Source organism: Neltuma alba, unplaced genomic scaffold (genome assembly GCF_004799145.2).
Source record: "Neltuma alba isolate B1F8T4 unplaced genomic scaffold, ASM479914v2 tig00013343_pilon, whole genome shotgun sequence".
NCBI classification, from domain to species: Eukaryota; Viridiplantae; Streptophyta; class Magnoliopsida; order Fabales; family Fabaceae; genus Neltuma; species Neltuma alba.
Window position 1 is genome coordinate 56 of NW_021637613.1, and position 115335 is coordinate 115390.

General features: G+C 36.4%; 13 protein-coding genes and 3 pseudogenes across 21 annotated transcripts; 5 read left to right on the plus strand and 11 right to left on the minus strand.

The window, feature by feature from the left end:
* Nucleotides 1-1149: 1149 nt before the first annotated feature.
* Nucleotides 1150-3450, minus strand: LOC114736536 (syntaxin-22-like; annotated as a pseudogene).
* Nucleotides 3451-5303: 1853 nt separating this feature from the next.
* Nucleotides 5304-12893, minus strand: LOC114736543 (potassium transporter 4-like; annotated as a pseudogene).
* A 2148-nt stretch (nucleotides 12894-15041) lies between these two features.
* On the minus strand, nucleotides 15042-20777 carry LOC114736558 (potassium transporter 4). Its single transcript, XM_028924410.1, has 9 exons — nucleotides 20590-20777; nucleotides 19151-19391; nucleotides 18778-19023; nucleotides 18320-18370; nucleotides 17944-18204; nucleotides 17744-17796; nucleotides 17451-17565; nucleotides 17117-17371; nucleotides 15042-16489 (listed from the first exon to the last, which is right to left on the minus strand). Exons 1-9 carry the CDS (start codon nucleotides 20632-20634, stop codon nucleotides 15402-15404), a joined length of 2355 nt encoding a protein of 784 aa, XP_028780243.1. The 5' UTR covers nucleotides 20635-20777; the 3' UTR covers nucleotides 15042-15401.
* Nucleotides 20778-24300: 3523 nt separating this feature from the next.
* Nucleotides 24301-25425, minus strand: LOC114736578 (ethylene-responsive transcription factor LEP-like). The gene has a single exon (XM_028924441.1). It carries the CDS (start codon nucleotides 25239-25241, stop codon nucleotides 24417-24419), a length of 825 nt encoding a protein of 274 aa, XP_028780274.1. The 5' UTR covers nucleotides 25242-25425; the 3' UTR covers nucleotides 24301-24416.
* Nucleotides 25426-29403: 3978 nt separating this feature from the next.
* Nucleotides 29404-32611, minus strand: LOC114736534 (nudix hydrolase 13, mitochondrial-like). Its single transcript, XM_028924389.1, is given in 6 exon segments — nucleotides 29404-30110; nucleotides 30303-30452; nucleotides 30990-31024; nucleotides 31027-31072; nucleotides 31161-31275; nucleotides 32212-32611. Coding segments are annotated over 6 exon segments (699 nt in total). The 5' UTR covers nucleotides 32289-32611; the 3' UTR covers nucleotides 29404-29834.
* A 9548-nt stretch (nucleotides 32612-42159) lies between these two features.
* On the minus strand, nucleotides 42160-44370 carry LOC114736544 (40S ribosomal protein S27-2-like). The gene is made up of 4 exons (XM_028924398.1): nucleotides 44317-44370; nucleotides 42869-42949; nucleotides 42649-42677; nucleotides 42160-42559 (listed from the first exon to the last, which is right to left on the minus strand). Exons 1-4 carry the CDS (start codon nucleotides 44368-44370, stop codon nucleotides 42433-42435), a joined length of 291 nt encoding a protein of 96 aa, XP_028780231.1. The 3' UTR covers nucleotides 42160-42432.
* A 95-nt stretch (nucleotides 44371-44465) lies between these two features.
* LOC114736564 (calcium-binding mitochondrial carrier protein SCaMC-1-like) lies at nucleotides 44466-46276 on the minus strand. Its single transcript, XM_028924418.1, has 4 exons — nucleotides 45871-46276; nucleotides 44944-45735; nucleotides 44764-44854; nucleotides 44466-44658 (listed from the first exon to the last, which is right to left on the minus strand). The coding sequence occupies exons 1-4, from the start codon at nucleotides 46274-46276 to the stop codon at nucleotides 44466-44468; spliced, it is 1482 nt and encodes a 493-aa protein (XP_028780251.1).
* Nucleotides 46277-54115: 7839 nt separating this feature from the next.
* LOC114736565 (chalcone synthase) lies at nucleotides 54116-55724 on the plus strand. The gene is made up of 2 exons (XM_028924419.1): nucleotides 54116-54360; nucleotides 54459-55724. The coding sequence occupies exons 1-2, from the start codon at nucleotides 54183-54185 to the stop codon at nucleotides 55448-55450; spliced, it is 1170 nt and encodes a 389-aa protein (XP_028780252.1). The 5' UTR covers nucleotides 54116-54182; the 3' UTR covers nucleotides 55451-55724.
* A 4342-nt stretch (nucleotides 55725-60066) lies between these two features.
* LOC114736569 (probable serine/threonine-protein kinase PBL2) lies at nucleotides 60067-64122 on the plus strand. 7 transcript variants are annotated; one of them, XM_028924425.1, is made up of 9 exons: nucleotides 60067-60633; nucleotides 60862-61056; nucleotides 61404-61614; nucleotides 61709-61917; nucleotides 62381-62507; nucleotides 62776-62847; nucleotides 63063-63249; nucleotides 63351-63483; nucleotides 63597-64122. In XM_028924425.1, the coding sequence occupies exons 3-9, from the start codon at nucleotides 61467-61469 to the stop codon at nucleotides 63858-63860; spliced, it is 1140 nt and encodes a 379-aa protein (XP_028780258.1). In that variant the 5' UTR covers nucleotides 60067-60633; nucleotides 60862-61056; nucleotides 61404-61466; the 3' UTR covers nucleotides 63861-64122. The 7 variants fall into 7 exon arrangements, with proteins under 7 accessions (XP_028780258.1, XP_028780259.1, XP_028780260.1 ...); XM_028924426.1 differs by having other exon boundaries at nucleotides 60067-60463; nucleotides 60542-61056; XM_028924427.1 differs by having other exon boundaries at nucleotides 60067-60451; nucleotides 60542-61056.
* A 1462-nt stretch (nucleotides 64123-65584) lies between these two features.
* On the plus strand, nucleotides 65585-67226 carry LOC114736568 (UPF0496 protein At3g19330-like). Its single transcript, XM_028924422.1, has 2 exons — nucleotides 65585-65751; nucleotides 65927-67226. The coding sequence occupies exons 1-2, from the start codon at nucleotides 65670-65672 to the stop codon at nucleotides 66985-66987; spliced, it is 1143 nt and encodes a 380-aa protein (XP_028780255.1). The 5' UTR covers nucleotides 65585-65669; the 3' UTR covers nucleotides 66988-67226.
* Nucleotides 67227-68050: 824 nt separating this feature from the next.
* LOC114736566 (UPF0496 protein At3g19330) lies at nucleotides 68051-69625 on the plus strand. Of its 2 annotated transcripts, XM_028924421.1 has the most exons (3): nucleotides 68051-68231; nucleotides 68428-68809; nucleotides 68906-69625. In XM_028924421.1, the coding sequence occupies exons 1-3, from the start codon at nucleotides 68150-68152 to the stop codon at nucleotides 69513-69515; spliced, it is 1074 nt and encodes a 357-aa protein (XP_028780254.1). In that variant the 5' UTR covers nucleotides 68051-68149; the 3' UTR covers nucleotides 69516-69625. The 2 variants fall into 2 exon arrangements, with proteins under 2 accessions (XP_028780254.1, XP_028780253.1); XM_028924420.1 differs by having other exon boundaries at nucleotides 68428-69625.
* A 2261-nt stretch (nucleotides 69626-71886) lies between these two features.
* Nucleotides 71887-81255, minus strand: LOC114736559 (uncharacterized). 2 transcript variants are annotated; one of them, XM_028924412.1, is made up of 17 exons: nucleotides 81246-81255; nucleotides 77889-78042; nucleotides 77296-77390; nucleotides 77108-77221; nucleotides 76440-76544; nucleotides 76208-76279; nucleotides 75885-75997; nucleotides 75449-75583; nucleotides 74742-74810; nucleotides 74356-74443; nucleotides 74156-74227; nucleotides 73956-74056; nucleotides 73659-73776; nucleotides 73295-73354; nucleotides 72748-72858; nucleotides 72162-72283; nucleotides 71887-72066 (listed from the first exon to the last, which is right to left on the minus strand). In XM_028924412.1, the coding sequence occupies exons 2-16, from the start codon at nucleotides 78007-78009 to the stop codon at nucleotides 72173-72175; spliced, it is 1485 nt and encodes a 494-aa protein (XP_028780245.1). In that variant the 5' UTR covers nucleotides 78010-78042; nucleotides 81246-81255; the 3' UTR covers nucleotides 71887-72066; nucleotides 72162-72172. The 2 variants fall into 2 exon arrangements, with proteins under 2 accessions (XP_028780245.1, XP_028780244.1); XM_028924411.1 differs by lacking the exon at nucleotides 81246-81255 and having other exon boundaries at nucleotides 77889-78376.
* Nucleotides 81256-81382: 127 nt separating this feature from the next.
* Nucleotides 81383-93439, minus strand: LOC114736545 (uncharacterized; annotated as a pseudogene).
* A 9622-nt stretch (nucleotides 93440-103061) lies between these two features.
* Nucleotides 103062-104578, plus strand: LOC114736561 (protein COFACTOR ASSEMBLY OF COMPLEX C SUBUNIT B CCB1, chloroplastic). The gene is made up of 4 exons (XM_028924415.1): nucleotides 103062-103421; nucleotides 103517-103638; nucleotides 103922-104074; nucleotides 104194-104578. The coding sequence occupies exons 1-4, from the start codon at nucleotides 103080-103082 to the stop codon at nucleotides 104378-104380; spliced, it is 804 nt and encodes a 267-aa protein (XP_028780248.1). The 5' UTR covers nucleotides 103062-103079; the 3' UTR covers nucleotides 104381-104578.
* A 135-nt stretch (nucleotides 104579-104713) lies between these two features.
* LOC114736560 (cytochrome b-c1 complex subunit Rieske-4, mitochondrial) lies at nucleotides 104714-106887 on the minus strand. The gene is made up of 2 exons (XM_028924414.1): nucleotides 106586-106887; nucleotides 104714-105652 (listed from the first exon to the last, which is right to left on the minus strand). The coding sequence occupies exons 1-2, from the start codon at nucleotides 106773-106775 to the stop codon at nucleotides 105009-105011; spliced, it is 834 nt and encodes a 277-aa protein (XP_028780247.1). The 5' UTR covers nucleotides 106776-106887; the 3' UTR covers nucleotides 104714-105008.
* Nucleotides 106888-109789: 2902 nt separating this feature from the next.
* LOC114736547 (ethylene-responsive transcription factor ERF113-like) lies at nucleotides 109790-111253 on the minus strand. Its single transcript, XM_028924399.1, has 2 exons — nucleotides 110833-111253; nucleotides 109790-110406 (listed from the first exon to the last, which is right to left on the minus strand). Exons 1-2 carry the CDS (start codon nucleotides 111026-111028, stop codon nucleotides 109790-109792), a joined length of 813 nt encoding a protein of 270 aa, XP_028780232.1. The 5' UTR covers nucleotides 111029-111253.
* Between the last annotated feature and the right edge of the window lie 4082 nt (nucleotides 111254-115335).

Here is a 115335-nt window from a genome sequence, read left to right on the forward strand (position 1 = left end):
AAAATAAATCTATGATATGAGAAATTGAGAATTTGTATACAAAATAATAAATAAAAAAATTAAAAATAGTAACAGCAAAATTAATGACAATGTTAAAAATTAAGCTAAAATATACTTTTAGTCCTGTAACTTTACATAATATTTCATTTTAATTCTTTAATTTTAAAAATAAAATTTTAGTCTCCTAATTATAAATTATTAACAATGACAATTATTATAAAAAATTATCATTTAAAACTAATAATTTTAAAATTAAAAGACTAAAAAGTATATTTTTTTAGAGTTAAAAGATCAAACTGAAACCTCACATCAAATTAAAAGATCAAATATATACTTTAGTCCAAAAAAATTATAGACTAATAAGCAATAACGAAGCATCTGATCTGGAGGGCTTGCAAAGTTTTTTCTTTTTTAAAATAAGTGGTCCTGTAAAATGGACGAAGCATGCGAAAGAGTGCATTCATCCTTTCCAAGCCAGCAAATGCTCGCATGTCAGAGTTAAAATCCAAAAAGCAATTTTTGTTGCCTTTTTTTTCAGATGAAAAGATATTCAATAGGATTAATTTTGTTTAAAAAAAAGGATTAATTCAAATAAAATAAAATGAAATATAATAGTTTAGGGCTCAAACTCTTGTAATACATATTAAAAAAAAAAAAAAAAACTGAACTGAACCGTATCTTCTTCCCTCAAGTACTAGAATGATACCCAAACAACACTCCTAAGGCAATGGGAGAACTGCCTCATTTCCCTCCTTGTCATTGATTTGATACAAAGACAACCATAAGAATGGATTAATTGGCGTGCACACAAATGGCCCCAAACACCATAACAGCAACGTAAAAAGAAATACACAAACATTTGGCATTAGCCAACCTCTCAAGTTTCAGCAGTATCTACAAACTCTAGCACCTTTACATTAGATATCCGGCCAGTTTTCTCTAGAATCGCTACTCCTTAGCTTTTCCAACTTCCAGCAGCGGTCGGTTTAGATATCAAAACTGCTGGCCGTGAAGGGCCTTCATAAAACTCCTTACGTCTCGACCAGTTAAAGACTCACGGAATAAGAGAAGAGGTTAACAAATTCACACCAAAACTAGAAAGGTGATACCGAACAAGCGAAAAGTCTGTCCAGCCAAATCATCCCATACCAGCATGAACGCACTTGCATACTAAATAATGAGCAAAATAATCACAACGATCCACCACAATTACAAAAATTATAGCCACCCACCAACACTGCACAGTTAAAAAAAAAAAAAAAAATCAAATGTCGACAAATCTTCAGGATGATTTAAGAGCAGTATGCAGCGACAAACCATCATAAAAATGTCATACGCAGATATAAAATTGGAAGTCATCATTCTAATTTTAATAAAGCTGACTTGTTTAGTTATAATGGAAGCCAAACTTTCAGGATGTGTTTGGTTTCATGTAGGAAATCGCCAAAACCATGGTTTTAGTGATTTCTAATGTGGAATCAAACACTTAGTATTCGTTTCAATCCTAAATGTATGAGCTAGTTAACTTAAGTTAGTTATTTAAAAAAAAAAATGTCTGCTGATTTTCTTAAAATACCCCTCCTTTTAGTCATTTATGTATCAGAATCTAGCTATAGAGGCAGTTCGGGGAAAAAATACAATAATAATGGGGGCAAAGAAGATGATGGTCTTACATTTAGTATCAAAACAAATCTCTAACTAATTCTTATACTTAGGATTGGAGGAAGTTATTGTTAGATGTTTACTGGAGCTTACTAGTATGTCAAGTTCTTCACAACTTACCCATGAAGATTTAGATTTCATACTTTTGGAAGCCTTGGCTAACTGTGTAGTAGCTTGGGTTGTTGCACCCGCAGTAGCACCAATATTTGATTGAATATCATCTGTCACAATGAGGCAAACAATATGAGGGAAACAGAATTAACTAAATGTAGCAGCAAAATGTCAGCAGAGAAAGTGCAGCAACATAAGGCAAGCTATGTAAATTCCCATTATGCACAATGGTAATTTCATTTACCAATAACTACCCCCTGCTCATGAACCAGAACGGCTAAGTCCTTGAATATTTCATTTACTTGTCCAATTTGCACCTCTACCTCCTTGATGCCCTGTTTCTTTCTTCAATCATGGCCTCATTGAATGCGATTTCATTATCCAATAAGCGTATCTCCTGCCTTCATTTTCATCATTGATCAAGAAAATCATGCCATCAATAACAGCTCTTGTGACAACCATAGAGTTGAGTGCGAGACATAAATTACGCAGGGAACAATGGAAGTAGCGGAAACCTTTACCTCTTTTGTTCCCTGATAAAAGGTTGGCTTTCCTGACCTATGTCAGTTGATTCTCCGACAGAACCAGAGCTGTTTTTATTTAAAAACAAAAACATAAATACTGTAATCAGAAAAGGCAAGGGGCATAACGATTTTGAAAGTATAGAAGCATATTCATCATGCAAAAAATCATCTGACCTTGCTGGTAGAGAAGAAGCAGGAGCAGCAGGAAGGTAGTTAGATTCACGCTCGGAAGCAAGCTGTTGCACTCTCTGGAATTCTTGTAACGTGGTTTGGAAATCTCTCGCCAGCTTAGCATCTTCAATTTTCTTACCAGACTGGTTCAACAAAGGATAGAAAATTAATGGAACTAAAAACAGGCCAAATTTTTTTCCCTTTCCCTCATTTAGGCAATTTGACGGCATAAATATAACTAGCCAATATGCTTTGAACGGGCCTAAATGTGAGCATCATACTACGGGCCAAAGACAATATGAAAAGCGAAACAACAGTATGGCAGATTTTCTTCCCTTTTCTAGTTATCTAGTATGGGGTAATTAATATGGGAAACAAAGTCACTCGAGATGCAGCAATTAGGCTAGGTGAAACAACAAACAGCTGAAAGACAGAGCGCGACATAAAGCAAATCATACATCGGCATCGGCAGCAATATCGGATTCGCTCAAGGCTTTGAGCTTTGCAGAAGTATCCTTCACCAGCTGCAGTATCCGCTGCCTCGTATCGTGCCTACCAAATAGTACATAAATTCAAAGACAGCGGTTAAGTAACAAACAAAATCGCGACAGAAAACCGAATAGAAGAAAAGGCCAGTTTATCACCAAATAAAAAAAAGAGAGAGAAAAGGGCAGCTAGGTTGAGAAAGTAGACAGAAGCATACAGCTTCTGGCGGTGACCGACGGTGTCTTTGACGGTTCCAATGGCATCAACAAGTCGTCGAAAAGTGGCAACGCCTGTATTGATCTGGAAAATCCCAGCAGCCACCGCCTGGGATGGTGATTGAGTTCGGGAAGCGGGTCGCTGGGGTCCGCCCTGAATATCTTGAAAACTCATCCTGGATTCTCAGTAAATATCTCCAGTCGACCTCAAGTGAAAACCACGGATAAAAGCAGACTAGAAAAAGCGGGTAAAATAGCGGCAGCAGAGCAGAGAAGTTGGGGTCAGGTTTGACTCGGGAAGCAACTAACTTTTCTTGGCCTTCCAGATCATTAGGCGATGAATCAATTGGGTAAAGGCAGTACGTGGCCTTTTTTATTTGGATCAGAAGGCAACTAAACGCATTAATGACATTCAGCGTGGCTTGCGAGAATCCGTTGCGAGAAGAACCGCACCGGCAAAATACGTTTACTTCGGCCGATCCCGGAGAACCCGCGGCCGCTCTACGGTAAATTACAGCAGAGGAGAGAAGGAGCGACAAGGTTGACGACATCATTTATTTCTCTTTTATCCTTGATGTACAGTCTACGGTGTTTCACGTTCATCTCATCGTATTAGCTGCGGGATAGTCAACGCCCAACAGATGGTAAATGGAAGAAGGCACGTGACACTTTTTTTTTTTTGGGGTATACAGGAACGTGAGCCTTGTCGAAGTCATGAGTTCTTCCTATCCAACGTCACAAAAACGGCCCAAATTGGAGAAAGGCCCGTGGACATGTTTAGTGGATTGATTTCACTTCGCTCTCCCCCTCCCCGTTTGGGTTAATTTTAACATTACTGCATTGACCTTTATAGTTTATAAGTAATTCTCTGTGGAAAAATCTTAATCAATACGCACAATTCATCTTTATTATCTGATTGATTCATTTTTTATTCAAATTTCAAAAATTATTCCTTTACATATACAGATTCCTTCGGAGTATGATTTTTTTTTTCGTACTTTTTGATTTTACAAGTTTGTTTAAAACCGTAGATTTAGGGTGTGTTTGGTTTGAGGGGGAGGGAAGGGGAGGGAGGGGAGGGAGAGGTAGGGGAGGGGAGGGGAGGTTTTATCCTCACCTTGTTTGGTTTGATTAAAAAGGAGGGGAGGGGAGGGTATTTAATGATCCCTTATTTGGTTCAAGGAGGAGAGGGGAGGGATAGTAATAATCAATTTATCATTTTACCCTCACATATTAGTTTATGTTTTTATTGATATATTATATAAATTAATTTACATCTTAATTTAAATTATATAATTTAATAAAAATTCAGTCTTATCATGTTAATATGTGTATTAAAAAATTGGTATAGTAATTTTTTATTCTAATTAATATAATAATATATTAAAATAATCAAATTAACAAATTTTATATGCTCTAAGAAAAATGAAATTTTATTTTCTTTAGGCTATCTTTTTTCCAACTTTAAAATGTATTTAATAAATAATATATTTATAAAAAACAAATAATTTTTTATTTATAAATAATTTTTATAATATATTTTTAATTATAATAATGTATATATTTTTTATTTTTTTACTTAGGATAATATATTTTTTTTTGAAATAAATATTATAATAATATATTTTATGGGTAGAAGTGGAATATTAAAAAAACCATAAGGGCATAATGGTCCAAAATTTTGACTCCCCTCCAAAAACCCCCAATTTGGAGGGGAGCCAAAATGGGGGAGGGGAGGGGAGGGGAGGGGACATTTTAGCTCCCCTCCCCTCCAAAATTTTTAACCAAATGAGGGGAGGGGCTCCCCTCCCCTCCCCTCCCTTTCCCTCCCCTCCAACCAAACACACCCTTAAGAACCCTGACCAAAGAAATTTCTGTTACATTTCCCATCATGGCTTTGATTTTTGCTTATGATTTTGCGGGTAGTGAATAGTTGAAGTCTATCAATCTCTCCAAAAACAAACATCGATCATGAATTGGGAGACCTTGACTTGGAATTTAACTAGTACTTTCTCATAATTGAGGAGCCTATTATATATATAAGGATTGAGGAGCTTATTTTGTTGGCAGCAAAGTTGAGTTTATTTTATTTATGAATGAAAAATCTCAAACATTTTTATGTTGTTTTCTTTCTCTAAGCCGGATCCCTGCAATTCCTGCGCAGAAATGAATAGCCAGTATCAATCACCAACTTTTTCAACAATGACGACGACCTCCTTGCTCTCACATCTGTGCGTCCCATATATACGTAACCCCACACCCCTTTGCTTCCATCAAATCCGAAAGCTCCTCCCTTACTGCAGGTCCATGTCAACGTTGTGAGGCAGCTCAAACTTCCCTTGGCTCCCTGCAAGTTTTAGCCTTTGATCCTTAGTAATAGACTGGAAGCTCCGCTGGCTTAAAGATCCACCAGAAATGTTGGCCAGACCAACATCTTGGGGCACCAACGATGCTAGGCTTGAACTTGATTGCGAGGTAATGCAGCTCGAACAAATTATCTCCAAATTCCCATCATGCATGAACTGTGATTTCATTGCTTCCGTAATGATAAACTCTGCAATACTCTGTACAAGCAGGGTCTCGAAGTCTCCATCACCGCTTCGAATGTCCATATATCCACATCTAACTGTGCACCCACACATACGATATGGCTAGGGCAGACTCGTTCGATAAGAAAGCACTTATCAGGAGAGACACGTGGAACAGGAACTGATTTCACACAAACAAACACCAACACCTTATGAAATGCGGGGAGGTTGGTGACGAAGTGAGAAAATATAGCAGGAACTCCTGTTGCCAGTTCTGAGTAGATGAGGCCTATTCCTGGGACACGAACAATGCCAAGCGTAGAGCCAAAGCCTGTTACCCATCGCAATGAAACTTTATTTTCCGGATCAAAGTTGTACCTCTGTATAGTGCCATAATACCAGGTATACATACCAAGCAAAAAGAAGCAGCTGGACAGGGAAAAAAAAAAAGGAACCCACCCTCCTTGAGGAACTTTCATGAGCACGGCTGATAGGCATAGACCCTCAATCGCCCAAAAGAACAAGCACGACAGTTCTGTTCCAGATGAAAACAATAACAAGTGCCATAAAAAAACGTAGTCACAAATGTATCCATGGCCATCACGAAAGCAAGTCCTGGTCACCCAATACCAAAGAATCAATCAGAAAAGAAAAGGAAAAAGTGATATATGATCATATCTTCGGGTCGGTCTGGATAGTAAGAAAGGAAAGAAAACCTCTTCAGTTAAGAATACTTACATAAGCATTGCCGATCAAGGTTATGTCCTAAAATCCGATAGTTGAAGCAAGAGTCAAGATCATGAGGATCCAGCATTGCCACACATGTTTTGAAGTAGCACAACTTTGACGGGCTGAAAGAAACCAAATGCATGGCACTGTTTGATGATAGAGAAAGTGGCGGATATAACAGCTTGACTCCCAGCAACTGTCGCAGGGGTGGCAATAGCAAATACAGGCCAAAATACAAGTTCTGTAGGACGAGTAAACATAAACAAGCTCAAAATAATGAATATTAGTTTACTAAATTCTGGTAAGCAGCATCAAAAAAGTCAGATGATCCAACCAGGTATTGAGTCATAGAAGCTATTGGGAATACAATGCAGGTTTTTGGATGAGAATGCCGCTTGGCCCATGTACTGTACCACTAAACAAGGGTATACAACAACAGCAAATGCAAGCTGCACAGAATATTGAATGGTTACACAGGGCCGTAGAGATAACTGCTGCATATTCTTCAGATGATCCTAATTATCATTATCACAATAGTCGAAAAATATGCTTACCCTAATTGACATAGCGGTGAGGTGACCAAGATCTGCGAACATAGCTTCAGACCCTGGTGAAACGCAAATTGCTCAGTCAAGAGGGTGAACTAGCCTGATCCAAGTTCAAAAATTCTCTTAAGAGTCTTGTAAATGAAAATTTATTAGATTTATTAACCAAAATATCAGCCATAATGAACGTGCATAAGGTGACCAACAATTATGGTGCATAACAGGCAAAATGCTATGCAGGCATGATCAGGTCTAACAGACCAGCACTATAAAGGAGAAACCCTCCAAGAGAATTCCAACCATCGAAACCAGTCTCTCTGAAGAATTTGATGATGTAACGCGGGGATATCGCGTACACTATTTTTGGATTCCAAAATATCGTATTATACAGCCCAACAGAAAAAATGGATGCAATCCAGATTACTAGCAATGGGGCAAACATAAATGCTACTTTGTGGGTTCCGTAATGTTGGAGAGCAAAAAGACCGACCAATACGATACAGGCGAGCAATACAAGTTCTCCTGCAAACAACATAAAACTTCTAAAACAAAACCAACGACCTAGCCGATAGGATTGGACAAGAAAGGACAGCATAAATCAGAATGTGTAACTAACCTTGCGTCAATGTTTTCTGTATAACCCGCAATCCTGATATTGACGCTAGAACTGCAGTCAAGGATGAGGCATAGTTAACTTACTAGATAGTCTCATAGGAGATAACCTATTGATGCTATGATATATGAGCTACAAAAGGATGCTTCACTAGAAATAAAATGAACACAAAGAAGTGCTTTAAAGGATATTGGCCACTGGGTTTATTGTGATTATTACTTTGGTTATCAATTTCAGGATGAAGCTGGAAGGTCCATAATGACTCCAAATTTCCCTTTTGCCTCGGTAATGCACATTTCTAACAAATAATATGTAGCATGTACATATCCTTCTCGGGTAATTAAGGTAAAAGTGGCAATGCGCGCAAATTGGTAATTGCAGTTAATACCTCAGATTACATCAAAATGACATCATGAGAAGCTCATTTCAAAAACCCGATTGGCATCTCACCCGATATTGCCGGCGTGAGCACACCATCACCTATCACCATTCAAACACCCAACAGTACTACAATGATTAGGCCCTCTCTGGATTTCCTATGATTGTCCAAAAGCTTCTTCCGTGGTGGAGCGGCATCAGCCTGTGATGAAGTATCATAGAATGGCAACTGCTCATCATCTCCTTGCTGGTTGGGAAGTAAATTAAACTTAACATGCCTGCAAAGGGGTGTGTAGAGAGCAAAGGTCCCCCCTGAAAAAGGTGGATACTTGACAGTTTTAGCTTTTGGTTTCCATGAAAGGGAATTTGGAGATGGAAAATAATCGATGACAAATCTTTCCGTTGAATATTACTCTCAGAATACCTTCACCATGGTCATCATCACTCAATACGATGAAAATATAATTAAATAAGGGTATCAGCATAAGGGTCCAGAAAATCATCGAAAAAGCACCAAAGATAGTCTCCTCATGACCTCATTTATGTGCTTCTGCAACTTTCCGCCAAACGTGCTTGTATAAACATAAAGAGGTGACGTGCTTAGATCTCCACATACCACACCACAACTTTGGTATGATAATCAACCTGTTGCGTTTTGGGAAGGGAAAAGTAACTTATATGTGTAATAAATTAGTTTGTAAATTTGATAGCTGATTGGCAAAACTTTTTGCCAATCTGACTTGTGGGTTAAAAGTTGCTTTTCAAGTATGATTGCAAAAGCACTTACAACTTACTTATCACTAATGTAAAAAGCTTTTTAAAATTAAAAGACATTTATGTCTTTTTATTTAGGGAAAATTTCACTGTAGGACCGCAGAAGACAATTAATATCAAAGAGCCCCCAAAACTTTCTGAAACTTCACTGCAGGACCAAGGGACCAATCTGATATTAATTTTTAGAGTGAGATTACAATAATACCCCTCCCTTTTATTTTATTAAAAAATAAATATTTACCGGAGTCACTATTCCGGCCACCGGAGGTCGGAGGTCCGGCCACCGACGCTCAGGTGGCCGCCGTCGGGGTCCGGCCATCGATGCTCAGGTGACCGCCGTCGGGGTCCGGTCACCGGTGGCCAGAACAGTAACTCTGGCGGGACCTCCGGTGGCCGAAGTTTTTTTTGTTTAAAACAAAGTGGCCAAGGGAGGGTTTGAACCCAGGACCCCTTGGCACACCAAAAGACTTGTAACCACCAAGCCAAGCAACCCATTCAATCATAAAATGCAAATAAAACTATATATAACAAAATAAACACAACAGTCCAAATGTAAGTGAACAAGTAAAATTAGACGATTTACAAGTGGAATTCAGAAATTTGCAACAAAAATTAGGCAATTCACAAATAACATAATAGAAGTCATAACCCAAAATGCAAGTATTTAAGTGCAAATGAGCAAGTAAAATTTGAAGATTTACAATAAAAGTTTATGGATTTACAACCCAAATTTGGTAAACACAAGAGAATTCATAACCCAAAATGTAAGTGTTTGAGTGTAAATGAACAAGTGAAATTAGACGATTTACAAGTGTAATTCAGCAATTTACAACAAAAATTAAACAATTTAAAATAACATAATAGAAGTCATAACCCCAAATGCAAGTGTTTAAGTGCAAATGAGCAAGTGAAATTTGAAGATTTACAATAAAATTTAATGGATTTACAACCCAAATTTGGGAAACATAAGAGAATTCACAACCCAAAATGTAAGTGTTTGAGTGTAAGTGAATAAGTGAAATTAGACGATTTACAAGTGGAATTCAGCAATTTACAACAAAAATTAGGCAATTTACAAATAACATAATAGAAGTCATAACCCCAATGCAAGTGTTTAAGTGCAAATGAGCAAGTGAAATTGTCGAATTTCACTTGCAAATCTATAAACTTTTGTTGTAAATCTTCAAATTTTATTTGCTCATTTACACTTAAACACTTGTATTTGGGATTATGAGTTTCATTATGTTATTTGTAAATTGCCTAATTTTTGTTGTAAACTGCTGAATTCCACTTGTAAATCGTCTAATTTCACTTGTTCACTTACACTCAAACACTTACATTTTGGGTTGTGAATTCTCTTGTGTTTACCAAATTTGGGTTGTAAATCTATAAACTTTTATTGTAAATCTTCAAATTTTACTTGCTCATTTGCACTTAAATACTTGCATTTTGGGTTATGACTTCTATTATGTTATTTGTGAATTGCCTAATTTTTGTTGCAAATTTCTGAATTCCACTTGTAAATCGTCTAATTTCACTTGTTCACTTACATTTGGACTGTTGTGTTTATTTTGTTATATATAGTTTTATTTGCATTTTATGATTGAATGGGTTGCTTGGCTTGGTGGTTACAAGTCTTTTGGTGTGCCAAGGGATCCTGGGTTCAAACCCTCCCTTAGCCACTTTGTTTTAAACAAAAAAAACTCCGGCCACCGGAGGTCCCGACAGCGGCCACCTGAGCGCCAGTGGCCAGACCTCCGATCTCTGGTGGCCGGAACAGTAACTCCGGTAAATATTTATTTTTTAATAAAATAAAAAGGGAGGGGTATTATTGTAATCTCACTCTAAAATGAGGGGCACTAGAGCCGGGAAAACGGGCCGAGCCCGTTTAGGCCCTAAAATTATGAGGGCCGGGCTTGATATTTTTCTCTTAAAATGAGAAATAAGCCCTGAAGGGCCGAGGGCTTAAAAGGGTCGGCCCTGGAGGGCCGCGGGCCGGCCCTTTTAAGCCCTTTTATAATTTTTTTATTTTTTAAATTTTTTTATATAATATTGATGTTATTAATTTTTTACATTGTTAATAATATTTCAAATATTTAGTTATTATTATCATTTAAAAATTAAATTTAGTTTTAGACAATAATTTATCCAATTATAGATAAAACTTTTAGATGTTGTTATCTTGTTAATGAATGTTTTAGATATTCTTAGATGTTGATGAATATTTATATATGATGATATTTTATATTTGTGACTTAATTTTATTCATATTTATGTCTTTTATTATAATTTCATTGGTTTATTTTATATTTTTATAAAAAAATATGATAAATATAAAAAATAGTATTTTTTCTTAAACGGGCTAAAAGCCTGCTGGCCAGCCCTGGCCTTGTAGCTTAAGGGCCAGGCTTAGCAAATTGGGATATTTTTAAAATTTCAGCTCTGGAGGGCCGACCCTTTTAAGCCCGCCAGCCCTGAAGGGCCGGCCCTGATTCCCAGCTCTAGCAGTGGCGTCATTTCGTTTGTGGAATTAATATCAGATTAGTCCCTTGGTCTTGCAATGGGGTTTCAGAAAGTTTTGGGGGCTCTTTGATATTAATTGTCTTCTGCGGTCCTACAGTGAAATTTTTCCTTATATTTATATTGTTCTTATGCTTCTTTCTATATATTTTTTGTGCTTCTCAATCAGTTTTTAGTTATTTATTTTTAATATCCTCTTAAATGAAAATAATTTTTAATAGTTTTTATAATATTCTTAATTTTTAACATTATTTTTTATTTTTTATTTATATAAATTATGCAAACTTACAAAGTGTATCACCCAATTAATTATATAATATTATTTGGTTAAAAAATTTCAACATCACTATGATTTCTAATTTAAATATATTTTATTTATTAAATATAATTTATTATTATTATAATAATTTAAAATTATTACATTTTGTAAGTTTATATTTTTAATTATTTTTTATTATTTAATAAAAATCATACCCATTTTGGACCAAACTTATTTATTCAATCATAATCTAAACAACTTTTTTACTTTGCAAACTAACTTTTTATAAAAATCAATCTAAACATAAATCATATTACCGAATCTAACTTTTACTCAGTCCGAGATTAAAAATAAGTTTTTTTTTTACTGCTAATCCAAATAGACCCAATATAAGGTCACGGGTGAGGATGGTCCATGAAAACTGCAAAATATCAAAAAAGAATTGCATTGCTCATCGGGAAAAGCGAAACAGTCGATAAATATTGTTCATTACAACCAAATACCAATTAAGGAAATCTAAGAATTAATAGTCGTCTATTATTGGGTACGTAGTGTATTGACTGTATTCGGTTTGGAAGATTAACGTCAGGGAGATAGTCGATCACTTCTGCGCAATAATAATTAGTACTCCTCCGGTCCTTATTATAAGACCCAATTTGACTTTTTATTTGGTCCTAATTATAAGACCCAATCCATTTTCTCTTTTATATTTATGCATTTTTTTTCCAAGATAATCCTTCTAATAATGATAGTTTTAGTCAATATACTTAATTAGCAAGGATATTTTAGGAATAACAACACTTATTTATTATAAATAACCAACTTAACTTACTTCCTTAATCTCCTCAAATAAGTCAATTGGGTCTTATAATTAGGATGGGAGGAGTATCAAACTAGAAAGTAAAGATAGCCCTGCATCCAGAGAGCACGTTAGTGGAAGTAAAATAGTCTGATTTACTTTTCTCTTGTAGTTATTCATAAATCTATAGTACTTTAACGTTAAATTCCCGTTTTTCAGCATCAGTTTTTTCAACATGTGATAGACTGTAGCTTCAGAAAATAGTTAAAGCATTTTCTTAATCTTTGAAAGTCTTACTTTTTCCTCTAAAGTAAGGAACAATTTGAATTCAACTAATATTTAATGAAACACAGAAGATTTATTGAAACAAATCAACCTCATTCGGCAGAATTAATGCGACAGTAACTTGGTGAGATATTAAAGGGCAGAATCGTCTGTTGATTCCATGTACTGAATATTTTCAGCTTATTTGTCGCTAAAATATTTTCATTGCTAACAGCATTTACGTACATGCATCAAGAATCGATCTCCAGTAGCATGAAAAGTAATAGCATTATTGTCTACCTTGTGTGGTGCCATTTCAACAAGAACGAATCGAACATGAATGTGTGAATATGAATGTCACTAACAACGGGTTCTATTGAGAACGTGCATCGGAAGAGATGAAAGCGATGGGTAGCAAGGTAAATGAACAACAATCAATGGGGTTTGTTCGCAAGCCGCTGAACAAAGGAATTACTTAATGCCGAAATTACAGGAAAGGGAAAAAGAAGGAAAACCTAACCTGAGGAGGAGCCCAGGATGTCTGAACTTTCCATAGAGGGCTCCGCCAACCCGAAAGGGGATGTTTATCGGAGCCCCTCAGTGTGGCTGTGCATACGTGAGGCTCGTAAACGAAGGCATGGTAACCCAACATTCTCTCCCTCGTCTCTCTGCTTTAGATCTCATAGTACTGTTTGCTTGGAAATATTAAAAATGAGAAACAAGAATTATGACTGTAATTGAGAAAATTTATTTAAAAAATCTTTAATATGAATAATTGTTTGTTACGTGAAATTAAACAAACTCATAGAGGTGAGATTAGAGAATACACTCTCTCCTCTGATTGGTCGTAGGTTCGAATCCTACTTGGAGAGATTTGATTCATTCCGAATTCCTTAATTCGGAATGAAAGGGTTCGCTTTGACCGTTAAGAGTGAGTAACCCGTTCCCTGTGTCTTTGTTTCTATTGCATTCTATATCATTATATCCCATTCTGTTCTATGATATTTGAGAATCGCCGTCAATACCTGGGTGTAGGTCCGAGATACTCCTTTGTTCCACAGTCCGGGGCTATTTAAACTAACCAATTAAGAATTCTCAGATGTACTAGTATTAGCAGCTAATTCATATAGAGCCATCAAACCGGCCCAACCAGCAACCAGAGCTATATGCATTATATGGTCAAAAAGTAAACGGCCGGAGTATTCTCTAATCCTCTATATATAGGTTTGTCTAATTTCATGTAACAGGCAATATCACATGTTAAATATTCTTTTAATAGATTTTTTTAATCTCAATTATAATCTCTATATCTTATTTTTAATGTTTTGTAGCAAACACGAGGAAAGTTTTGCCAAATGTCGCGGAATCGATGCCATCATGTAATGTTTTCCCGCTCCCACCTCCGTGGAGAGGAATTACCACGGCTTCTCTAAATTCTTATCTGACTAAAAATTAAATTTTATAAACTTGAAAAACTAGCCTTTTAAATTATTATGTAGTGTTTATATACTTGAAAATGCGCTTTGTGATTTTTTACAAGAGAAATCACTTTCTACGATGTTAGTGTCTACTTATACATTCTCTGCGAGTTAATTCATCTAGATTAGTAACATGTATTATATATTAGCGGTGATTGAATGGAGGGAGGCATAGGACAAAAACACGTCGTATTTAATCAATAAACCTCATTATTTATTTGAAGAAATAATGCCATTGAAAATGAGAGCTAGTTGTAACACATGATGGTAACACCACCTTACTCTGGTCAAAAAAAAAAACACCACCTTATTTTTTTGCGGGCCCCATAGAGCTCCTAAATCTTCGCAGATAGAATTCGATGGTTGGGCCATTGAATTCCCCTTTTCTTTTTGTTTAATTTCGACGCGCACAAGATAATTTAGATTTGTTTCTGAACACAAAAAAATTTAGGGACAGCACCACCAACAAAAAACCCAAACAAAAGTATTGATCCTATCCGTTCCTATCAATTTGGGCAATTGATGCCAGGGACAGGTCCTAGTCCCAATGTGACCTAAGAACATACTCTGTTCTGAGAATTCCCTTTCCGCGTCACGTCATTTCAAGCCCTTCCGTAAACATCAGTCTTGTAGGGAAAGGTCTAATACACTAAAAACGCTAAGTTGTTCCTTTCAGACCATATAGAATCAGGGCCACCGTTAATGACAGCGGCATTAGTTGATCCGTCGCTCATATCGCTTTCTACTTTAATTATTTAGTTACCCATTTAAGAACTCATGGGCAATGTGAAAGTGATCGTATCGTATCGTATCGCATCTATTTGTTCATAGCCTCGCAAACGAGCATCGCATGAAAGAAGATTATCAGTAGGTTCTTATCCTCCCTAGCGCATAGATTATACAGTGACAAAAGACATCCGATGCTTTTATGGCTTAAACTCTAACTGGTAGCATTCTTGAGAAGCTTCCACGGGGAAAAAGGATCGATCTGCAAGACATTTTCATTTACCTAAATACTCTGCACATCTCATTGACTGATTCATCTCTAACGCAAATGTCTCACCATTAAATGACTTTTTTGGCCAAGCTTGAGTAATTACCAGAAGGCAATAACAGGAGACGGTCAAGTTTGGAGTCCTCAGGTTTAAAATGAAATATCTATTTAAAAAAAAGCACATATATATTGGTAATTTATACATAGAAGGAGAGTAGCATAAGGCAAAGATAGACATGACCATAACCTCTACCCTGTGTCAGAATGCATATTCCCACGTGAACAGGGAATAGCCACTTCTAAAAGAGCTACCCTTACCTCCACCAGTAAAGTTGCAAATTTCATCAACAATTAGACATGGTATATCATCCCAACTTCGATGAGACTGATGTGAGGAATGTTAAGGGCCACGGCTGGACCTCTGCAGTTTTTCCGTAGAAATGAGTATCCAACATCAATTGCGAGCTTGTTCAAGAATGAAGACGACTTTCTTGCCTTTACGTATGAGTGGCCCATGATATATGCAACCCCAGCCTCCTTTGCTTGAATTAGATCCAAAAGTTCCTCCTTCACAGCAGGATCCATACCCGGATTGTTAGGTAGCTGAAATCGTACTTGACGCCTCCTGGTTTGTGTGGCATCGTCTTCAAAAAAGGATTGCAAATTTCTCAGGGTAATTGATTTGCTGCTGGGGATGGAGTCGTCCACACCAACATCCTCATGCTGAGACACTATTAGTGTTGAAGTTGACTCTAAGCTTCTGGTGCTTATTACAGCCATCCTCCCATCAAGTGAAGAACTTTCAGGGCTTGAGAACTGTGGTTCAACTGCTTCCATCTGGATAAACTGAACTAGACTCTGTATGAGCTGATTCTCGAAGTCATTGTCATCTCTTTGAATGTCCTTGTACCCATATCTAACAATGCATCTATACATTCGATAAGGCCCGGGGCAAACTCGCCCAACAAGGAATCGTTCTTCAGGTGATACGTATGGAACAGGAACTGATTTTACACAAACAAAAACCAACACCTTGTGAAATGCAGGGAGATTTGTTACAAAGTGAGAAAATATTGCAGGTACTCCTGTTGCCAGTTCTGAGTAGATGAGACCAATCCCTGGGACGCGGACAATGCCAAGGCTAGGACCCAAACCTAATAACCATTTTAATGAAACTTTGTTGTGGAGATCAAAGTTATACTTTCTACGAGTACCATAATGCCATACATACATGACAACCATGAAGATGAACGACAGGGCAAGAGGAGCCCATCCTCCTTGAGGCACTTTTGTGAATGCTGCTGATAGATACACAGCCTCTATTACCCAAAAGAATAAAAGAAATATGGCAGCAAGCAGAACACTTTTTTGCCAGACAAAGATGATGACAAGAGCCATCAGAAATGTTGTCACAAACATGACTGTTATACAAGCAAGTCCTGCGAACCAAATACCCAATGAGAACGAACATCAGTAAGATTTTTGGGGGGGAAAAAAACATAAAAAATCTAGCTCTCATGTCTGGGGGGCGATTTTTTTCTCCCTTCATTGAAAAGCTAATATACCATGTGCATAAAGCATTTCTACCACAGAGCACAGATTCAGTGTCGTGGAATTTTTTAATTGAAAACTTAACACATTCATTCTGGTGCAAGCAAGCAAAATGATCAAACTCAGACACGTTTACTAGGAAGTTTGTGGAACTGGCATATCAATGCTGAACCCTGATATGGTATGGCATTACAATGTGATATTCTAGTTTTGAACGAAGTTTCTTTTTGGTTTTTTGACACTCTCTGTCCCCAGGTATCAAGTCAGTGATAGCGCAGTTTAAGCATCTATTTTGTCCTTTGATCCTACTAAATTATCTAGCCAGTCGCACATTTTAGGAAGTCAACCCGATCATACAATACCTAATTGGCTCTAAGTGCAACATCCCCCATGCCCCAAAGTATAGAATATGACTAGAAGTAAAAAAATAAAAGAAGACGGAATAAATGATCTTCTACACATGTGCCCTTCTGTGGACAGCGAGTGGGAGAGATACCATTAAAGGGATTAATTACCGTAAGCATTTCCAATTAAGGTTGTGTCCTGAAATCCAATGGTTATAGCAAGAGTGAGGATCATAAGTATCCAATTTATTTCTGGGATATAGATCTGTCCATATATATGTTTTGAGGTGTGTACAACTTTGACTCGGGGGAAGCAACCAAGTGCGTGACACTGCTTGATGATGGAGAAAGTGGCGGTGATAACAGCTTGACTACCAACAATGGAAGCAAGGGTTGCAATAACAAAGACAGGCCAATACACAGGTCCTGCAGGGCGTACAAAATTGTCAAATAATTGAAAGAATTTGCAGTAGTTAAGTTTTGACAGAGATTCAGATTAACTAACCAGGTATTGAGTCATAAAAACTGTTATGGATGGAGTTGAGATTTTTAGACAAAAAAGCGGCTTGGCCCATGTACTGTATTACCAAACAAGGGTATATCACAAAAGCAAATGCAAGCTGCACAAAAACAGAAAAAAGCTAATAAATTTCTCATCTTCACACAGGAATTGCATGCTAATTACCAGCACAGTAAAGATACCATAATGTAGATATTAAAATTTTCACATCTTAATGCAAAGACAAGGAGTATATCACACATTTCAAATAATCATATTAAGTCAAGTTACAGGCTCACCCTGATTGACGTAGCAGTGAAATGACCGAGATCGGCAAACATAGCTTCAGTTCCTGTGAGAAAGGTAAGCTAGTAGTGAACTTCAGGTCTTAGTTCAATATGTTAGCTATTAACAATTGAAGTAGAAATGGAAACATTATGTCGCAATAAATTTACGATGCATGAAAACCGAATGCCATGCTGATCTAGGTTTGACAAACCAGTTATACAGAGAAGAATCCCTCCAAGAGAAATCCAGCCTTCTCTACCAGTCTTGATGAAGAACTTGAAGATATAATGAGGAGATAAAGCTCGAACTATCTTTGGATTCCAATATATTGTATTATAGAGCCCAATAGAAAAAATCGAAATAAGCCAGACTATAACAATTGGTGCAAACATAAATGCTACTTTATGGGTGCCAAAATGCTGGAGAGCAAACAAGCCAACCAAGATGACACAAGCAAGCAAGACAAGTACACCTGCAAATAAAATGGAATTTCCATGGTAAGCCAGCTTTTATATTCTTAACATTGGTAACTAATGATAGGAACTCTAACATCTTCAACACAATACAAGAAATAAGAACTAACTCACCATCAGTGATTTTTTTCCCAGTTGCTCGTATTCCTGACACTGATGATAGAACTGCAAAGTTGGGGTGTGATGGGTGGTTAATTTCTTATTATACACCAGATTATCCTCATAACAAAAGTTAAACAATCAACAATTCAGAAGGGCAATAATAAATATTAAACTGAAGTTGTTATCTCGTTCCAGTCTGTGAAGGCTATTCTATGAGCACCTACGAGCATTAGATAAAATTCATAGACAAGAAAACTTAGTTGACTCCGAAAGGCCTTTTAGTCTAAAGTAATGTTTAATTTTAGCTACAAAGTTTAGAATACAAAAACATAAAATTGGAGAGTCCATAATGTCTGTTGGAAGCCATTGGCTGGTAAGTACTCGAACATATCCTTTTCAATTTCTCTTGCATTTTTTAGGACTAGGGATGCACTGCCAGTGCCAAATTACTATAACTTATTAACCCTTACCTGAAATTGCAGGAGTGAGAACACCATCACCTATGACCATGCAAGCACCAAACAATACCACAACTAGAAGTGCCGTTCTTAACCGTTTATGCCTTTCCAGAAACCTCTTTAATGGGGAAGAGTTTACAGCCTGTGAAGAGGGACCATATTTGTAGGATGACAACTCCTCATCAGCTGCTTGTTGGTTAGGAAGTAAATTAAACTTGGCATGCCTACAAAGCAGTGAGTAGAGAGCAAATGTCCCACCTAGAAATTGTTGTGTTATAATCAGAGCATAAACTTTATAGCCTTTTCACCACCCCAAAAAAGTTGAAGTAAAAATAGATGCTATAGGAATGCAGTAACCCATATGCAGAATTTAATCGCATAATACCTTCACCATTATCATCAGCGGCCAACAAGATGAGCACATATTTAAGCAAGGGTATGAATGTCAGGGTCCAAAATATCAATGAAAATGTGCCCAAGATGGTCTCTTCGTCATAGTGCTTCAACAACTTCCCTTCAAATGCGCTTGTAAAAACATAGAGAGGTGATGTACTTAAATCTCCGTATACAACACCAAAGCTTTGATATGCCAATATTAAATTCCTAGAGAGGTTTACCCATGACATCTGCGAAGCACCAGAAAATAAGAAAACCATGAGGCTTTAATCATTTTAACGATTACATGTTTTGAAAAAGAAACAGTGCCATGTCAGTGGCCACGAATCAAAATATAATATGTTAGAATTATACGTCTAGAAACATTTTAATAGGTAGAAAATTTATTAGAATAACTTTCTGAAAAAGAAATCACATCAATTGTTAATAGCCAACATATTGAACGAAAGAAATAATTCAAACAACATCTACTGTCACGTGAAATACAACAACTAATAGAACTTGATAATTCAAAATGTTGATGTATAGATCTCAATAAATTGTAGATTACAATTACGGTCTTTTCTTCTAACTTCCATCAAAACATAAAAACGTGCCAAGTTTCCATTTCTGAGAAGACTGACATAAAACGATGGTGAATTACTGAAACCCCGTCGCGTCGATCAAGCTCAAGGAAACAACAAAATATTCACCGTCTCTTGAGAAAATCATGATGTTTCTGTCAAGATTTCATTGGCCGCCAAGGTCTATCCATTCTAGTCTATTTTCAAGGAAAGATGCGCCTAACTGGCTTGAGAGTAATTTACTTTCCGCCTAAATATCAACCTTTTCAATCAAATAAAAAAGAGTGATGAAACGATGAGCATAGGATAACGTAACCACTCTAGTGTGTTTCTATCGAAATTGGATCGCTGAGTTTCTACAGCAAATGAATATATTAAGATTTTATGCTGAGACAAACGGAATCATGAAATATATTTGCTATTTGCATGATATAATTCTCTAGTAAAATTTAGAGATTGAGTTAAATATACAAAAGAGTAGTCTGGACCGGAATTTAGACAAAAACACGGAATCCAATACAAAGCAGAGTAACAATAAAGAATTCGGCAACACATCCACTGAACCAAGTCAAAGAACTTCAGTTCACCGAAAAAGAAAAACTTAGCTCCCACTGACTTAACCATGGCCATCAAAAGCAAGCAGAAGCAAGAACCAGGATACAAGAAAGACCCGCAAAATAGTTCAAATTTCAAACCATTGCATTAGCACGGTACAAAAAGGCAAGTGAGATCAAACCGTAGAATAAACCAACAGAAAACGAAATTCAGAAGCAAGTTTATCACAGGGAAAAGAAAAAAACTTCGACACTGGCGTTTATTTCAATTTTAAAACAATGACAGAGCAAAAACGGATGGAAGTGCTAACCGGAGAAGGACTCCGATTAGCGGGAAGTCCGGATTCCATTTCCATGAAGGGGCGCAGCCAAACTGGAATGAAGCCGAGTCACTACTGTTGGGTGCGTGCTGAAAGCCACTCAACCAATGCGATATTCTCTCACATCCCAGTGCGTTCAAGTTCCCATTCAATACGAAGTGGCACTAAATACTGAAACAGAGAAACCTTCCGTCTCCATCTCCCACAGTGAAAGCACGTGCCAACTGGCGCAGGTGATGTGCGCGTGAGCTTATCATCTGGCTTGTAGGACCCCAAATGCAGGAGGAAGATTGAGTGGAGGACACACATTGCCCATTGGCAGGGGGGAGGGGACGATTTTGAACTATTAATAATATTATAATTATAATTAATACGGATAGAATAATTTTATCTAGCCATGAATAATACAATTTGTAATCAGAATAATTTATATTTTATACGTGCACGTGATATATATATATATATATATATATATATATGGGGTGCTATGGTGTGAAATTATGAACGAAGAATGCATGACAAAACAAGAAAATAATTATTGACCCAAAAAAAAAATATTATCTTACGTTCTTAATATAAAAGTTAATTGTAAAGTTAAATTTAATTTTAAATATAAAACATCAATCTACTTTCTCTTATTTTTTTCCATTGTGAGAGATTTTTACTAAAAATAATTCTAATAATCAAATACATAGGATTAAAAGAAAATAATTTCAAGAAATTAACAAACCAACTTAAACTAATTTTTTTAATATTCTGAAATTAATTATCTAAATTTTATATTAAAAAACAAAGGTAGTATTAATTAGTTAATCAAAATTCGTGGCGATATCTTATATTCCATTCTATCTCATGAGCAAGGAACATATGCCAGGTTAATAATGCAAGGGATAGAGCGTACGTAATCGCAGAATTGACATACTGGGAATCACAATATGATCATATATGCCTTTTTTTTCCCCAAAAAAACAAATTTTGCCATCAATCACATTTATACGCCTAATTACACTATAAAATAAATCTAATCGAAATAATACGAACCAGATGCTCTAGTTTCTTGTTCTCAGGTGGCGTGAATGCATCCGCGTTCGTGCATAGGAAATAAATGAGGATGCAACGTGGCATAATAGGGGGCTTTGCAGACGTGGCATTCACGGTTTTGGAGTCCATGCGGGAGATGATGAGTGCTGACGGCATCCCCCGCGGGAAAGGGAAACTCCTTGGCGCGTGTCCTTAGTGCACTCCTGTGGAGATTTGAGCGTCCAAATTTAAGTTGTTCTCTTTTCTTGTAAGTTACTTCTTTAGGATAAAAATGTGTTTAATTTTTATTTTGATTTTAAATATAAGATTTTAATTAATTTTTAAAGTAATATTAATAATAGTTTTAAATAATATATTTGATTAATATAATATTTTTAGAAAAATAACACGTATTTATTACAAATTACTAACTTTAATTACTGTTTTTCTGAATTCTCAAATCAAGAGATTAGACAAGTCCTTTAATTATAGAAACTTAACTCTTATATTAAAGACCAGAAATAGCATATTATGGGCCATTTAGAATGTTTTATAAATGTCTTTTTAATCACAATTTATTGAATACCAGATAAACATATGAGAGAAATTTTGTCTCAGATTCATATGAAACTTGCTTATAAATATTTACAATTATGAATCCAAATGGCCCCGATATATATAAGGACGACGACAACTAATAATTGACAAAACACGGTGGGAGAATACAAATTGTAAAGGTCTACATGCACACATTCATGCATTGAATGGCTTCCCAAAAAAATAGGAAGATAGTACTCTTCCAATACTTAATATAGGATTAATTATTAAGTTGATTTTGGTTATAAACATAAGACATATTTTTATATTTATTAATTTTTTTATAAATTATCCCTATAGATGCTTTCTCAACTATAATAAAGTAAATAAAAGAAAAAGATATTAAGAAAAATGATTATGGTATTTTAGGAAAAATAAATCATATTTTTTATAATTAACTAACTTATCTGATTTTTTTTAATCTAAAAAATTAGTTAACTAGTTTTTATATTAAGAATTGAATGAATAAAAAATAAAACCATAAAAACGCAACAGTACACGTTTATCTGTCCACGGTGGTGGATCCGATCTAAGCATGTTAATTACTGACATATGACATCTCAGGGAAAAATTCAATATTTTTATTTTAGTGTATATCAATTATTTTATTTTAAATGTGTCTCATAAATTTCGCAAGCACCTTTTAGTTTTCAAATTAGTCAAGGAATGTGAGATCAGAGATTGTCAATTTTTAGGTTGAGTTCGGTTTAAGATGATAAATGTCCACATTAAAGTTCTAGCGTGACGACAACTATAATAACCGATCAGAAACCTTCATTTTCCCCCAAAAAAGGTAGGTCAGGAAAAATCCGGTCCCGTTGTTATCGCTAGCATTTTTCAGCACAACGTCGTTTTATAAATATATAACTCGTGGAATGACAACACGGAGAGCAATATGCCACAGAGCATGTCTCACGGATCGATAATCATGCATCTTAATTATCTTATATCAACAACTTATGTACTGTCGTTGAAAACAATCTCTGTGTCGTTTTTATGTTTTTATTATTAACTGTTTAATTGAAATAAAAATTGGGGTGTGTGTGTGTGTGTGTGTGATTGTGTCAATGTTAACATAAATTACCGTTTAGATGATTATTTGCTCTCCGCCCAAACCTTCTTTTACCATCCTTCCCTCACCAGTTCTCCTGGTCGATTCTTTGAAAATTTATTACGTGATTCTAAGAAGAAAATATAATTACCAAAAAAGTGATAAGTTGAGACTTTTGTACGATTATATTCTTTTGCCCCGAGAAATTAATATAATGAATGACAAGTTGTTATTTTTTTCCTCTTTTTTTTGGGGATTTTTTTGTGATTACATTCTTCTTTTGGGACTTTTATGATGATTTTGATTTTTTCTTAATTATATGTGTTGACTTTAATTAATTCGAAACAGTACGTGCTACATTTTTTCTTGGGTTTAAAATTTAATGATAAAATCTCATCCAAAAAAAAAAAAAAGATAAAAGTGCACGCGTGCCTCTGATCCGTAACGATTAAAGATAGACCCGAACGGATCTGCTGCCAATGGTTATCAAACTCGAGTGGTTAGATAGGCTTCCCACGTCAATTTCCTTACGCGAGCTTGAATTGTTCAATGCTTGTTTTTCTGAATCCTCAAATCAAGAGATTAGACAAGTCCTTCAATTATAGAACCATGCCAAGCAACGCATCATTTATTATAGCTTGTCCTTTAGCTTTTTAGAATCGTCACTTTCAAGCCATGTTGTTTAAAACTTCCTCATATGAGCCATATGAAATGAAATCAACTTTTTTGAATAATATTATTTCTGTTTTTAATTATAAAACCTTAGTTATAAATAAGGTCTTATAATTAATTTATAATATAGAGTACATAATATATCCATTATCTCTCTAATATATGGCATATTACGTTAGATTCAGGTTTGAGTCTCTATCCCTCTGCCCATTACACGTGGACGCTACAGAGGAAGCAGCCAAGAAGGCAGTAGTAAACGATATTTTTTGCACGTGGTAAAACTGTTTTTGGGTGGATCAATATTATTGGACAGAAACTGAAGTAGAAGAAATGGGCTACCTGGAGGCCCATACTATGGGTAATCAAAGCCCACTTACCCACACAACTCATTTACGGACTCGGAACTCGGCAGTTGAAAACTACTGGACGCACAAAACATAGAGACCAGCCCCGAAATTAGCAGAATCATTTATCAGAATCAGAAGAAGTAAGAGGTACCTCCCAGTTCAAAACCCTCCGGCATCTTTTCTGATATCGTTGGCATTTTGCTCAGCAGTGGGCTATGCAAGTAATCACCCGAATCCAAGCCCATATACGAGCACGAAGGCCAGCTTGTTGATGGTTCAAATCCCGGGTCTGTGCCTTGCTCCGAGTATCCAAAGCCATTATTGTAAAACTCTTGACTCATTTCGTAACCTATGGAGCTTGTAATATCCGGTGGCAATGGAGGGAGCTCAGTGTTGCTATCATCATACAACTGGCGGAAGTGGGGCACGTTATGTACGTCCATCGTGGGTGATTGATATTGCTGGGAATAAATCCCTGAAGAAACTGCCCAGGCATCAGCATCCTTTATGCCCAAGTACCCGGCCGAGAGGGCGCATTCCGTCGGCCGGTCAGCAGGGTTGGGTTGTTGAGCTAGCAAGTTGGAACCAAAGAGAGACGAAAAGTCGTGGTTCTGGTGGGATTCCTCATCGGGGGAGACAATGGGAGTCACGGAGGAGCCAGGAGGAGTATCTAAGTAGACGAAGTTGGTTCGAGCGCGAGAGCCACGCATGGAGCGTGCTGCTCTGTCGTAGGCTAAGGCAGCTTCCTCGGCAGTGTCGAAGGTGCCAAGCCAATGCCTTTCTTTGGTCGAAGGGTCTCTAATCTCTGCCGCGTATCTTCCCCACGGCCTTCTCCGAACACCCAGGTATCTTCCTGCCCACGCCGTTCCATGTTGTTGCTCTGGTGTTTTGGCGCTTGTTGACGCCGTTTGCTTCCTTTTCGCCTTGGAAGGCGATGACGAGGTTGATGGGTTCATTAAGTGCTTGGTAAAATGCTCAAGAGACTGGAAATCGAAAGATGGTTGGTAGAACAGGAAGAAGACTACTCAGGGTCAGGGGAAGACACAAGTCTACGAGTAAATGGTAGTATATTATTTGTAAAGAAGAGAAAATAAGAAGAGAGAGGAGAGTGGGTTAATAACATGCAATGGCTCTTCTCTTTTGTTGGCGGAGCTGTTTTGTCGTGGGAGTCAGCATGTGAGTCTGTGGTTTAAATAAGAGAGAGCTTGACCCTCAATAACATCCTAGCATTCTCTTTATTTCCATCTTTGTCCTTGTTCTGTGAATTAGTGCCAACACGTGCTCTCTTTTTTGTAGCTTTATCTAGATATACTTGTATATAAGCTTCTGCTCCAAGTTATATCATAATTGAACAATCTTATCTATCACAAAGGAAAGCCATTGATTTGAAAGAGAAAAAATAAAAGGAGGGCAGGGCAACAGGATCCATCATCACTTTTTAAGGAAACCCGCATAAGAAATGAGTTTCCAATGATGGGGATAGGTAGGAGCAATGTAAAATATGTACACAAATAGATAGATATCATTAAATTCGGAGATGAGAATAAAAGAAAATTATTAGTGGGTGGCATAGTTATAATTGTAAATGGACCATATAGCATGTTCCCCAGGATACCCCATTTCATGATTAGACTTCAACCAAAGGCATAATTAGAAATTAAAATAGCATTTGTTGTGAATTACCAAATATTAATTAAAATATTCTTTCCGCCATGGAATAGTCCATATAGTCCATGTTTGCTGCATGTGACCTTTCTATCAAATCATGGGATTGTACATGAACAAGGAGCTGATTATGTCCACTCCACACTCAATCTAACAAGATTTAGAATCACTAATAGTTATAATTATATCTGAAGGCCATTCTCATTTATTTGATTAGCCAAAGGGGAAAAGAAAAAGGTTTCAGAAGTTCATAAGAAGCTCATTTGCACATTCTAATGATCATTGCAGGTGGGAGAGGCTCCATGCTCTATTTTGATGATTATAGGGGCCCATTCATTGCGCACATACAAGGTAAGATCTTCCAGAATAAACTACTTGAAATTATCATTAGAAATTATGATGGCGCTATGACCAGGCTATTCATGCTTTAGTTGCATGCTTATGCATTAGCATGCTCCTCCTGCGAAGATTATATTCTATGCTGGTGGTAATGGTATAGATTTTCTCTACTCTATAAAGAATTGAATTAAAATCTTTCTACGTACTGCACACACCAAAATTTGATTTGCAATATCAGTGAAATAAGATCTAGGTATCTATATAAATATCATAAATGTTCGTGATTTTTATATGCATGGAGACTTGCGGTTAAAATTTTTCAGAAGTAACTAATCACTCAACCGAAAATATAATGAACCTTATTATTGAAATAACGATTGTCAGTCTGGCTCAATGATTGCACCAATCTGAGATATATCCGACCTCTTGAATGCAATTCGTTACGCATGAGTTGCAGTTATAAACGATGGGTTATTTATTTTCTAGTTTATGTGTTGTCATGAGTTACAATTCACCACGCCAATGTGTTTCACTATCGAAGCCTGTCTTTGTCTAGGATTTTTTATATGAAAAAGAGTAAGAAGTTGATCAAGTAGTAGTGAGTATTTTAGAAATTAAGAGGGTACGAAATGTTTATTAAATAGGTGGGACGGTGGGAATTTAAGTAAAGATTGCAAGCTTGGCATCCTTGTATATATAAAAAAAGTGTTTATTAGATTATTATTGTCTAACTTAATAAGCTTTTCCTTTTAATAATAGCTTACTTGGGAATATCATTACCCACCCATGTGCAACCAATTCGAGCTATCAAATCAATGATATGTTCCACAGTCTTCCACTCTTCCCCTTCTTTTTGTCAAAAACCACAGCTCACCTTTTTGAAGAGGTGATATAAATTATTGCAGGTTTTTTTCTCTGATAATTTTTCCAAGTTAGGAGCTAGCATGTATTCTTTGTATTCCATTACGTTAGAGAATACAATAGAAACAAAATGATGTGGTGAAACCGTGTTGGGGAGCATGTGAGAAAGACACATAGGCATAACTTTCTTGAGAAAAACAATGAGTAGGCATTTCTTAATTAGCGACAACTAGTTGCAAAAACCTGGTGGTTAAATTACTTTGACCAAATGTCCCGTCCTTAATTATAACGTGGATGAAATATATAAAAGATCTAGGGAAAACTCTGGCCGTCAGAAAGATTGAATAGTACAAAAACATCCTGAATATTCTTATTGATTTTAGGTTTCATGACATCTAACGTATCTCTGTGACAATGAAACTATTATTCTTAAGTGCTCCGGCCTGGAAATGATGACGCATGGACTAATACTTGGCTTCTGGTTATTAGTTTCTTTCCTTTTTCCTTTGCTTGTCAATCCATGTGTGAAACTGCGTAAAGGGAACCAAAGGTGATTTCCGGGTCAAGGAACCTTGAAAAATCCGTAAGAGGCATATATATGTTAATTTCATGCTCCTTTTTGCCGACCCAATTTGCAAAGTTCCATCGGGATTTGGAATATTTGGTTTTGATGCTGTTCATTATTTTAGGTTCCCGATTGATAATGGACTCTGTCTTCTTCAATGGCATTTAGTCATGCCTGTCCAAAAGTATCTTAACCCCACATCCGCAAAATAAGCAAGTTATAGTCAATGATGCTTTATGATATTTGCGTAAACAATATTTAAGTTGTAATCGGCTGTTGCATATGATCAAAGCTCAAACTTATGATATTAGAGTATAGAATTTTATGTTAACTCTTGTGTTTAAAGTTAATCCTTACTTGGTTAATGTTTATAAGCATTGTTAGTGAATTATATGCTGCCAGTTATTTTAAATTATTTTAAAATTGTTAGAATTTCTTTTCTTTTTTCAAGTTTGTGTGTGAAGTGAAAAATTATTACAATCTTCTTAAGACCCAGGTGAGGAAATTCTTCACTCATCCCTATTTTATTTATTTTTATTGGTTGGTCTGAATTTTAAAGTACAAAGACACAGCAAGCATCCCCATGTGGTTTGGAAACCGATTAGGATAACAGTGTGTGATAAAATAGTGAATACAAACTCACTCAAATTGCATTTACAAATGGGTAAGCTTACAAATAGAAAATGTTCCTGGGAAAATGTAAACAAAGTCGTACATAGCACCTAACATGCCACGTAAGCATGGACCAGAAATTCAAATGCTAATATCGAGGAGTTTATTCTTCCTTAGAAATTAAGTAAACAAAACGCAGTGGGCAATCCCAATCCTATTCATTCTTTTTGTCCTCTAGTGGTTACATATGATAGGAGGGCATCTTTCATTTTCTGGGAACATCCTCTTCTTAGAACACGAGCCTAAGCTCGAGGTTCTGCTTTTCTTTCCCATGTGCTGCACTAGTGGGCAATGCAACCTTCTATGGTTCTGTTGTATTTGAGGAGGAAAAAGAAGCCATCTGAAAAATAAAACTATATGCATGTTGCTATCTAATTAGCAACAGTAAAACTTGTTTTGATGAATATTCAAGTGTGAAAGAAAAGTTTGAATTTTAGGGTTAGGGACCCGCCTAGATCTACAACCACAAGCCGGAGCATGGCTCTCACCAGTCTCTGTGTCCAGGTGTGATGGGAAAATGTGACTCTTACGGTAATTTTAAAGCTTAAATAATTCTGCTGGGCCTACATTTTGCTTGCTGAAAGATGATGATCCTATGTCTGATGACATTGACCGTTTTGTGCAACTTGTATTTGATAATTCAAAGAAAATAATGAACCGTCCTTTGGCAATCAACTAATAATATAAAATGAAAATTAAGTTTACGAGTGAGAAATCTCCAGTACATATCTGTTTGTTTTTTTCACCCATTGTTACTTGTTAGTAAATATCCCATCATAATAATTGATCACAAATTCATATCATTATCTTAAGAGAGAAAATTTATCTGCTTGACTCGTTGATTTGTCCAGTTACGAGATCCTAGGATAAATTTGTCCACTGAAATCCCGCGACAGTTTGTTTATGTGCGAGTTTAGTATTTTGCAGCTACTTTAGGTGTTTGTCATCAACATATTCCAGCTGATCCCTAATTTCGTCTTGATGGGATAATCGAAAGTCCGGTGTAATTCTGATGATTTAGAGACAGAAATGGAGAAGATTTATAGGAATTACTGGCTTGAAAACAATTAAGTAGAATGACTTCTTCACTGCTGTTGAGCGTGAAGAGATTGGAGCTTCACCTTAGAAGACTACAGAATTTTGGCTGTGCTATTCGTTACAAGGCCAGAATCTCACAAATGATGCTACTTTAGAGGCTTCATATTGAATGGCGGGGAAGCAGAAAACTTACTAGCCTATGAAGAATGATCTCTCTGGAGAAATCTACCACAATATTTTACATGATCACAATGAAAGAAAGCCAAAAAAAAGCTACATCAAAAGTCCATAGCCAAATAGGGTACCCAAACCGTTAGTTTACAGTTTGTTCTCCCTCAAATTGGAAGGAGTTACTGGACACAGTAGTTGATTTATTACAGAAACCAACTGCACAAGGGTACAGAATATGTCAAAAACCAAAGCGAACGGCTATCCCTTGAGAAGTAAGTGCCAGGAGATTGGGTTTAGAAGACATACTAAGGTGTTGAGCAGTAGAGTGTATTTTGTAACAGTTAGGTGACAGAATTTGGCTTTCTGAGACATCTGATATTGAATTTGAAGGAGGATCAATTGGCGCATCTAGCTTCTTAAGACTTCTGTCCTCTGCCACTACTCTCAGAAACTCCTCCAGTGCCCTGCACATCCAATCATATCGGCAGAGTCTGAATGCATCCCTTATGTTCAACTGTGAAATCAGATATGCACTTGAGTTAGTCATAGAGGTTTTTTAATGGAAGCAATCCTCTCTGATATGTTCTTGATAAATTCACCGTTAAAAAGTAAAAACTGCTATTTATTTAAGCATATCATTAGAACATCTTAACAAATTGATGTGTGATTTTAGTACATCTTATGTGGATTTATTCAACAGACTCACCCACTGACGATTACGATTTTTCTGCTCTGGCCAGATCTCAAGTTCTTCAGTCACCTCTAAGGCAAACATGTATCCTCTGCAGCCTCCTTCCAGGGTGCACAAGTCCTGGCTGCTTTTGCTTCTGAACTCCCACATGCCCAAGGGAGTTTCCTGAGCAAGGAAGACTACGTCAGCCTTTTAACTAATAATGATGATTTCAAAATTTAACACAACACTATTGCAACATGTTGGAATCCTCTGACTTTGCCTCATTGTAAAGTTGGTCGTGAAGTTGTATGGGATATAGAGTTGATGAAGGAGGATGGTTTTTTTATTTTTTATATTTTTAAATCCATAGCTAAATTCGTGGAACTCTAGAGACGCAGAATTAAGGGAATTTGAATCAACATGCCTATATATTCTAAATTTTCTTAGCCTCGGACCTACAAAAAATGCTCCCTGTATCGCGAGAATTACTGTATTATTTGCCCTAGAAGATTTGATTATCAGAAATAAAACTGGAAGCTTTTGCAAACTGGTGCATTTTTTAGGAGATTTGTGGCATCTTCATCCGAAATATTTGAATTCGATCATAGTTATCATTTCATAGAACTGATATGGACAAACTTTAGCATTTTTGTGCCTCTAAAATTTCCACGACGAACTGATCTCTTTTTTTACATTCATGAAGTGGAGAATTGAACCTACTCTCAGTATTCCTTTGACTCCAGCTTCTTCAAAACTTCCCGGCAAGCAGCTTCCATGACAGTCTCATCGTTCTCCCATCCCCCCTGAAACCACAACCAAGTTACAACTTAAATTATGAAGGAAAATACCTCATGCTAGCGAAGGACAATGGCACAGGCAAGATCAAGTTACCTTTGGGAATACAAGGTCGTTGCGTTTTGGTGAAGAAACCATAAGAACTTCTATTATGTCCTCCATATCTCCCTTCTGATGGTTCTTATTCTTTCTCCATCTATACGGAATGCATCTGATTGTATGGAATGCACAGATAAGCAATTTTGATTAAACCATTGATTGCCAGTATGGTACTCAAGCTAGCTATAACTGTGCTGAAATATTTGCTTGCTAAACAAAATGAAGTGAGCTGCTTATGAATATTCAGCATTAGTTATTTTCTGTACTTTCTTATGGAATCTCAAACAGAGACTGACCATTTTGGTAGTTCCTAGCAATTTAAGTTTTTACCCGATTCATCAATTACTCTAAGACTATACTATCTCAGATAGTACTAATTATAAGACATTATTTGTAATAATCAATAGCGGAGGTAGTATTTGCTTTTTACTTTCATCTCGTCCTTTCTGTTTTTGTACTCGTCACAGCTATCATCAACGTCTTCGATATGGATCCCACTTACCCCAGTTGTGTACTGTGGTTGCCGCAATTATGTTACTCATAAACAAGACTATCTTTTTATAATAATGATAAACGCCAAAACAGAACACGTAATTTAAAGAATTTAATTTAATAATGTGTTAAGTCAATGATAATGTGGCCCATTGCCGTGATATGATTGCAAGTGACAAGCATGGAAAATACAAAGAAATATAATAAACCTGAGCAAAGAAGATAATTATATTATACAAAACTGATGGAGATGCCCTTCTCGATTTATCAAAAGAAGTCAGATAACCACTCCTGAATAAGAATATAGTAATTTTTTATAGGGTATATGATACTAAACAAGTGACGAGAAAGATGGGAAGAGTGAAAAGTAAGCAAGAGATAAACTAGAACCCTTAGCTGCAAGACGTTATACTTAAAGGCAGATCTTTATCTTCTTCTTCTAAAGGAAGTGTTTTAGAATGTGGAATTTAAACTAACTAAACTGCACAAGTACTATAATGCATGTCAAGATCGAAAATAAGGAGGTCAATAGGATCTGGGTCGAAGAAAGACTTACCCAGAGACAAGTCGCAAATTGTCTTCGTAACGTTGTCGAAGTCGTCCTGTTCGTGCTGACACTTGTACAGACGACATGGTGGGTTCTATTTTCTAATTTTCAGACCAAGAATTCTTGAAACTAAGAGAACTGGGAAACAGAGGAACTTCAGAACAAAATTGAGAGTGTCACCCAGGCTATGCCGAAGCAAAGAGAGAAAGAACAAAGTAAAGATTTTGCAGCAGCCAAGGTTAACGTTGTGGATTGAAAGATTCAGCGAGCAGTGGAGGTTCTACGTCTGGTTATTACAGTTTTAAAAGGCTTTTTGGTCTGTTTCTTTTCACCAAATGGCAGAATTAACACCAACCCCTGTATCGACAATAATCCCTTTTCAAGAGCAAAGCGAAAACGAAAGAAAAAAGGAAAGAAATAAGAGGAAGGGATGGTTTCCACAGAACACAGAGCAGCTGCTGTCTGCGGGGGCCGCACCAACGGCATCAGTTTATATAGTAACCCAATCACAAAAATTCAAACTTGTAAAGCGCTAATTTTTATTATTTTAATATAGAAAACATATTCATGCAAATATTTTAATAGGGTTAAAGTACGTTTAATGTCCTGAAATATTTTCTCAGCTGCATCCAGTATTTTGAAATATTTTGTAACACATTCAACACCTCAAAATACTTTTTAAGTGCATCTAATCCCTAAATATTTTTCTCTTGTCTTAGTGCTAAATATACTAAAAAATATTTTTAGATATTAAACGCATCTAAAAAATATTTTGAAGTATTGAATGCACAAAAAAAATATTTTAAAATGTTGGATGTATTTGAAAAAGTATTTTGGGGTGTTGGTCTTGATCCTACTTTAATATGGCAACCGAAATCTCTGATGAAGCTTTTTTTTTTTGGGGGGGTGTTCTTTTTCATGTGAATGGACTTAAATTATTTCTCCCTTACATTATGAAGGTTTTTCTTCTATTTCTTACTCCCTCCGTTTCTTATTATAAGAGATATTTGATGCTTATAGTATGTTCCTATATATAAGAGACACTTAAAAGTTGTCTCTACTTTTTTGTGTTGATTTTTTATTTTACCCATATTTATTATCTCCAACTCACACACTCTCTCTCTCCCACTTCTATTTCTTTTAACAATTTAATTATTCTCTCTCCTTATTAATAAGGGTATTTTTGAAAAAAAATTATACTTTTTACATATTAATTATTCTTAACTAATTTTAACTATTTTTTTATCAACGTACTTTGGTTATTTGTCTCTTATAATAAAAAACGGATGGAGTATTTTCCAGCCGCATTATGAATGTGATTATTTATATCGAACTTGTAACAGAAAGTCAACCAATTAAATGAATGTGCGGTGGTGGTTAGAGATCTCTCTGATTTTCCTTTATTATTTTTCAATTTTTCATTTCTTTTTTTGGGGGGGGGGGGTTTGCCTGATTTATCAATGTGGCCCCTCCTCTTTCAATAAGTTTCGTTCGATATCCCTTTTCTGGGCAACGTTGGTTTGGTCCTCCCCCTTTTTACCTTTCAAATTAGGGTGGATTTTGTGATCTCTTGCCAGAATTTTTAAGAATAAATTACATGACTCATAATTAGCGTCACATTTTCAAATGATTTACTTTCTACTTTGCCTATTATTAATACAGCCATTTTTAATCTGTAATCAACACAGTTTAACTATATATTTATTTTGTCAATATATACGGAACACGAACAATTACCGCTACCCACACATAGTATTAAGATAAAACCGGTCCATAGTTTAATAAAAACTACATGCTACATAATTAGAACGAAAGGGATGAGGTTTCCGCATTGGCTGACAATATATATATATAAATATATATATATATGTTGGCCTATTAATTATTCACTGTGGGTTGATACGTTTTCGTTTACAGCATGAGACTTCTCTGTTATTAATCACTACCGAAAACAATTCTTTGTTTTGTTTCTTTCTTTATATTTATATGTATATATATAATATTTATCGCGTGATTCGGTAAACTGATAAAGAATGATATGCACCTTCTGCATGCTTTTTTTTAATTAATTTAATTATAAAGGTTTTGTTTTTTTGGACTATAATTCTGGGGGCGACCACGGCTTTAAAAAGCATATATCTGTTTCCGTCTCTAGAACCAATATAATTTTGTGTTCACCTGGTAATTAATTATTTATGATCCTCTTCCAAAGCAAAAAGGGCAATCATAGGAGTGTGTCTTTACGTGGTACTGTCCAGAATATGAAGGTTTAAGCAACAAAATTATAATCATGGGATTTCTCTGCGAATGATATGATATCTCCAGATCAAACTTTTTTTTTTTTTTCCTCGTTGTGGTCCTTACGATGAAGTTGCCTTCGTCTTGCTCTGTGACTTAGGAGAGGACTACAAAGATGACAGCTTATTAAAGTTTCTAAAGAGTTAAAAAAAGAAGGAAATTAATTATTGTTACTTTACCTAATGTATACCAAACACAAATTTTTTTTTTTTTAAAAAAAAAACTAGCTGTTCGATGGAGGAAGACACAGTGAGTTGCAGGATTGAAAGAATGGAAACAAATAAGATATATTAAGGCAAGGTGAGAAATACATTGAGCCCTATTTTATTTTACTTTTAAAAAAATAATACTACTTCCTGTCCTTACTATAACAGGTATATTGATTTTTAATTTAGTTTTAAATATAAGACGTAGTTGGTCCTTGCAGTAATTTCACCTGCTAAAAATTTCATCAAATGGTAATTCTAACTGATATATATAAGTAGTAAAAATATTTTAAAAAAATAATACATATTTATTATAAATAAATAATTTAGTATTTTTTTTTTAATTAGCAACTGGAGGTAGTGATATTAAAGCTTGCAATTTAAGGTTAATTATGATGTCGATCGATGAAGAGTTGAGAAGGATGAGGGAAGAGAGAGACAAATGATGGAGGGCCATGGAAAGCATTAAAGATTTATGGTGACAGTTTCTTGAGACAGAACATTTAATGAGAAATCATGGAAGACCCACGGGCATGCCGACTTATTTTCTGCACAGATCATAAATGATGCTCTCCCATTCAAAGCTCCATCCTCCACATTCATGGCAGCGCATCAAACTCTCTCAGCCTGAATATACTCCGTCTAAACTAATAAACTACTTCTCTGGTCCTATTTATAGAGTAAAGAGAAAAGGTTTTTTTTATCTTATTTATAAGTCACTTCATTAACTTTTCAGTGTGAATGTATTATTTTGTCCTTCATTTATTATAGTGTAAGTAGTTATCTTTTTTGAAAGGAGTATATTTTAAATAGGAGTAAAGTTAGAAAGTTGCTATATTTTAATGGAGAGTTAATGCAGTTTAAGGTTTTCCTTGATCTGTGTGAAATGGAAGTGCCTTATAAATAGGACCAGAGGAGTACTTCTAACATATTTCTGCGATCAATAAAAATATTAAATTTTATTTAAAATTTAATAAATTTTTAATTTTATCCTTATTTAATACTCCCTCCGTTCCTTATTATAAGAGACATTTGATGCTTATTGCATGTTCCTATATATAAGAGACACTTAAAAGTTGTCTCTACTTTTTTGTGTTGGTTTCCTATTTTACCCATATTTATTGTCTCCAACTCACACTCTCTCTCCCTCCTACTTCTCTTTCTTTTAATAATTTAATTGTTCTCTCTCATGCTCTCTCTCCTTATTAATGAGGGTATTTTTGGGAAAAAAAATTATATTTTTTACACATTGATTGTTCTTAACTAATTTTAACTGCTTTTTTTATCAACGTAATTCGGTTATTTGTCTCTTATAATAAGAAACGGAAGGAGTATATATTATATCTTATGTGAATAAAGTTAATACAATAATAAATTATGCGTAAAATTGTATATTGATACAAAAAATTTCTCTTAGTACTCTATTAGATCAAAAAATATCTTCTTTCTCTATCCTATAAATAAGACTAAAAGAGTATATAATTATGCAGACCATATATGATGAAGTTAATTTTTAGTGCATTCATATGGTATAAATGTGTACATATGTAATACTAGTATGTGTGTGTCAGTGCGCGCATATATTATTCCACCGGAAGTTTCAAAGATGCCCTGCACATACATATAAATGGGGAAGACGAAGCATCAGATTGTTGAATAAATAAAGGGAATGGCGTCTGAGCAGAGAGGACAGTGTTTGACCAAAAATGCATCAATGTAAATACGAGACCGCTTGCAGCGTAAAACTTGGAAAATATATAAATAGCTTCGAGTTCAAACTCAGTATTTAAAGAGCCATGGTTGCTATTCTTTGAACTCATCTCAAACTACAACATTGGACCACGCATGTGCATGCTCTCTCTTGATTAATTTTCACATTATATACATACATATATATATATATTCTCTGAGGATTAACGATAATATATGTATAACCATTGAACATGCACATGCATGTTATCTCTTCTTTCATTGAATATATCTAGATAGAACATAATTTTTCGTCTATTACATAGAATTTGGAGAATAATTAATCATCAGCCCATCACAAAAATCTGGGTAGGACTGAGATCAAGAATTAGTTGTCCTGTTCTTGGATTATGGACGAACCAAATCCCTTTCTTAAAATTTTATCACAAAAAAAATCTGTATATTATGTAAGAATTACTCTCTCTCTCTTTTTTTTTTCAGTTTTACCCTCCATTTAGTGTCATGCTGTTTTAAATTTTGACTATTTTTATATCTTAAAATTTAGAACAGGATGCATATTCAAAGAGAAAGTTGAAATTCAAGGAAGGATAAGTAAGCCCCAGAAACTTTAGGCTCTAGCTATAGAATAATACTATCTCTTGTTTTAAATAAGATCTTATAATTAGGAATGGATGTAATACCACTTTGTTTCTTATTATAAATAACTTGTATTTCAAACCTGCAAACAAAAAAAAAAATTAAATTAATCAGTTTTTTTTTTCACATTTACCCTTATTAAAAGTTGTGAGAGAGAGGGAAGGGAGGGACTGCATAGGAAATGAAAAGTTAAGAGAGAGAGAGGGAGAGGGAGAGAGACGTGTTTTGAAGAGTCATTATTTCAGACTTAAATTAATTAGTTTTTTATTAAATTAGTAGGGATAAAATTAAAAAAAGATCATTAATTATACTACAAATAACTTATATTTTGAAATAAACTTTTAGAGTGTAAATGACTTATAATAAGAAACAGAATAGTACTATTTTAAAGATATGAAACCGATATGCATTATACAGATTTTTTTTTGTGACCAGAACCATATGTATTATGCAGATTAGAACAAGCATAACCAAGGCGGAAATAATTAAAGAGCTAGGTAGGATACTCTGTTCGAATTAAAACCAAAAAAAAAACAGAGAGAGAGATGGGAAGAAATGTGAAAAGGCATGTGGGCGCAGTAATTAAGGGAGACAAGAAAGACAACGAGAGGACGTACATTTGATGTGTCTCACTTTGCAATTGCACACCACACACCCACACCCCTCTTGTCACTTTCAGCTCCACCCTCTTTTAATCAATCATTCACATCGATTCTCCCTCTTCTTAATCCCTAATTTTATTCTTTAATTATATGTTTAATTGGAAAAGTTTTTGGCTTTACATGCATACACGTAGCTAGGCTTGAACTCGACAAGTCCTTTGAAAAAAATGGATATATCAAGCTGTAAATGTTAGACTATAATCCTTCTTAATATAAACAGAATTGAATAAGCTCATGTTGTAGGTAGTTATTTAAGCGAGTTATAGAGTGTCACACACGCAACTATATATATAAATATATATATACATAACATAACGCAGCAATATTTATATATATTACAGTATTAAACAAACGTATCAGAAGATAATGCAGAAATAGGTAGTAGCAAGTTGCAACTCAATTTACTGCTGTCTTACGCAAACCCAGCGTCCAAATCTCAAAGCACGTGGTTGCTAAGACGGACCTGATGAACAAACATGGGTTACTTGCTTTGTTATTAGAATATTGTTAAAGACTTCCATTTTGTTACTACCATGTATATATGCATGTTCTTAATTTCTTACCCTGGGCAAAGCTTTCACATTAGGCATACATAAATAGTTTCGGTGAAGAGAGCAAACTTTGCTTAAGGGATTGTGAAATCTGTAAGGCTGATCTTAAAAGGAAAACGGTAAGTATTGCGTTCAGGGACTCTGCAGAACATTGGGAACTCAAATTAAAAGGAGAAGAGACAAACAAGAGAGACGAAAAAGAGAACACGAGGGTGTGATCTGGCGTACGGGGATAGGTTTTAGTGGATGAGAATTAATGTAGCGAGGGAAGGGATGACGTTGCCTGCCAATGTAGATCTTATCGACATTGGAAAAACGAGTGCGCGGCGGGAAACCCATAAAGCAAATAATAATTGAAAAACAGTGCAAGAAACCTCTTGATGAGGAGTTACAGTAAACAATAATAGTGAGATTGTGAAAGGCGTTTACTTGGGTCAACTGCTTTTGGAGGATATGGCCACAACTGACACAGATGCCTTCTTGTCATCTGTGTCATCAACGATAAGTCCAACCATTGCCTAAACGATAACCTTTTCTATTCTTCACTGAGACAAATATTGTGCCCAACCCATGCGTTCCTTTGCCTATCAGTTTTCTGTCTTTTCATCCCTAATGCAATTTTAATAGTATGCTCACGTCAAATTCGGATACTGTGGAGTGGTTTTGCTGATTAAACTGGGCCACCTAACCCCCTTCCGCCTGCATTTCTTTTTTCTCTTCCTCTTCTCTGGTTTGTTTTTTTCTAATGGTTTCTTGGACGGCTTGATTCTTGTTCTTCGTCTTTCTTTGCGCGCGCGTTTTAGATACCAATGATCAGTTTCTGAAAATTGTATTGGTCCAGCCCGACTTCTTCCAACTTCCACATCAGCTTTTAACAGTAGAGAGAGAATTAGCTTTGCTTTCTGGTTTGCTCTGGTTACCGAACGGAAGATACATATACTGAACATACACACACACGCATTTAATATGCTTCGTGTACTGGGTGACTCGTCTACTGCGCAATAGAGATGCACATGGGTTTGCAAGAACGAAGAAAACCCCGGGGGTGGGGGGGGGGGAGATCCAATTAACATAACCTACAGGATTCTAGGCGTTGCCTAAATTTGAGGTTGTGATGGTAAACATTCAAGAAGGTGCTACCTTTGAAGCATGTCTTCGTTGCTAGCGTTAGAGGAATTGAGGAGAGGAATAACTAATCAGTCCGAGAGAGTATTATGAGCCGTTTGGTTTATTGAATGGTAAAGAATGTAGTGTAACGCAATGGGTAGGAATGTAATTTAATGCAATGATGTTTACGATAAGTTTGTTTATCACATGTAGTAATAAAATATTTTTTTTTATATTTACTTGATTATGAATAAAATTAAAAAGAGAAAGATAGTCTTATTGAAAAAGGAAGAGAATAAGAGCCTTCCTCCTCCATGCCATGCTTCCTCGTCGCAAATCAGGGGGGGGGGGAACATCTATTTCTTTCCACAAAATAAAAAATAATTCACAAAAAGCAGCCGTGAAAAAAACACAATTCTTGCAAATCAAAGAAACAAGGAGGAGTTTTTCTCCTTTGTATCAACCAAAAAAAAAGAAAAAGAAAAGAGAGACAGAAACAAGAAGAAGTAAGGAAGAGGTTGATAGAGAACGGATTTGATGGCAAATGAATCTCCAATCTGAATGATCTTTGAGGGGGTTTGATCTTGGGGCTTGAAGAAAGGTAGGTACGGAGGTCGAAGCTGGAGAAAGAAGACAATGAAGTGGGTGGAGAAGTAGGAGAACGAGGCTGAGGATAAAGTTCTATGGTGGCGGTGATGCGATAAAGGTGTAAATGCGAAGAAGGACGAAAGTTGCTCCCGACACCAGTGATTGTGGGGAAGGTTCTTCAGCAAGTAGGAATGGGTGGAGCACAAATGACAACCACCATGGTTGAAGTTACGGCACCCGCGAAGCCGCAGGACGATGGTAGTGTAGATTGGAGAAGAAGGGTCCAATAGGTTTTGATTTTTTTAAGCAACAATGCATTTTTCTCATTCTGTAATCCATTATCAGAGTCCATCCATGTTATCCAGTTTTCGGCTTTTAAGGAAACCAGGATCCCATATGTAATCTTCTTTACATTACAAAAACCTAATCAAACAACCAAATCAATCTTTTGTATCTGTATTACATGTAATCCTTGTAAACCAACCAAACGTGTTATTAGGGTTTAGGTTCATGGGTTTCCACTTTGCGGTAGCTGGCATTAGCTGCTGTTCAGTTAGCGTGACTTTGGAAGAATTCACAGATTCATGTGGTGTTATTCTCAATGCAGCAGGCCAACAAATATTCTTCAGTTCACTTCGCTGGTGCACTTTTCTGTTCTTTCTTTCTGGGCCACTAAGTAGAGGATTCTAAAGAGTCGAATGCTAGTCATGAGTTTCCAACTTCTAATCTTCCCTGTCCATTCACGAACTTCCAATCAATCGGGAATAACGGAAAATTACAAAATTACCTTCCCCTGAGATGCAGGATAAAGCACTACCTCAAAGTTGATGAAGGTGTAACAGACTAGACTAAATAAGGTCACAAAAGTAATAATAAATTAAATTGTCCATAACTACAAGCTCAAACTTAAGAGACTCCCCCATAAAATCAACGCCTTCTACCCCTAACACCCCTCTCAAATTCCGCGCACTGTGATGTTCAAACTAAATCTAAAAAATTTAAATTTGAGGTTTAGTTTGTAACTTGCAGATGATAATTTTTCCGGGACAGTTTAAGGATAATTTTTATTTTAAATTTTGTATCTAACTGAAGTTAAAAACTACCAAGAAAATATTAACTATAAACACGATTTAGTTCACCCAAATTCGATCCCTAGGGTTCATTAGACAATGACCTTTCACAATTGTTCTCTTTTGCTTAATGCGCCCTCTATCATGCATCATCCCCAGCAGAGAACAATTTCACATCATTTGGGTTACAAAATCCACTGAAAACCATAGCGCTCTGTAAGCTCAGATTTTGGCCCCAAAAAACGAATATCGAACCTGTAAAATTCCCTAATCTCCCTATCCAAAATAAGGACAAAACTACAGAGGGATGGATTAGGAAATATAAACCAAAAAAAAAAAAGGGGAGTCCACTGAATCACTTGGTATTGTCATCACCAGCCTCGGCGTTTCTGTCCGTTGAAGGGAAAATAAATGAACTACGGCACTAGTAGATTTCGAATATTGATTTACTAGACTAGAATCCTGACAGATCAACAGGTTAGCTTTACCCTGCCTTGTTATAATCTGCACGCAAAGATCTGTTCAATCTGGCTCATTTACCACCGGCAAAAGACAAGCACCAAATGAATAAAATCCAAAATAATTCAGATTCCTCAAACCTCACCCAACCCAGAAAGAGAAAACAAATCCATGTTCTGGATCATCTCTAAGACGAGATAAAACCAGTATAATTGGTAGAATCTGCCATCTCCTGTACAGACCTAAAGTACAATCGACTGATATCCCAGAAACGTCTGCCACCAGTACATGATTTGCAACCTTACAAAGTCATCCAGACATTTTCCCGTGAATGCATGATGTAACTAAAGGATTTACATCAAAGCAACAAGACTGACAAATAATAATTAAATATCAAAGGAATGAAAGGAGTTACACAACCGAATGATCTGACTGATGACAGAGATAACAGATACTGGGCGACTATATAGGTCTAGGTAAATAAGCTTGACAAACACAAGACGTACATAAAAAAAAAGGCACCACACCAGGCGGCTCCAAAAAGCATGCCACAATTGCTGAAACACTGACGTTTAAAGAAAACACCTGTCAAGGTCGGCATTTTATGTCAACGTTGTTGAGAAGCAGTACCATGTGACAATAGGAATCTGAAGACTTAAAGCATTAACACTACAACTGAACACAAGGATACCATATTTAGAAAACAGACAATTCAAACAATAATTTATACCATTCAAAGGAAAATAATTATCCAACAAAACCATACACAATTCATATGGAGCAAAATTGAAAACTAGGTGGTATTCTAAGTCTCGGGAACAGTTGAAAGTCTTCGAATCTAAATCACTATTATAACTTAATCAAAGACAAAAAAGGTTGATCCCATCTTAACACTAACAAGTGAAAAACTCCGATGATAACTAAACAAAAGATGAAGAGCGATTTAGTCTCCCTTCTTCCTAAAAGAGCAGCCCTCTGTTAGCCTCGCCCGCCCACCTGTGGGCTGGCACAAGACAGTTTGGCAGTTGCCACATACTACAACAGTCTGAGAGTGGCTGAAAACAGTGGTTCTGCATCCAAATTAAAAATCCATAGTCAAATCAAATATCAATGCAATTTATATATCACAGTCAGAAACAAACAAAAGATTACAACTTACATGTTGAAGCAACCCTGACACTTCACATCCTGCAAAACAAATCCAGCAAGGCCATCAGAGATCAAGCCAAAAAATTAACTGATCAGGACACCAAAAAAAACCTAGAAAAAAATACTGACAGATAAAATGCATCGGAGGAAATTTCCATTTTGTATAATGCAAAACCCAGAGCAACCAGCAACGAAGACGAAATTAGAGTTTAAAAAGGAGAGTTCAATACCATGAAGAAGGAGTTTGGAGACTGGACAAGACGCTTGAGCTTGTGTTTTCTCTTCTCCAGCTCAGCCGGGGGTTTAACAGATCAATATCATTTGAAAGAACCTACACACCAAATCAGCGGACAATGATCGAATTAATTAGGAAACTGAATAAGCAAATTCATCATTACAAAATTTGTCAAGTCCCATTATTCCATCCAGTCTGCAAAATATACTGCACGTAATTTAAAGAGAAAAAAAGTAAAATGACATCGCATGATATGAACCAAAAACTTCCCACAGATAACTCGCAAAACCACCCAAGAAAAAAACCCAGATAAAAGATTGTTTGTTTGGCACTGTTTTTCACATAATTATGAACGCAGAAAAGAGAATCAGTACAAAACCGAACAGAAGAATTATATGAACGCAGAAAATTGAGGAAAAAGAACCATAGATCTGTTATGATGTTAGATAGCACTCACCATCTTGTGGAAAGTCGAAGAACAGGAAAGCTCAAACAAAAACCCTAGCTTTTGAAGAGGAGAAGACTGGCTGAGCGGCGGGAGAAAAAGACCAATCGAACAAAGCGGTTTTTGCTTATAAGGGGATGATATGGACCTCGGCCCAAAGGCGGTTTAATATTTGCAACAGGTCGGTGGGAGAATCCACTTGCGACCATTTATTTTTCATTCTTATTTTGCGGGCCTTTCAAGTGGGCCTGCAAAATTGTCCTTTTTCTGTCATTTAATTCTCTGAAACAAACTCTGCCGCTTTTATTTTTAAGCTTGTGCCCCAAAAAAAAAAAATCGGAGCTTTTAGTCAAAATTCTTTGATGACAAAAAAAAAAAAGGAAATCTCAAAATAATTTCATTTTATATACTGCTTAAATAGATGTTTTGTTGAATAATAATCAATTGCAATGATAATGAAGTGTCACGGATAAAAATTAAAAAAGATGAGCAAATTTCACGTTATGCGGATAATAATGGTCGTTATTATTTGAAAAAGTTGTAATCAGATTATTGGATGATATTGTAGAAATATCAACCGAATACAAGGATTGCAGATGAAAAATTAAAGAATTACAAATGCGTGATAATTTATCTTGGGGGAAATTAAAGTATCTCTTCTGAGATATATTTCCACGCAAAATAAGAAGAATCTTGTACAATGTTATTCTGTTATCAGCTAAAAACCAACCAACTCAGAATAAAATTACGACAGACTCAAAAAACTGCTAGGAACTCAACGATAAAGAAACAAATAACTTACGAAATAAGAATTTTGTTAAAATAATTAAATGCAATTCATATATGGTTTTTTTTCTTTTGCCACTAAATCGCTAATAGGCATATGATTGCTAAACACTACAAAATCGGATATTCCAGTATTTCCTCTATATCACCCAAATACCCTGTAAAATTCTATTGAATGATTTCAAACCCCCCACATTAGTGTAATTAATCACCATGCCAGAACCAATCAATTTTGTTCTCGCCGCCGTCGACTTCACCGTTGCCATTGCTGTATTTGCTGCTAGACCGTCGTCGATATATAGTTTTCTCGTGCCGGCAGCCAACTTGGTCAAACAAATGCACAAACGAAGCAGTAAAAATTTCACTCTAATTTCAAACCCTTTTTGACGGTTTCGTAAAGCACATAGGTAATGCTTGCCGATGGAATGACTTTGAGAAGGTTAGGAAATATCCCTTTGTAGAATCCTCTAAACCCTTCGTGCTCAAAAGTTCTCTTGAACACTTCTGTCATTCCATTATAATCTGTACTAGTATTGGAGCGTTGAGCTTGCATTCTGAAAGCAACACACATATGTGGCTTATCGATATATGGGTCAAAACAAATCAAACGTATAAGCTACCAAAGAAACAGACCAGCCACCTTATAAGCCAAAGTTTACCTTGTTCTAACGACCTGCAATGGATACACACATGTTGCTCCAAGGGCTCCCGACACTGTCCCACAACCCAGTTGTACAAGAGGACCAGGTTCTGCAGCAGAAATGAGAGTTTCAACACATATACTAGCTAAAGGAATATCTTAACAGAGCTAAAGGAGTTTAATACACACACACACACACCTCCATCACGAAGAATATACTTCTTGGACATATCTTTGAGGGCCTCATACGCAGCTATATCTATGCCAGCATAAGGAATAATCCCAAGAAAAGAAGGAACCAGGCCTCTATAGAATGCACGAGGTCCTTCGTGAACCCATATATCTCTAGAGAGGGTTTCAAGACGAGGAATTCTTGCGCCTTGACGATAAGCATAGGTTTGTACTCGTGTTTTGATAAGATCCATTGGATATATTGCAGTTTGAGCTATCCCACCAGCCATCCCACCAGCCAGTACGTGCCCTACAGTCCCGATATCAGAGTTTGGTCCATCTCCTTTATAATTCACAATCCAAGTCTTTAGGGTCTCATAAGTGTAAAATCTTATAGCACTCTCAGGAGCCACCTTGAGGACATTCAAGCCATTGCCTCGAAAAAACCCAAGGAAACCCTCTCGTTTCCATATATTTTTAAGTGCAGGCATTATATGAGCTCGTGTGGTTTGTATTTGCAATATGATCTTTAAACGATCAAGTGGTGCGGTTGCTGTGCGTGATGCTGCCCCTGCCAATCCTCCAGCAAGCAAATATTTACCTGCATGGATGTTTCCACTGATTCCTGCAGGACTAACAGTTTGTTCCCCAATATCAACAAGGCACGCACGCTCTAAATAACGGTAAATATTCTCAATAGTGGCCTCTTTCGGGTAAAGCAGAAGAAAATCCCTCCATTTTTCAAATGTTATAACCCCATCACTATCCTTGTCAACATGCTCCATAAAAAGGGCAACTTCCTCTTCATCAATCTGAATCCCTACAACAGAGAGACAGAGACTAAACGTAGGCACTTTGCACAAACTAGCAATACTTCACAACCACTTGTAAGGTGGGAAGGCATAAATTTAACATTTTTAGCAGATGACAGAGGGCAATGGACTGGTATATATACCTGCCTTTACCAGTGCCTTGCAGAGCTCTTGTGGCATAATGCATCCATCATGTTCAACATCAATGGCTTGAAATATGCGGTAAAGCTCAATCTCCTTGTTATCTACATACTTCTTGAAGTCTTTATAATCAACCAGTCCGTCTTTGTCGGCATCACAAGCTTTTAAGAAATCCCTGGCATGCTTATATTCTGGCGGTATGGGAAGCGCAGAGAGACCAGCTTCAATCTGGGCATAATCTATGATACCAGAATTTTCCTTATCAAAGAAACTGAATAGACTACGGATCCTTTGTTCCCTCTCTTCCTTCGTCTCTTGGGATGCTCGCAGAACATCGTCTATTGTCACTCGTCGTGGTTTCTTCACAGGGTTGTTGCATTTTGATCTGGATTCTTTATCGTTCTTCATCGAAACTCTAAGCTAGTATATATGACACATTCGTTTCCTGCAACTTAAAGGATCATTTCTCTATGACACGCGGATCATATCGTATTCCCCAGATTCAAGTTCGACGCTGAAAATGACAATGAACACAAATGTGGTTAACAAGTAACCGAAAGGAAACTCTTCTCATTCCACGCTTAAATAGTCAGGTTCCCGTTCAAAGGCAATGGAAATGCAATGACAAAGCATAATTGAAGAAACACAATTGGCTTTTCTTCGAGCATTTCAGAACCTTACAGACACCGTTCAATAGCATGATGAATCAAGAGCGTCGGGTTCCAGAATTTGAAAGAATTTAGCCTCAAGGAGGTCATACGATTCAGACAAAAGGCCTAAAGAAACAAGGGCAGCGTGAACTGCGGACCGTGGAAAGAAGGCGCAAAGCAGCAAAAAGGCGGGAAATAGAAGATATACCTTTAGCGTAGGAAGGAAACAAGGTTTCACAGAGATGGTTGCGCCACCGTGCGTTCGCATAAAAATGAGCGAATGTGATTAGAGTTCAGAAAATAGACGGCGGCGATGAGGGGGAAGCGGCGGGGAACGCCGGCAAAATCCAATGGCTCGGAAAATCTGCTCCTCGTCAGAGAATTGTTGGGAAATGGTTAAACGAAATATCAATATAGTAAACAAGGAGAGAATTTGATGGTAGTGATTTGATTTGAAGAGTGAGAGAAAGGTGCAAAATGTAAGGTTGCTTTTTTACGGATATTTTCTTCTTTTAATTACGTGCAGGTACGTATATTCATCAACGTCCTCGTAGTAGCGGGCAGAGATAAGATCATTCCCATAAAATATCCACCGCAAAAGAAAAAATCGAAGAAGAAGAAGAAGAAGAAGCTTCTGAATACAGGACTGAGCTCCCTGACCATGGCATAGTTCAATAAGCTTACGGAAGCGCCTCTTTCATTAAGTTGAGAACTTGAATAAACAATTTAATATCAATAGATAATTCCTTAACAATCATAACCCACACTAATTAGGTGGGCAGTAACAGAAGCCTCTCTCTGATCAAGAAGGCATGAATTAGAATATAAAATAAAGCAGAGGAAGATATATCCACATTTTAGTACAACGATTGATTATTGACAGGGAATACCATAAAGTGAGGAGGATGAAGAAGGGAATCAAGGGGTTGGTGGGTCAGTGAAGTAATTCGGAGGGACGACAATGGAGGCATTAGTGCAGGCCGTCATACAGTTGAAATTGTCCTGGCTACACCTAGCAGAGCAGGGCATAAAATTCTTTCTGTTAAGGAAGCAATTAGTGAAGCAGGACACAACAGAGGTGCCGCAGGCCCGAAGGCACATGGCCACGTCTTGGCCGTGGCTGGTTGTCGCTAACTGGGCCACCGTCAATATCGCCGCAACCACCGCCATCCTCGTCACTTGCTTCGCCTTCCCACTCATTTTTCTCTGCTCTTTCCAATTTACATTCATACAACCACATCCAAAGAGGCTTTCTTTATATACTGCATAATTAACCACAAAGCTGCGTGCTTTTGTCGGCTACGATTCAAACCCTCGGTCTCATCTGCTTTGCATGTTTCAGCCTTGGCTGCTCCTGCACGCACCCCACGTCTACGCATGCACGCAAAAATTATGTGATTTAATGATCACAGAAGTACTAAAGGGAAATTTTGAGAACACTCAATTCGTTAAACTAAATTAAATGCCATCAAAATATACAAATTGATCGTATTTGGATGTTGAACACGAAATCATATCTGTATAGTATACGTGTATTTATATATAGAGAGGCGGTTGTTTAATTTATATAGGTCAAGAGGAATTTGATGCCCCCCACAACAGCGTACGTGGGGTTCTAATAACCTCGAAGAGACCATAATGGGTCGTGGCCGTGTGGCTTGCGGGGCATGTATACACACAGTGGTAACTGCGAGGCCATAACTGAACTGGAGAGGATAATAAAGAGAGAATGGGAGTGAGGAAGGTGAATATTTATTTACACTCACTCTGCTCACGCTTTTAAATTCCCTTTACAGTTGTTAAGAGATTTAGGGTGTGTTTGGTATGAGTGATTTGGGTGGGAAAGAGGAAAGGGGAGGGATTTTAATCATTTTTTCTTGTTTAGTAACACACAAATTTTAAGAGGGGAAGGGAAATTTTTTGAGGGAAAATTTTAAAAAATTTCCCTTCCCCTCCCCTCCTCAATCTCCCCTCAAAAATTAAGAAGATTTGGAGGGAAATGGTAATATTTTACTATGTTGTGATCATTATATCCATATTTTGTCATGTTGTGACTATTATGCCCATATCTTAAACAAAATAAGAACAAAATTATCCATATTAAAATATTTTTTCCTCCCCTCTCTTTTTTTTTCTAAATCCAAACAAAATAATATTAAAATCTTTCACTCTTCTCTTCTCTCTTTAACCCTTCATTAAAATTATTTCCCTCCCCTTCCTCTCATTATACTAGTAAGGAGCAAGTTCTGTTCACCTCTGTCTTTTGTGAGGCTAACCAACATGAGCTCGTGACTTTAGTTAGTGTGTTGATGATGGGACGAGCTCAGTGCTCAGCTATTTGCATTAATTGAAGCATGGCGCGGTGGGTTTTCTGTTTGGCCAATTGTGTCGTTGTTCAATTAATTGACATCAAAATGGAAGGATCCAGTTTCGCTGTTTATCGTAACGGTGAGCATTCCAAGTTTATTGAATCTAGGCCTTCTAATTTCACTTGGATCCTACAGATTTAATTCCTTTTTTTAATTTTATTTGTTTAAAATGATTATTTTAATATATATATAATCTAAAATAAAGATAGTATCTTAATTATTATGTTTTCCAAAAATTATTTAAAAATAATTAATTAAAAATTTTAAATATAGACAGTTCAAATCAGATATAGATGATTCAGATCTGACGATCTTAAAGTGATCATCAAAGTGATGAGTACTAAAACTGATTTTGTGATTAACCCCTTTTTTGCCAATCAAAACTTGTCCTAAACGTGGCTTTGGGATAAGAGTATACGCTTAAATTTATCAGCCGCTGATACGCTAAAAATACCTGTCGGCAGTTCTGATGATTTCCTTTGCGGGACGCTGAGACACTTGTTTCCCGTCAAAAAGTAAATATAATCTGATTGTGCTCATGGGATACATTGTTGTGGAGCAAAACAAGTCACAACTTGCAAAATTAAGTCTGTTTAATTCCAAGACAATTTAAACAACATGACTAGGTATGCGTGCTTAGTTCTAACAGCAGGCACTTCCTGAACCAAGCCGTACGTACCGTTTCGAGTCCACTTTCATATGTATTATTGCAAACATTATGCCCATTTTGACTGCTCATAACGTATTTTGAGTCTTTTTTATAATATAAGAATAATCCCTAGATTAAGTTTTTTTAGGAGAACTTGACATACTAAGTATAAAAAATTTAACCTAATTTTTTTTATTTAATATATTTAGACTTCGTCAAAGACAGAATTATTATTTTGGATGTATTAGAATGCCTTTATTTGTTCGTCTTCTAAATAAATAACAACCCAACTCCTTGTCATCAATTTGGAATGAGTCGGTCAAGGCAACGTCGAACACTTGGTCAAGAACAGCATTAATGTACTCCGGGGTTTTAAAATATACACTCCCCTGGTCCCTGTTTTTTGCCCTATTTATGAAGTAAAGAAAGACGATATTTTTTAACTATATTTTTATGACAGTAGGAGAAATTTTTTATATAGATACACAATTTTATTTTTATTTATTGTTGTGTTAATTTTATTTGCACGAAATATAATGTATATTAAATAGAAATAAAGTTAAAAAATTATCAAATTTTAAATAAGAGTTAATGAAATTTAAGGTTTTTTTTTGTTTGTATGAAATATATTGGAAGTAACTTGTAAATAAGATTAAAGGAGTAGACATATAACTCGGCAGTGTTCTGGGGAGTCCGTAGCGATCATTATACATTTAAATCGCACAGCAAATTTCTCAGTTAATGAAAAAAAGACCGCATCAACGTTATTATAATTATAATTTTTTTTTTGGGAAAAAAAGAGCAGAAAGAAAAATGGGAATGATGATAATAATAAGCCGCTTAAACCGCATCTTCCAGTTTGAGGTGGTTTTACCTTTAATTGCCACAATCCTGGTGTCCAACCACCAGACCTGACCGCCATAGGGTGTGTTTGGGATCACGTTGGTGACCCCAAAAGTAACTTCTACATCGCAAAAAACAACTTCTGACTATTTCTCTTGTTTGGATTCACGATTGTCTAAAAAGTCCTTTTCTCTTCTATCGCATGGTGGAGCAGAAGCCACAAAAAGTAGCTTTTTTGGTGCATCACGGTGCGGCAACATCATGAGCCCCTTAAATTTGTTATCTATCCAAGTTGCCCTTCTACCCAAGGACAGGATGAAAATTAACAAACCTTTTTCTGAGAATGATTATGAGATGCTCTGTTTTTCTTTGCCAGAGAAGAAGCAAAAGAATCTTAGAGATACAATGGTGGGTTTGTGAAATTATAAGACATTGAGGTGGGGAGAAGGATTTTGAGACGCTGAGATTTGAGAGGGATTTTGAGACGCTGAGGTGAGGAGAGGCTGTGAATGATTATTGTTGCTGCCATCAAGGACGAATTGACAGAGGCAAGGTTGGGGAGGGGTGGAGAAGGCAGGCGATGGAGTGAGGAGAATTGATTAGATATTTTGGGGTTAAAAAAAAAGCCAAAACCTTTTTATTTTCTGTTAATGTATCTTTTTGTTTGTTATTTCATTATCTAAAATCTTATATTCAAATAAGTTAGTCCAAATATCTCTAATATGAAGGGATTATTCAAATATATCTGCATCATTGTATTTATTTTATTATTTAAAATATACATTTTTTATCCATTAAACATATCTAATTAAGTACTTTAGAGCTATTTTTATTTTTATAATTTGTTAATTTTAATATTTCTCTTAAACTTTTCACATTATGTACATAATATATATATGTCATTTAATAAAATTTATATCCTTTTCAGTCATTTTACATCCAAACTTACTTTTACATTTATCATCCAAACAAGTTTCAGCTTATCAAACTGGCTTTTTTCTAAAACCCAATCCGAACATAAATCACATTACTCTATTTGACTTTTACTCAATCTGACTTCTGTAAAAGTCAGATTGAAAAAAAAAGTTACTTCTCCACCGCTAATCCAAACACACCCTAAATTCTGGTTTCTGCCTTCTTCCAATATCATCGCATCAATTAGGGTATGTTTGGATTGGTGTTGGGCAAAGCTGACTTCTAACCCAACTGACTTTTATAACCGAAGTTAGAGTAAAAGTCAATTAGTGTAATGCAATTTATATTTGGATAGGTGCTTTTAAAAAGTCAGTTGAAAAAGTTAAAAGTTGTTTGGATGATTAATAGAAAAATTAGTTTAGTTGTAAAATAACTGAAAAGGGCATGGAGTAATATTTGAAATTTTATATTTTTAATGTGATAATAGTTTAAAAAACACGTAAAATTATTATGATAAAATATAAATAGTTTACTTGTGAAATTATAGAATAAAAATATTTGTTACGAAGAAAAATTTGAAAATACATTATAGATAATTAATTAAATATACATAATGTACAAACATGAATATAAATTAAAATTTATTTGGTCTCTAATTAAAGTAAATGTAATCACATAACTAATTAAATTGTAAGCTTTGCACAATTTTCTCATAAGTCAGTTAGAAAAGTTGATCAAGATTACATTGGATAAGTCAGTTAGAAAAGTTACTTTTTTTCCATAAGTCAGTTAAAAAAGAAACATCATCCAAACAATCTTCTGAGCTACAATAAACCACAAACCTCAGTTTCACGCTTTTCCGTGTGTTTTAGCCATTTGTAACAGCAATCCAAACGAGCCCTTAATTTCCATTAATGGAGCGAGGCCTAGGGGCGTGGCTTTTGCTCGCTTTTGCTGCGTACCGTGTTATCACAGGTGAGGAATCTGATGAATTCCCAAACTTTTCTCTCCACCTATTTTTTTGACCTTTAAGTCAAATTTTAGCAGTTGAGATCTATTTTCTATTTATAAATCATTTTCAATATATTTCATGTAAAATAAGAAAAATATTAAATTTTATTAATTATAATTTAAAATTTAATAATTTTTTAATTTTATTCCTATTTAATATACATTATATCATATGTAAATAAAGTCAAAATAATAATAAATGAAGAGTAAAATTATACATTCATACAAAAAGTTACTCTCATTGTCTTATAAATACAACAAAAAAAAACTTTCATCTCTGCCTTATAAATAGGATCAGAGGAGTATTTTATAAGAATATTATTAAAATATTAAATAATAAAAAGTAAATCAATAAATTTATACTGTTAAAATTTGAGATGAGTGTTTTAACATGGTAAAAAAATATTAAATTTTATTAATTATAATTTAAAATTTATTAATTTTAAATTTTATTCCTATTTAATATACATTATATCATATGTAAATAAATTCAAAGTAATAATAAATAAAGAGTAAAATTATACATTCATACAAAAAATTACTCTCATTGTCTTATAAATACAACAAAAAAAATTTCCTCTCTCTGCCTTATAAATAGGATCAGAGGGGTATTTTATAAAAATATTAAATAATAAAAAGTAAATCAATAAATTTATACTGTTAAAATTTGAGATAAGTGTTTTAACATGGTAAATTTTTTTATACTTAATATTATAATAATACTTTTACTTGGTTTTAAATCTCAACAATTAAAAATTAACCTAATAATAAAGAGATTAAGTGAGGGAAGAGGAGAGAAAGAGGTTGGCAGACACGTTCTTCTTTCCGAAATGCAGCCACTTGATCTCCCAAACAGACTGATCGCGAAAAGTCACGACCAAACTCATCATCCTGCGCAACGTTTTCCTTCTGGTCCCACAGTAGAGAGAGACTCATATATATTTGAGAAAATTATAATAAAATCCTAACAAAATAAAAAAAATTACAAAACAAGTTTTGAAAGTTATTACTCTTCTGGTCCTTATTATAAGACCCAATTTGACTTTTATTGGTTCTAATTATAAGACCCAATCTATTTTCTCTTTTATATTTATGCATTTTTTTCCAAGATAATCCTTCTAATAATAATAGTTTTAGCCAATATACTTAATTAGTAAAGATATTTTAGGAATAACAACACTTATTTATTATAAATAACCAACTTAACTTACTTCCTTAATCTCCTCAAATAAGTTAATTGGGTCTTATAATTAGGACCGGAGGAGTATTTTTTATTCTACGACTTGTCACAAGTCGTGTTATTATTAAGTACTTTTAATATTTTTTTTAGTAATACTTGATTGTAATTCTTTCTGTATGTTTTACAGTGATAACAATAAAATTATTACTGTGTCTTCAGAATATTGGGAGCAGAGCACGCATTCTATACTTTCACAGATTTTTAATTTGCGGCCTTTTCTGCTTAAAAAAACACAGTTAATTCTTTCGGCAAACCAGTATGGTATGAAGCACAGCTGTCTCCGCTAAATGTTAATCAAAGGTTTAAATTATAAAAGTGAAAGAGCCAATAATAGTAAGTATAATTAGACGGGGCTTACTGTCAATTTGAACAGTTTTGGTGGAACGGCTATTGAGCTTTCACGTGTTAGAAATGTGTGTGTGTGTGGTGGTGCTACTAAGAGAATGGCATCTACCGCAGCGTTTATCAAACCACGTGGACACTCAGCTGCCCGTCCCTTCTACCTACCCCTCCCTCATTCCACTCTCGTATTTAAACCCTGCTCACTCCTTCCCCATCTCGCCTCACTTGCTACTCCACAAACCCAGGACCTTCCCACTTCCTCCCTCTTCTTCTTCATCTTCCATAAATTTCCAAGATGGTCACTGTCGAAGAGATCCGCAACGCCCAGCGTTCCCGTGGCCCCGCCACCATCCTCGCCTTCGGCACCGCCACCCCCTCTAACTGTGTCCTCCAAGCTGACTACCCCGACTACTACTTCCGCATCACTCAGAGCGAGCACATGACCGATCTCAAAGAGAAGTTCAAGCGCATGTGTACGTATATTGCATATACACGCATTTGTCTCCTTTTCTTTCACCTGATTCTTTATTTCATGGAACGTCTTGTTGAACTGTAACTTGTGTGATTTCAGGTGAAAAATCTATGATAAAGAAGCGGTACATGCACGTGACGGAGGAGCTGTTGAAGGAGAACCCCAACATGTGCGCTTACATGGCCCCGTCTTTGGACGCTCGTCAGGACATGGTGGTGGTTGAGGTCCCTAAGCTCGGCAAAGAAGCGGCCGTCAAGGCCATCAAGGAGTGGGGTCAACCCAAGTCCAAGATCACCCACCTCGTTTTCTGTACCACTTCTGGGGTGGACATGCCCGGCGCCGATTATCAGCTCACCAAGCTCCTCGGCCTCAGACCCTCTGTCAAGCGACTCATGATGTACCAGCAAGGCTGCTTCGCCGGAGGCACCGTGCTCCGGCTCGCCAAGGACCTCGCCGAGAACAACAAGGGCGCCCGTGTTCTCGTTGTCTGCTCTGAGATCACCGCCGTCACCTTCCGTGGGCCCTCCGACACTCACCTCGACTCCCTTGTGGGCCAGGCCCTCTTCGGGGACGGCGCTGCAGCCATGATCATCGGTGCCGATCCCGACACATCCATCGAGCGCCCGATCTTCGAGCTGGTGTCTGCGGCACAGACCATCTTGCCCGATTCCGACGGAGCCATCGATGGGCACCTGCGGGAAGTGGGTCTCACGTTCCACTTGCTGAAGGACGTTCCCGGAATTATCTCGAAGAACATTGAAAAGAGCTTGGTGGAGGCGTTTAATCCCATTGGCATCAACGACTGGAATTCCATCTTCTGGATCGCCCACCCTGGTGGCCCGGCGATTCTGGATCAGGTGGAGGCCAAGCTGGGGCTGAAAGAAGAGAAGCTCGCAGCGACCAGGCACATTCTGAGCGAGTACGGAAACATGTCAAGCGCGTGTGTTGTCTTCATATTGGACGAGGTGAGGAAAAGGTCGATGAATGGAGGCAAGGCCACCACCGGAGAAGGGTTGGAGTGGGGCGTCTTGTTCGGGTTCGGGCCGGGTCTGACGGTGGAGACAGTGGTGTTGCACAGTGTTCCCGTGTAATGGAATTACGAGGGGACGCTGATCATGAGAACTCAGAAATTTATGTTTGTCCGAAGGGGAGGCAGAAGCTGAAATAAGGACATGGAAAGGTCGACTATTACAGTGCATTTACTATTTCAAATGTTTGTCAGTACAGTATCATCGGATTCACGCGAGATCAGTTACTTGGTAGGTACGATCCTGTGATAATGCTGTGAACCCAATTTGCAAGCCGAGTGTAATCTTTCGCTTGATTTTGATGAAAGGCGCACTTTTATCTTTTTCAGTCTTCTAATTTTAATGTTATTAACTTATATGATATTTTTCTCTGGACCGAACTTAACACATTAATGTTTAATAATTTTTTCAACATCTAAAATTTCAATTTTTGTTAATTAAATTATTAGTTTTATGACACGTTAAACTTGAGTTTGGGTGAAGTCGAACTTATAAATGTTTTAAAGTGAAGTACTCCTTCCGTTCCTTATTATAAGAGACAAATAATCAAATTACGTTGATAAAAAAAGCATTTAAAATTAGTTAAGAATAATCAATGTGTAAAAAGTATAATTTTTTTTCCAAAAATGCCCTCATTAATAAGGAGAGAGAGCATGAGAGAGTACAATTAAATTATTAAAAGAAAGAGAAGTAGGAGGGAGAGAGAGTGTGAATTAGAGATAAAATAAATATGGGTAAAATAGGAAATCAACACAAAAAAGTAGAGACAACTTTTAAGTGTCTCTTATATATAGGAACATGCCATGAGCATCAAATGTCTCTTATAATAAGGAACGGAGGGAGTAACTTATAAGCTTTTAGTTTTAATGTTTTGAATTAAAAATGTGGTCTTATCCCATTGCTCCTCTCAATTATTACCTCTCCTTGTTTTGGTAATCCCCTCCCCATTCAGAACACTTATTAATGCTGTATTTAATTTATTTATGCCACTTGTCCCCGCTTAATTACCAGGGGCATACTCGTCTTTTGTGTATTAGGACTAGACTCGAGCTAGCCTGATCACAGGTTCAAGCATAAAAAATTGAGATTAGAGTGACATCTTCTAAAATTATACTCAATAGTTATACGGTATTTCTGAAAAAACATAAAGCTGATCAATCATTTATGATTTTAAATAAAATTAATAGATTGATTTTTTTTTCTAGGAAAAATCTCATGAGAATATTGAAACAAGTTTATTGCATGCGAAAATCCCAAAAAAAAAAAATACTACTCGAATTTTAAAATTATAAATTAGTCATGTTTTATAAACTTTAATAAGAATTGATTATACTTAAAATATAATTAAAAGTATGTTTTTATAGTAATTTCTGATTTAAAATTTTGAAACTTAAGTGATATTTTTTTTTAATTGTGTTTATCTATCGTCTCCTGTGAAATCAATTACCGATTAAAATTCGTTTAAAAAAGTTTAAAATATAAAGTCCTGTCTAGGTGAGGGAGAGGGAGGGTGAGGCATGGACGCATGCGTAGCTCACTTGCCAGCAAATTTGAATTGCTGATCTGAACTCTGAAGTCTCTCGTCTTTTGAAAATCCGGTGTCCTCGTGAATTTATAGTTGTACCAAACACTGGTTTGCGTAACACACTTTTTCTTTGTTTTTACATTCAGTTCCCACTATTTATAACTAATAATTTGTTCAGTTCTGCCCTCCACTAACGCTGTGTTAACTCATAGCTATCTTTGTTTAACGCTCTTCATCTGATAAAAATACCAGTGAAAATAAAGAATACTAATTCTGTTCTTTGATATAAGCGTTATATAATAATTTGTAAATATAAAAAAAATTAGTTAAAATTATTATTTATAAAAAAATGTATCAAGATTACTCTTGATTAAAGCTCTCTTAATATGTGCAATCAATAAGGATCACTTGCAAAGTTAATTATGAATTTTGTTGATAAAATGAATTCGCTTATGATAATTTTGGTTATATTTAGGACAGTAAGAGAGTAATTATATTTTAAAATTTGAAATATGATGTACAGTTAGAAATAAGACACATATCGCCCTAAAAAAAAAAAAAGAAATAAGATGAACAGATAAGATACTAACCACTGAGGAATACAAATATATTCTTTTTTTTTTGCTAAAGCATAGGTATCCTTCTATTAAAGGTAATCCAATTCGAATCTTGATTCACTACGTTATGAGATATTAGTTCCTTCTACTAGACCCAACCTTATAGGTGGAATACAAATAATTACATTAGAATTGAATTTTATTTTCAGTTTGGAATGGGCACACGGAAAAGTCGGATTTACCAAAAAACTGGGCCGTGGGAAAGCCGATAATGATGATAGCGTGTTTAGGTTGCTCCAAAAACACATTGTCTGTTTCCTTGGAAATATGGGCCACAACAACGGTGACCAATCGGTCCAACGGGGCCAGGGTTTATTCCACTGAACACCCTTTAGGCCCAATGATCATTTTTTTAGGTAATGAGGCCCAATATACACTTAGCAGAAGACTGTGCAAGTACGGAACTGAATTTGCATTCAATGGGGGAAAAAAGGCAGCCCGTGCCCAAAGAATTCACATCCAATATCATTTTTTTTTTATAAGAGATACCTTTTATTAGAAACAATTATATTTAAGATGCTGTCGGACATTAAGTATAAACATATTATCCAATCCTATTGGATTAGCAAGTCCCATACAGCTATAACCATTTTTATCTTCGCCTCAAACCATTCACCATGTTAGGAGGTAATGAGCAGCCCGTTAGCGTTTTGCTCCTTTTTGTTCCAGTCTTTCGAATTCATTTTCGCTTTCGTCTTCTCACGTGGTTTTTCTGTTTTTCTTTCCCCTGACTCTTCTCTCTATCCAAATACAGGGATAGGTAGGAGATTGATAACCAAAGCGGGGAAAAGTATAAGCAAGTTGAAGTCTGAGAGCAGAGATAAGCTAGATAACGTGTTAGAAGTTAGATGGAACATCAAGAAATGCACTGAAAATTTGGTAGGATTAATTAATCTTAAAGTGACGCTGATATGGCTCCCACCCGTTTGAAAGAGATATTTATACTCGCAAGTCCTGTGTTCACGTGAGCAGCGACAAATCATTGGCTTTCAAATACCACCAAATCCCTTCATTTCAGTTTAAATATTAGACTTAGCACTCAAACAACGATCCTCCTCCTTAATCCGCCCAATGACTCTCTAAATATTCATCTGTAGGCCTTTCTGGGAAGTGCAGAAGCAGACACATGTTTGTGCAGTGAGAAGAAGAAGCTGCCAAAAGGTGAAGAGAAAAAGGAAGGCAATAGATGTCAGAGACGACAGAACAGCATGGTGGTCTACAACCCACAGTGACGTTGTGATCTTCGTTTCTTGTGGGGTTATTGACATATTGTCCATTTTATTTACTGTCTCAAACCAAAGAACAACGTGCATGATGACTTTGTTTCGCCGTTAGGTGAGCAGTGTGGGTTCAGAATGGAAACAAAGCCCAGTGATTCTCAGTATCGACCAGAGAGAATAGCATAAATTCATTCATGAACGCCTCCGCAAGGACACTGGCGCCACTTCTGGAGACGCCAACCTTTAACTCAAAATAGAATGAGGGGGCATCGAATTAATTACTGAGCCTCAATAACTCTTGGAGCTTCACATTATTTGTGATTAAACAGACATGCTTCTTACTGCATTATTAATATTAATGCCCTTCTATATAGTAATCGTTTCTTACAAGGCCTGAGAAATAAGGATCTTCAGATCAGAATCAATCATATCATGTCGTTTTCTGTCTCCGTTGCTGTTCGTGGAAACCCACAAGCTTCGTTCTTCTACTTTTTCACGCTCTCTTCACTTTTGGCAGTAGAAAGAGACAAAACAAAAGACTTCCGTTGCATTGATGAAAGAGCTAGGCACGAGGGGGATGGAAATAGGCATAGCATCGTAGACTTTCCAGTTTTTTCCACACGGTCGCTTCTTTGGTGTCTTCAGCTTTGTTACCATCATCATTATTGTTGTTGTTATTTTTACTGTAGTTTTATCATGTGGTATTCGGTCGGAAGTTATGAACAGTTTTTTAACAGCTGAGGTTATTTTTTATGGAGGAAAAAAAAAAAGCACAGAACAAGAGAAAAGATGTTAGTGATGAAACAGCTCTAACTGTTACCGTTTGGGGGAGTTTCCGGAGTTTGATGCAATCATCGGGGTAATCATGGTCACCGCACCACAGAGGATAATAATTGTGCGACAAATAAATTATTAAAAAAATGTCAAAGAATCCGAAGTGTAGGTGTGAGAAATAGGAAAAAATAAAAAAGAGAACGCTGTATTATACCAAAAAAAAAAAAAAACAGAGCGAGAGAGAGAGAGAGAGAGAGAGAGAGAGGAAGAAGTTGCCGTTACATTATTCCCTTGCTTTGTTGTAATATATTTATTCAGTTGTCTGGTTAAATTAGCAGAAGTTACTTATTAAAATGGCCAGTAGGAGCAACGTCAACATAGCTGGCTGGTGGGGCACAACAACCCCACAAGCAACATGCCATTCAGCTATGAGTCTCTCTTTCTCTTCACACTCTGCTCCATTTCTCACCCCTTCGATACTCTTTCCTTTGTTTAATTTCATCTTCTTCTGTAAGTAAGTTCTTTGTTTCATCCCTCGGATTTTACACTTGTATTGAGCGGGTCTTCTTTCTCACCACCCACCCCCTTCTCTTCTTCTTCTCTCACTCTCTTTCTTCTCTGTGAATCTGTTACAGCCAAGATGCCCTGTACACGACACAGAAAATAAACCAATTCATCCTGCGTATCAGACAACAAATATGCCACTTTACAGCCTACAAATATATTCAAACTAAATGTGAATAAATCAATTTCTCTCTCTCTCTCTCTGTCGCTTAGTCCTCTCTCTCTCTCTCTCTCTCTGTGTGTCCACTTCATATCTCCGTCTTCTATTCTTTCTTCTTCTGCTTCAATCATCTCGGCTTCGATTTGATTTTAGCTCGGCTGGAAGCATCAAGGAGAATCAATCAAAAGGGTCCCTTCTGTATTTGTGGGTTTACATGTATATGCTGATCATTTGCTGAATTGGATGGTTTGGTAGAGGAAGTAGTTATAAACTCGAAAGTGTTTGTCGGCGCAGGGTCACTTTCTGTCGGCATTGTTTGTATCCAACGATGATACCCTCAGAGAGTATTCTAATTAATTCAGTTAAAGGACAACGGAGATAGAGAGGTGCTTCTTCTCCTCGTTCTGGGTTTTTGTTACTTACAGTCTTAACGACATTGAGAAGGCCTATTGAATTGGACCTCGCTATTCAGGGCGTTCTCTTGTATCATTAACTGGAACGTCAAAACTCAGTCTTCATCTAAAGGGCTTTGTGGTTGCTTTTGATGCCCCCAGTTTCTCTTTCTGTATTTATTTCCTGAGTTCAATTACTGAATATCTTGTTTTGATTGTTAGGTTTATGTCAAGTATAGATAACTGGCTCATTTGGGGGGAATGTGGGTGAATCTCGATTTTGGCAATAAATGACGATGGAGTTTCATTCGGATTGTCATTGGTAAATGAAGCTCAGGCTGTCTGAGATCCCACGCTATCATTTACCTGGAGATACAGCTCTGCAGATTTGACAGAAATTCCACCTCTGTTATATCTGTAATTCCACTTCGCCTCACCTTCTAATTTCAACTATACGCAGATATAATGCCATTTTGCAAGATCCAATTATTAGAAACAAACATGCATTTGGTTGAGATCCGTGCGCCTTTTTCCAAGTGTGTTATTTTTCAATCTTATAGCTTGAAACCGGTCTTCATTCTTATAATGGCTTGCAGCCGATTCATTACATTCCAACTTTTTCCAGCATAATTGATTTTCTTCTTTCAAGTTTGATTGTGGATTACTCGCTGCATGTGTCCTGCACTTCATTAATATCTTTTGCATTGGTCCAACATTCAATGCGGTCCGCTCTTTTTGATTTTCTGCTATTCTCTGGATTTCAGGTTCTATGTATAATACTTGCTATTAATACTGTAAAGCACAGAGTGAAGTGATTGCCATACCCGATGTCAGGGTCTCTTGCAGCGATAGTAGGAGGAGCTGCAGGGGCCGTGGCATTGGTAGGGATAGTTATAGCACTCATATGCTTCTGCCTATCTCGCAGGAGGAGTGTCTCAAGGACTTCAGAGACCGGGTCCTCTGATCCTTCCCAAGGTAACTTCTGTCTGAAACATGCATGCCAGTTTTCTTAAGGGATACGAGTGGTATGAACAACAAACCCATTCTTGTATTCTTCCATTTAACACAGTGGGAAGACATGGTGGGATTGAGTTGACTTCGCGGGATACTAGGCGGTTTGAGATGGAAGAACTATCTCAGGCTACAAAGAATTTCAGTGACAAAAATTTGATCGGAGAAGGGAAGTTTGGGGAGGTCTACAAAGGCTTACTTCATGATGGTATGCTTGTGGCCATCAAAAAGCGGCAGGGATTTCCAAGCCAGGAATTTGTTGATGAGGTAGTTATCAGTTCTCTGTCTCCAAAACTTGGTTTTATAAGACACTGTGATATAATATAATTCAAGGGAAGCGATTTGTCTTGCTAATAACTAGAACTCTTCATGATGATATTCTCTGGGGAATAGGGATGATTGGTTGCGAGTTTCTTGATTGAGTTGTTCCCCGCTTACCTTATAGTTGGTTTGGAATGCTAAAATTTTCTTTACCCATCAACTCATTCTAATCGTATCTTTCTTCTTTCTCATGGATACAATGTAAGCAATCAGTATTTCTATCTCACCACAAAGTCCAGCCAACTGCAGTGGGATTTATCATTTATTGTTCTTGACCAGCCACTCTCACCTCAGTTTTGACTTGGAACGGATTCGCTATTTGGATCTAGTTTCAGGGTTCAAATTTATGGCATCTCGTATTTGTTCATTTTTTTCGGCTTTGATCTAATAGGACTGAGTTTGACTTCAGGCTCGTTACCTCTCATCCATTCATCATCGGAATCTTGTAACTCTATTGGGCTACTGCCAGGAACAAAATCTGCAGTTTCTTATATACGAATATGTGCCTAATGGGAGCGTCTCTAGTCACTTGTATGGTAAATTTCTATGCAGTCACTGTACTCCTTGTTAATCACACTTCATATATATATATATTTATATATTTGCCTCCACAAGTTATGGATTTTATCTGCACTCAATAGCACGAAAATTGGTTTTCTCTTAGCCTGCGTTTCATGCGACGTGCATGCCAAGCTATAACTTTGTTCGTGTTGCATGTCATAAAAGATTCTTCTTCCCTCCTTTTAGCTTAACGCACCATTCGTTCTTAGAGTTTATGCATATCCATTCTATTTCTCTCTGCAGGTGCTGGTCAACAATCGAAAGAGAAGCTAGAATTCAAGCTTAGACTTTCAATAGCTCTAGGTGCAGCTACAGGTGATCCTCTGCAAAATCAGTGAGCATTTGTGGCTTTCCTGGTATCAGTTTTCTTCTTTTTAGATAAAATATCCCAGTATCTGAATGGACCCCACAAGTTCTTTCGTAAGCCACCTTAAAACTTTCAGTTTCTTGGTAATCCCTTATTTATGCATAAAGGGTCTGAGGCACTGGTCCGCGATTTACAAAAAGCTCATTCATCTTTTCCTAAGCAGGTTTGGCTTATATTCATTCCTTGAGCCCCCGTTTGGTGCACAAGAATTTCAAGACAGCCAATGTTCTTGTCGATGAAAATTTCATTGCTAAGGTTGCAGACGCTGGACTTCGTAATTTCCTGGGAAGAGCTGATATTGCAGGTCCATCTTCTCAAGTTGCAGCAGATGAGATATTCCTTGCACCCGAGTAATAACTCTGAGAATGATGCACATTACTGATATGCGTCCATTGTAGTTGTACCTGTAACTGTACACTTCTCTTGACTTGCGTGCCATATTCTTATGCAGGGTTAGAGAGTTCAGACGATTTTCTGAAAGGAGTGATGTATACAGTTTTGGGGTATTTTTGTTGGAGCTATTAAGTGGGAAGGAAGCAACAGAATCTCCAACCTCAGATTCTAATCAGAATCTAGTTGAATGGGTATGTGGTCATGTCTAATCCAGCCATTTCTCAGGACTTGTTGAAGTTCACCAGAAAAACTGGCAACTATTTGGTGTTCGACATGTATTTATTACTTTTTTCCTCTAATGAAGGTGCAAGTCAATGAAGACCATCGCATTATGTCTAACATCATTGATCAGAGATTGGGGAGCAGTTTCACAGCGGAAGGCATGGAAGAGTTTATCTTGCTGGTAGCTCGATGTTTGAGCCCTTCAAGTGAGAGAAGACCTTCCATGAGTTATGTCGTAATGGAACTTGAACGGATTCTTGAGAAGGAAATGAACTTGACAACTATGATGGGCGAAGGCACCCCAACTGTGACCCTTGGAAGCCAGTTATTCAAAGCGACAAGGTAAAGAGAAAGAAGCATTGTCGGCGTCCAAATTGTCAGTATACATTTGTGATTATATCTTGCTTTCTTATTCTTCTCCCGATGGATACCAGAGAATCTGTAAAGCCGCTTGATAAGTGTACAAAGAGCAGCTGTCATTTCCTCCTCTTTCCATGAGCCAGTGAACAATTTATTTTATTCATTTTTTTACCATAAAGATGTATGAGAAATCTTGTAAACCATTATTTGTTGTTAATATGAGAGTGATGATTGGGTTGGTGTGGCTATGTGTGTTTATGAGTTTCTGATATTCCTATCCTACATTAATTTCCATTCCATCAATGCTTGCTCTACTTCCGGGAGCACTTACGAAAGATCTTAAATTTGATCCAGTCCGAGTTAAAGGAATAACGGCGTAGGTTGTGGACAATGATCAATGCAATTGGCTGCGAGATTAAATGTGTGTTAACAACAGGAGATCTCACCATGATGAAATCTATATATTAACATGATCCTTAGAGGACTCGACAAAGTAACAGGGGAGAGACAAAACATCACGTTATGGGCATCATCACAAGACTTTGATTTGGGTTCATTTTCTTTGGGAATGGACGAGGACTCTGACAACACTATGCAATTGGTTAGATGGTGGCCAGGAAGTGTGTACTTGGAGTAGTGGCGTTGATGCATTGGCACACGGTCACAGCAAGTGGAATACCTGTTATGATGTCCCACATCGGCTAAAACGTAAGAAGCGAAGTGGGGTTCAGCTTATAAATTAGAAGGGAGGGTGGCGTTTTCACTGACGATGCCTTGAGGTATGATCCTGGATTTCTGTCTTGTTGTAGGTTGTTTAGTGCTGCATATTTTGTACGGAAGATAAACTGCTTACGAGCTGCTTCCCAGAAAGTTGCTTGTAGGCTAAGCCATTTGAAACGGGTCTCTAACATGTTGTGCTCCGGTTTGAAAAATGAAAAATTGAACTAAAACTAACGAGTTTCTAAGCTGTTCTGCCTGTGAATTTAATATTTTTTAATAATGTAGGGGTGAAAAGCATAATGAGCTTATGAATTTAGCTCTTAGAAAGAATAATTAAAAGGGGTTTATCATGTTTTAGATTGCTTTTTGTATACGCTTTTAGGAAGAATAGATTAGAAGGAAATTTGACATGGATTTATACTTTTGTGATTATCTTTTCTTGAATACACTAAGGGGGTGTTTGGGTGATAACCCAAACCATGGTTTGGGAAAAAATCACCCAAACACCCTTAAAAACCAAAACCATGGTTTTGGGAAAAGCAAAAAATTTTTGCTTTTGGAAAAAAAAAGAGAGTGTGAGAGCCTATAGGATATGTATCTTGTTATTTTTTTTATAAACATATTTTTTTATAAATATATTTAATCTTGTATCTTATATTTTTTTATAAACATATTAATTATTTATTAATTATATTATCTTATGTATTATTAATTATGTTAATAAAAAATATATTATTAACAATTTTATTCCTTCAAATTAAAATATATCATAAAATATTTTTTTTCTGTAATTATCATATTAACTTATGCCTTTTTTAGTAATTTGTACATGTAAAAAGTGTTTCTTGTAACAACTATCCAAACACTCTCACTTCTCAGAATCACTTTTTCACAAAATCTATTCTTTTCAGAATCTATTTTCTAGAAGCTATTCTTCAAATCATGGTTTGGTTATATGCAAACACCCCCTAAGGATATCTCAATGAACTCATAGCCGTCGCGCCTTGTCTCTCTGCTTTCTGGGACGCCACGAAGACCGAAGCAGAAGCGTGGGGGAAGATTGGGAACGCGAAGAATGGTGCAATGTCTCTCCTTCGGATCATTGACGTCATCTTCAGCGTCTGCTTCGGGCCCTATTCCCCCTGCTCCTCTCCAGGGTAACTCAACTTCTTCCTTTCTTGGCTGCAGCTCTCAGCTTTCGGATTTAGGGTATCTATTTCGATTATAGGATCACACTACACACAATTATACCCTTCGAAACAAATATTTCGAATTGTTTACTCTTCGTGAAAATGGCCTTTGAATTAACGTCTCACTGAATCTGACTGTCAGGGTATTCGACGGAGCCCAGCACTTCGTCGCCCACCCCAAATGTGTCTCTCGAATTCAATCGCACCGTACTGGGAAGTTCCTTCAAGCAGATCCGATGTGTAATTGAGTCACAAGTATTTGACCCTGATTCAAACGATCCCCCACAAGACCAACCTCAGCTCGTCGATGGCACTGCCGACGGAGACTCCCAAAGGCGATTCCTGGAAAAGCTGCTTCAACCTGACCAAGATTGCGTCCAAAAAGCTCTCACACAATTAAAGTCCAATTCTCTGACTCCCCTCGTCTCTTCATTCTTCATACACAGCAACGCCACCTTTGAACTCTGCCTTCGGCTTCTCCGAAATCTCCGTTGTGCGCGTATCATGTATGCTCCTTTTCGTGACCTTCTCTCCGATTCCAATCATCTTACTCAATCTCAGTGTGACGATGCCTTCGACGTCTTCTCAGTATTTGATACTCAAGAGAATCCGTTCTCTCTCCATGATTCCCCTAACATCAGCGACATGCGCAGTTCCTTTTCTGAACTTGACCAACAACTTCGCTATCTTCGAGATTCTAGCTCCAAACCCCGCCTTCTCCATGGTGCCACTACTGGTTCAGCTCTTTGCTTCATCGCCACCGCCGTCGGAGTGGTTGCAACTGCCATTGTCGTCACAACCCATGCACTTGTCGCCATCGCTGTTGCTGCTGCTCCCGTTTGCCCTGTATTATCCCAATTTAAGAACCCCAAAAAGAAGGAACTTGCTCGATTGGCGCAGCTTGAAGCAGCTTCGAGGGTTACTTTTGCTCTAAAACAACATCTTGATTCAATTGATCGCCTTGTTGTTCTGCTGCACGGAGCAGTTGAGGCCGATAAGCATTCTGTTCGTCTTTGTTTGCAGATGGGTAAAGATAGATACGTCATCCAAGAGATCGTCAAGTTGCTGCGCAAGAGGCATGAGAGCTTTCGCCAGCTTATGAGGGAACTTGAGACAAATATATACATCAGCCTAAACTTTGTTAACAGGGCCAGATCGAACCTCCTCCACCAGATATGCCCTCATCAAACACCTAGTTCCTAACCTACCACTCAAATTTCTGTTGAAGATTATAGACTTGCAGCGTTCAGTGTCCACGACGTCGCTACCTATTATTTGCTAACTGGGAATGGAAATATGGGCTCCTTACCATTTTCTGAATGCCCGATATGATTCCCGTGTTAATAAACATTAATGATCTTGGGGTTATCCATACCATAGGTCTTCATTTTTCGGGAGTTCAGCATCTTAAATGTCAAAAGAGCAGTGCTCGAAGATTTTTATATAATCTCTTCTCCTAAACAAGTTTGTATGAGTTATTAGGAGTTTGATTTTATGCTTGATGTTATGATGTAAAAGCTCATCCTCTTTTGTTCATTATTTGCTTTTGGAGTAAATTATAAAGATCAATAAATGTCATTGAATATAGTTAAGAATCTTAATTTTTTTTCAAATCAAAATAATTCTGTCATTTAACACTAAATCCTAATTAATAGAGGATATTTTGAAAAGATGTTATTAATTAATCATTAATTTTTTTAAAAAACATCTTATATTATGAAATACTCCGTATGAAACAACCGTTGTATCACAAATCAAATTGGAGAAAGCACACCAATTTTTTTTAGAGTGCATTTATTTAATAAACCAGTTTTAAAATTTTTATATTCAAATATTAACGATCAAAAACCAATAATCCATCTAAATATAAACGACATTTAAAAAATTATCACAGCTTGCTAATATATCTAAAATAAAAAAAACCCACGAAGTAGAAATGAAAAATTTAGCGGGGAAATCTTGTTCAACTAAGAGGGTGTTTAGTTAAATAGGAAACATTTTTAAAAAGTGTTTTCACATAAATTTAAATTAAATTTCTATCATATACTTACATTATATTTTATAAAATTACTTTTAAGATGATGAATTGTTTTCACCTAAGCACCCCTTAAAAAGCTAAAAAAATGAATAAAAAATTATATCTGCCAAAAAATAATAAAAAATATATCATCTATCCATATTCGTAACAATAAAGTCGTTTCATTCGTGCCTTGTCTCTCTCTGATCTGACTGCTACAAAGAGCCTCCATTTCTTTGAATTAACAGAAGTTAATCACCAATCAAGTTTGATGTCATCGATCTGTGAGACACTTTCACAAGAGCCCCCGAATATATAAGCTTCTTAGGAAGACTGACGAAACGGAGAATGCTGGAATGTCTCCCATTCGGATCATTGAGGTCGTCTTCAGCGTCTGTTCCGGTCCGTAATCCGCCTCTTCCTTGCGAAGGTAAGTCAGAATTAATTCTTCCTTTGTTGGGGCTCTCAGATTTGAGACATCGACTTCGGTTTACAAGATCGTATCACACAGTCAATCACACCTTCTAAACTGATATTTCGAATTACTTTTTCTTCGTGGAAGAGGACTTATTTTTTTCGCCCGATACGTGTTTGTATGAATGTCTGACTAAATCTTCGACTGCCAGGGTATTCGACAGAGCCCACTCCCCTTACCAGCACTCCGTCCTCTCCCGCCCCAGATGTGGTGTCTCGCGAATTCAATGGCGCTGTACAGGCCGATTCCTGCCAAGAGATTCGATCGATAGTACAGTCAAAAGTATTTGACCCCGCTGGATGCGATCCTTCGCAAGACCACCCTGCGCTCGTTAATGGGTATGCCGAGGGAGACTCTCAAAGGAAAATCCTGGAACAGGTGCTTCAACCTGACCGAGATTGCGTCCAAGAAGCTCTCGCACAACCCAAGCCCAATTCTCTGACCCGCCTCGTCTCGACCTACTTCAAACACAGCGAGACCGCCTCTGAACTCTGCCTCCTACTTCATCGAAGTCTCAATTGTGTGCGTAGTATGTACGCTCCTCTTCTTGACCTTCTCTCTGTTCTTCCCTCTGATTCCAATCATATCACTCAAGCCCAGTGTGACAATGCATTCGACGTCTTCTTCAGATTCAATAGCCATGACAATCCTTTTCCCTCCCGCGATTCACATAACTTCAGCAACATGCGTAACTCCTTTTCTGAACTCGACCAACAACTTCATCGTTCTCTCCGAAAGTCTCGCTCCAAATTACGCCTTCTTCGTGGTGCTACCAATGGTTCTGCACTTTGCTTCATTGCCACCGCCGTAGGAGTGGTTGTATCTGCCGTTGTTGTCACGACTCATGCAATTGTAGACATTGCTGCTGCTGCTCCTCTTTGCCCTACATATACCTCTCCTACTTGGAACCCAAAAAAGAAGGAACTTGCTCGACTGGCGCAGCTTGAAGCCGCTTCGAAGGGTACATATACCCTGAATAAAGATCTTGATACGATTGATCGCCTTGTTGCTCGGCTACATGGTGCGGTTGAGGCTGACAAGCGGTCCGTTTGCCTTGGCTTGGAGATGGGTAAAAATAGATATGCCATGCAAGAGGTCATCAAGCATCTTCGCAGGGACTCTCAGAATTTTCTCCTCCTTATGGAAGAACTTGAGACCCGTGTATACATCTGCTTAAATTTTGTTAACAAGACCAGGTGGAATCTCCTTCGCGAGATATGCCTTCATCAAACTGCGTAACTCCTAACCTTTTTTTTTTTTTTTTTATCCTTGTCACTGCTAACTCCTAATGTGTGCGACCTATTTGAACTTGCTTTCTAACCAGGAATGAAAATACGAGCATTTAACCATTTTCTGAGTATCTGTTTCCATCAAACCTTACTATAACCCCAAGTGTTCATTCAATTCATCTGGGCATGTTTCTCTCATTTATGTTGGATGATTAGTGAGTGTGAAATCTCTCATTCTACTATTTTTGAATATGATGTCAAACTTAGGAGTATAGTTCCTCACGAAATGGTATGCATATTTGCTCGCTCACGCTCTCCTGCTGACTATTGTTTCGGAAAGAAATTGGGCTATTTGTGACCAATGTTTAATGTGGTGGATGCTGATTTTCTTAAGTCGCACAAAGTCCTTCCAAGTGTTCATGCAAGTTGCAGTACAAGTGTACTATAATGCCCTTTATGAGGACTGACTCTTATCTTGTTATTAGCTGTATATCTGGCTTTTATCTGATTACTAGGGTTACACTATTGTACACTAGTGTAACTGTTTTCTATCAGAACGGCTTCCAGTTTTATAGTACACTTCACTTCCCTCGTTTTAAAAGTTTAAAAATGACACTTTTAACTTTCAAATTTTGGCCAATAACACCCTGCCATTAAAATGAGTGTTAGATTTAACAGAAGTTATGTCACCTAGGATTTTTTTTGAATTATTTGGCGGGTGACATTTAATTTATTATATTTTACTAATCTATGCTCAGTTTAACTGTTAAAAGGTAAATTTTTGATTTTATCCATGGCAATCCCTAATCCCATGGTCTCTAGTTAGTAGCGTTATCGTCCCGCGATCTCTCTCTCACAAGTCGTCTTGTTTGCAACGTTTCTTTTAGCTTTTGATAATCTATTTTTTCAGTGACTATGAAAACCCCCGCTGCGCTTCATTCTGACCTTAAAATTCTTCTTCCAAACATTCACTCTTCCTCCAGTTCGCACACACGACGTGCCTCACAATGTCCATTGTGAGCTCAAAATCAAAAGATGAAGCAACTGTGTCACAGATAACCAGTACGAAGAGAGCAAGATGATAACGCTTTGGGGACCCGACAAAGGGAATTAGGGATTACTGTTGATGGAATCACGAGTTTGACCTTTAACAAATTAAGTTAGTAGTAGTATAAATTAAATACAATAAATTGCATGTCATCTACCAAATAATTTTAAATAATTTGATGTGGCATATGTTCGTTAAATCTAATACTCATTTTAATGACCGGGCGGTGTCGGTTAAGTTTGAAAGCTAAAAATGTGATTTTTAAACTTTTAAAGATAAGAGAGGCAAAGTACAACTAAGATAAACTTGAGAAAAATTTTATGTATTTTGACATGAAAAAATTAAATTTAAAATATCTGTCATCAGAGCATAAGAATAAAGATAATAAGATCTGTTCACGTTGAGGTGTCATGTTTTTATAGACAAATAAATAATTAATTAACAAACATAAATTTTTAATTGAATTCATAGTTAATTTTTGAAGATAAAAAAGCTATCTATACAAGATCTCAGCGTTAGATGAAATTTAATGTAGTTTAAATTAAATAATCTTTTCTAGAAAATATCATTATTTAAGTCTCATCTCATTTAAAAAATTATATACACATACAATTTATAATTTATTAATAATTTCGTTAAGATTGCATTATTAATAATTTATAAATAGTATTACTTCATAAAAATTTTGTATTTTATGTTTTTCCATCAAGGACTTCGTCTCTGCGTTTTCGAGATACAAAACACAGAAGGCCCCCTAAAGCCAAAACCACCACATTTTCGAGTTGGTGTGATTAGAGCCATTTAGTGCAAAATGATCTCAGTCGTTTCCTCAATGAGGGTGTTTAGAGATTTTCCCCTTAATTTGCATACAACATTTGCTAGCAAAGAGGTGTTTGGTAACATGGGAAAGTGTTTTTAAAAAGTATTTTTTCACAAAACAAGACAAATCCTTTTACATATTTATTTCGTATACCATAAAAATACTTTTAAAATTATGGTTTGATTTCTATCCAAACACTCTTTAAGTCCATAAACCTAGATAGCTTAAACAGAGCCCAGGGAAGCTCAGTTCTGAACCAACACAGCATTTAAACAGATCAAAGAATAAGAAATTACAAATACTATTATCTCTAGTCTTTAATATAAGAACTAATTAACTAATTTGAGTATACTAAAAAAAATAATTAAGTTGGTTATTTATAATAAATAAGTGTTGTGTTTCCTAAAATACCCTTGCTAACCATATGTATTAGTTAGAACTACCATTTAATAAAAATTTTAATATATGCAATTACAAAAACTACTTTAAAAAAAAAATGATAGATATAATAGATTGGAATCTCATATTTAAAACCAAATCAAATATCAAATTGGTTCTTATTTAAGGACTAGAGTTTGGAGGTAGTAAACACAAAGGGACACAAAGTTACATAGAAACTATTTAACATCAAAGTTACACAGGACAAGAATCGACCAACTTCAATCATGAGACGAGTGAATCTAAACCTCAGACCTGATCAGAATTGACACAATGTCAATAACTTAAATTTTTACATGTGCGAGACACAAGATTTTTTGGAAAAAGAAAAAAGATAAAAAAACAAGAACCTTGAACGCCATCAAGGAGAAGTGCTTCCCTGTCTTGCCTTGAGGACTAGCTCTTCAGTGGTTGTTCCAATGATCTCGTTGGCCCGTTTCAGCCCAACACATTGAAACCGGCCAATGGAATCCTATATTCCGGGTGAGCTTCCAGTCAGATAGGAACATAATCTTCAAAGCTACAATTTTTGGGTCTACAAGTTTAAAAAGTGAAACAAAAACTCCAACGAATTATATCTTTTCGACAATGGCATCATCACCAAACCAGAGGTGCGCGGTATGCCACAGCTCGCCAGGATGCCGTGACTTGCAAATTTATTCAGTTCACATACAATCATTGCAGTTGCTGATATTCATAACATGGGCATTATTGATGCATGAAAAAGACTATACAACCCATAATCAGCAACAAGACTCCAAATTCAACTACTATTTCCTCAACTGCTTATGCTATGAAAATTACAGAATTAAGCCATAACAACTTAGACCAGAAATAAAATAAACTCAGATTCGATCTCCTTACAAATAATTTACTATATCCTTCCCTACAGATAATACCATTTTGGCCAAAGAAGAAAATAACAAGGAGTCTCACCCGGGTAACTATTCCGAACTTCTCTAACTTGTGAACTGCATCATCCACGTCAAAATTACAGCTCTCTCCAAATTCTTCTTTTATTAGTTCCTCACACCATTGATCAAGATCCTGATTCACATTACCATATATGTTGTATCAATACTCTTTTACTAAACTATAAAGAAATTTTTTTTCCCTAATATAAATCATGGTTTAAAAAAGCAGACTAAACCAGCCACAAAAATCATACTCTGGCCGGTGTTTGATAAGGGCTCAAAACTTAAAATCTAATTCACAGGCACATCTCTTTGGGTTTTTTGTGTGCACACGCGAAAACTAGATTAGCTTTGTTGTTACTTTTTATATTATATTTTTATTATATTTACTTATCACTGATTTGACCTGACCACAGTTGGACAACAGTAGAACTAGCAACCATGAATACGTTTACTTGTTTGACGATCAATCCGTTTATGAGCATATTGGTGAAAGTATAAAAAAAAAAATTACTAAATAAAAAGGGTGTAATGTGTAGAATACAATCCATAAATATCGACAACTACACCTGTCTTGTAGCTTTGCCCTGCTCCATCAAAATAAAGAATGAAACAATCACCTCTTTGACCTGCAGATCAAAGTTTGAGATTAGTACCCTCAAATGTTTGACTAGTACATATACATAAACAGCAACAGCACAAAATGGCCTGATACTCAGAGTTAGGTGTTGGCCTTCTATCAAGTCATCTATGCTGACATAATATCAGCCAATTTCATCCTTTTAGTTAAGAAAGAATTTGTTTTTGATAAAACTCAGGGGGGCAATTAATAGTCTAACCACTGTAGTCAACAATTAACAAAAATTATCAACTACCACCTTATCAGAAATCAAAATTGTTTGTAGTGACACAGCATATAAAGCCAGCACTTACTTCCTGTTGAATGACATCATCACACAAGTGAAGGAGTGTACCCTTTCCACTATCCAGTTGCTTGTCATACATTGACTGTGTAATCAAGTTTTGGTATGCAGCCATGTTCTGTTGGAACCTACGGGAATTTAAACATCCATTGAAAATAAGACGGGATTTGACAAAAGACAGCCATGAAGTAAGTCAACTGGCAGAGAAAATTCGATACAAACACAAATCCTGAAGTGGCATGCAACCCTCCCATCAAATCATGCAAAATATATGTTTCCAATGACAGGAGACCATTTGCAGACTTACGTGAAGTACGTCTTAGCACAATAAGTAATGACTGAGACAAGAACAGCCATCAGGACCCATAAATCAGCTTTGGGCATTTCAAGTGAGCTAATAACTGCAACCTGTGAATAGAAGAGGAAAAAAGTGCATGAGAGAAAAATGGATAGAAAACAAAAACGCTTAATGGGCATTAAGTAGTAGTAATAGGGGGGAAAACCAACCAGACCAACTATAGCAGATCCAAGAAACTTGACCCAATCCATTGGAGTCAATCCAGGGTTTTTCTTTTCTGGCTGTCAAGTAAAATTGTTCATTACCAGGTCATCAATTTTTGTACATTAAAAGATAAGGCCATTGATAGATTCAGACTATAGTGATCTAATAAGGGCAAGATGATGCGGCAGTAAAAGAGGTAACTCACGAGCACTATCTCCATATCAGCCATTGGAATATTTTTGAAGTGCTTTACATATATTCCTCGTTCACCATTAGACTTGGTATTAGCTCGCCTGCATCATCATTTTCCTCAGATTTCAATGAATTAACATGTGTGGATTATCTGGATTAACTCCAAGCATTGCTCAACATGGACCAAACCCCTGAATGTATTGACAATCCCTTACGTTTTCACACACTACCAAATTACAATATTGGAGAAGCTGCGGATTGAGCTATGAAATGGAAATAGAATGTCCACTAAATCAGGAAGAAGACTGTTCAAAACAATTCTTATATCCTCAGATGACAGGACCATAGGTTTATAAACAAAATAACATTGTAGCATTTGAAGGTTTGAGGAAGGATCACCTGTAGACAACAATTATCCTATCAAAGGTAGGTTCCTGTATGGTGGTCTTGCTCAGCAAATTGCGAAAACTGAAAGTGGCAGCAAACAATCTCATGAATTTCAAAGTCCAGGTCATCAAATTATGCAGTTTAGATGCATGAACCTGGTACAGAGAAATAGACCGACAGTGCATGCAGTTTAAAGCATTTGATCATATCTTCCAGATCTACAAGTCAGTCCAGACTCCAGCCAATATCCATTTAATAGAAGTTAGAGATTTCTCAACACAGCTTTGTTTTCTAAGCACTAATACCTCAGCTGAAGAAATCGTCAAACTTTGGTCCCGGTTGACCATCAGCCCTTGTTTTTTTTGCCGACCAACTATCAGCCTTTACATGTTCATTGTGAACTCCTTCCCATGGTTGGAACAATATGAATGTGATGAACGTGATTTCAAAGTAACTAACGTGTAATACTGAAAATCTCATGTGATGTAAATCTAAAACACTAGTTGAATGGAAACTACCAAAATTAAGGTTTCACAAAAGTCCTAAAAAAACCATCAGGAAGCTTGATATAAATAGCTGAATGGCCACCATCTAAGTCAAGATATTATAGATCAACATAAAAGTTATAAAGTAATGGCACATTGAAGAACCCTAGCCCAAAAAGAGAAGAAGAAAACACATACAACAAAAGCAACAACCCACACAAGATGAATAAAGACCTTAGTTCCATATTTTCTAAGCGTAGCCGTTCAACATAGAGGTCATCTTGCTCTGCTTCAGAGGTAATATCATCATCCTTCTTCAGATCTTTCTTATGATGTCTTTTTGACCTTCGAGAAAGTAACTTTTCCAACCTACAAGAACCACAATTTCTATCATGTTTCAGAAGCAAGCATAAGGATGCTATGTTCATTTCAATGTGTTCACGTATACTAGCAATTATACACATCCAAAGACAAATCCTTCCAGTGCACAGGTGGAGTTTATTACATTAATTATTACAAGGCAAACAAACAAGAAAAGGTCTCAGATTCATGCAGCATGTAATGGCTTCAAAGACTTCTGCAGGATTTGGAAATCAGATATCTAATAACATTTTAATAGTTTCTTCAATAGAATCAACAAACTCAGTCAACAGTCCAAAAGTATGCTCACCTAGTTAGTCTTAATAGATATGCCCAAAAACGTCCAATGATCATGTCTACTTTCTCCATAAAAAAGTAATCAGTTGTTCGATCAATTCCAATGCCACGGCGAAAAATAACATACTAGAAAAATAGGAAGCATTAGATTGCAAAACAAGCCAATAACAAGGAACAATATAACAGTCATGCATTAGCTCTCAAGTGAGAGCAATAAAAAGAAGTCAACGTTTTTCTGCCATCAGAAATCGGCTGATAGTACAGCATCAAAGCAGTAGTACAAAGGCATATAATACTTCATTGCTGTTTACAAAAACGAATAATTTAAGACCTTACCTTATCAGAGAAATCTGGAAGGTTGTCATGATGATGATTTTCAAAATATTTCTTCAAAAGCCTCTTGTCAAGCTAAATACAGCAAATGCACAAAGACCATCAAATGTTAGGTGCACAATCAACTATCCCAAATGACCTATGACATCAGAGACCCAAATAGCATGCTCATTATATACGCATGGTTGCATAGAGAAATTATGAACTATTATAAAGCATAAGAATCAGCACAAACCTTAGATTCATCAACAGTAATGGGAAGATTTAGAAGATACTGCCCTGAAAGTGCAAGATCAACCTCATCATCAGTTGCTACCTTGAAGTTGCTCTTTTCCATTACCTGCATAGAGAATCCAATAAACTATAAAGAATGGGTATTTAAGTTCATCCCCAAAAAAAAAAAAAAAAAAAAAAAAAGAATGGGCATTTAAGAGATACACGTAATACGACTTCGGCTCACTCAGCTCCCACATTTTTTGTCATCAAAATGTCATTTTCCAAATGCCTTGTCCGGTTTTGGAATAGTTATTCACAAAAAAGAGACACATAGCGATTAAATTTAAGCCATCATTTGACACCCAGACTCACCCTGACCATGCAATGTTTCCTCTATAACTATCAACAAAAGTAATTCCCAAGTCTCTGTTACACAAACGGATCTAGATTAAAATATCGAATAGCCTAATGGGCATTGCAGGGGAGTGAGGATCATCTTACTTCAAACCGTCAGAACATGATACTAGCGTTTGAGGATGCAAATATGCTAATGGAGACCATTATACAAGTTATTTGCAAAGACTAGTGACAGACTGTGCAATGTTCTCTTATTTGAGTCACTGTGAGAGGTCATCAAGTCTCAATTATATTAATGAGATAACTACGCAGAGTTTGTAATCACTATACCTGAAATAGGTATGTCAAAAAATTCTGTTCAAGAACATCAATTTCTTCAGGAGCTAAATTCTGTTGTTCCAGCTTCTGGGCCCCATGCACGGGGTCAAAGAGGGAGTAGAGTTGCTGTGGCACAAAATAATCAGGCTCCACAATGTATCAACAACTATACCTCCAGAAGGTCAAGGAAAGAAGAATACCATCAAATCCTCAAATTGTAGAAGGTACCAGGCTCGAATTGTATACTCTACTCTCTTGCAGAGCTTCAAAAACTCCGCTCGGTCCGAACTATGTTCTGCGGACAAGTCAAATGACTCAAAAGCCAGGAAGAGGATAGCAATTTTGGATGAAAGGGAGAAGCTATTCTTATTTTAATTTTCAGCTAAACTAAGACGCTAAGTTTGCAGTCATAAAACTACTAAGTAATTAAATTTGATTAGGGAAAGAGTTCGTGACGGAAACTTGTCCGAATTTTGCTTTTGATGTGAAGTCAATACTATTTCTCAAAGATTGACCGAAAGGCAACGGACAAGAAAACTTCACCGAAGAAATCCATTAATGAAAGTGTAGTTCACTTACATTAAAAATTATCAATCACTAGTATTTCCCCGCAAGAAATCTAAACGCGACACTTGATATACCTTCAATCCATGGACTACAAAAAGACAACAGTGCAACGTGCAAACAGAACGAACAGAGCGCCTTTGACAAGAAGAAAGACCGCAACAACATTTAAACAATTTCATATGCGAAGCTGGAGTATGTGGCGCTAGAGAACAAGGTTACAACATACCGATAAGGTTGGCCAACGTCATGATAAGCCTGGGCTTCAGAATTGGAATAACCGATTCGCGCTCTAAACGGATGACTTCTTTCCTTTTGTGATCGGCTCCGTGGGAATGCGGATGAGCCATTTTTACTTGCAACCTCCTATATTAAGTCGTCTCCTTGTCTCTGAGACTCCCTCCCTCACCCAGCACCCACCTTGGAACTACAATCAGTGAGGACCTAATGGAATCGTTTATAACATTGTTAACAAGAAGGTAGATGATACAGTAGGGTTTCTTTATCAACTATCGCAGAATCAATTCATGCTTAGCAGACAAGGTAGAGGCACTTCAAAGGACAACTACAAGAACCGCGCCTAAAAGCGGAAACACCAACAAGTTTCTGTAATAAAACTCATGCCCCTCACAGTTGGTCATACACCTTGCGTTTTCTCACAAACGATTCTTCGGTTTCCTTCCTTTTTCTTCGGTTTCTTCTCCGGACTTCGAAGGCAGAATAAAATGCAAGATATAAATTCTTGAAGCTATAATTATAATTGATGAGTTGATTAATTTCAGAATTTTAATTAGAAAGTTTCTCGGGCAGACAATTCTCAGAAAATCACAAAAAATGAGAAGAAAAAGGTTTATTCATTTGTAATTGAATGAAAAAAAAATGCAGATATGCTCCCGTCTAGAAATATAAAAAAATATAATTTTCTTTAAAAGGGTCTCAATTGTGGGTTTAAAATATGACGATAACGAGACCCTTTCTTGAATCGTACTCTTATTGCTTTGATTCCTAAAGTTAACAAGCCCAGTTATATTAGTGAATTTCGACCTATCAGTTTATGCCCTGTTGCTTATAAAATAGTGTCCAAGGTTATTGCGAATAGACTAAGGGTGCTCTTGCCAAATCTTATAAGCCCCTACCAATCCAGTTTCATTCAAGGGCGAAGCATTATTGATAATATCATTATAGCTCAAGAAACTGTTCACTCCATGAGAAAAAAGCGAGGTAAAGAAGGATGGATGGCCATAAAAATAGATCTTGAAAAAGCTTTTGACAAATTAAGATGGGATTTCATTGAGGACACACTACAGGATGTTGGTTTGCCTGATGCTATGGTTAGGCTTATTATGAACTGTATCACATCTCCTACTATGCAAGTCTTGTGGAATGGTAAACCTTCAACCCCTTTTGTTCCTATGAGGGGAATTAGACAAGGTGATCCTTTGTCACCATATATCTTTGTACTTTGCATGGAACGTCTTTCACAAGCTATCACAGCTGAAGTAAACAAAGGGGTATGGAAAACTATCAAAATGGGGCGTAATGGTGTACCTCTTTCACACTTATTCTTTGCCGATGACTTAATCATTTTTGGTCACACCACATCTACTCAATTGGTTGTGATTAAACGAATTCTACAAGATTTTTGTAAGTCTTCTGGGCATAAGATCAGCCAATCCAAGACTAAAATATATTTCTCTAACAATGTTCATTCAAGCATCAGAAGGCATATTTGTAATGAACTGGGCTATAATCAAACTGAATCACTTGGCAAGTATCTGGGTGTACCTTTGATTACTGGGAGAGTTTCTTCAAGCACTTATAAATATGTTCTTGAAAGAATTCATTCTAAGCTTGCTGGATGGAAAAGTCGATCTCTCTCTCTCGCTGGTCGCATCACTTTGGCCAAGTCTGTTCTTTCTTCTGTTCCTTTATATGCTATGCAAAGTACTTTGCTTCCTGCTTCTTGTTGCAATGAAATCGAAAAAATTATAAGGAAATTTATTTGGGGCTACTCTGATGATCATCGTGGGGTGAGCCTAGTCAAATGGAGTGAACTTTGTCAGCCTTTGAGGAATGGTGGTTGTGGAATTCTTAGATTTGAATCACAAAATAAGGCTCTCTTATCCAAGCTTATTTACCATATGTTCTCACAGCCTGACACTCTTTGGGTCAAAGTCTTAAAAGGTAAATATGGGCTTGAGGGCACAATAGAATCTATTGCTCTTGCCAGATCTCACTCCTCTTACTTTTGGAGGAATATAGCTAAAATATGGCAAGAAGCTTCCTTTCATGTTAAATGGAAACCTGGGGATGGTCATAAGATAAGATTTTGGTCAGATTATTGGGTTGGTGATTGTGGACCCTTAAAAAATCTTTCCTTTGCCCCTATCTCTGAATCTGATCTCTCACGAACAATTCCTCATTATATTGATTCAAATGGTGGTTGGAGATGGCACTTGTTTGACCACTTGTTGCCACCAAATATTCTGCAGGAAATTTCTTCCACCAAAATTGCCCAGACCCCTTGTGCCCCTTCTTGTTATTGGAACCTCACACCAACGGAGATTTCACAACAAAATCAGCCTATCAAGCTATTGAGTGTCTTAATTGGAACGTTGCTGATATAAACTGGACTCAGATATGGAAGCTCCCCATGGCGCAGAAAATACGGACCTTCACTTGGCTGCTTATTAAAAGAAAGCTACTCACTAATTCTGAACGCCATAGAGAGGAATGAGTATGGAAAGCCACTGCACTCTTTGTAATGCAAATGAAGAAGATATTAATCATGTCTTTAAGAATTGCCCGTTAGCATCCTCAGTTTGGAAGAAAGTTCTCCCACAAGACATGTGCATCGACTTTTTCAGGAATGATGTGGTGCCTTGGCTCAATAAAAAATTAGGGGATTCAAGCCTGGATATTTCTTGGAAGATTGGGCTTTGCATAACTTACTGGAAATTATGGGAAGTCAGGAACCATCGCATTTTTACCTCTGAGACTTACACGATAGAAAGTATACTTGCTGACATTAGAATTAAAGTTGACCACACTGTAAAGAATTTTTCTGTTCTTAGAATTTTCCTGTAATGTCTTTCTCCTGTATAGTGTTTTTTTTTTGGATGAATAGAAATCTTTCCTTTTGATTCAAAAAATATGACGATAACGAGACTTTCTTTCTTTTGCTAAAATCTTTCGTTTTCTTTATTATTTTTCTTACGATCAAACCAGTGGACAATTTTAACTATTACTAGATATCAGGGAGATTATCGGATGGATTGGATGGTGATGTGTGGCTGAAGAAATGCCGACAATGCGATGACACCGTACACCATCATTGTAAGTTTCCAGGCCGTGGAGGTCAAAGCAATCATTTGGAAGCTTGTGGATCACCGCCATCTAACTTGTATATTACGTTCAAGCTTAGCCTTCTGTGGAAGGCTCGAAGCTGGAGCCATGGCTACGGAATGTGGAACCCTGAATCACTTGCCATTTTGACCAATTAACTAAATCAGATCCAGTTTTTATTGCAAAGATCCAAAGGCATTAGCAGAGTCATAGCCCGTCTTGATTAAACAGAAGGCAAAACAAGACAAGGATAAAACTAGGAACCGTCGTGCGTCAAGGCCTTCTCCACTCGACGACTTTATTTAGTTCATCGCACGAGAAAGATTGCTTACCTTCAGCATCATCATCCAAAGTCAAACAACAAATAACCCAGACGAGTTTTTTTCCAATCAGAAAAAAGGCACTTGCCCCACAATTTCATACCTTCCAGAATTATTAAAGAATATCTCTCGAGAAACAAAGGGGAAAAAATGGAAAATAAGAATGTAAACTGTAACTTGCCTAACATGAGATTCTAGAACTCCTTACCCTCTCTTTGGCTGCCTGCCTGCCTGCCTGCCTGGCCATCTAACATCTAGGTATATACAAGGTGTTTTAAGTTGACCTTGGTATAGGTATGTACAAAGACCTACTAATCACAGGGTATGTGCACACTGCTTCTGTGGATCTCAAGTCACAAAAATACTAAAAATACACAGAATGTGCATCCCTCATCTCTTCTTTTTGCCTTACAATCAAGCTCTAAACCCTGAAAACACTTGCAAAGGGCAAAAATTCATCACCGATTCCATGACCTCAGGTATGGCTTTCCCATTTGGTCGAGTAAAGCAGGATTCTGATGTGGCAAGTTCATCCATGCCGAATCATCAGGCAGCAAAGAACTATGAGCCTCACGTCCACTTAAATAGTCTAGCGGATGAGAAGCTTGAGGTACAGCTGCATTGAGCCTGGCTGTGCTTGCATCTACTGCCCCATATGATCTGGTTGTAACGAATTGGTCAGTGTGTCTGACTGGATCATATGGATTTGCTGCTCGTAACTGGTTACACTGAGACAGAACACTGAATAAGCTTTGATCAGAATTGCCCCCTGTGCTAAGACTCTGACTTGGCAGACTACCGCCATCAGATCCGCTCCAGGTACCACGAACTTGATGGTCAGCAGGAAACCAGTGCTGGCCAATGAATTCTCCCGTATTCAAGTGAGACTGAGGAGGTGCAGGTAAGCGGGAAGCATTACCAGCCCAATCACTCATATTAACTGCAGATAATGGATCCTGCCTGGGAATCATGTATCGGCTGCCTCCATCAGAATAAATATTATCTGAAATATTTTCAGGCATGTAAACCTCACTAGGTCTCCGATGCCCCTGGTCCAGTGTAAATGACGTCGGCAAGGGCTCCTTGAAATGACCAGAAAATTGACCATCCCCTATCATGACATTGTTAGAACTCAGGAAATCTAACCCAGCTCCTTTTTGTTCTTGATGGTAAGGTAACACTCCCTCTCCCTTGAATAGAGATTGGAGCAAATCACTACGATCTTGGTTTGGATAACTGAAGGATCCATCACCTGATTGCCTGTGTAATTTTTTACTGGTCTCTTCCTGACGCAAGTCAGATTCTAGATCAATCAGATGGGTTTCCTGCTCTTCATTTCCTTGTGGGTTTGTGAGTGGCATTCCACTGGCTGAATATTCATGGGGCTCAGCAGAATCATAGTAAGAATGTGGCATTTCGGGTGCTTGCCAGACATCACCACCACCAGAAGAGAAAGGAGTTCCTTCACCAACAGGATCATCTTGATCGTTCACATTCCTTGAATACTCAGTTTCTTTTTGCAAGTCATCACCTGATTTTGATATAACAAGATTCTTTTCTGAATCTGACAGCGTGGAGTTGAGCTCATCGTCACTGCCTTGGTATGAATCATGTGTTGGGGACTGATTCTCTGGTGATCTAGAAACAGAATCCTTACTGTCTTTGGATAGAGACTGATCATCATGACCTCCATCCTCCTCCTGATCTTGAAGCTTGCTCCCCGAGCTCACACCATCCTCATCCTAGAGGGATAAATATGCAATTGTAAGAATACTAACAGGTTCAATAATAAGCTGCTCACTGTTATGCAACAACAATTAACAGAAAAACCAAATATCTCCGGGATATTCCAAATACTTACACAAGACCTGCAAGCTTTATCCTAGGAAATTATAAAGTATGTTCAAAAAATAAAGCATATGTACAAACCTCCGACAGCAGCTTCTTCGGCTTGTCCTTGATCTCCACCACCAAAGAAATTATCACAGCATTTCTCTGTTTATGCCTCTCTGTCCAGTTTGCGTACGCCACAGGGAGATCTTTGTTCACTAACTGCAACCTATACAATTAATGCTTTTGAATTAGCAGGAACAACAAAAATTTTGAAACTGTAATCTTTCGAGTGTTGAACAGCACAAGGCGGCAGCTAAATAAATGCTCTGGACAACATACTAACCAATGCTCATGCAGCTTCTTCTGTTCTTCCTTGATGAATACTTCATATGATTGCACATGAATGTTATCAAGATTGCCCAAAACACGGTTAAGAGATCTGGATTGGATGCTTTTACCAGTCTGCTTCATACTCTTAACAAGTTCATGCTGCTTCTTGCTAATCTGACATGCACAGAAAAAGATTTCAGAAAATTCAACAGATATTCAACAACACCCAGTGTACAAAAAGACCAGCTCGTCCTGAAAGAAAAGAAAGAAGAAAATGATCCACAGACATTATCAACAACACATTTGATTCCGTCCTTTCTAGCAGAATAGGCAACAAATTTTATGGAACAGAGGGGAAAACTAGTGGGGAAAAACATGGAAGATTTTTATGAACACAGCAATCTGACAGCAATACGACAGACCTGGAAACCGTCAAATCAGTGAGTTTAAATTATCATATGAGAGTTGGAACAATGGCAATTAGCATAATTGAAAACCAACATTTGTCCTTCTAATTACTGAAATTAAAAAAAATAACTGACTGAACTATTGAGATGTTCGTCCCTGCCAATTCTTTACTTTAAAAACATTAAAAAGAAGTTATTAAAATAAAATTTGAGGAGTGGAGAAAAAAGTGGGGGAGCGCCTAACCTTGATACATGACATGTATTTGTTGCTTTCACTAGAATAAGTGTTACGCTTGAGTAGTTTGTCTCCCTTCATAGGTCTTGCTCTCTCATTAAGCATATCATCTGAAGAAACAATCAGATTTCTAGGTTTACCTTTGACAGAACCTTTGTCAGGCACCCTGAAAGCCAATATTTCAACAGTGAAAACTACTTGCACAGGACCATTCCAGGTTTTCCATATACATAAAAATTTTGCTCTCAAGATATGGGTAAATTACTTGTTTTCTTTGTTGATATGACACAACTACTCATCAAAGACATTCAATTACATAATCCCAAAACCAACTTAAAGAAGAATATAAAAGTCAAAACAACAGGATTGAATAAGCAGAAATATCTGACCCCCCGCCAACAAGCTGTTAGCTGAGATGGTAAATAATCTCAAAAAGCACACTTGTTAGAAAGGCCTTAACATTAAATGCTCCTAACCCGACAAAAATTAGTCTCAAATCCAAAATAACTTGAGAATACTCCAAGTTACACCAGAAAAAATTTTACCCCCCCCCCCCAAAAAAAAAAAAAAAACACCATCTTGCGCAATGACAGTTTTGGCACTGTCCAAACAGGAAATCCGTTAGACCACAAGTTTCTTGGCGGTTGCTTGTGCAAATAATACAATTTGGAGAAATGAAACATAAGCTGTGACAGAGACCGCCGCTAGAGGATATTATCAACATCAGGCTAGCAAGCAAGCGATTAATGTGTTACCACCAGAAATATGACAGGACTAGTTACAATAAAGACATCCAAGCATAGCTCAACTGCATATAACCAAAGAGAAATACTGGTCTCAGTTAACTTTGACGTACCCCTCCCGAGAGATGAAATTAACTAGATACCATATATGCTGAAACCAATATTGCTAATAGTTAAGGATTTTGATTAGTTACCTTTTCTGAAGCTTATCACCTTGCCTCACTGAGGAAATTTGGTTGTCACTACTAAATGCTTTCTCCTCAGCAGCCCAAGAACCTGATTCAGATGAAGCTGTAACATTCTCATCATGATTGTAAACCCTGGATTCATAAATATTTAAGGGCATTCTTTTCTCCACATTCTTTGACCTGCATAATCCCATAAAATTATGGCATCAGTGATGATGAACTAAGCTTCCAATTCAAATGGAGAAGAACCTGTATCAAAAGCAAATTCAGTTTATTACAAGCAAAACTTAGCGTATATTTGTTGTCATATCAGAATTGAGTTACTTGTGGGTAACCTACCAACCTTAAAACATGACAATGAAACCCTTGAAAAATTCAAATTTGTGCAAATAACCCCCTCGGCAATTATTTAACATTTTATTTCAGGTTGGAAAGTTAATGGAGTCAGCCCCAAAGGCGGAGATGGAGTCGCCAAGAAAACTGAAAAGCATTTAGAAGAAAAAGGCTTTTTTTCATAGCTGTAACTTCTGTTTCTCGCTCCATACTTCATACTTCTCTCACCATTGCACTCTCTTCAGCCCCCTATTTCTTTTTTCAAATTTATTTTGATTTGTTTTCTAGATGGATACACAGAGGCACTGGCTTAATCATCAGATTCAATATTTATAGAGCTGTGAGCATAGTGGTGCACCAAGTACCACCACTAAGGAGGCAATCGCATGGCCTCTCAATGCAGTTGCTATCTCCACTATTTGCACCCCCCTCAACAATCAGCAGGGACTGAAGAGAGTGCAACGGTAAGAGAAGAAGTATGAAGTATGCAACGAGAGATGAAAGTTACAGCTATAATATCAGTACCAGCTCACTCAAAGAGTTAAGACTTAAGAGCGATTTCTCTGTATAAAATGATAACTTAATTTGCAAGAGAAAATAAGAAATTGTCAATGGAGGGGGAAAGAGGGAATGAAAGTGGGAGAGAAGATAGATGGAACGTTAAAATCGCAACCCATCAACCTAATACATATAAAGCACCCAGAACAATTCATGCTATTTAAAATTTTTAAAAAATAATCACATTTACCCTACGCATGGCCTCACTTATGCCTAGCGCATTATTATCACTTAAAATATCTACAACATTTTGCCATAATTACTTATTACCTACATCACTGCCTACAGCATGGCATTGCATGCAGCTAAGACATTCAAATAGAAAACAATTTGGTAGCCTCCATAATTATAGTAATAGATGAATTAGGGGAAACCAATAAAGGTCGCATCTTGAGTGTTTCTATTGCTTTAAGGGGATATGACCTTACTTGCTTTCAAGGATATATTACTTCAAGCAATCAAGACACAAATCTTACTATCACAAACCCAATCCTTCTCACTTCCATTATTCACATTACTCATAAGGGTTTAGTAGCAAGATACAATGGTAATCACTATCAGTCATTCAACTAAAAATGATTACTTACTAACTAAATAACTTGAAGTTTCATGTAACAATCACTCCCCCCCCCCCCGGGGGATAAAATAATCCTTATCATTAAGGATTGTGGTAATGGCCGAATGAGGGAAGCCAATAAGGATGCCTCTTGAGTATTTACACTGGTTTAAGAATAGATTGTCTCTTTCTACTGCAATTTCAAGTTCAAGTATCATTAGAAGCTTTAGCTTCCTCTTCTTGAGTCAGAATTATAAAGATTTGAGAGTCCTTCAATTTGTGATAAGATGAATATATCTCAGGAAACCAGAAATATAATCCCTTGCTTCTCTCCTCTCTCTCGGGTAAGCTGCTCGATTCATATGTCATTGAGCTGGATATTTGATTTTCGACAACCGCAGAGGGACTTTTCTGTTTCAGTTAGTTATCCTGCATTCATGGATTCAAGAAAGAGGTAAGGCTGCTCTGGGTTGCATGGATCTGTTAGGGGTAGGTAGTAATTTAGTTATGGAGAGCACGGATGGATGCCCCTCACTATCTTGCTAGGTGTACAGTGTTCATAAGTGAGTTGGATATGAAACTCAATTTCAGCTTTTAATCCTCCCAAGATGCAGTTGATGGCAATTCGTCGATCTTCTCTCAGTATCCAGTCCTAATCTTTTGCATTAGGTCTTTCAATTCAGGCATTGCATACACTCGTAAGTCTCCGAAGCCCCGGCAACAAAGATACTCCAGCTGACATGGTCCTCCTATTCTTCCCTTCCTCAGAAATGTTTGACGCCAATGTTGTGCCTTACCTTCCAATGGAAGTTTATCAATTGGATGCTCTGGTCCAAAACAGGCGCATCAGCTTCAAAGAATCACCCATTAGGCCACCATTGAGTAAACTGAATTGCATCAGTTTGATATTCATCCTCCATTGATCTTGCTTCTTCTCCATTTACTTGTCAATTGGAAGTCAATGGCATTTGGAGAAGTTTGGATGCATTATTAAAGAGAATGTTCCTCACTCCTGATGCGGAACTTTAACATTTGTTCGCCTATAAATGGGTTTGTTCCATGTCCTAATCCAGCTCTCTGAATTTATATAGAGAGTCTCCTTCACTGTGCTTCCAAGAATTCTTGCTCCAATAACAATTTGGTGCAAAGGAGAAGAAAATTGATATCTCCAACCCATCTCAACACAAATATTTTCTTACCGCACCCCCATCCTTCCTCACTTATCCTTGTGTCACTCAAAACGGTAAGTATTTGTTTACAATAGTCATTATTTCCCTTTTTTCCCCCCAAGGATGTTATAACTAACCACTAACGATGATTACCCACAAACTAACTACTAAAGTAAATTAAATACAAAACTATAATACATAAGCCTTAAAACAAAAGGCAGAAAGGTAACTCAACAAACTGACCCTTATAAGTTACAAAAGTTTATTTTTCTATATGCAACCAAGAAAATCTACAAAAAAACAAAACTTTTTTGATGTGCTGATCTGTAAATATGCCATAGGATCTTCTAAGTGCCTGTTTGGTAAGGTGTTTGAGGGAGGAAAAAGTAGCTTATAAGTGTGATATGTCAGTTTGCAAATTTGAGAGCTTTTGTCACCGTTCTTTACCAATCTAGCTTATAGGTCAAAAGTTGTTTTTTAAAGCACAATTGCAAAAGCACCTAAACTTACTTATGACTTGTGCAAAAGCAACTTTTTGAAATTAAAAGACCTTTTTGCCCTTATGTTTATGTTGTTCTTATGTTACTCTATATACATTTCTTGTGTTTCCTAATCAGTTTTAGTTTTTTTTTTCTTAAGTGAAAATAATTTTAACAGTTTTTATAATTTTTTACTTTTTTAATATTATTTTTCGTTTTATATTTACATAAATTATGCAGACTATATCCTCCAATTAATTATGTAATATTATTTAGTTTAAAAATTTTCACATTACTATGGTTTCTAATTAAATATGTTTTATTCATTAAATATAACTTCTTCCTATTATAGTAATTTATAATTGTTATATTTTGTAAATTCATATTTTTAATCATTTTTCATTATTTAATAAAAGTCATACCTATTTTTGGTCATTCTACAAATTAAACTTACTTTTTCAATCATAATCCAAACAACTTTTTTACTTTATAAAAGTCAATCCAAACATAAATCACATTATCCAATCTCACTTTTCTAAAAGTCAAATTAAAAAAGTTGTTTTTCCTGCCCCCAATCCAAACGGACCCTAAATAGAATCTACGCCCATTGTCATAATCTGAAGCTAGTCAACGTATATCAGTGAATATCAATGATGATGATGTTATTCTTGTAAGCCCACCAATCAGTCGTCATAAGAAATTGCCACATATCCCTGTGTACAGTATATTTAGATGCAAACTGGGTGGACTAGACCAGCCTTATATGTGCATATGCATCAGTGCATGTGGTAGTCTGTGCTTTCAGAAAACAAAAACAAAAACAAACAAAAACAAAACAAAAACAAACAAAAAAAACCTTAAATACTCTGAAGATATCAAGAAAGAGATCTTGCCATTTCAGGAAGGGATTTCCAAAGTGAAAGTTATCCCCAGCAAGTAATTCCTGAACAAGTTGGTGATGCTCTGACCCCCTAGGGAGAAAATTCATCAAAAGGTTTCTCTCATCATCTGAAAGATGGGTCTTCCAAACCTACCATAAGTTTTTATAGAAGAGACAAAATAAGAATGACCCCAACAAAATAATAACAACAACAACAATAATTTTAGCTGCAAATAATTAAACTGACCACAACACCATAGTTACCTCATATGAAAGAACCTTGCTTAATTATCCAAGTCAAAAATTTCTTCAGGTACGGGAAACACATCTGCCAAGATGTTGTGGCCACTAGGAACAAAATTAACAAGTGGCCTCGTTTGTCTCCAGCTGATGCCAATCTGCTCCCGCTTGGCAACAACCCTCTTCTGATTGGCATCCCACTCAACAGAAATGTGAGATTTCATATTTAAGTCATTTTGCAACCAGTCCCAAATTTCTTCTTTTATGCCTATCTTGCTCTCTAGAACCATAACCAACAATGCTGGCACCACTTAATCGTTTTCTCTTCTGATCAGCAGCCATCAGCACAAGGTATGAAATATTCTTCAGCCAAGAACTCTACCAGAATGAAGCAAGACAGTACCTTGTCCAACTTTAATAAAACATCTTTCATCTATAAACAACCTAGCAAGCGAAAATGTAAAGACTGTCGGATAATATTTTCTCTCAACACAAAATGCAACTTCATGTAATAAAATGTTCCTTCCTTTGGAACATATGAACCCACACCCTTCCTACCCCCACAAAAAGAACCAATGTTTTAGCAATCACAGCAACAAAGCACTCCAGCTAATTAAAAATTCAGACAACACAGGGCAAAGGATTGTCAGAAGTGATGCTAAAGGTAGCATATTAGTCAACAATGGACAAACCTTGCACTTCTATATGAAATAGAGCTAGAAGCCTCCGTCATTTCTTCCCAGATGTATTCATCAAGCAGGCAGATGAATCATAGCTCATCCACTAACTAGAACTAGGAAAGATGAATTTCTCAACTAATCATGTTAACTCATACAACTATGTCCACTTTTCATGGGATCTCAACGAAATACCACATATGTATAACCACTTAAAATATAAATTCCTTTGATGCCATGATTACAATTCATATACATAAACGTTTTCCAGGTCAAGGCAAATCAAAATATCCATCGGACAGCAGGAAAAGCAAATGGCACAATAAATGTGTGCAACAACTTTTCACAGTTCAACAAAGATGGTGCAAGAAGTAGATCTTCCAGGTTAAACTGAAAACATCACAGGTAAGTCCCCGAATGGAAACCAGAACTATTATTTAGTTATCAAATGCGATCAATCTCCCTCACCATCATGTTTTAAAAAAAAAAAAATTGTTCGGCGAAACAAAATAAATTCCAAGTCCATTCACATGAAACACAATTAATTTACGCAACCACACGACTTAACGTGTTCAAAGTACACATATCTTGTTTCTCCACGGAACATTGAGCTAACTGTAACTATACTTATCGATTAATTTCAAAGAAATTTCATAGTTTTCCACAAGGCCCACATTAAATGTGAATTAAGGAGAGAACGTTAACCTCCCCCCCCCCCCAAAGGGAGGGGGGAAAAAAAAAAAAAACTCCCAACCCATTGCTTTCTTTTTAATGAAAGATAATACCGACTACTCAAACCCCCCGGGAGGGTTAAATACTCTGAAGATATCAAGAAAGAGACTTGCATTTCAGGAAGGGATTTCCAAAGTGAAAGTTATCCCCAGCAAGTAATTCCTGAACAAGTTGGTGATGCTCTGACCCCCTAGGGAGAAAATTCATCAAAAGGTTTCTCTCATCATCTGAAAGATGGGTCTTCCAAACCTACCATAAGTTTTTATAGAAGACAAAATAAGAATGACCCCAACAAATAATAACAACAACAACACAATTTTTAGCTGCAAATAATTAAACTGACCACACCACCATAGTTACCTCATATGAAAGAACCTTGCTTAAATTATCCAAGTCAAAAATTTCTTCTAGGTACGGGAAACACATCTGCCAAGATGTTGTGGCCACTAGGAACAAAATTAACAAGTGGCCTCGTTTGTCTCCAGCTGATGCCAATCTGCTCCCGCTTGGCAACAACCCTCTTCTGATTGGCATCCCACTCAACAGAAATGTGAGATTTCATATTTAAGTCATTTTTGCAACCATCCCAAATTTCTTCTTTTATGCCTATCTTGCTCTCTAGAACCATAACCAACAATGCTGGCACCACTTAATCGTTTTCTCTTCTGATCAGCAGCCATCAGCACAAGGTATGAAATATTCTTCAGCCAAGAACTCTACCAGAATGAAGCAAGACAGTACCTTGTCCAACTTTAATAAACATCTTTCATCTATAAACAACCTAGCAAGCGAAAATGTAAAGACTGTCGGATAATATTTTCTCTCAACACAAAATGCAACTTCATGTAATAAAATGTCCTTCCTTTGGAACATATGAACCCACACCCCTTCCTACCCCCAAAAAAGAACCAATGTTTTAGCAATCACAGCAACAAGCACTCCAGCTAATTAAAAATTCAGACAACACAGGGCAAAGGATTGTCAGAAGTGATGCTAAAGGTAGCATATTAGTCAACAATGGGACAAACCTTGCACTTCTATATGAAATAGAGCTAGAAGCCTCCGTCATTTCTTCCCAGATGTATTCATCAAGCAGGCAGATGAATCATAGCTCATCCACTAACTAGAACTAGGAAAGATGAATTTCTCAACTAATCATGTTAACTCATACAACTATGTCCACTTTTCATGGGATCTCAACGAAATACCACATATGTATAACCACTTAAAATATAAATTCCTTTGATGCCATGATTACAATTCATATACATAAACGTTTTCCAGGTCAAGGCAAATCAAAAATATCCATCGGACAGCAGGAAAAGCAAATGGCACAATAAATGTGTGCAACAACTTTTCACAGTTCAACAAAGATGGTGCAAGAAGTAGATCTTCCAGGTTAAACTGAAAACATCACAGGTAAGTCCCCGAATGGAAACCAGAACTATTATTTAGTTATCAAATGCGATCAATCTCCCTCACCATCATGTTTTAAAAAAAAAAAAATTGTTCGGCGAAACAATAATAAATTCCAAGTCCATTCACATGAAACACAATTAATTTACGCAACCACACGACTTAACGTGTTCAAAGTACACATATCTTGTTTCTCCACGGAACATTGAGCTAACTGTAACTATACTTATCGATTAATTTCAAAGAAATTTCATAGTTTTCCACAAGGCCCACATTAAATGTGAATTAAGGAGAGAACGTTAACCTCCCCCCCCCCCCCCCCAAAGGGAGGGGGGAAAAAAAAAAAAACTCCCAACCCATTGCTTTCTTTTTAATGAAAGATAATACCGACCTACTCAAACCCCCCGGAGGGTGTGCTGGAGTTAACAAACAATAGAACCCATGTCATAAGCTTCCTGAGCAAGGGTGTTAGCAACACTGTTCGTTTCTCTATACATAAAATTTAAATGAGCTGTCCGGCCTTTCACAGAATAATAAAGCAACTCAGAAACATCTGTCCACTTGCACTGAATAATTCAAAACCAGAAAGTAAGAGAATCGCTCACAGTGACAACCCCCGAGACCCCCTTCTTAATTCACCCAAAAACTAAGGCCCACAATACCATTACGAGAGAGGAAAATAAGTGACTGAATGAGTAAAAAGCGCGCGCGATAGAGCTGAACAGTTACCATAAGAAGAAAAGCGGAAAGATAAAACAAATATTCTCGGCAGCACTTGTGGGAGTCGCAGCAATCCACTACAAGTAAACCAGGATTTAAAAAAAACAAAATTTAGAGAAAATAACTAGTAAACCACATTCAAGTTGCCTTCTTTCTAGATTCGAAAGAACCGAAACCCTAAAACCCAAACCTTGGGAGAAAACTTGCCAAAGGAAAAAGAAAAAAATTAACAATGGGAAGCTGGAGAAAAATTACCAGCGAAATCCTCGTTTCCAACCCCAGAGAAAGAAGACGTCTATAATCTGCAGTAAATCGGAGCAACAGAATTCGCGAACAAATTGAAATTTACCCTTCACCAGAGACTGCGATGACCTAAGAGGCGAGGGAGATGGAGAGGGAAAGAGTTACCGACGGTTTTGTATTATCGGATTGGCTTGGAAGAGAGCATGAGAGAAAGACACACGCCCGCAATTGGGAGAGAGGATCAGACGAGTGTGGTTTCTCGGAACCGTTATTTTCCACATTGAATTGTTCCTTCGCGCGTTAAGGCGCGGCTTGGCTCGAGCTGCGGCTCGGAGGCTTTACCCTAGGGTTCTCTCCGCTCGGGTTAGGTGTCTTGTCCGTTTGCTTAACGAGGAAAAGCAAGACACAACTGAACTGAATATTATGGTTCTTCCCGAGTCAGTCAACGGGTAGAAGGAGGGGAGCAATCCGCTGGGCTTGCGCGTCCATCTCATCATGCCAATCATCCGGAAACGCTGCAAAAGGCGTAGAACGAATTTTGTTTATATTTTTCATTCGATGATATGATTCTTTCCTTTTTTTCTTTAAATTTGTAGAGTATTCGATGACGTAAAATTATACTATCCTAATTCTTAATATAAAATTTAGTTAACTGAGCTATGAAGATTAAGAAAATTAATAAAACTAGTTACTTGTAATAAATAAGTATTGTCTTCCTATAATACTCTTTGCTAATCATATATATTAACTATAATTACATTTAATAAAACATTTAACATATACAATTATTACAATAACTACTTTGATAAAAATAGATAAATATAAAAGATAAGGTCCGTTGGGGTGTTATATTTCTCTTATATTAAAAACAGAGTTAGTATATTAAAAAAAAAAAAAAAAAAAACCCTATACATTCATTATGCTTTAAAGCAGAGCTGATATGGATAGTATAAGCTCCGCCGGCTAACTCCCGAATTGTGAGGGGCTCCCCCCACCCGGCGAACTCATCGTAGTGTGACGGGCCCATGTTTAATTTACTACCTTTATTAATAAAATAATCATGAAAAATAAAAGGTTAATATTCAAATCTGTGTACAAGTTTTTATTTGGCATTCCTGAGTATCTGAAATTTTTTTTTATCAAATTTGTCATGAAGTTTAAAACCATAATAATATTGTCCCTATCTTTAAAAAACTAACATTGACGTTAAAATTATGTTGTTAACCGTTAATTTTTTAATGGTGGGAGTAATATTGTTACGATTGTAAATTTTCAGGCAAATTCGTTCCTAAAGAAATTCAGAATGTCCAACACTCCCTTGTTAAAACTTTTGGGTAAATTTGTACTTTAACCATAAAATAAATTGTGTATTTATCTCTATAAGTTTTGGATTAATTTGATTTCATTTTTTTAGGGAGATATAAAACAAATTAATTTTGAATTATAAAAAATAATTTAATTTAAAATATTAGAAAAATATTTGAAAAGGAAAGATGAAAAATATTTTTCTCCTTAGCGTGGTCATACGTGCACAATATTTCATTCAAGTTCCAAGAACTGGCCATATATTTTTTATATCTTTGACATACGATCTGGCTTCAATAAATTTGAAGGTATGATCACGCTCATGCACCTTTAATGCCTAATATTTTTGAAATGCTGTTTTTAAAGCTATTTTGAAAAAATAATTAAACTCATTTCATCCTAAAAAGATAATATGAAAAAATAATGCAGCGGATTACTTTTCATCCACTACAAATAGTTTTTGTCCGATAAAAAAAAAAAAAAAAAGAACCGAACCAGCCAGTTCAATCAGAAAATCAGTGAACCGGCTGGTAGTCTAGTTTGGTTTAAGCATTGAACTGGTCAGAACTGAACTGGTATTAAACCAGTCAAACCGGTATAAACCGATATAAACCAGTGATGAACAGGTTTAAATTATTATCTTGTTATTGATCTTTTTTTTCTCATTCAACTCCTAATATTTCAGTCATTGTATATTTAAAATTTTTTTGATAATAATCTTGGTATTAATGATTATTAATTTTAATTATTGAGGAATCATAAAAATTAAAATTCTATATGTTATTGTATTTTGTTGTTGTTATAATTAAATTATTATTGTGTATCCCTATATTTTATTATCAGTGCTTATTAATGTTATTATATTTTGTTATTTTTAATTAAACTCTATTATTTTAATGTGGCCAGTTTGATCTCAATTTGACCCACTAACTCTTGAACCACAACTTCAACTAGTTTATTGTTCGGTCTAATTTTTTGTTTCTTGATTTTTGTCATTTTGGCCAGAAGCCTCGAGTGACATTTGATGGAGGAATTTTGTTACTTGTTACTCCCTCCAGACTCCAGTCTTATATATAAATTTCAAATAATTAAATCATGTTTAGCAAACTAGCAGTTAAGAAATATATTTTTTTAAATTTGCCTTTATTTATTAAGAAAGTGAATGAGAGAAGTGATAAATAAAAAACAATAATGAAAAAGAATACATGGGAGTAATATTAATGTAAGAGAGTGATCATTAAATGCAGTCAACCAGGAAAAAAGAGGAAAAAACAAGTAATAGATACTCAGACAAACTAAGAAAATAAAGTTTATGTTTTGGACCAAACTCCTCTTTAAAAGTGAAGCTTATATATAAGACCCAAGAGAGTACAATATGTCACAGATCCCAACACTCTAATCTAGTTTGATATCTCTAGAAATTAGGTTTCTCTAGTTTTAAAATTACATGGTAATTAAAAATCATTATTACCCGGGTCCAGTGCTCCGCGAGAGTGCCAAAACTGAAAATAGCAACGGTGTCTCCACTTTTCTTTCCTTTCATTTTTATTCATTTTTTATTCTAATTATAAGATTAAAATGTTAACAGTTAGATTTCATGTTTTTAAAATTATAAATTAATTTTTGAAATAAAATAAAATAAAATAAAACTATTAACTTTCAGCCAGGATAATTAAGAACAATACCAAAGAATATTTTATAAAATTATTTTGTAAAACATAAAATCTAAACCATTAAACTTTCAATCTTGATGGTTGAGATGAGAAGTTAATAGAAATGAAAAGAGAGGGAAGTGGAGAGACTCTTTGTCCATATATAAATATCTTATAAAAAGGGGCAAAAGGTGATCAGCTCTTAAGGACTTGACTCTAAAAACATTTATTTACATAATTCAAAACAAAAATTTTCTTACATATTTACCTTGTATTTTGTAAATTATAATTAAAAAACATTAGTGTTATTCCAACTAAGTACCTGGTAATTCGAATATAATTTGAAATTTACAGACGTGTTAAATTTTTTTTTAAAAATCACATATAAAAATATTAGGGAGCGTGGCAATGAAAGAATTCGCAGAGAATGTAAAATAAAACTATCCTCACAACTAAAATTTTAAAATGTACAACTCAGAGTCTCAGACTTTCATATTATTGCAGCATAAAAGCTCTTATTCACGTTTTTTTTTTGCATATTTTATAATTGTCATTCTTTTACCTACATACATACATATTTATTTTTTTTATTTTATTTTTTACATTTCCCCCTCAATATAACGATGCCCCTGGCAGGCGCGGCTCGGGACGGTCGCAGAGGAATGGCGCCTTTGACGGCAGCGTCAAGCATGGACCATCTTCAGATCTCGTATTCTCGTGGACTTGGGAAGCTCTAGAGTCTCAAGTAAACGCTTTTTTTATGCCTTTCTTACTGGCACCCTCATGCTTTCCCACTTTTCTTACCCATATTTAATTTTTTTTTATTTTGTCCGAACGTGCTGCATTTATTATTATAATCAAAATCAAAATTTCACGTGACGTTGTATGAACATATATTTTTAATGGACATTAGGCGTTCGTTTTAATTCGTAAAGTGTACTAGGCAGTTCTGGTAAAAAATGAGGGGCGGGGGGGACTAGGAAGGCTGAACAATGATTATCGTCATCAATTTTTTACGTTAAAAAAGGACAAACAACCATTGTCTAATCAGGTGGGACCATTTCGCTAACGTTGCTTGTTTGACCTCACTGCCTGCGACAGGAAAAAATAAATAAATAATTTTTTTTATTTCCTGGTAGTTTCATATTTCAGTACCCCCACTTTTTAATATTACCTCTAATTCCTAATATAAGAAATAATTTGATTTTTAATTTGATTACAAATATAATAACTCAATATAATTTTTCTCTTATATTTATCTATTTTTTAAGCTGGTATTTATAATAGTTGCACATGTTAAATGTTTCATCAAATAACACTTGATTAATAAGAGTATTTTAAGGAAGACAACGCATATTCATCATAAATAACTAGCTTAGATAATTTTTTTAATCTATTCAAATTAGTTAACTAGTTCTTATATTAAGGACCGGAGGCAGTATATGAGTTAATTATGGAATTGATATTAATCCTATCTATTACTTCCGGTCCTTAATATAAGACCTTGTTTGACTTTTATTTTGGTCCTAAATATAAGACCCCAATCCACTTTGTCTTTTATATTTATATTTTTTTCAAAGTAGTTCTTCTAACTATAGTATTTCTAACCAATATACTCCTCCGGTCCTTATTATAAGACCCAATTTGACTTTTTATTTGGTCCTAATTATAAGACCCAATCTATTTTCTCTCTTATATTTATGTATTTTTTTCCAAGATAATCCTTCTAATAATGATAGTTTTAGCCAATATACTTAATTAGCAAGGATATTTTAGGAATAACAACACTTATTTATTATAAATAACCAACTTAACTTACTTCCTTGATCTCCTCAAATAAGTCAATTGGGTCTTATAATTAGGACCGGATGAGTACTTGATTAGCAAGGATATTTTAGGAAAGACAACACATATTTATTAGAAATAACTAACTTAATTTCTTTTCTTAATCTCCTCAAATTAGTTAACTAGCTCTTATAATTAGGACCGGAGGGAGTATAAGACTTATTTCATATACTTATAATTTTTTTTTCAAATTTCTATTAATATCCTTCAACAATAAATAAGTACAGGAGGAAATTAAGAAATGTACATAAGTTGTATTAGAAAAAATATCATATTAACTAATTTAACCAATATCATTAATCTATTTGAATTAGTAAATTAGATCTTATCTTAAATAGCAGATGAGTATTATGATTGACGCCCTCTTAAAATTCATTTCTTTCTCTTCAAGCTTGGTGAACATATACATGTCCATACATATATGAATGCGTGACTACTAACGTCCCTTTTTAACCCAAAGAATGCTTTTATTGAGGAAGCTTTCAAAACTCAAGATGATTTTGTAGAGATGCAGGTGTTTTTTGGTTTTTTTTTTTTGGCAAAATCAAGTGGGGGCCATTATTACTCCCTCCCCTTTTTTTAACAAGAAAAAATTATCATTTTTATTTTATCTCTATTTATGAAATGTCTCAAGTTTTGTTGGCTTTTTTTTTTTTATCTTGCCCCTATTAATTACTTATTTTAACCTTAATATATTTATATCTCACTTCCTAAAGCATATTCATTCATCTTTTTATTGTCTCTTATACTCTTTGGAGTATTTTTGAGAAAAAAATATAACTTTTATATATTAATCATCTTTCATTAATTTTAATTCATTTTTTTATTCCCCTGATCTGGTCAAATCCTTTTTTTTTTTTTGCCAGCAGATTTGATCAAATATTTCTGATGAAAACAGATGGAGGAGGTATCGTGTAATTTACTGCCGGCCAAAAAAAAAATCATCGTGCAGTAATTTTTATAGACATGAGCTAGTCCGAGTGGCGGCGGAGAAGGCTAATAAAATGTTAGTTTATTCTTCTTCTTTTTTGGTGAAGAAATGTTAGTTTACTCTGTTGAGGAGGAAAAGCCATCCAACAAACACATAAATATGGCTTTTATTGGTGTGAAGAAAATGATGCAAAAAGAAATATAGAATTTGATTTACCCATTTGGGAACTTATTTAGAGAGTGACAGCAAGATTCATGTTAAACATAGTTGAGTTCCCTCCAGGAAGTTGGCATAATTGAGCTAGGAATAATTTATTTATTTTTGGTGGATTACAGACATGAATGGTGGTTAATCCCCCCCCGGGGCCAAAAAAAAAAAAAAGCGGGTCAATGTTCGGCGGTTAAAAGCTAGTCGATCCTGTATCTGGTGAGAAATGGATCAATATGTCCAAGCTAATTGGTGCATATATACACACACATATATATAAAAGAAATGCCACGCCTGCTACGGATAAAGGCCACCCATGGAGTGAATTTGTGATTCTGGCTCCCTATGTTGTGTATCAAGGATGTTATATTACTCATCCAATTCTTAATATATGATCTAATCAGAGAGTTTATATTGATAATGTATATAAGACTTATTTCATATATTTATCATTTTTTTAAATTAATCCTGTTGATATTTATTCAACAATGATCAAGTAAAAAAATGAGGGAGGGAGTTGAGAAAAATCATTAGGGTGTTTGTTATTTGCATGGAAAAACTCGCCCTTTTAATTCAAAAAGAGGTTACGACTAAACGTTGGCGACCTATTCGGCTTGGTAAGAAAGGACCTCCTATATCCCATCTCTTTTTCGCTGACGATTTGTTATTGTTTGCAGAAGCTAGCATGGAGCAAGTGCTCATTTTGAAAAGCTGTCTAGATATATTTTGCAAAATGTCAGGACAAAAGATCAACACTTCCAAGACCAAGGTCTTCTTTTCTCGCAATATCAACCACACTCAAGTTAATCAGATGAGTGAGGCCTTAGGCTTTGCAAGCACTGCAAACTTGGGCAAATATCTTGGAGTACCTCTTCATCATGAGAAAGTGAACCCAGGCACTTATAATTATGTGATTGATAAAGTACGAGATAGATTGAACAACTGGAACGCTTCTTGTATTTCGCTTGCTGGACGGGATACTCTGGTCAAATCTGTTATTTCAGCCATGCCGAATTATTCGATGCAAACAGCGAACATCCCAGTTACTACTTGTGATGCTATTGAGAGGAAGGCCCGAGAATTTTTGTGGGGCTCCACTGAGGAGAAAAGGAAGTTGCACTCTATTTCTTGGGAAACAGTCTGTCACGAAAAAAGACTTGGAGGACTTGGGATGAGGCATATCAAGCAACAAAATAGAGCTTTTATGATGAAACTCGGATGGGGTCTCGTGAATGATCGCAGTTCGCTCTGGGTTAAAGTTATAAGGGGAAAGTATGGGTGTGGCAACGACCTTCAACCAAGAGTCAATTTGAAAAAACCAGGTTCTAATACTTGGAACGGCATAAAACAGAACTGGAGCAAAGTAGAGGAAGGCATTCAGCAGGTTCTAGATCGACACGGCAAGATTCAAGCTAGGTGGAAGTGGGAGAAAAGTGGTAAATTCACAGTCCGTTCTGCTTATCAATCTCTTAATACCATCCTGTCGAATGCCACTGGCAGATGGAGGGATATTTGGAAACTTAAAATTTCCCAAAGATGCAAAACTTTTGCATGGATAATGTTACATGGAAGACTTACAACCAACGCCTGAAAGCAGAAAATGAACCTTCACCCTACAGGCTTCTGTGATAGATGCAACTCGGACGTGGAAGATGGCTTACATGCCCTTGGAGATTGTCACGACATCAAACAAATGTGGAAATCCATAATTAAGCCCTCCTCCCAGAATCATTTCTTCTCAGCACAGTCTAAGGAGTGGTTTGAGTTGAATATGAAACATAATGCATGTATTTCCCAAGGAGCGTCGAAGGAGTTATTTATCATTATATGTTGGCTAATTTGGTGTGACAGAAATAATAGAGTCCACAATAATTCTGGTCAGGAGTCATCCAGCCTCGTGGCTCGAGCCATAGCGATTCTGGGTAGCATGACAAGAGCCAGTGCCAAAGTTAGAGGAGCGCATCTTAGTAACTCCTCTAAATCTACTATTCTGGACAGTATTGCCATCTCTGGTTATGAAGCGTATGTCGAAGTGGATGGAGCTTTCTCTCTGATGAACCGAAGTGCTGCCTGTGGAGGAGTCCTTAAAGATAGCAAGGGGAAGATCATTGAAGGCTTTCAATTTAAATTACCAATGGGTGACGCTCTTTCTGCAGAGATATGGGGCTGCCTTTTAGGCCTCAAGAGAGCTTGGGACTGTGGCTTCAGAAATATCAGGCTAAGCAGTGATTCTCAAGAAGCCTTAATGCTCTTTCAGACCGAACCTTCGGACCTCCACGAAGACCTGAGGCTGATCTTAGAAGTCAGAGACATATTGCAAAGGGACTGGAAGGTGGTGACTCTGTTTCTTCCACGAGAGGAGAATCATTTGGCAGATAAAATGGCGAAGCATGCTTTAGCTAACAGTGTGGGTTTGCAAATTATGAGTCCGGAAGCCGTCAAGCGTCTCGTTCAAGAAGACACAGGGGATTAGAGTGTTTTGTTTTATTTCGGTATCTGTTTTGGTTAGTATTTTCCAGTATATCAAAAAAAAATCATTAGGGTGTTTTAAAAAAAACTATTATATTAACTAATTTAACTAATATTATTAATCTACTCAAGTTAGTTAATTAAGTCTTATACTACCTTCGATCCTAATTATAAGAGCTAGTTGATTAATTTAAAAAGATTAAGAAAAAAGTTAAGTTAGTTATTTCTAATAAATATGTGTTGTCTTTCATAAAATATCATTACTAATTAAATATATTAGCTAGAAATACTATTACTAAAATGACTACTTTGAAAAAAAAAGTATAAATATAAGAGACAAAGTGGATTGGAGTCTTATATTTAGAACCAAAATAAAAGTCAAACAATGTCTTATATTAAGGATCAGAGGTAGTATTAATGTTCTTTTTTGCCAAGGAAGATACTATAACTATGCTATAATTATTGTGTATTTTTCTGAAAAAAATCAGTATTTATGTGTAAGATAAAAATTCTGACAAGACATGAAATTTACAAATTATAAATGAGATGGCTTGTTACCTGTTTTTTTTTTTTTTTTATCTTTTTTCAAGATCTCAAATACCGTGTATTTAATTCACAACAAAACGAAGTTACGACGTGGGAGTATGATCATCTCTCAAATCGTCTGGACCCGGCGATATGTTGGCTTTTGGCATTTATCCCGGATCTAGTGAAGCCAGATTCACATAGGTCACAACTTCTATTCAGTTTTTAAGAAAACAAAAATATGCTAGTATAACATTTAAATACTCCTCCGGTTCTTAATATAAGACTCATTTAACTAATTTGATTACATTAAGAAATTTAGATAAGTTAGTTAATTATAAGAAATGTGACACGTTTTTCCTAAAAGACTATAATCATCTTTCTTAATACCCCATCTCCCTCTTCTACTTGATTATGGTTGAGGAAGTATCTATAAGGATAATTTAGAAGAAAATAATAAATATGAGAAATGAGTCTTATATTTAGAATCAAAACTAACTCAACAATTAAGTCCTATATTAAGGATCGGAGGAGCACGTGCTCTTTTCATTTTAGAAATAAGAAGTCGAAGGGAGTGGGGAGATTCTTTTTCCTACTTTCCCTCTTATTCATATTATAGGAGGCAAAAAATTAATATAACGCGTATATAAAAAATATTAATATAATGTTGAAATTTAGTATGATTAGCGCGGCGGTCAAACAAATAAAAGGGTATTATGAAATAGGCTGTTCTAATTAAATAAAAAGATGTGCATCCTTATTCACTTTAATTGTTCACACAGATCCCATTTCTGTTTATGAACATCTCATAAAATATTTCTAATAAATTTAGAAAATGATAAATCTGAAAACAAAAGAATTGAAACGGTAATAAAGTAAATTTTCAACGAATCTACATTACGTTGAGGGGTGATGGATTATTTGACTAATTTGAGACTTATCCAATTCACGCGGTTGAACCTGAAGCAGCGATGAATCCTGACCGTCAAATGTAGCAGTAATGCACTGTGCACCAGAAGTGCAAAGCTCAGGGTCGAAAAACCACCCTATCCCTTCGGTGTTCGCGGCTGGGAGAACAATCCATGGCAGCTAAGATGCTGTTATCACCGCCCGTAACGTTTGCCACCAAATTCGACGCCGGAGGCTTCACCCGCCACCACCAGGTTCAGCCATCCGTAGGATGCGAGCGACACCTACCGAGGTCAAAGAAGCTTCAACTCCATGCCTCACTTCACGACCCCGTCTCTTCATCTTCCGCTATCTTGGACTTCATCGCCCACCAAAACCAGCAAAACCCTTATTCTCTCGTTCTACTTACAGATAGCGCCGGTTATTCATTGGCCAGTTACTACACTTCTCTTGGTCTCTTTGTCATCTCTGTTCCGGGCCTTTGGTCCCTTATCAAGCGTTCTGTCAAGTCCAAAGTAATTCGAGCTGTGTAATATTTTCCTTCTTGATTGCTGCTATTTCCTATGTTCATTCGACAATTTTGAATTGATTCGGATGGCTTTGATGATAGATTGTGAAGAAGACCTTTATTGGCGAAGGCGAGAAGAAGGCGCCAAATCAGGCTGCTGGGGAGATCTTATCATTCTTCACGCGTAATAATTTTGCGGTGATTGATAGGGGAGAAACTGTCACGTAAGTCATCATGGCTTCCTTCTCTTCTTGCATACTCTAATTTTCTCAGTCCCTCTCTTTACCTGCCTTTACTCGAAGAAACTTATCTCCTCTTTGCAACCCAGTTGAGGCAGGAAAAACCCGGGAATTTAACATTGAATTAAAATAATCGACGAGTATTTTTGTTTATGAAAGGTTTCAGACTTGCATCATATGAGCGTTTCTTTCTTTCTTTTGTATTTTCGCTTATTTTATTTTTGGAGCTGGATAACTGAGATCCGATATTGTGTTTTCGTCTATGAAGGTTTGAAGGAATGATGGTTCCTAGCAGGGGCCAAGCAGCGCTATTGAGTTTCTGCACCTGCATCAGCTTGGCAAGCGTGGCCCTAGTTCTTACCATAACCTTCCCAGATATTGGCAACAATTGGTTCTGGGTTACCATCTTAAGTCCACTAGCGTAAGTGAATGCCATGACAATGTAAAGTAGTGGTGTTAAGTTTGCTTTTCCGTTTGAAAGGATGTTCCGCAATGGGTGCTAATATGTGCAATGCTGACACTTCCTGAAATTTGAAACAGGGGCGTATATTACTGGACCCGAGCATCCAGAAAGGAGGAGATTAAGGTTAAAATGATAGTTGCAGATGATGGAACCTTATCAGAGATTATTGTTCAAGGCGATGATCAACAAGTCGAGCAAATGAGAAAGGAGCTCCAATTGAGCGAAAAAGGCATGGTTTATGTCAAAGGCATCTTTGAAAGATGACTTGCTTTTGGCCCTTGGCTGATTGGCTGACTTAGTATGTTGGACACTGTTGTGATTCCCAGTGTTTTAACCCAGCATGCTCACAATTTTGAGATGCCAATTATCTCTAGACACCGGTTTAATTAATTGACATTTTTATGATCCTGGTTCTCTACATATTAGTAATTTAAAGAATAAACATGTCACCAAACTCTGGGCTTCTTGCCTGCTTAAAGTCGCATATACTCAAAATACCCGGAAAATGGGATGCGTGAATACAAACAGTTGTTGTAACTTGTAAGTTTCATACATCATACCAATAAATGTTTTTCTTTACAAAAAAAAACGCAGCTCTTACGGAAAAAAATTATGTGATAGGCAATTTCCAAAATAGAATACATCATGCCACAGGCCGTAGTCCTCCAGACTTTCAGTTTTAAGCATTTATACGCTAGCAAAAGCCAGGCGATTATTCAAATTGGTCTCGCCAGACAGTAAAAGTTTTCTCTGAGTTACATTAACACATCTAAACAAACCCAAATATGGGACTCGATGAGAGATGTCCAAGGCAAATTTTGAAGATAACGAATAAATGACAAAAAGTTGTGCCTGAATAACCTTATCCCCACAAAAAGCGGCGCCAAGAGCTTCAACCAATCATCAATTTGTTCTCATCCAAGAAGGTATAAGTTGGTACCTCCAGATTGTAAGGCGCTGGCCCCTTCCTAATTCTGCCAGAAACATCATAATGTGAACCATGGCAAGGGCAGAACCATCCACCAAAGTCGCCAGCATTTGGCAGGGGAATGCAACCCAAATGCGTGCAAACGCCAATCACAATAAGCCACTCTGGGTTCTTCACTCTCTCTGCATCCTGCTGAGGGTCACGAAGAGATCCAACATCAACACTGTTTGCCAGCTTAATATCATCCTCTGTTCGACGACGGATGAACACAGGCTTTCCACGCCACTTAACAGTCACTGTAGAGCCAGGCTCAATGCTAGACAGATCAACCTCCAGGGAGGCCATAGCAAGAACATCCTTACTAGCTGACATGCTGAGCACGAACTTGAGAATAAGAAGACGGATTAGAGAAGCATACACAAACCTACCACCAGTTAGGACAAAGTAGGCAAATGCCCTCTTGCTCGGGTCCCCTGGAGGAAATCGTTCATGGTTGTGTTCATCATAAACAATCTTAGAAGTAGGATTCTTAATAGCTGCGACAGTAGGAGGAATCTCTGAAATAATGCTACTTTCCTTTGGATGGACAAGCGTGTCAGTAGAAAAACCTGGAGGAAACCAATTTCAAACAATTAGCATGGAAAAAATAGGCCTCACTGAACAGATGAACTGATCAACTAATGGCTTAATATAAAGTGTTTAATCAGGTGTACGGAGGAGATGCAAATTCTAATATTTGCCCTGGCACACAATGTTCAGAGTTTCAGCCAAAAACTGTTTTCGGAGCCCCTGAAAAAAGATGTTTATCCTTCAAAATAAGTATCCTTCAAGCTGGAGACACTGGTGCTAACATTTGACCCGTAGAGGTTCATAACCAGTGTTTGGGGGGGGGGGGACTGAAACTTCCAAACGGGCAAGATAAGTTACTCCAATCAGAACTAATAAAAATGGTAAAAACACCAGCAATATTTCGCCATTAGTTTCGCCGCGTAAAGCAATAACTAACTATGGCTCTCCCAAACATGCAGTTTATACCCAATCTTCAAGAGAGGGATGATAGTAAAAGCCAAACCAAACCTTCAAAATGAAACTATTTCACAAGTAAACTGAAACAACACTAAAAAATGTGAGAATCCAGCGAAGGAACTCGAGGAAAAGAGAGAGGACAGACCAACTAACAAAGCACGCTACAAATTTTGAACGACGTATAGATTCAAATCAATACTCGGATCCAGAAGGAGTCCATGATTGCAATGAATCATTCACTCATGTCAATTTGTAATTACTTCAGTTTCGAGCATAAGTTCCAGTATCTAGATGTCATCTTTTACTACAAACAGGAACCAGGCGTCAAATTCATCATGCAAACGCTCCATCCAAGCCAAATAAAAAGGAAATCGCAACGGCCAATGGGAAAATGAAAAGTTACATGCATAGATTTAAAGACTCAGATGAATCGAGATTCACCGATTCAATCAAATAATTTGTGTCCAGTGATTGTAAAAGAACCGCAAAATAAAGAAAGGGGAGGAAACCCTAACCTCTGAAGGGAACAAGGAAGTCGGGCCTGAGAGAAAAATGACCAGCATCGGGAGAGGATCTGTTGCGATCGGAGGAGGAAGAACCGCCGGATTTAATAGAGTTTCGAGAGAAGAAAGCCGACATAGCCTGGTCGGCTCTCCATGGAGATGAAGAGATGGAGGAAAGCCTCCTCGACGCGAGCCTCAACATCTTCCTCTTTGTCTTTCTTCGGCCTTTGTTCCGCTGCCAAATCCCTAGCTACTGCGCCTCAGGAAAACTTGGAATTGAGAAGATACTCGTATAATAGAAATTGGCACCGCTTCTGTAATGCGTGGTTTTAATGATTTTACTATAATTTATAATTTATAATGACGCTAGAGTCTCCACTTCTTAAGAGTAGTCGGCCAAAAAAAAAAATCTCAAGAATTTATAAACGACTAAAAATAAAACTGAAAAATTAAATTTTAAATTATGTAAGAAATAATCGCATATAAATATTTATCAAGGTGATATGAATTTTATATTTTAGAGTAAGTAGATATTTAATTTGTCAATGTTTTTGCAATGTTAATAATATTTCCTTTTAAGAAAAAGATTCTTTATGGAGGTCATATATGAAAATTAGTAATAAAAATAATTTATTATATTAAATATTGATTTTTAAAATCTTGAATAGTTTTAATCGTTATCTTATTAATTAATAAGACAATAATTAAAAGTATTTCTTATTAAAAAAGTGCCATGGTCTTTCTTATTCACTTAGTATGGACGAGTTGCGCGTCTTCTTTTTTCGAAAATTAGAATATCAGTTGCTTTTAAACAAAAAGTTAAAATTCTTATAAAAAGATAAAATTACGTTCGAAACTTCAAAATTAAATAGAGAATTTAGAATATTCATTTTTAATGGTTCATCCATCTTCTGGCATGCGCGAGATCCGGATGCTCTAGAATCTGGAGTTCTGGACGCAGTGGTATTGTGTGTCTTCTGTTGACAAGTCAATCAAAGCTGCAAGCCCATTTCATTTGGGCCTGTTCCCCTCCCATTATCCCAACTTTCCCTCCCTCCATTGGGTAGATGGAAATAGAGGGGAAGGGAGAATTACAGTTTACAAGGAGGGTCGTCCAAACTTTCACGGTTCTCCAATTCGGCGATGCCTCCGAATAGTCAACACTCAAAAGCATAGTTTTCGCCCAAAAAAAAAAAAATCAAAAGCATTGTTGGGGTATGTCATCCTGATGCCACCAGGGGATCCAGTCCACACTTCTACATATCCTCAAGATCGGACGCCCAATACACGCTGGACGACGCCGACTTATTCTCGTGATAAATCCTATTAAAATACAAGCATGAGATCGAAGGGGACAAGACGTCGATAACTTGATATACATATATAGTTAACTTGTCCTCATCGGCTCAATTCTAATAACCTTAAAGGAAAATTGGCATACTCCTCTCGTCTTTAATACAAGACTAATTTAATTAATTTGATTAGATTAAAAAAGTTAGGTAAGTTAGTTAATCATAAGAAATATGACATATTTTTTTTCCTAAAACACCATAATTATCTTCCTTAATATCCTCTTTCCCTCTTCTATTTGATTATGGTTGAGAGAGATTCATATGGATAATTTTAAAAAAATTGATAAATATGATAAATGTCTTATATTTAGAACCAAAATTAACTTAATAATTAAGTCCTATATTAAGAATTAAATGAGTACAATTTTTTTCCTGCTCGCATTCTATGAATGAAAGTTTGGGGAGATGAGATCAACTCTCCTCTTACCTTATGTTTAATACAGGAGAATTGAAGAGAAGGGGGAGGAGAGAAACTTTTACTAAACTTGTTTTGAAAAATTAAAGAAGTAGATTTATAAAATTTCGATAAAAAAAACATTTAAAAAATTGAACCCTGCTTCTTCAATTTTATAAACAATTGAAACCCATTAAAATTTTTCATTTCCTCCTCCTCCATCCATTCCCTAGCGCCGAATGGACGTGATCGATCTAGAACGTGCCACCTGTACATTTTGACTCATGTTTTGTTAGGTTGACGACGGTGCCATGGGCCAAAATATCAATAGGTAGTTGCAGTTCCTAGAGCGCAAATCATGTTATTAAAAAGGACGTCGGCGTTCTCCAATTGCCGAAGCAGCTTGCGGTGTAAGAACCCGGCGAATACTCCAAGAGGACAAAAGGGCATAATAGACGCAAACATTGACTCCACGTACGAATCTGAATTCTCAATTTCTCTGAAGTCATACCCAGACAAATTAACTGCTTGCCGCTGGCTTAGTTGATCAGAATCTCTAATGAAACTTCCAACCCCACAAAAATCTTTCGACGTAACTGTCAGTTATGACTTACTTTGATGTGATTATTTCTTCTTCTCCAGAACAACAACCTATGTTTTGCACATGATCGTCATTTTTTTCCTTTGACAGTGTCGGTCATATTTTTAATGTTCTTAACGCAATTATTCACCCATTAAACTCCGACCCGAAAAACTAAGACGCGCATTTACTCTTCTTTCACATTTATCATGGAGTTGGTTTGGTTTGCTATGCGCGAGTATCGCACTGGTTTCGCTGCATAGAATGCTTACCATGTGAATAGTTTTACTCGACCGTTCAAGTATATACATTATGAACTTATCAATACCATGATCTATAAGCATATATAATTACATATTATTAATTAGGTTTCAACACATATCTCGAGTATCTCGGATAAAGCACGCGTCTTGTTTCTCTCACTCATAACCAATCTCATTGAAAAAAAGACACTAATGAAACTAACAGTAACTATTACATGCTTGAATTATGCTAGTTTGCTTGGAAACTAGATGGTGGAGGCAAGAAAATTGCTCTAAACCTCGTATATAACCACTTATGTAAGTTTCTATACCTTCATTAAGCACACAGATGATGAGATTATATTTTCGCCACGAAGCCGCATACAACTCGCAAAGAATCAAAATCTATAATGGTGCTAAATATCAATGATTAAACAAAGACAACTGCGTCCTTGAATTAACAGAATAGAACATATATGTTTATACCAAAGAAAAAGGAATGTATCCTTCGTATAAATGTTTCAGAATTAGTTAGAGGTGCTAGTCAAACTGAAAAATCTGCAGGCTAGCTATATGAACGGACATAATTACCCGCTCCTCCACTGCATGCACCGGCTGTTCAGGTGTGAGTATGGAAGCTTCGTAAAACTATCTCCTCGTGTTTCCTTCATCAAGGAAACAAGAACCGGGAGAAGAAGAACCTCCATAATAATCTCCTTCCTGTGCTACTCTCTGCGTATCTTGAACCTGGCGTTGATCAGACCCAGACGACATAGAAGCAGACGAAGTAGAAGACATGCCTGATGATGACGAGAATAACGTAGAAGAATCAAAAAGAAACGGATCATTCTGATAACTATGAAGTCCCGAAGCAGCTCTTTGGAGGTCGGCATCACCACCACGAAGTAGCTGCGCGTACTGCCATAGATTTGGGAACCCTTCATTGTCCGTCGATGGCGCCGGAGGCCAAGACACAGTTTGCGCCGCCTCCTGTATCGGCGGAGCAGGAGCAGCACGAAGCTGGGTTTGTGCTGAAGGGATGGCTGAAGAAGTAGCTAAAGAAACACGTTCGGGGAAATTAAGTTTAGCTTTGCTTCCTTTGAACCTTAATGCTGCAGCATCATAAGCTGCGGCTGCATCCTCGGCCGTCTCGAAGGTGCCAAGCCACACTCTAGCCGCTTTTTTAGGGTCTCGGATTTCGGCTGCCCACTTCCCCCATGGTCTCTGCCTCACTCCTCTATAGTTCCTTTTTCTTACATTGTTACCTTTCAAAGCGTCCAAGTTCAACATTTTTTTAGAAAATATATTGCACTACTGGCTGTTTAAGGGGAAAGAAATAGTTTTCAAACTACATATATGAAGACAATACGATCCACCAATGGTAAGTGCACACTGCAAATATATACCGTACCGAACCACTTGTCGGTATGATCAACATCATTATCGGATAGACACAAGCCTAAAAACAAATAGTGGATCGAGATCAATATCATGTTTTGGAGCAGTTGAAATTGAAGTAACCCTAGTTGCACTCGGGTTAATAATTGATGGAAATATCTTTGTAAAGTATTGTATTGGAAAATTAGCATGGGCTCAGGTGTTTATACAGACCTATCATCCTGTGATGCATAAGAATTATTGGCAATATTCTTGAAAATTAAGAAAAGGGGCACGGGACCTTAATTAATTACCTTGATTTTGATGTGGAGGCTGGGATCGATCCAGCTTCTGGATCAACCCAAACCCAGAAGAGGTGCTTACTTGACCATGTGAGATTGGGACGGAGAAGGTTTTAGTATCACTGGTGCTGATAAGATGCGAAAAGGTAGAAGGTGAGGTTTCTTCCTTTTGGGTCTGATCGGACGGTGATGGGTGAGGCCGAGACATGATGAAATCTTCTCTTTTGGCCTCTGATGCATCATGATCAGAAGGTAGAGGTCTCTTCCCATGCCTTCGATCCACCTTGTTCAGCTCTCTTTGACCACTTTCAGTATTATAATAACCTCCTCTCCGATTATAAGCTCACTGGCGTTGCTTCTCCCAGCTGATGAAAGCAGAAAGGGAGGGAGCTATGCTAGCTAGAGAGATCTGAGATTTGTAATCGAAAAGAATGATCGAGAATAGTGGATGAGAGCAAAGATCAGAAGAAAAGGATACGTTGTTCACTCGTCATATCTTAAGTAAGAAAGAGAAGATGAAATTAAAGAGACGCATAAGAACAAGATAACATGGGGCTTGCTTGTAGGGTTTTCATTGCTGCACGTTAAAGTGAGAGGCGTTCTTTGTCTGGCTCTTCGAGATTTGGAGGTGCCAAAAAACAATTTTTGATTAAAGATAAAATTGAAAATAATATTATTTATTTTTCAAAAATGTTTTTCCTTTTCGGGGAAGTAAATTTTAAAAAAGTAGGTTGGCATGTTTAGGTTTTACACGTGGCTGCGAATTGTGCAAGGTGGTAGGCTTCGTCGGCATCAGTGCATCACAATCACACCCCTCGCCGAGGAGATTGCCTTGTGCCCTTGTCCATATATGAAGTATAGAATCAAGTGCATGTGCGTGGAGATACACTGAATCTGCACCTAAATGCACAATTTAATTTGGGAAGGTTTTTCTTATAGGGATCAAATAATTATAAGATTATAAATTTATTTGCCAATGCACAAATGCCTTGAATTTATATGCTTGCTAAGCATGACCAAGGTCGTTATTAGAGGTTAATTTTGAGGGGATAAATTATTGAAATCTAGAGTAATAAGGGAAAAAAAAATTTAGAGGGGATGTTATATATAATTTATACATGTTTAACTGATGCTATGCGAGCCAACAACTCATAACCACACATGTGCCAGTGTATGCGTGGTATTAACATGCTGGCCTGTAACATTTTGTATAAATTGGGTTAATTGATGCTTAAATTCTTCACATGAGATTTCTATGTGATTTTCTCAGGAATAAGCCTCAGATTAAAATTTAATTTTTTCAGGTCTCAGTTAATTTACTCATGATGTTTACATGTTATTGTGGGAATATCACTGGAACAATAGCAAACTGGTTGGAATCATGCCAGAAATACTGTTCTTAAAAATTATTAAATATAATTATATAATTCTTATGTTTTAAATATAGGACTCTTATATTAGTATATATAAAAATCTTATATTTAGGATCGGAAGATTATATAAACTCCAGGCCTTACCTGATATTTGGTCCTACCCAAAAAAATCCGGTTATTATTTGGGCTGTTATTTCAGGGTTAGATTGGGCATAATTTAATTGAGTTCGAGTAGAAGAGCCTCATGAATACCCACAATGTATATATACACACATATGCATATAGAATATAGATACATGACTCCTCCAGTAATTTAGCTTTTCGGCAATCCAAACAACACGTGCTGTATGTTAGGGATATCTTTTTCGTGAGATTTTGTTAAAGCAGTATCTTTCCTTTTTTTATTTCTCAATCAACTAAAGATTTCCCTTTTAATCATTTCGCGTGGTTGCATCTAATAATGACTACAACTTAATATATTTTCACAAATCGCATATTAATTGCTGCATCATTTCGGACCTTTTTTTTTTTTTTTACTTGCCTGACTTACCTGAAAAAAAAAATCCTGCATCGTTATTCGATCATTTTTCTATTTCTTTCTGGTCAGAGATCTTTTTTCTATTTCGTTTCACTTCATCTGGCCTAAATTATAAAGTACAGATATTGAGCATATACACGTAAGCATGCCATGGAAATTATCAAATTAAGCCGGCTCCAACCAATAGTTACGATCTAAAATAAGAATGGTATTCTTTTTATGTTTTTTAAATTTAATATCTTCCTGTCCTAAATATAAAATTCTTCAAGTATTATATTTAAAACTAAAAAAATATAATTAAATATACTGAATTCAAAATTTTATCTAAATGTGACAAGTGATATTATTACCAAGACAATGTCTAAGAATCACACTACTGTCACGAAAACAAAGGGCCGAGTTAATTGAGCAACAAAGATATTCCATGCATAAACTCACAACTCAATTATCAAATAATTGTTTGATATGTGGTATAAATATGTTTCAATTATTAGTTGAAAATATATTTCAATTATTGAAATGTCAAATGCCGGATGTGAACGTGTAAAGGAAGAGATTTGTCAACGATATATGGTTGACAGATAACATGTCCATTATATAAAGATCATTAAAACAAGCATACTGTTTATTTATAATTGATCTGTGGACTTAATTGTATCACGTCTGCGTATAAAATATGGAGTTGTTTTTATAATGGTGAGAGCACGCCTATGGCCAGGGTGGGACCCGGGAAAGGGATCGTGACTAGGGAATATCGGGACCAACCCTGGTCAACATTTGAATAGGTGGATGACGCACCGCCTCACGTCATATACCGGCGACCGCTTCCTGTTTGGATTATTTAACTACTCATCCAATTTTAAATATAAGACTCTTATATACAATACCTTTATATATAATATAATGGTTTTATATTTATGATCAGAAGAGTTTTTTTATTTAATTAATAATAATTTTAAATATAATTTTATTTAATAGTTAAAAAATCATAAATAAAAGAAATTCTCATTATTAAATATCTATGCTTTTTTTATGCGTTTTTTTTCCCACGCAAAGTACTTTCTCATTGCTTATGAGAAAGTGCTGAGATTGATTAAAATTTCAGGAAAACTACTCAAACAATGTGTAGGGAAAATAACATAAAATGAAATTACAAATTGGAATATTTAAATTCAGGTGTTTAGGAGTTCAAAAATTTAGAAGAGAGAGTAATATTTGATTTAGTATTTTACAAGTGTAGTCAAATAATTAAAATGTCTTTATATTATATTTAAATAAAAAATATCAAATTTGTTATTGCTAATATATTTATTGTTATTAGCTATTTAATATTTGTTATTATCAGTTCATGACTAACAAATGACTTATCACTGACAGTATATTTTTTATCATTTACTATTCAACGCTTATCATTATTCATAACTTGTTAATAACCTTTTTGATGTAATGACATTTTTAACATTTAATTATATTTGCAAACTATCCGATCACACATCATTTTTTCCTTGAGACGTTGAAGTCTTATGTGTCTGAACTAGCATATTACAATTCTTAACTTATTTTTATATCATTTTTCCAGTAAATGTGCTTCATAAGCTTCTTTTTTTTTTTCATTTTCAAACGAAACTATACAAGACATTTACCTTTCTGAGATCAAGAACCACATGATTCGTGAAAATTTAAACAGAATAAAGTCGTTGATTATTTATAGTTTTGATATTTAATTATCTTAAATACAACTTGAGCAGCCAAAGACATTGCCACTCGTTATAGCCCCGTCCTATTCATAACCTTGGAATTTTAAAGAGATGTGATATATTTTATAAGTTTTATTTTGAATTGTTTTAACATTTAATATATTTTTTAATTATTTATTGTACTTTTCTTATCACATTTTCACATATTTTTATTTATTTATTTCAAAGATATATTTAAAAATACAAATACACTTTAAATTATTTATTACTTTTAACTAATTTTAATAAATTACTTATTTAAAATTTATAATAAGAATAGGAGGGGGTAGTCAATAAACTGGCGTTTATTATTTACAATTGAATACATAGAATACTGATAACCTATTCATGGGCTTTACAGTTTTCTATAGGTATACAATTCGTAAATTAATGTAAATAGGGGCGGCTTTTAAAATCCGGTAAAATCTGCGGTAACGGTGCTTTCTTTTACCAGCTCCATAACATTATTAATGGTCAGCAAATTAATGATGAAAATATGTATCATAACACGCATGCCTCCATATTATTGAGTTATTTGATTTTTATTTTAATCTTTAATATAAGACCCCAGTTTGCCTTACCTCTCATATTTATTCATGTTTTTAAAGATAATCCTTATAATAATAGTAGAATACTTTAGGAAAGACAATATCTATTTATTACAAGTAACTAGTTTTATTAGTTTTTTTAATCTATTTAAATTAGTCAACTAACTTAACTTATATTAAGGACCGGAAGCAGTACTACTATCTTGTATTTGAACATGCAAAACAACTACTAGGGTTGGTAAAATGAGCCAACCCGCAGGTTGGGGGTTGGCCTGTGAGTAGTCGTGATGGGCTGTGGCTACACATTACAGGTTTAAAAG

Coding starts and splice junctions, on each gene's coding strand:
- LOC114736558 (XM_028924410.1), bottom strand. CDS start 20,634: ATGGAAATGGAATCCGGACTTCCCGCTAATCGGAGTCCTTCTCCG. Junction 19,024..19,150: donor CGCTGATGATAATGGTGAAG/GTATTATGCGAT, acceptor AACAATTTCTAG/GTGGGACATTTGCTCTCTAC. Junction 18,371..18,777: donor TCTCACTCCTGCAATTTCAG/GTAAGGGTTAAT, acceptor CCAACTTTGCAG/TTCTATCATCAGTGTCAGGA.
- LOC114736578 (XM_028924441.1), bottom strand. CDS start 25,241: ATGAACCCATCAACCTCGTCATCGCCTTCCAAGGCGAAAAGGAAGCAA.
- LOC114736544 (XM_028924398.1), bottom strand. CDS start 44,370: ATGGCAACGGTGAAGTCGACGGCGGCGAGAACAAAATTGATTGGTTCT. Junction 42,678..42,868: donor CTCCAAACTCCTTCTTCATG/GTATTGAACTCT, acceptor TTTGTTTTGCAG/GATGTGAAGTGTCAGGGTTG. Junction 42,560..42,648: donor TGTCAGGGTTGCTTCAACAT/GTAAGTTGTAAT, acceptor ATTTGGATGCAG/AACCACTGTTTTCAGCCACT.
- LOC114736564 (XM_028924418.1), bottom strand. CDS start 46,276: ATGAAGAACGATAAAGAATCCAGATCAAAATGCAACAACCCTGTGAAG. Junction 45,736..45,870: donor CAAGGCACTGGTAAAGGCAG/GTATATATACCA, acceptor TCTCTGTTGTAG/GGATTCAGATTGATGAAGAG. Junction 44,659..44,763: donor TTGCAGGTCGTTAGAACAAG/GTAAACTTTGGC, acceptor TGTTGCTTTCAG/AATGCAAGCTCAACGCTCCA.
- LOC114736565 (XM_028924419.1), top strand. CDS start 54,183: ATGGTCACTGTCGAAGAGATCCGCAACGCCCAGCGTTCCCGTGGCCCC. Junction 54,361..54,458: donor AGAGAAGTTCAAGCGCATGT/GTACGTATATTG, acceptor GTGTGATTTCAG/GTGAAAAATCTATGATAAAG.
- LOC114736569 (XM_028924423.1), top strand. CDS start 61,467: ATGTCAGGGTCTCTTGCAGCGATAGTAGGAGGAGCTGCAGGGGCCGTG. Junction 61,918..62,380: donor GCCAGGAATTTGTTGATGAG/GTAGTTATCAGT, acceptor GTTTGACTTCAG/GCTCGTTACCTCTCATCCAT. Junction 62,848..63,062: donor AGCTCTAGGTGCAGCTACAG/GTGATCCTCTGC, acceptor TTTCCTAAGCAG/GTTTGGCTTATATTCATTCC.
- LOC114736568 (XM_028924422.1), top strand. CDS start 65,670: ATGGTGCAATGTCTCTCCTTCGGATCATTGACGTCATCTTCAGCGTCT. Junction 65,752..65,926: donor TCCCCCTGCTCCTCTCCAGG/GTAACTCAACTT, acceptor TCTGACTGTCAG/GGTATTCGACGGAGCCCAGC.
- LOC114736566 (XM_028924420.1), top strand. CDS start 68,150: ATGCTGGAATGTCTCCCATTCGGATCATTGAGGTCGTCTTCAGCGTCT. Junction 68,232..68,427: donor TCCGCCTCTTCCTTGCGAAG/GTAAGTCAGAAT, acceptor TTCGACTGCCAG/GGTATTCGACAGAGCCCACT.
- LOC114736559 (XM_028924412.1), bottom strand. CDS start 78,009: ATGGCTCATCCGCATTCCCACGGAGCCGATCACAAAAGGAAAGAAGTC. Junction 74,057..74,155: donor GATCTGCTATAGTTGGTCTG/GTTGGTTTTCCC, acceptor TTCTATTCACAG/GTTGCAGTTATTAGCTCACT. Junction 72,859..73,294: donor AGGGCAAAGCTACAAGACAG/GTGTAGTTGTCG, acceptor AATGTGAATCAG/GATCTTGATCAATGGTGTGA.
- LOC114736561 (XM_028924415.1), top strand. CDS start 103,080: ATGGCAGCTAAGATGCTGTTATCACCGCCCGTAACGTTTGCCACCAAA. Junction 103,422..103,516: donor AGCGTTCTGTCAAGTCCAAA/GTAATTCGAGCT, acceptor CTTTGATGATAG/ATTGTGAAGAAGACCTTTAT. Junction 104,075..104,193: donor ACCATCTTAAGTCCACTAGC/GTAAGTGAATGC, acceptor AATTTGAAACAG/GGGCGTATATTACTGGACCC.
- LOC114736560 (XM_028924414.1), bottom strand. CDS start 106,775: ATGTTGAGGCTCGCGTCGAGGAGGCTTTCCTCCATCTCTTCATCTCCA. Junction 105,653..106,585: donor CTTCCTTGTTCCCTTCAGAG/GTTAGGGTTTCC, acceptor GGTTTCCTCCAG/GTTTTTCTACTGACACGCTT.
- LOC114736547 (XM_028924399.1), bottom strand. CDS start 111,028: ATGTCTCGGCCTCACCCATCACCGTCCGATCAGACCCAAAAGGAAGAA. Junction 110,407..110,832: donor GCCTCCACATCAAAATCAAG/GTAATTAATTAA, acceptor ACGCTTTGAAAG/GTAACAATGTAAGAAAAAGG.